Raw genomic sequence first — 143,657 nt, 5'->3', positions numbered from 1 at the left:
TTCAAGAATGACTGTCCGGAGCATATCTTCTTCACGCATAGAGGGATTTTGATGAAAGTTGGCACAATTGTTCATCATCATGAGAAGGAGTGTCATGTGCAAGAACCAGGTCCCTAGGTCTAAGGTCAAGGTCACACTTAGAGGTCAAAGGATACAAGAATGAAAACTTTGTCCGGAGCATTTCTTCTTCATGCATAGAGGGACTTTGATGAAACTTGGCACAGTTGTTCACCATCATGAGACGGAGTGTCGTGCGCAAGAACCAGGTCCCTAGGTCTAAGGTCAAGGTCACACTTAGAGGTCAAAGGTCAAATTCAAGAATGACTTTGTCCGGAGCATATCTTCTTCATGCATAGAGGGATTTTGATGAAAGTTGGCACAATTGTTCATCATCATGAGAAGGAGTGTCATGTGCAAGAACCATGTCCCTAGGTCTAAGGTCAAGGTCACACTTAGAGGTCAAAGGATACAAGAATGAAAACTTTGTCCGGAGCATTTCTTCTTCATGCATAGAGGGATTTTGATATAACTTGGCACAAATGTTCACCACCATGAGGCGGAGTGTCGTGCGCAAGAACCAGGTCCCTAGGTCAAAGGTCAAGGTCACACTTAGAGGCCAAAGGTCAGATAGAAGAATGACTTTGTCCGAAGCATTTCGTCTTCATGCATGGAGGGATTTTATGTAACTTGACACAATTATACACCATCATGAGACGAAGTGTCATGCGCAGTTGACCCTTCTTTAGAATTACTTCCCTTTGTTTTTACTATAAATAGCTTATATTGTAACTTTTTCATTACTAGTTGTAGGGAAAAATCGAGACCACTTTTCTGTAGTACAACATGCATGCTACATCCAATTTTGAGGTGTATTTTGACAAGTCTCTACCTGGTAAAGATTTTTGTGAGGACTTACAATTTTTTATTAGGCCCCTACTGGTTGAAAACCAGTTTTGGGGACTATAGGAATGCACTTTTCCGTCATTCCGTCCGTCCGTCCGTCTGTCCGTCCGTCCGTCCGTCCGTCCGTCCGTCCGCAATTTCGTGTCCGGTCCATAACTCTGCCATCTATGAAGGGATTTTAATATTACTTGGCACAAATGTTCCCCATGATGAGACGACGTGTCATGCGCAAAACCCGGACCCCTAGCTCAAAGGTCAAGGTCACAATTGGAGGTCAAAGGTCAACAGGGCTTTTTTCCTGTCCGGTCCACAACTCTCCCATCCATGAAGAGATTTTAATATTACTTGGCACAAATGTTCCCCATGAGGAGACGACGTGTCTTGCGCAAAACCTGGACCCCTAGCTTAAAGGTCAAGGTCACAATTGGAGGTCAAAGGTCAACAAGGCTTTTTTCCTGTCCGGTCCATAACTTTCCCATCTATGAAGGGATTTTAATATTACTTGGCACAAATGTACCTCATAATAAGACGATGTGTCATGCACAACTTTCAGACCCCTAGCTCAAAGGTCAAGGTCACACTTAGCAGTCAAATGTAAACATAGCATGAACAGGGTCTGTTTCGTGTCCGGTCTATAACTCTGACATTCATTAAGGAATTTTAATATCTCTTAGCACAAGTGTTCCCCATGATGAGACGACGTGTCATGGGCAAATCCCAGACCCCTAACTCAAAGGTCAAGGTCACAATTGGGGGTCAAAGGTCAACAGAGTTTTTTTCCTGTCCCGTCCATAACGCTGCCATCCATGAAGGGATTTTAATATTACTTGGCACAAATGTTCCCCATGATGAGACAACATGTCATGCGCAAAACCCAGACCCTTAGCTCAAAGGTCAAGGTCACAATTGAAGGTCAAAGGTCAATAAGGTTTTTGCCCTGTCCGATCCAGAACTCTGTCATCCATCAAGGGATTACAATATTACTTGGCATAAATGTTTCCCATGATGAGACGACGTGTCATGCGCAACACCCAATACCCTAGCTTAAATGTCAAGGTCACACTTTGAGATCAAAGGTCAAGAGGATTTTTTTCCTGTCCGGTCTATAACTTTGTCATGCAAAGCAGGATTTAGATATCAGTTGGCACAAATATTCCCCTGGATGAGACAACATGTCATGCGCAAGAACCAGGTCCCTAGGTCTAAGGTCAAGGTCATATTTAGAGGTCAAAGGTTAAATTCAAGAATGACTTTGTACGGGACATTTCTTCTTCATGCATGGAGGGATTTTGATGTAACTTGGACCAAATGTTCACCACCATGAGGCACCCTTGTTTTTAGAATTACGTCCCTTTGTTGTTACTGTAAATAGATTTTATTGTAACTTTTTTATTACTGGCGGTAGAGAAAAATCGAGACCACTTTTCTGTGGTACAGCATGCATGTTACATCCAATTTTTAGGTGTATTTTGACCTATCTCTACCTGGTAAAGAGTTTCTTGTGGACTTGTATTATATAGATTTTTTTTTTTTTTTTTTTTTTTTTTAAAGATTAATTTCCCTTTGTTGTTACTATAAATAACCTACATGATAACATTTTTATAATCAGCCAAAAAAATTCAATATGAAAACAACTGTAGGTTTTTATATATATAAATTTTAATCCAAGTGTTTTGTTATAACATATTGTATATATAGTACAATATTGTTTATACATCATTGACAGATATCAGTTCATTATGTTATACTGCAGTAGAGAAAATTAGGTGCCTTCCAGTAGGGGACTTTGTATTGCATGGCAATACTTCATTCACTTGTTTTTTTATTTTTTATTTATTTTTTTTTTTTTAACTAAACAACCACAAAATTAAAATTCCATTTGCAAATACAGGTGCTAGAGTAAAGAAATTTGCTGTTACGGGCGTATATTGTGACATTCTTGCACTCTTGTTGTACTTGACACTAAAAACTGTTACACAGTAGAGTTGGGAGGAGTGGTCTCGGCCTCTAAACTTATCAGGATGGTCCAGGGTCTGTGGTCCTGCATCTACATTTTAAATTTAACATATCCTCTGAAACTACTGATCCGAAATACACCAAACTTGGTCAGTAGCATTCTGGCAAGGTCCTCTCTCAAGTTTGTTCAAATGGATTAGCTTGGCCTCATTTCGGGGCCGCCAGAGCTGAAAATAGAATAACTTCTCATGAACCGTTTATGGATATTCATTAACTTTGTCTGTAGCATCATTGTAAGGTCCTCTCTCAAAGTTGTTCAAATGGAAGCAGTCTGTCACTTTAAGGAGTCAGTAGAGCTAAAAATAGAAAAACCTGTAAACAACTTCTCATGAACTGCTTGATGGATCTTCATCAAAGTTTGTCTATTATAAGAGCCTTCCCCAATTTTTTTGGAAGTGCTCAGGGTGAGCTATTGTGGTTGTCCGTTCATCCGTCGTCTGTCCGTCCACACTTTTCTTCAGATGATATCTCCTCTGAATCTACTGGTAAGAATTGCACCAAAATTGGTAAGTAGCATCCGTCAAGATAGCTTTGCCCCTTTTAGGGGCCACCAGAGCTAAAAATAGAAATACCTTTAAACAACTAATGAACAGCACGACGGATCTTCATCAGACTTGATCTTTAGCGTCATTATAAGGTCCTCTCCCGCTGGAGCTAAAAATATAAAAATAGAAATACTTTTAAATGACTTCTGCTTATGAACAGCTTGATGGATCTTCATCAAACTTGATACTTAGCACCATTATCCAGATCCACTTCCAGATTTGTTCAAATGGGGATGCATGGTCCCTGAACTTGATCTGTAGCACCGTTATAAGGTACTTTCCCAAATTTGTTTGAAGAGGAGAGTTTGGCCTCTACCTTCTAGGAGCCACTAGAGCTAAAGATAGAAATACCTTTAAATGACCTCTTCTCATGGTCGACCTGATGGATCTACACCAAACTTGGTCTGTAACATGATAAGGTCCTCTCCCAAACTTGTTCAAACGGGGGTACTCGGCTCCCTTTTAGTGGTCACTAGAGCTAAAAGTAGAAATATCTATAAACAACTTCTACTCATGAACTGCTGGAAGCATCTACATCAAACTTGTTCTTTAGCACCATTATAAAGTCCTCTCCATTTTTTTGCAAATAGGGGCACTTAGTCTTTTAGGGACTGCTAGAGGTAAAAATGGAACCATTATGAAGTGACCTTCCAAAATACTATCAGCCTTTTCCAATTGTCTGTGTACGTTTTTCCACCCAATTTTGAAGTCTTAAGAACCATATACTGTTTGAACTGTTTGTCATCTGTCACACTAACTTATGAAAATACCTCCTGGAACATTCGATACCTTGAGCATGTTATGGTCCTCTTCCAAAGTTGCGCACTCTCTAGCCTGTATAAGCTCTGAAATTCAGGTGAGTGATAAAGGGCCATCATGACCCTCTTGTTTTAAATGGGGGTACTCCGTTATATAGTTAAACATAGAAATACATTTAATAAATGACTTCTATTCATGAACCGCTTGATGGATCTTCATCAAACTTGGTCTGTAGCATCATTATAAGGTCCAGTCCCAACATTGTTCAGCTGGAGCTTAAACTCGAAAAGTTCTTTAAACGACTTCTTCTCATAAATCGCTTGACGCATCTTCATCAATCTTGGTCTTTAGCATAATTATGAAGTCCTCTCATAAGGTTTTTCAAATGAGGACACGTGGTCCCTTTAGAGGCTGCCACAGCAAGAAAAGAAAAAAGACTTAAATAACTTTCACCAATGTTGCTCAGAAGTAAGTTTTAAAGGTCCTCATCAAGTTGGCGGCTTCGTCTTGTTAAAAACAAAATTTGTAAGTGAACTGACGATATGCACAGCATTTTTCATAATCAGGTACATTATCATGATTATCATGTCTCCCTGACTGGGCGATATACATTGTTTTTGGCTTATTCGCTCATCTGTCTGTCCATTTTTCTGACAGGCACAAAATATTTTTAGCGCATGTCTTTAACAGTAGGTCGTGTTTTGACAAAGTTTACAGTAATGATCAGTTTGTATAGATAGTCGTGCATATCGTTGGTTCATTCCACAGAGATTATTCATTTGGAGTGGTCTCTTAATAGTCAAAATGCAACTTCAGTACTAAGCCTTGTTGCACATACACATGTATATTGCATGTTAGGTTGGGTAATTTTTCAACGAGGCCCTCTGATATTTATAATAAGAGATTCCATCTGAGAGTAACAAGTTCTTGTCAGCACATCTACTAAACCGCTGGTCAGTTTCTGTAAAATGCACAGCCATGATTTGTGTGGACACTAGTTGCGGATCATAGTTTGTTCGGAGAATTTATTTTGGAGATATTGCCCTTTAAATGTTTATTTGTACTGCCCAGTACGACGGATACTTAAACTATTCTGAAAAAGTTGTCCCCCTTTGAAAATGAATGCCAATTGTAAAGAAATAGAAAATAAACAACTGTAGAAAACTGTGTTCTACCTAGTTATGTGAAATTTCAACACTCGTACGCTATTGCAAATGCATCAAAACGGACATATGTAACAGTTCTTTCAAATGGAGAGTTTTTAAAAGCGTTTGACTGTCCGGAAGTCGGGCCCAGTTAGGCAGTCCTTTTCCGGAATCGAATGTTTAAATCAGTATACTGATACTTGTTTCATAGAGTAATATACATGTTTTACATGCTGTTCAATTTTCATGTGAAACAACTCTTTCTTTCTATGATTTGGTGTTGTTTGATTTTTTTTCTTCTCAAAATGTAAGGCTAAGCGTTAAGTTGTCATCAAGTTCTAATTCAACCAATGAACATGGTGAATACTGCTACAAATTTCTTATTTTTATATGCTGTGATGGAAGCTAATCCAATTACTGAATTTTAAACTTTCAAAAGATATTATAACAACAATTTCCATAAGTTTAAGTACCTTGTCACCATTGCTTCTCAAAGTGTAAAAAAATAGAAAATCTTCTTTAAGAACAGTATATGTGTAAACATAATTTGTGAGAACTAATTATAGCATCCCCTTGCAAATACCATGTACAGTATTAATATATCGATGACCGGACCCCTAGCCACTTCCATCTTTAAAATCATACTACCCTGTCTTATAAAAATTAAATGCAAGGGGAGGTACAAGGTGTAATGTTTTTTCCCTCAAAAATGACATTATTGCTTGGCTTTTACTATCGAACTTAAAGTGTCGTTTCACTACAAATAGCTATTTTTTACCAAACAGTAAGATAAGACAAATTGTATCACTTCTAATCTGGAGTTCATAAGCTGTCATGTGACTCTCTGACTAGAGTAATTTCACGTATTTAGATGCGCCAGTTATTTGTTGTTTCACAAATTGCAACAGTTCGTTATTTGAACTGAAAGTCAAAATACAGATATGCGACACTTTGATAAATCAGACAACGCAGATAGATGAGACATGTATCATGAGATACAAAATTTCAATACTATTTAACTGTTCCGAAATCTCAATTTTTCGAGATGGAGCAAGCAGGCGAATTGGTCTACATTAGAATAGTTTGTAAGACATTTTCAATATATTTGTATCTTACTCATGATAAATTAAATTATAAATGGGAACATTTCGCCATCTTGATTTACTATGATAGATACTGTTGTAGCGATTTCATTAAAACATTTGGGTTCTTTTTACATTGGTTATACCAGAAGCAACTTCCTTAATCTGGAACAATGAGGAAGCCACTGAAACTGGTTGCAAAGTACATGTGATCTATACCATGACAAGCTGCAAGATACACTCTATCCCCAACATTGACATGTTGCACTACAGCAGCTACACCTGTTGCATACCCAGCTATCGTGCTGGCTTGTCCGACTGTGGCTTGTTTACCCCTACTGTTTACAAATATTGTGCAATACGCTTCTGCAATTCCGGGTTCTCTTACCACAGTTGCTATGAAAAAGTACAGTCCAGCCTGATTACAGACAAATTCTCCGCTGGCCATGTTGAACACATTACCGCTGTCGAATACGACATATACAAATTTTAGATGATTACCAGAAGTAGCGGTCTTGTTGGCTCCATGCAACGAAAATCCCACTTGCATACCTGTAAATACAAACAAACCTTAAGTCAGACAATGTCACTGTGCGTGTCAATTATCGTGACACTTGTTTTCTTACAGAAATCGACGCTCCCACTACCTAATATATTGAACTAATGAAACCAGTCCATTTCCTTGCGATGGCGTTTGTTATAACAAATATATTTATGTATACATCTTGTAGCTAAATGTATGCGGGAAAAAGTGATAGGTAGTTTGTTTAGTTGTCTATAGAATTTATTTCACAACGGCCCGGGAAGTGAACCCACTGCTCACCAGAATTTCACAGCTCATAAAGGTATAACAAGAAACATGCCTCCCAAACTACTTTAAAAACTGGCCTGCGTATTCAGAGAAGAAGGTTTTCAGAGTTTTCTATACAGCCATAGAGCGGGTTCGGGTCTGGCTGGTCGTCGGCAGTAACGGCCACTGCGCAGAAACACTCCTTATTAATGCCGTTGTTAAGTCAGTTTGCGCAAATACGGAAGTTTTCAGCCCGCCATTTTTAAAAATTTGAAAATCAAGGATCTTCAATATGTTTTCAGTATTTTAGCGACAGATTAATTTTAGCAGCAGTAACTTATCTATATTTAACATTTGACATGTATGATTTATTAAAATGTCAAGGTCGAACAAATGTAGTTTCCAGGAATCAAGTTTACAATCTTATAAATCGATATCGTATAATCTATGTTCGTAAACGCTTGAGGTACGGAATTCTGTACTAGGGAGGTTGTAGATGTTTCAAATCTATTTTTAAAGAGGCCGAGGAAGCCCGACGGATTTTCAGCTCACCTGTCACAAAGTGACAAGGTGAGCTTTTGTGATCGCGCAGCGTCCGTCGTCCGTCCGTCCGTGCGTGCGTGCGTAAACTTTGGCTTGTGACCACTCTAGAGGTCACATTTTTCATGGGATCTTTATTCAAATTGGTCAGAATGTTCACCTTGATGATATCTAGGTCAAGTTCGAAACTGGGTCACGTGCCGTCAAAAACTAGGTCAGTAGGTCAAATAATAGAAAAACCTTGTTACCTCTCTAAAGGCCATATTTTTCATGGGATCTATATAAAAGATGGTCTGAATGTTCATCTTGATGATATCTAGGTCAAGTTCGAAACTGGGTCACGTGCGGTCAAAAACTAGGTCAGTAGGTCTAAAAATAGAAAAACCTTGTGACCTCTCTAGAGGCCATATTTTTCAGAAGATCTTTATGAAAATTGGTCAGAATGTTCATCTTGATGATATCTTAGTCAAGTTTGAAACTGGATCACGTGCCGTCAAAAACTAGGTCAGTAGGTCAAATAATAGAAAAACCTTGTTACCTCTTTAAAGGCCATATTTTTCATGGGATCTGTATGAAAGATGGTCTGAATGTTCATCTTGATGATATCTAGGTCAAGTTCGAAACTGGGTCACGTGCAGTCAAAAACTAGGTCAGTAGGTCTAAAAATAGAAAAACCTTGTGACCTCTCTAGAGGCCATACTTGTGAATGGATCTGCATAAAAATTGTACAGAGTGTTCACCTTGATGATATCTAGGTAAAGTTTGAAAGTGGGTCACGTGTCCTCAAAAAGTAGGTTAGTAGGTTAAATAATGAAAAAAACCTTGTGACCTCTCTAGAGGCCATATTTTTCATGAGAGCTTCATGAAATGTCGTCAGAATGTTTATCTTGATGATTTCTAGTTAAAATTCGAAACTGGGTCATGTGCGGTCCAAAACTAGGTCAGTAGGTCTAAAAATAGAAAAACGTTGTGACCTCTCTAGAGGCCATATTTTTCAAGGGATCTTTATGAAAATTGGTCTGAATGTTCATCTTGATGATATCTAGATCAAGTTTGAATCTGGGTCATGTGCAATTAAAACCTAGGTCAGAAGGTCAAATAATAGAAAAACCTTGTGACCTCTGTAGAGGCCATATTTTTCATGGGATCTGCATGAAAATTAGTCAGAATGTTCACCTTGATGATATCTAGCTTAAGTTTGAAACTGGGTCACGTGCGGTCCAAAACTAGGTCATTAGGTCAAATAATAGAAAAACCTTGTGGATCTGCATGAACGTTGGTCAGAATGTTCATCTTAATGATATCTAGGTCAAGTTCAAAACTGGGTCATGTGTGGTCAAAAACTAGGTCAGTAGGTCAAATAATAGAAAACCCTTGTGACCTCTGTAGAGGTCATATTTTTCATGGGATCTGCATGTAAAATGGTCAGAATGTTCATCTTGATGATATCTAAGTCAAGTTTAAAACTGGGTCACGTGCGGTCAAAAACTAGGTCGGTAGGTCAAATAATAGAAAAACCTTGTGACCACTCTAGAGGCCATATTTTTCATGGGATCTGTATGAAAGTTGGTCTGAATGTTCATCTTGATGATATCTAGGTCAAGTTTGAAACCGGGTCACATGCCTTCAAAAACTAGGTCATTATGTCAAATAATAGAAATACCTTGTGACCTCCCTAGAGGCTATATTTTTCAATGAATCTTCATGAAAATTGGTCAGAATAAACGACATCATACTCAGTTCATGTGGGGACAGGTGAGCGATTCAGGACCATCATGGTCCTCTTGTTACAATTCTTGTTAACTCGGACACTTGCAGAAAAAAAAAAATATTTAAATGGAAAAAGGACATAATGACTTTAAATATTATAATGATATCTACAATAAAATGTAATATACCGATATTAGTCTAGTATCTGGGGAAATTTGTGTGCAAAAAAGGTCCCCTCGTAATTTCACTAAAAATGTTTAGAGGAATGGCTGAAGTGTTAGAATCTACCAGGTGATTGGCTGAAATCATGGTACGTTTTCCAGAATCCAAGATGGCCGCCAAGATGGCCGCCAAAATTTAGAATTTCGCTTTAGACCCATTATTCGCTGCGATTGTTAGTATTTTTTATTTTACACATGCTTTTTTTCATTTTAATCAATACAAGAAAGATAAGATTCATTTTTATGGTAAAAAAAATAATATAAATATGCGTTTTCATAAAAAAATGGCTAATTTTAGCCTTAAAATGACACAAAATGTTGGCGTAGGGGTCTTATTTTAAAAAATTATTCAGATCCGTTGTACACAGGTGCTCTTATTTCTGTATTAAAATAATTGTACACATTTGGGAGAGACAATTACACCATTTATACAATACAAAATGAATTATTTTTATTTTTACTAGCCAAAAAAGGTGGGTGGGGTATCTAAGTATGCATTTTAGCCAAAATTTATAATTTCGCTTTGGACCCATTATTCTCTGCGGTTGTTAGTATTTATTATTTTATACATGTTTTTTTTTTCATTTGAATCAATACAAGTATGGTAAGATTTATTTTATATTGTAAAACAAAAATTATAAATATGCGTTTTCATAAGAGAAATGCTAATTTTAGCCTTAAAATGGCCCAAAATGTCGGGGTAGGGGTTCCATTTTAAACTTGTATTCAGATCCATTGTACTCAGCTGCTCTTTTTTGTATTGAAACAATTTTACTCATTTGGGAGAGACAATTACACCATTTATACAATACAAAATCAATTATTCTTATTTTACTAGCTAAAAGGGTGGGTGGGGTATCTAACTATGCATTTTAGCCAAAATTTAGAATTTCGCTTAAGACCCATTATTCGCTGCGGATGTTAGTATTTTTTATTTTGCAAATATTTTTTATACTTGAATCAACATAAGAAAGGTAAGTTTCAATTTTTTACAGTGAAAAATTAATAAAAATGAATTTTTTTAGAATAAATGCCACCGTGTTATTTTAGCATAAAATGCACCAAAAATGTTGGGATACCAGCCCTATTTTAAGTTTTTATTTAGAACCAAGGTACCCAGCTGCTCTTATTTTTGTATTATAATAATTGTACACATTTACGAAAAACGATTACACCATTTGTACGATGAAAAATGAATTACTTTCATTTTACCAGCCAAAAAGGTGGGTGAGGTATTTAACTATGCATTTTAGCATATTGTATTATATTATACAGAGTAACTATGTAAGTCTCTTTAGTGTGCCCAACCAGTTTAAACATATCATTTCTGAGATGCGGGTAAATCATGCGAGTTTGATTTGTTAAAATTAAGTATACTGATAGATTAGCAGTTGTTTTTTGAAGTACATTCCCTTAAAGTTTGTTTAATGCCATTGGTGTAATGCAGAAGCTATGACCTCTAAACTCTTTTGAGGCCTGCATATAAGTTATAAATATCTCAAATTTATTAAATCTTGTGTGTCCAACTTCTCCAACACTTTTTAAATTTTCACAGAACAACAAGTTTGGTGTGTAGTTTACCATAAAGGAAGGATTTTTTCTGTGACTGTTTCACCGCAGTTACGACCCTTTGATAGTGTTTGCTACATGGAATATAGAGAAAAATCTTGTGTGTCTAACTTCTCCAACACTATTAGCCTGATTTGCTTCCAACTTTCACAGATGATCAAACTTGATATACAGATGACCACAGAGGACGTTTTTTTCTTGTGACTGTCTTTACCGTAGTTATGACCCTTTGATAGTTTTTGTTATATTGAAGATGACACAGTTTGTGGGGGCATGTCCTATGGACACAATTAACAGTATATAAATGAAACGTTTGATGGAAGTGATAGACAAGAGGTGAAGTAATATAATTTCTTTGTAAACCACTATTTTATATATGACAATAAGATTATTGTATAAGTAACTTTATCTTGGATGCTATATGCTTGAAGAGACTTTGCCAGGTCGGATCACATGAGGGGCGCAAGCGCCAAATAAGATTTGGCCTTGCAAAGTTCATGATAGCCAAATACAGCATCTCAAATCAAGCTATTGTTATAATGACCCTTTTGTTATATACCTTGACCATTTTGTTTGTTCTTTCAAAACATTGAACAAAATCTCTGTTTTATCGATGTCAAAGTAGATATTCAATGGAAAATTAAAGCTGTGTTTTAACTAAATTCATATTAAAAATACGAACAATTGCTTACTAGTACATGTATATACTACCACTAAAAGAAAATAGAAGTTATTTTTAACAAATACTGTTTTACATGGCATTTAAGGTTACCAATCAGTTTTAACTGATGCTCAACACGGCTTCAGGAAACAAAGATCCTGTGAGACCTAACTGATAATCACAATACAAGACCTGGCCAGCACAAGCGACTCCATGGGACCGACTGATGTGATTCAGCTGGATTTTTCAAAGGCCTTTGACAAGGTCCCTTACTTAAGGCTTCTTCATAAGCTAGAGTTCTATGGTGTGAGAGGGAAACTATATAGTCGGATCAGCAGCTTTCTCGGAAACTGTACTCAACATGTGAACCGGGATGGCACTTCTTCGGATACAGCCCCAGTTCAGTCTGGTGTTCCCCAAGGAAGTATTATTGGCCCTCTGCTGTTCCTTCTTTTTATTAATGACCTGCCTAATTACATCTCCGCAGGAACAACAGCTAGATTATTCGCTGACGACTGTGTGCTCTACCACAGTTTTAGGTAAGCGGAAGATGCACAAGCATTGCAAAAGGATGCGCTACAGCAATGGGGGAAAGGATTGGCTGATGGAATTTCACCCTCAGAAGTACCAAATAATGCACGTCACCAACAAATGGAAACCAATTAGAAATCCATATACCATACATGGACACATTTTAGAAGAAGTAAACTCAGCAAAGTACATTTAGGCATCAACATTCATAAGAATCTCAACTGGAGCCATCATATTAACATTTTTACAAAGAAAGCAAACAATACCAGATCATTTATTCAGAGAATTATGCATCCGTTCCCAAAAAAACAAAAGAACTTTGGTATACTACCCAGGTGAGACCATTTATGGAATACGCTACAGTCATCTGGTATCCCCATACACAGGAAAATATACAGAAACTGGAGATGGTGCAGCGAAGGTCAGCGCATATGGTTTTCTCTGACCACAGACGAACCAGCAGCGTCACACCTATACTACATCATCTTCAATGGCCTTCATTCATTCGGTGGAGAGCACAGGCAAAGGTCACCATGATGTACTGGGTTATCAATTGATTAGTGGATGTGCCAACTACACACCTCATCCCATTGACCAAATTCAGAGGTCATGACATGAGATTTCTGGTGCTTTTTGCCCGGACCAGAAGTCGTTTTCCCCAGACACTATCAGGTTATAGAACAGCCTTCCCCAAACAGTGATAAGTTGCCCCTCGTTAGACAGCTTCAGGAGGGAAGTGCAGACTTTAGAGCTTCGCTAAACTCATACTGGATGGTTTTTAGATATACTGTAATATAGTATATTCTATCAAGATATGCACCTGTAAAAATTTCATACATCACTCAAGCGTCAGTACAAGTATATGAGAGATGATTTGTATCTGTATACTGTAAAAAAAGAAGGTATTAGGCCCATTATAGTGTACCTACTTTTGAAGAGTATTCAATTCCTACCATAAAACTACTTTGACTTAAATTTTACAAGTGCATAGGTTCGAGCCCTAGTGGGACCATTTTCCCCCTTATATTCCTTTTTTTCTAGTAAGTTAATACTTTTTTAAAGAATTATTATTGATTTATTGTACAATAGTGTTTTTTTCCATCTAATAAGAGATGTTTAACTGCTTAAAGTGAAAGTACCTCTGAAACAGAAGGGGCAGAGTTAGACATTTTTAGAAATACTGAGTTACATGCGGTAAAAGTTCTCTAGTTTGCTTTTACTCTTTAGATGACTTGATCCGACTTTAATTTTTCAATGTTTGAGTGACAATTCTGTCCCATTAAAATTTTAATCCTTTTTCTTAAGAGACTCTGAAAAAAAAAATGATACTGACAGTTTGAGTTTATGTTCTATAATTGTTTACCAATAGTTTGACGTTTCTTTTATAAAAATAATGGGATAATGGATTCTCTGCAAACGTTTTGGACAGTGGTCATCGTTTTGAAATTTATCTCTATTTGAGAAAGAAGAAATAGCTTAAACTATGCAAAATGTATAAAACACGGCACGGTAAAAGTTGTTTAAAACTTTCAACACAGTGCGAAATAAGGTCAACTTTAAGAATAATACCAAGTGAATGCCATTTCTAAACATTACCATAAGGGGTCTAATACCTTAATTATAAATGCAGTTAGTATGTATCTTGTCAAGTTGATAATTTTATGAGGATTTTTTACATCTGAAGTTAGTTTCTAAAAATAAACTGTTTAGTGAAAGCTGGGCTGGCATTAGATGCTGTTTTTTTTGTAAATGCAAAGAAAACCCACACCCCACTGAACATCTGTGGCAACCCGAAAGTGGTTCTTTCAGTTCCAATAGTATCGTAAAACAATCCAAATGTTTGTATTGTATGTTGTCAATTCAGAATGTTTTGCATGAGGAATATTTTGTAACTTTATGGTATAAACAATTCTTTGATAGGTCATTATTCTAAGCTGTATAAGAATGAAAATTGAGCCGTGCCATGGGAAAACCAACATAGTGGGTTTGCGACCAGCATGGATCCAGACCAGCCTGCGCATCCGCGCAGTCTGGTCAGGCTCCATGCTGTTCGCTAACAGTTTCTCCAATTCCAATAGGCTTTAAAAGCGAACAGCATGGAGCCTGACCAGACTGCGCGGATGCGCAGGCTGGTCTGGATCCATGCTGGTCGCATACCCACTATGTTGGTTTTCTCATGGCACGGCTCAAATATTGAAGATTTGTTTAATACAATTCAGTTGTTATTATTGACTGATTCAAACCACATATATTGAGACTGGTTTTCAATAAAAAGATTTTGTTCTTAATTTTTGTGCATTTCTATTGACTAAATAAACCTATGACGATATACATGTAACTATACTATGAAGTGGTTTATGGTGATCGCACTAAGCACATACATTCTAGTTAACAAAACTGTAAATATCGGCCATTTTGGTGGCCATATTGGAAAATGGCCTCCATTTTAAAACTTACATCACAAATGAAAACAGATCAGTTATACGTCTTTCAAAAAACGAACATTTACGTAGCATTTTATTTTATCATACACAATTGTGTATTAATTAAGAAAACACTAGCTATGTAAAAAAGAGGCGCGAAATGTATGTTGATATACCCCACCCACTTTTGTCGCTAGTAAATTAAAAACAATTTCATTATTAAATGTACAAGTTGTGTAATTACATTATCTAAATGTGTTAAATTATTATAATTACAAAATGAGAACACTTAGAAACGTCAAATCTGAAAAGAAAAATGAAATAGGAACCCTATCCCAAAGTTTTGGGGCGTTTTAAGGCTAAAAATTAGCCCTTTTTTCATTTAAAAACCACAGTATTTGGTATATTTTGCTTCTAGTAGTAAAACTTGTCTTGCTTGTGGTAATTACAATTACAACAAACATATATAAGACAAAAATACCAAGAACACTTGCGAATATTTGTTCTCAAGCGAACTTCTAAATTTTGACTAAAATACATACTAATATAATACCCCACCCACTTTTTTGGCTAGTAAAGTAAAAATAGTGCAACGTTCTTTGTATGAATGGTGTGATTGTCTTTCCTAAATGTGTACAATTATTATAATACAAAAATAAAAGCATCTGGGTACCACGGGTCTGTATAAAAATTTAAAATAGGACCCCTACCCCAACATTTTTGGCCATTTTTAGGCTAAAATTAGCATTTTTTCTTATAAAAACACATTTTCTATTAATATTTCGCTATCAAAAACGGAAATTAGCTTTCTTTTGTTGATTTAAATGAAAAAAAGGCATATCTAAGGTAAAAGATACCAACAACCGCAGCGAAAAATGGGTCTCAAGCGAAATTCTAAATTTTGGCGGCCATCTTGGCGGCCATCTTGGATTCTGAAAAACGTACCACGATTTCAGCCAATCACCTGGTAGATTCTAACACTTCAGCAATTACTCTAAACATTTTTGATGAAATTACGAGGGGACCTTTTTTGCACACAAATTTCCCCAAATACTGTACTATATATAAATAATTGTTTTAATCCGAAGAAACCATACCTAATATCTATGCATTAAAGATCCCACTTAATCTGCTCTAATTAGTGTTAATTGGCATTCGTCGAGTTTCTTGATTATCAACTTGTCAATTTGCAGGTAGAAAAAAAGTTAGAAATTGTCAGACTGGATTCTCAGGCTACTCAACAGCAGAGATTATTATTATCTTGGCAATCTCGTTCCGAACCCCAAATTGCTGCTTTTTTTTTTCTAACGAGTAATATAGATCTACATTTTTTGCCCAGATATGAACAGAACACCTGGGGTCTTTTTCCTCCTTCAGAAAAGTCGCCATATGACTTTAACCTAAGAATCAGGTGTACCAGGGTTTACCGTGCATGTGTTGCATGTTTGGAATTGAATGAGGAACACGTAGCATTATTTGTGTGTGACTATTGTTGATTAGATTTAGGAAAATGACCATGCTCTATGTAAATCTTCTGTTTCATTGTCTGCTTTCTTAATTTTTGAAATTGATTCATATTTCAACGGATTTACGGCATGTGACAGATTTTATGTTTTTCTACATGTTCGTTCTTCCGAATTTACGACGTAGGTATGTTTCAAATGAATTTTTAAAGCTTAATTTGATTCATTAAAGAATTATTATTTTTTTTTATCCAAAAAAAACCGCATTATTTAGAAAAAAAAAACTTTGACACGGCCTGTGAAACCCGACAGTGTGGCCGAACAGCATCGAAAACGGGCGACATGGGTCGACCATACTTGGCAGTAATTTACCTAGACTGGTTATCAATTCGTACAATGATTTATCACAATTAATACCCGAAAATGTGCGGGACAGTCTGATCTATATCTAGACTCACTAGAATACGAAATCGCCGTCGGAAACTAAAATGTGTCCTATATGGTATTGCATTGCTTAAACGGCCGAATAATCCCGAACCTGCTGCAAGTATAAACCTGCAGCCGACAGCCACACATATTTTCCCGTTGGCTTCTAACAGTTTAAGTAGAGAATCGGACCAGTTGTTTAGGAGGATACTGCGTTTGAAGATTTTTCTTATTTTAGCCAAGGGTTGTGATTCAGGATAATACGTAAATTCTTGATAGATGGTCACCCAAGGAATATATGATTTCTGTAAAATCATTTTTTACAACCAAAGTTGAAGAGAAATCGTTAGTTTTACTGATAAAAGGCCAGTTATCCGCCCATGCCTGTAATACTAGTAACTGCAGGAGGGGCGTCGCGGGTCTTCCCCATCATGAAAAGCTGAAAATTCGTCATATGACCAACATTTTGTTGGTGTGACTTAAAAATAAGGCAATACAGTAAGACAAATTGTAATAATTTCTTATTTAACTTCTGCTGACCTTTGCCGTTTTCATTACCTTTTGACTGACCAGCGGCGACGAGCAAAATCGTGTCATTAAGACCGGTAATGATCTCTTCTATGCCATGAATTTGCGATGAAAATTCTTGTTTCTCCACAAACCCGTCTCGAATATGGCTGCTTATGGCTAAATACTGTTCTAGTAGGGTGTGGTAATTTTCCGAGAGACGCGACTGGCTGTAGCTTAAGTTAAGAAGCCATGGATTCACTGAAGATTCTTGAAAAGTTACCATGTCTGAAACCTTCACATTAAGCAGTTCGTTGACTTGTGTATTATTCATTACTTCTTCAGTGACGTTATCGATGCACTTACGAAGAAAATCAAGCTCTCTTTCAAAATTGTCATATATATAAGTAATATTTTGAATGTCTGTCTTAACATTGAAGTGTTCTGTTTTCAAAGTAGATAGCTCTACATCTAATATTTGTTGCTCCACAACAGTACCAGTCATATTTTTATCAAGCTTTTCTTGTCTCACTATTATGTTATCGACACTATCGCTTATTACTTTGAGGTCCATAGTTTGTTCCAGATACAATTTTGTTGCGTTTTCGAAATGCTGTGTCAGATTTTCAAAATCAGACTTTAGTTTTCTTATCTCCCCCTTCGCATTCGCCAAATCAAGGCTTAGTTTCGTATTGTGATCTACCAGCTGCTGTCTGTTGTTTCTGTCTTTAATCATTTCCTTATTTGCGTCAGCACGGAATTGTTCCAAACTATTTAACCTATCAACAAGAGTGGCTACATAAGTCTCCAGTTGATGTCTGGAATTCTTTTCGTCCACAATAAGACTGACAAGTTCGCGGTAACTTTTGTCTGCAATGTAGGACGTCGTGTTAAATCCTGAACATCTTGAGTCAAGAAGCCGGAGCAACTTCTAAACAGTAGAAAAAGTATCCGTGCGCAACCCGAAACATGTCTCCTCCGTTCCTTAAAAAGTAAATTTTGACCAGTTCCGATGCAGTCAAACGGTGCTACAAATGCTTAGCCGCAAGATATACATAATGCACGTATGACCTAGATAGTCATAAAACATAGTAATGAAAATATTTTACAGTGTTTTTATCATTTTGCCGACAGTTTTTACCAATATGTAGGTCAAAACAAATAGAATGATGCAACAATGATATGTTTCAATGTCGCTCATGGTAAATAAGGAATTTACGTGTTTTGCGAGAGGGGTGAAACGTTTTAGTGCTTTTTATGTTAACATAATGCATCCATCGTCAAGCTCAGCAATCTCCTAAAAAGGAAGAGCTGTAAGAATTAATTCATCAATAAATAATGCGCTGGTGTCGCTTTTTTCTGTGTTGGTCAAAGATAAAGATTCTTGTTTAACCTGGGTAGTTGGCGAAAGTCCTCACCTGGATGGATCAACTTATTTCCAGCCGAGCCCACGGCAGGCGTCATATTAACTCCCCAGCATACAGTCTAGATCGATACTGCTGGAAACAGTACCAATTTAAATAATTCACCCATCACTGAACCCTTGTCGAGATATCAGCCGCGAACGGAAATCGAACCCGGACCGCTGGCGTTGTAGCCCAACCTACTAACCACTGCGTCACTGACTCCTTTATAGCCTACAATTGTTATTAATATGATATAACGAGTATCACGATAATAAAACACGTCTAGGAGTGCTAACACTTGACAGTTATCACCGATTCCATGAATCGAATCTGAATGTCCTTTATTGCATATGGCAACTACATGTAGTTCATTACCAGACTTTAACTAATATTGAAGAAAAAAGGTCAAACATCACAAAAGAGGACTGTGGTCCGACTGTTAATATTTGTTCCATATTTCATAGAAACAAATCCTTGATATGCATAAAGATCGCCATAAGATAATGCTTAAATAAGCAGTTTATTCACTCTGTAATAATTATTCGTGTTTAATTTTTTATAATAAATATTCTTTAAAAGCTACAAATAAAAAAGAAAGGACTAATTACTAATTCGTTGATATAGATGCATCGGTAATCAAATAGGCGTTTACAGTCATCTTTGGTTCACATAAAAAAAAACAAAATATAGAAAGAGATATATGATTAAAGTGTCATCGTATGGGGATGTTTTCGGTTCTCGTGAACCTTAAAAGACCAGATGGCACGCGCAGCTTACACGCCTCGAGTGGTCAATGCTTGGCAAAAATTACATCATCCCAGATCAAGCAATATGTTCTGTTATAAGAACTAAATCAATGTGTGTGGCTCACGGTTCATTATAGATTCTTTCACTGGTTGTAAGAGCAGATGTGAATTTCGATCTTAAATCTAAAGCAAATTTTGGCAAAGTCAACTCGAGCTGAATACAGCACCACGGATCAAGTTATTGGTTTAATAAGCCTTTCCTGTTTTTTTTTATTTATTATAGGAAATAGATCATAATAAGATATTGTTAAAGACATCTTATTGACATAAATTTAATTGTTATCCATGAAAGATTAATGTGTTTTCTAGTTGATAAAAGATCAAAACTTAATTTCAGATAATTCAAGATGCTTTTTGTGTGGTAAATTAAATGTCTGCAATAGCCCGAGGGATTGTTGCGAGGCCGAGCGCGATAGTGTAAAACCAACAATATATACCAGTGAATGGGTAGTTATTTTATGTAAGGATAGAGTGGGAAAGACTTTTGCAATGATTGTTTATGAAACACAGCTTCCTTCCCAAAATCTGCGTAAAACGTCTTTTCTAAAATAAAACAAAGAATTCGAAAATTAAAATCGGAAGTTACTTTATATTGATTTCATAATAAATTACTCATTAAACGGCAATGGCGTGCACCCAGTATAAATAGTGTTTGGCACTCATAAACCATAATATAATTGTAGTTGTGCCAATACTGGAACACCCAGTACATCATCCATAGACGATAACTTTAATCAAATAGGCCCAACAAAATCACAGAAATGTTTAAATAAGACGGGTTTTCAAATAGATATTGCATACCTTCAGATTACCTTATTTTGATCAAATCTCTTGATAAATGGTCAACATAATTAAATGCTTTTGGCAATAGAGGTAATTCTAATCAAAATGGCTACCAAAATAAAAAAAAAAACAATTTGCTACATTAAAATATAAACGTGAAAGCAAATAGTCACCTGATGCTTGCAATTATTCGGCACATAGAATATCTATTTTTCCAGGAAAGTCTTAAACAATTAAAGCTATGGTATCTGCAGACTGATGACATCGAAAGACAAAGAAAAATGAGCATTTATATGCAATCAGCACGGTGTTCAGTTAAGAATTAAAAGCTTTTTTTGTGCGTTTTACGAATATAAACCACATTGGGACTTCAAAATCCATGAATAGTGATAGTTTTGTTTGAATACGGACCAGTTTTAACTAGGCACAATTCATTCGTAATAAATACGCATGTTAAAAAAAAGATAAAAAACATTCAAATATATCAATATGTTTCGATCAACGCAGAATGCATCAAAATACATACACTGCCAGATTTGTTGTCCGGCTGAAAATTGTGTTTTATTATACACTGTACAAATTTGTACGTCACAATCATTACGTCATAGCGTCAAACGTCACAGCGGTGAGATGGAAAAGAAACCCACACAACAGGCACACATTTAGTTGATGTAGTAAAAGATGTATATGATAATCATTCTTGCATAAAACCTGTGTTTTTACCGCTTTTGGTATGCATAAACAGGAAACAAAACAAGTGGAGAAACAAGGAGATTCTCATGAGCACGCGCTGTTGCTAAACGTTCCGGGTCCAACGTAAACGAAAAGATGGACACTGAATCAGTAATATATCGCAGTCGAAATGTCCGAGACTTAGCTATCCTCCTAATGCTTAGCGCAAAGCGAGGAATCTACTAAAAACAGTTTTCACGTCTTTGGTATGACGCGGCTAAGAAGCAAACCCACGACCTCCCTCATTCGAAGCGGGCGCTCTATCACTAAGCTATCGAGTCGGTTTAGCTAGAAATGTCTTCTTTGAGATCACTGGTAAATAACGAATTTTTTTCTAAGATTCAAAAGATTGAATAGAACTTTCACAAAATATAAGTTTGTTAAATCATGTAATTTTCAGTAATTTAGAGAACTTGGAAATAATTTTTTTGTACTATATCCATAAAAATGTTATGCATCATTATTATATAAATAACATATGACTGTGAGGGTGTTACGGGTGTTATTGATATTGTCAACCCGAAAAAATGTATTAACACCTGAGACGATAGGTGAGTGTGTTAATACATTTTTCGGGTTGACAATATCAATAACACCCTCACTGACATGTGTTATTTATTTTATTATACCGAAAAGTCTATATGCAGCCCACTGAAACTTGTTGAAATATACCATCCGCAAAGGACACCTCTGCGCAGGTCTTTATTATTACCCGGGGATTATTCAAAAACGCGGATCGGCGTGAGAGACATTAATTTGCATTACGTGTTTTACATGAGGTATTAAAATGCAGATTCTCTCAAGCTTTTGTTTTATTTCTTACGACTCGAATTCTAACTGTCCTAGCGAATGACTGACAAAAACAAGTAATGTACGAATACGAGTGATTCCTGCAAAAGTGTTTGCCGTGTTTGTCGCTGCGTAAAACACGTTCTTCTGTTAGTTTAGTGTAATTTGTTGTATGGTTTCATAAAAAGACGTACTTTTTAGGAAAAACGTTCCTGCAAAGAATTATGGTGTTATGAAAGTTTGTTCAATTTGTATGTCTTACTCGATGGTGACAATTGCTTGCTACGTACCACGTCGTAACCAAATGGAAGCACATAATATACTGATTTCTCCATAGGCTTTTTGAAATAAATTAATTTTTGCAGATAACAATGACAATAATATTTAAAAGCGCCTACAGAAAACTGCTTGAAAGTTAATGGAAATAAATGAGCCATTACATCGATAACAATCCATTCTCAAACAGAAAAGTATGCGAAAACGTTTCCATCAAAGTAACAATGTGAATGTCTTGTGTTGTGGGAATACAAAGCACTTCGGTGGTATGATAATGTTGACAATTCTGTAATTGTATCGATATAATCTATTGTAATTTGTTTAATAGTTTTTAGCTCGACTATTCGAAGATATGGAGAGCTATACTACACACCCCGGCGTCGGCGTTGGTTAAAGTTTTTATGAAATGGTAATACCTTGTATATCATCAAAGATATTTACTTAAAACTTGGAACACTTTTGTGTTATAACAGTCTCTATCTGTAGGCAAGAGTAAATAACTCTGTCAAGTATTTTGGCTGAATTATGGCCCTTTTTGGACTTGGAAATTGGTTCAGATTTCGTACAAAACATGTTTTGTCAAAACAATTTGACTTGTGGCTTTGAAACTTTGAACACTTGTTTATTTTAACAGTCTGTATCTATAGGCAAGAGTACATAACTCTGTTAAGTATTTTGGCTAAATTATGGCCCTTTTAGCACTTGGAAATTGGTTCAGTTTTCGTGTAAGTCTATGTTTTGTCAAAACTATTTGACCTGTGGCATTGAAACTTTTATCACTTGTTTATTATAACAGTCTCTACCTCTAGGCAAGAGTACATAACTCCGTTAATTATTTTGGCTGAATTATGGCCCTTCTTGGACTTGGAAATTGGTTCACTTTTCTTACCAGTCCATATTTTGTGTAAACTGTTTGACATATGGCTTTGAAACTTTGAATACTTTTTATCATCATAGTCTCCATATGTAGGCAAGACTAAATGACTAGGACAAGGAATTTGGCTGAGTTATGGCGCTTTTCTTTTTTGCATAGAAATTAGTTAATATTAATAATAAGTTACATATTGCCATATAGTGCAAGACTTATCCAGTTCCACAAATACAGGTACATTGTTTGTCTTATCTATTTTTCTTTTTTTTTTCTCTGAAAATCTCTGGTAATATTTTGACCCCATATATTCGAGCGCGCTGTCAACATACAGCTCTTGTTAATGCAGTGATGCTCAGGGGATTCAGTCGCTTTATATAAACCTTACATAGTAACTCACAAACATTTATTCACCATAAGCCGAGCTATTTGACACAAGGATCGTATACTCTTGTTTTCGTACAAAATGGCCGACAATTCGATACCGGAAGTCAAGACTTTGGAACGCACATTTAATACAGTGGAAGTCATAACTGCCTCTATTAAGGCCGTATTAAGCCTTGTAACTATTGTATTGATGCTGACTTGCAACGGTAAACTAAAGACAAAACTGAAATTTTTTACTGAGTCTTCTAGTGTGTGACTTTATGTTGGCAGTTTTACATATAATTCGACCATTTTTCTATTTTGACAGTATTTGGTTTACGGACTCGCTTGATTACGATGTAACCGATAAACAGATGGAGGAATATTTTGCGCAATCTTTTGCCATTCAAGATCTTTTCGAAATACTCTGTTCGGATTTATACTTTACTGCACAGATTTCAGCCTTGGTTACGATGCTTACACTAGCTTTTGATATACTTTTATTAGTTAAATATCCGCTGCAATATGAGGAATTGATGTCTCAAAGAAGAGGGAACAGATTGTTGATAGGCATCTGGTCAGGAAGCATTACGTTCGTATTGATTTTTCGATTAATAGTGGAACTAGACTGGTTTCGTGTAATTGATATCACGTGGTCTTCTTATCCAATGAAAGGGTATGTTCATTACGTGTACGGAGCATTTCAGGCTTTATCAAATGTTTGTTTTCTAGTGTTTATTATCGTATATCTGGCGATTTATGTGGAAATTCGAAAATTCATAGCCCGTGTACCCTCGGGAGAAGCATTTGGTAGTGTCAAAGCAGCCGTTACTATGGTAATTATATTGATAGCCTATGTCGTCTGCATGATGCCAGCATCTTGGATAGTTTTGGCGGGAGTTATAACCGGAAATGCAAGTCTGTTCCGTAAATTGGTCGTTATCTCCAGAAGCTTGTATGTGGCAAATTCGGTCTGCGATCCTTTGATTTATGCAATTCGTATACCAGAGATCCGGAAGCGATACAAACTAGTATGTTGTAAGAAGGATAGAAATGAGACAAACACAGCCATGACAACAATTGCAGCAAACACTACCTAGAAGATCAAATGTACTCTTCTTACTTTATCAATATGGAGGGCTTACCCAATTTCGGAGTTATTCCAAAGATCTATGAAATTAAAAATATCCGAAATTCTAACAGAACATTAATCTCCTTTAATCTCAGCCAAATCACGGTTATCAATGAAGACGCATCCTGTATCCTTTACTTGATAAGAGTCTGTATGCGTTTGATATATTGATTATACTGATCTACGTGATTTCATGTGAAAACAACAGTTTCGATTCTGTTGTATATAGTACTTCTTTAGTCATTCTAAAGATTCATGTACAAAAACTTTTCTTCAGTTATTCTAATGAAAATCATGTACAAAATGTCTACAAAATGTAAACTGATTTATTTCAATCATACGGTATTAAAGTTTATATTTGTATATTGGTTTGCTAGAATACAACTTTGCCTCTCTGTTTCCTGTATGTGCCAATACCAGTACAAACCTTTGCACCAATGTGATATTTCTGAAATACCGCATACAGATCTGTCAAGGATAAAACAGAACATCTCTTGAAGAAAAAATCGATCGGTTTAGGAAATAATCGAAAAATATTGGAAATCTGTTCAGGAAAAAGTCGATCGGTTTAGGAAATAATCGACAGATATTGGAAATATGTTTAGGAAACAGCCGATCGGTTTATTAAATAGTCGACAAAATAGGGGAAATCTGTTTTAAACAGCCGATATATACAGTAAATATTTTTTTGTCGACGGAAATAGTCGACAAATATTGGAAATCTGTTCAGGAAACGGTTTAGGGAATAGTCGACAAATATTGGAAATCTGTTTAGGAAATTGTCGATCGGTTTACTAATAGTCGACAAATATAGGAAATTTGTTTTAAACAGTCGAAAGATGCACTAAATCTGTTTAAGAAATATTCGATCGGTTTCGGAAATAGTAGAAAAATACAGGAATTTGTTTGAAACTGTCGATAGAAACACTAAATCTATTTAAGAAATAGTCGACAGATAATAGGACAGTTCTGAAAAATATTCAATGGATACTAAGAATACATAGCAGTAACATGTAGCTACAAGTATTCACATCTTACTTCGCTTAATAAAATAAGCGTTCTTTATATGTATAAACTACGTTCATTTCTTAATTAAATTTCATTGTATCTATAGAAACTCGTTGAGAATATATGCAGTTAAAACATTAAAGGTCCATTACTAAGGGAAAGTGAGTTGGCAATTTTTTTCATAGCCAGTGCATAGACTTCTGCAAGACACTAAATAATGAAGACTGGCAGGTCAAAATTTACAGAAGGTCTTTGGAACTCAAAGAAATGTATGTGTATTATGTTGAAATTTCAATGAATCGACAGAATGACTCCCCAGGTCTTTTTAACTTTCTTCATACTTCATAGAAAAATAATTGTACATATACTGCGATTTATTTCGAATTTCTACATACCAACTTTCATTTTCCAATAAAATGAAATAGTTTCTGTGCTTTTTAAAAGAAATTAAATGTTCACTTTCCTTAGTATTGGACCTTTAAAAATATTTTAGATTTCAATATTGAATGCGGCGATATATTTAATATATATAATTAATTACACCACACATTTAGTATTGTAAACGCAGGTCTCAGTTTTTATGTATCCATATGTTCTTATTAAATCGTTGTCACAAAATACCAGAAAATGTAAATACAATAAGAAAAGGGGTTAGGCAAAACAATCCGAATTGTTGGATGCCGTGTAAAATACTGGTTTGGTGTTAATCAATGTCTCGATTTTGTACTTTTTGCAACTGTTATGACGGCCTGATTTTGTTTATGGTGTATGACTTTACTTAAATAGATACTAACCAAAAAACTTTGTTTTTCATGTTTTTTTTATTTAGAAACATTTTAAACGGTACATTTAGAAAAGTACCCACATTTTAAGTATATAGACATATTTTAAAGTTGAAAACCGTTGCCTGCTCCAAAAGGCAATGATATTTTATTTAATGCACTTTTCTCTGTCAATTAACTTTAATATATGCATATAGAGAATCTTTAAAATTCTCTGCCATACTTTAATCACGGGTAAAAACCACATACCTTGGATTTAGCTCTGAAGTATGATCATGGCTGATTGAGGACATTTTGTTATGTCGCATTGCCATACACGCAGCTTCTGTAGCACATGTCGTTGTGTCGTCCTGACGCATGGACCAAAGCGCTATAACGAAATCTGACTGTTTTCTGGTTTGTTTTGGCGCGCGCGTGCGCGAATTTCAAGTTTTAATGAAGGACTCTAAATGCCACAAACGCTGAAAAACCCAACCCAACCAAACCCCAAACCCCAGACCCATGCTTTGACAGATGTGAACGAAACCCTAGACGATCTAGTGGTATAATCAAGAAAGTGAACTGCAGTTTTGTACGATTTCTCTGGTATTATCAACATACCGTTCAGTATCAATTCATTTTCATAAAACATGGATGACGGCGTTTAGCAAACGCTTGATGTCCCACGCCTTGATACTATGTCTGGCGAAGACAAACATCTGCCGAAATGCTTGACGAAGTTCTGCTTTCACGACACGGAGAGGAATGCCATAAAATACTTACTATTTACAATCGAATATATAATAACAAAACCGCATAGGACGGACTCCTGCAACACAGACCAAATTACAGGATGCGGGCAATATAACCGGAATTATAAACAGTTATGACCCGCCAGGGAAGAGTGACGTAATTTTGACGTTAATTTAGCCGGTGTCATCGCGATGAAAACTTTGTTATCGTCAATTTAGTTTATGGTTAGCTTTTCAAGGAACCGAGTAATCGTTATTGTGTTTATGTATATCATTAACAACTCATTAAATGGCAATGACGTTCCTTATGTGGTTATTAGCATGAATACTCCCTCGTGCAAATATAGGTTTAGTCACGCAAATATCCACTTCAGGCCCATCACTGCCTTTTAAAAAACGCATTTGATAAGTCAAAAAATGGAAGATTTGGTCAAAGAAATAAAGGCAACGGAAGAACATGTGGTTACGATTTTGGACGATATGGAAAAGAAAATGGAAGGTTTTGCGGATGCTTACGGAAACCTCGAAGAGAATGTTACAAAGTCGTTTGTAGACGCAAAGGCAGACCTCGATTTAGTCAAGGAATCGTTGAAGGATGAAGTCATCCGTTTCAAAGACAGTCTGAGAGTTGAAATTGATCTTAAGAAAGCAGAAGTGGATGATTTCAAAGACAACTCTACCGACGAGCTTTTTGGCTTTAAGGATAGTCTTCAAACAGAAATTGACGATAAGAAAGCAGAAATTGACCAGTATAACCAAGAGGCTGCAGACAACTTGAATGGATTCATGGCAAATATAACCGCAAGAGTACAAAAGGAGATAGCAGAACTTGATCTTTTGGAAGGTAATGAACAATATTTTATACTCTGCTGAAACAATTATTTTATTTCATAATGTTTATCATGTTTAACATGTTTTAAACCAGAAGTACTTATATTGACTTCTGAAAACAATTCTGTCTGATTTTAACATCAAACCATCAAACAATTTCCTACATATACGATTGACAAAAGTAAAAACAATGTTAAATTAAACAAAAGCAAGCAATGTCAGGTATGACCTTATTTTTGAATTTGAATAGATAAGCTACATCGAAAATTCAGTCCTAGGTATTTGTCAATAAAGAGTTGTGATTTTTGTGATGCCCTATAATAATTATGCACGTACTTTGCAAATAAATGAAAATGCCAAGTTTCTTTTTTTTCAACCACCTTTCTCCAATGTTTTTTTCTTTCAGTAGAAAATACCATTTCATCTATTGCGGACGACAAAAAGTTTTAACTTTCAGTGGATTGTTATATACATGTAACATTCAGTTAGCATTAACAATATTTCAATGTAGATTTGTTTTAATTTCAAGATAATCTTTTCACAATAGCTCATCTGCCAGAATTTGAAACAGAGAAAAATACATTTTCAGCCTTAAAATTGACATTATAACAGACAGCTAAAAACTTCCAACAGTATAAGCTCCATCTACGGAGAGCTATATAATTAAGTATTACTTATATGTAGATATTGCAAAATACAGTATGCAAAGGAACCCCCTGTTATGGATTTTTTTCATACTCTGGACTGCTAGATTGTTCGGCCATTTTTATGGTATTGCTCTGAAAATCAAGCAATTCGACCAATATTGGACCCGATATAAGATAAATTGTACATATCATATGAAACAAACTGAACAAAAACCAAGTTCAATTATGATATTGTAACCAAATGAGAGTTAATATGAAAACAAATCAGGGCCTGTCCGTAAAATAGGGCGAATACGAGATCCAAGCATTTTGAATAGTATAATTAATTGAGTATATCAGTACGACGTTGAATAAAGAAATATCATCACTCAAGTGATTTCATATTGGCCTTATTGGTTGTATTGCCATTCGGCCTTCGGCCTCGTTCAGACACGACAGCCCTCGGACAAATAACCTGGTCTTGTTTCATAAAATAATATCCATTACTTTTTTTAATATTAATGTATTAACGTCATATAATAAATGACCCTTACCTATTATCAAGTACTATATTATTATAGGTTATTAGCTTTGTATGCAAAGATAATAACCTTTTTATTACATATGCATCTACACGTATAAATATAATGTAAATATCATAAATTTGTTCAATAGCCTGAATAGGATTGACAATACTGAACTAAATAGAACAAATAGTGCAACAACAGGCACTGAATAACGTCACGCATCCGATATGAAATTCAGGCGTCAGTGTATGGAAAAATATTGACGTTTCCTGTACCAATGTAACTTAACAGGGAAAAGAAATGAGTATGTAATAACATTACATATTGGGGGCGTCTAAAGAAAAAAAACGTCAGTTTTATTTCTTCATGTGTGATCCTACAATCAGCGGTCTGCACTGCCTTCTCAATGTGTTTATGATAGTCAAATATGTGCTGGAAAGATCATTTCGAGTCAAACTGTGCAGTAAACATAATTGTATTAGTGTCTTTTGAAGTATACAGCTGTGAAAATTGAAAGAACGTACAGTTTTGTATTTGCGTTAGGCATGTTATGCTTTTTGTACTGCCCGAGACCAAGTATTTTATGTTTAACGAAAGATACGTTTTAAAATAATGTACATACAAATTAAATGATTTACAGGTAGACATAATAAGATCTTAATAATACATTGAAATATGGACATTCGTAAAATGCATTCGTTCTATTTTCAGTCAAGCTTGGAAACCCCACGGTTGCATTTAACGTGCATAATCCCATGGATACGAGCATCGGCACCGGTGAAAATTTCCAGTATGCTGATGTACTTTTGAACAAAGGGGGCGGCTATAACACAATCACGAGTAAGTTTGTAGCTCCGATGACAGGCCTTTACTACTTTTCCGCCCACGTCTGTGCTCTTGCTGGTAAATTTGTTCACTATGGTATTGTCGTCGGGGACAACGTGCGTGCTGCAAGTAGCCAGCGGGAGGATACGGATTCGAGCTGCGGCTCTGTGTCTACAATTGCCTTAGTCAGCGACGGGGAGGAAGTTTATGTAAAGTGCCTTTCCGGGAATTCGTATGAAGCACAGGTCAACGAAGGCTCTTATCGATGGAACTCGTTTGTCGGTGCTTTAATACAGTAGACTTACACAATTCATGCAATAGTCCCTGATTTAAGTAAAAATACGCTACGAATAAGTATTATATTATCTAGTATATAGCTGCTTTAAGATGGATGACCGCATGATAGAAAAAAAAACTGCCGGTTAAACATTGGAGTCATCTGCATACTCATCTGTTAATAGTTGAGAACATATAGAACGCTATTTGCCCTGATACTTCAAATTTCCTTGTTGCTGTAACATGTAGTAAAAACTACACACTTTCTTGATAACTTATTAAAATACACTGTGAATATTCTAGAACTAGTGTTGCAAGACGGTAAATATATTACATAAAGTTGTATGGACAAAATAAAGCAACAACGATTATTGGTGCAAAGACAGTCATAATTTATCAGCTAGGTCTACAATTGCACTTACATCAATATATACAATGACGCCGACACTTTCTAAAACAGACACTTTGTTAATAACATCATTTAAACGTCTTTGTAATATAAATACAATTTTTCAGAGAACAGATTACGACGAGAAATAGAACCTGCTGTCGAAATTCACATGTTTTGAAATTTCTCAAATAACGTTTTTTTCTAAATACCTGCCAATCCGAGTTTTATTTAAATTTGCTTGCGTTTTATTTTTCCGGAGGTAACAATGATATTGTGAAGAGGCCATGGACGAGAATATGAGTAAATGACAATCTGAAGGACTAAAATTAAAAGATTGAATCTGCATCTTAAATAGAGTAATAAGACTGGATTGTGGACAATCATCTTAATTTATCTGACAAGGCGTTACCTTAATGATCACACGCTCTTATGTTACATTCGAATGTGATTGAAATCGAAGTGAAATTGTGTTTTACATCTTGAATGTAGGATTTGTGTTTTATATGTTTTGTATGGGTTTTTTTTGTGTGTTGGTGGGGAGGGGGTAAATTCTGTATGAGTGTTGCTATGAATAAAGCTTCAGCATTTATACAATTGTTCACACTTGTCCAATGCAAAGCGTTGTAAATATATACCGTCGTTGTCCCTTTAATTTGTGTAATTTCAGACAATTCAGTGTTTGATAAATATACTTTTTAAGTGTTTTGTCACTTTTATATTTTTAATAATGTAAAAAGCATCAATATATGAAGGGATATTAATATTTTCCAAAACTAAAATTATGTTCTTTAAGGTAGTGGGCCCGTAATAACAAAGTTAATCGGCAGTTAACATAGCCATTGGTTGCAATCTCAGTTGCTCATACGAATATATCATTATTGTAAGCTGTCGTTTTCTTCAAACATCTTTTGGCTCAACACTCTTGTGCGAGTTAAAATTTTCTTTCGACAAGTCAAAAAACAAATAGTCCCACATAGGATGTACTTTCAAACCAGATTTGCAAAAAAATCACATATAATTGCTCTGTATATAATGTCTAAAATAGCCTATAATGCACATCCTGTAGGATTTTAGAATACATCGGAGCCACGCTCCCGTACCTACCCTCACCTGGTGTCCTCTGAACTCGAGCCTCCTGCTGTGGTTCTCCACCTTATTCAGAAGCTGTACAATAGTAATAATAAATGTTCCGGTTTCATTTTGATAACCCAGAAAAACAATCAGCTGTTTATTTGGCAAATTTACAAGACGAGATAATACTAGAATATTCTGAATACATGTTGTCAATGCCTGCAGCATTAACGCCATCTGGACGAAAAGTACCTTTGAAAAAAACATTAATTCTGATACTGAATTGACCGACAATTTTGCAACTGCTAAATTCCGAATTATCATACAAACATTGACTAGATGTAAAAATCCACCCTAAAGCGCTAAATAAACAGCACCATTTAACGACCATTTTCGAACAATCATGGGGAAGCATGCCCCCCAGAACATCCAAGCGACTTGAACCTACGCTGCTCCTCTCAGTAGGCCTACAATTTCAAAATCATCAGCTATGCCCCTGATGATATGAACATACAAATTGTAGTATCCCTACCGCTTTTCATTCTGTGCGTGTATAAATCAACTGCTCAGTGTACTTCAGGTTACAGAATTGGGCTCAGATTCTTTTCAGTCTGTTAATACAGGTTCTTTTTGTGCATGAATGTATAAAGGTGATTTTTACATACGATGCATGATAGTCTTGCGTTCAACCAGAAGCAATAGAAATAATGGTTCAGCTATCGGAAGAAGAAAGTCAAAGTGTAAATTAAATTCTAATGTAACGATCACATATAGGCTACATAAAGATTGTATTTGTAAGACCATTAATATATATTACAAAATCCAGTCTCCAATGATATGATAAATTTAATTATAGCTTATATACATTTGTATTACATTTCTTATGCTATAACAGACACTTTGTCAGATATGATGGCAAGCGTAATATATGGGAGTTTAAAGGTTATAGTGATTTGCTCATTTTTGGAATATGAGCAAAAAATCTTGTCAAAAGCAAACAATAATTTAAAATCAGAAATATGTTGCAGATAAAAACAACACCTCAAAAGTGTATTATCTGTACAGTAGGGCAATGCGTTCATCAACGCAGAGCTGGGATCAAAGTGTCCTGTTTTTAGATGACATTGAGGTTGTATCTGGATACTTACAGAACCAATTGTTTCATGTCCGATGCGTGGTACATACACTTTGACAAATGTTGTGGGAAGTGCCTTTGTTTTCGCTTTCCATTGTTAATACTATGTCAAGTGTTTTCTTTAAAGGTGGTATATCAGATTTTGTCAAGTAACGAAAAGTTCGACACTTTATTATCTGATCATTTACGCTTAATACAAGTTTTAGATTAATATTGGAAGTGTTTAAGAAATTTGAATTGCCCAAGAAAGATAAGAGCAATTTTAGCATAAGTATACATTTGATAAAAGTACTTTGCCTAAGAAATGCTATTTGTTTGTTGTGGATTTAGCGGCACATCGACACAATTATAGATCATATGGCAACTTTCCAGCTTTTGGTGCTGGAGGAAGACCCCAGGGGTTCCTCCGAGCATGATTTCACCTTGGTAGAATCACCGACCTTCCTTAAGCCAGCTTGATGGCTACCTCACATGAAGACTTCAACGCACCGAGTGAGGTTCGGACCCACATCAGTGAGGGACAAGTGATTTGAAGTCAGTGGCCTCAACCATCTCTAAGTAATTATATAGATTTAAGGCCCATTGCATTAGATCTTCAAACGATTTGCATTAACAATTACATATTCAGGTAAAATACATTAGAAATGCAAGTTTTAAAATTATTGTTACATTTGCCTGTCCTGGTTGCGCTACCAAGGTTGATTGGAAATAAATAAATTCAGAAGCTAGACCCAGTTTTAAAATTTGCTTTTTGATTTAGATAGTTAAAAAATCCATATATCTATCAAACGCAAATATATATAACAACAAAAAAATCATATTGAAAAAGAATAATTACTGGGTTTTCAAGTAGTTTCATTTGAAAGTGGGTACTTACAAAATTTTGTACAAATAAATAAAATGTCATTTGTTTTAGGGATCTTACACTGTGTAATGGGTCTTCATGTTCCTAAAGCAAATCTCTAACAAAATATACGAAAAGTGAAAGATGTCATAAAATGTTGCTTAAATGTTGACTGGCCACCTTTAAGGAAAAACAACAAAGTCCACCACGACATAACAAAAGTCGCAGCCAAAAATAATTCCCACTTGAAAATATAATCATATATATCTGATTTTTGGATCGAAACGGATCTGTACACTTATCCAATACAGGACATGTTGAGTAGCATTTCAGTCGAGTCATCGAGTCATGAATAAATAAATCTATAAGAATATCATTTGAAAGCAATGAACGCAACCAAGCAAAATAATATCGGTACGGTTTGATTGAGTCTCTTCCTGAGAAGTTAACAAAGAGTGCAAGAACCCTTTCGCTAAACTAGTTCCAGCTTAAGCTTTTTTTATAAATAATCATTGAATGTGTGATGGTTAAATGAATTTGTAAGAAAATCTTTAGAGAAGCTTAGAACGCACCAAGTCACAATAAAACCGTAGTACACGACATTGAAGAAACGGCATTTAAGATATATTTTTGTTAAGACGTTTAGTCAAAATGCCCTAATCTATTCATTGTTGCTGTCAATCAAATTATCTTCCAAACTGGAGCTCAAATGGGAAATAAATATTTAAATAATAAGAAATAAATTACTAATCACCATTTTTAAACACTTCCGATGCAATAAAACAGTCATTGGACAAAAACCCGTGCATTGTAGCAATAAACATGGTGATCGAGTCCAATCGTGGTTATTCCAAAGAATACACTAAGTTATCTAAGTCTGATTACTTCGATTTATAAAATGAGCCATGCCATGAGAAAACCAACATAGTGGGTTTGCGACCAGCATGGACCCAGACCAGCCTGCGCATCCGCGCAGTCTGGTCAGGATCCATGCTGTTCGCTTTTAAAGCCTATTGGAATTGGAGAAACTGTCAGCGAACAGCATGGATCCTGACCAGACTGCGCGGATGCGCAGGCTGGTCTGGATCCATGCTGGTCGCAAACTCACTATGTTGGTTTTCTCATGGCACGGCTCATTAATAATCTTTGCAGGATTGCTTCCAACGGTCTTTTTTTGCAATAACGCGCTCTTCTCTGTCCTTTAACTATTAGATAATGTCTGAGCACTTGTAATATAAAGATTGTACCTGCAATACCCAAGAAAGGGAGTTTTGTGTTGTGACTTACATAATAATAGAGGTATTAAGTATTTATTAAGTTGTATAAGTAAACAATTAAATAATGCACTATTTGTTTTCTATTCATATAATGTTAGTGAAGAACAAGCAGCCCTTAGGAGACCTCGTATCACAGATCTGAAATATCTGGTTGATATATGTACTTGGCTGTGTAAAAAGAAAAAAAGCTGTTTCGGGCCTTTATCCATCTGCTATAAGATAACATTCGACACAGTTAAAGTATCTGCCCTCTCGATGCATTAACTAAGTTTATTTTTTGTTGTAACATACTGATAATATGCATTGTTTGCTACACACTTGTTTTATGTTGTATTGCTTAGTATTGTATTCATGTAAGGACTTACTAAATAGAAACTCACCATGGAGAACGCCTGAGTTGATCTTGGGGCTTTTTGATTTTCAATATTACTACTCCCTTACATTGTCACCAACTGTTTTATCAACATTTTGATAGATTTATTTTTTTCATCATTAATAATGTTGATGTTAGAATTTAATATTTGAAATTGTTTTGATTAATTTCAAAGATATAAGTCTATTGTGGGTGATAATATGAAATATAAACTCGAAAGTAAGAAAACAATATATGAATTTCTTTTCAACAGTCACGATATTTCCATGGTAATGTGGTATTTGGAACAGCAGTCACAGTAGCGCTAAGTGAGAAAATCAGTGCACGGAGTTTGTATTTACTGCTGTTGTGGTTCCCTTGACATCCTGTGACAAGGAGGATGTTAAGACGTTGATATCTCACTGAAGTGTAATCGGGGTGAAGGGAGAGGAAATGATTAAGGTAATGGGCCCGTAATGAATATTGGTTATTTCCTTGCGGTTACGTATATTCCGTGTAGGAATTCTCCGTCTGGTTGACTATACACGCTATATCAGCAGCCGGAAAATGCCGAAGTAGTGTCGGGATATTATGTAATGTCACGTAAATTGCCGATTGTCAATACGGGTTCATTACCTAAATGAATGATTTAAGATAATATACGGTTTTTTATTTGAACCTATAGCGGCCTAGATAAGACGTTTGAATAATTACTCGATCTGGTATGACTTTCAAAATGCTCTCAATGGCAAATTTCCTCTGGGACTGAGTCTTCTGTTGTCAAAGTTCATAAATTTCGAAGAGGTTTGGAAAGATGTTATACAGGTTATGACACGACTATTTTGAGACATAGCGCATGTTTGATATGAAGCCATTTTTACAAACGAACATAATTCTTTCCTTTTTGATTGTCGAAAGGTGGAAGACTCAGTGATAGGCGCCTCAAAGTGCGCTTGGATTAAAACGTTTTGATATTTGATGTCGTGCCTACCTTGTTGGGTCCTTAAATATGGTAAGATTTTGACCATGTCATTTAATTGTTCAAAACTTAAGCATTTGACCATTTAAAATTATTGCCCAACCAAGACAGAGATATTTTACCATAAGTATAAATTTGATAAACATTAGCTGTACTTTATAATAGTGTGCCTTTTGTTACAAATCCGTATGCAAGGGATTATTCACCCTGCGAGGATTTTTTTATTTTGCTGTCCTGAAACTCATGGTGAGGATAGAGTAAAGGTTTGCGCACAATTAGCCGGTTCAAACTACCCAGTATGATTAAATCTATTTTAAGGGTCAGTAGACCAAATGTCAGGGTCACGATGACTTCGGTATCTCAAATAGTTTCCGCTCAGTAACTGGGTCTATAGTGGTCAAACTTCATATGACGATTGTATGTGGACGGTAGATGACTCCTATAGTTAAGGTGTTAATCGGACAAAGGTCGCGAGGTACAGTGACCTTGTCACTGAAAACGGTTGCCAAAAATTCATCGGAGAAGTCTTTGGCCCACAATAGTCAAACTTCCTAAGATTAAAGCTTGTGGCCAGGAAATGATGTTAACGATTTTTTAGACCAAAGATATAGGTCACAGTGACTCATAATTTCTCTTGATTTACTTTTACAAACCTTAAAAATATAAACGATAAAATGTAAAAATCTCAAAAAAAAAAAAAAAACACCAAAAAAAAAAAAAAACAAAAAAACTAACTCATGCTGACATCGCATATAAACAACTACAATGTATCAACAAATTTAAAACAATGCCATGAAGTAACGCAGTTCATTTCACAGTTTAAGACTAAAATACAGAAACTCCTATCGTTAAATGTTTTGCACTTGTTGTATGGAACAACATAACGACATTCAGAATATTCTGACGATATTAAACCTTTTCTACTAGGAACATACTCTGTAAGCAGTTCTTGAAAATACATTAGTGCTTTACCAATGTGACAGCTATACATGAAAGAAAGTGTCTTGTCTTAAACTCATTCCTTGCTTTCACCGGCAACCAATGTAATTCATAAACTGCTTGATTTCCTCCTGTTAAGGAGAAGTTTTGTACACATGTTTTGATTACGTTGCGAATTACGCATCTCACTGTTAGCTACACAATACAATAAGACACTGTCAAAATCCAGATGTGAAATAACTAGAGACAACATTAATTTCGTTGCTGCTTTGGTTAAATATTTTCGGATATTTTTGATTCGTAGGTAACTCAACATTGCTGTACGACATTTGCGATTTACGTGATCTTAAAAGTACAAAGTTTCGTCAAGAAATGCATCAAGATATCTAATTGTGCTTTCACGTTTGAATTTGTGAAACAACAAATTCAGTTTTTAAAGTGTTCATTTTCAGTTTGTTTCTATTCATCCAGTCATTGATTATAACTGAGCACCGTTCGAGGTGAAAAGTCAGAAAAGTCCATGAATTATTCTCTATATTTTTACTGAGTGTGTTTAACTTTTGACGTGTGATTTCGAAATTGTATTCCTTTTCTTACTGCTTTATACAACTCAAACTGATCTGTTTTACCATAATGCCTCCATGTACGCTCAGACTTTCTAACTTGTTTTTTTAGATGTTGCAAAGTTTCATTGAACCATGGTTGGGGTGCTCTCTGAATTATAGTTTTCTCTTTTAGGGGAGCGTGCTTATTCAGGACATCCTCTATTTCCGATTCAAACTCATTCACAAACTTGTTGATATTCTGTGAATCAACGTTTATTGCACTTAGGTCACTGGAAAATTCTGATTTGTTCAAAGTTTCTAAATGATATGCTCCTACTAGTAATAGTCTCTTTTTAACATCTAAGAGCACCTTAACAACACAGTGATCAGATAAATATGGTCTCGGCTCTCATTTCTCTACATGAACACCATTAATTGACTCAGATATGACTAGATCCAATCTATGTCCTCCTGTATGGGTTCTGGCATCAATATGTTGTTCCAGACACTTTGCTACTTGTCCTTGAAGTTAGTAATCGCACTGTTGTCAATGTTAATATACAAATTATAAAAACAGTCTTTAAAGCAGTAAATGATGTCATTTTCTAATTGTAGACTGACAAAGCATGAAAAGTATAACCCTTTGGAAGCATAGAACGCACCCAAGCAAATCCATACTGCGGCATAGCAGACCCCGTTTTATTAAATATGTTCGCGAAAAGTAATGAAAACTACTTTGTCTCTCATATACCCGTAGCTGTATTATAAAAAAATGTCGAACAGACTTCATGATTTCAAACTTCCAGATATGACAGTAACACTGATTTCATATAAGGAATATATTTGAGAATCGAACTGCTTTTTATAATGGGTATGGGGTACATGGCTGCGGTCAGTGTGTCAAGATCATAGGCCTTCGTGTGTACTGAAACAGAACCAAATATATTATTACTAAAACTTCAATTCATATCATTGTTACAATAGTTACATGTTTCACTTGCTCCTTGCGTAACGTAGCATTTTAATCCCCATAAAATAGAATAATTACTCATAAATGGAGTCCATATACTACAGGAAATTTGACCTTCTTGGAATATGTCTCATATACTACAGGAAATTTGACCTTCTTGGAATATGTCTCAATAGCAGCATCGTTTCCACATTTCAGCGAATTTTGATTGGAAGAACAATCATATAATTCTTTAATACTTGATGTATTTTTTTAGTACAATCTACAATTTTACTGGAGTTTAATATGTATTCATAATCACAACGTGAAAATATTCTACTGTAACTGTAACATTTCTAAGTCCAAGAAAGGGCAATAACTCCATAAAAGTAATCGGTATTAGAAACCACGACAATGTAATATGAATTCAACTAAATGTTATATATTAAAGTTTATTTCTAATACTAGACAAATAGTCCGATATAATGGCAAACGTAAATTATGTGAATTTAAAGGTTTGAGTGATTTGCTCGTAAAATAGAGACTTACCCTAAGCCCTCTTAACAAAAGAGAAACAATCTGTTTATAGAGTGAGATTGCTGAGTGAACACCGTTTGACAATTATAACCCTGTCCATGTTATACCAGTGCATTAGAAAAGTAAGCTATCTATGTTACCTGCTATACATGATAACACAGTCATGCATCTAACAGTCCTTAAATTGTTTTCTTTGATTTTCTCATATTTCAAGATATTTTCCCATACTTTGATGCATATATACGGATAGCAGAGATCATTCTCTTTCCAGCAATAGCTTTCACACCAAATTTTACCTTGTGAAATTATGTGGGTTTTAACATTTAAAAAATCGTTTCTTTGTTGACAAATTCACCACAAAAATGTCACACTTTCCCCCTGGGCAGTAAATGATTTGATCTTTACATATTTTTCTTTTCAAAGTGCTGATCTTTACAGTAATTGCTATTAATTATGCAATTTTTTTTGTTTTGCCTAGAGGTAAAAAAAGTGCAATAAAGCTTTAGCGGAGTTGTCTCCATTTTTTCCAGATATATTACACAGGATCACTTTTTCAGCTCAAATAACTCTTTTTCAGAAAATGATATCTAAATATTTTTTCAGACTGCGTACTTTGATGCAGTTAGCTGCACTGATATCTAAAATAGATAGTGCCTACTTGAAGTTTGTATTTTAGTTACAATGCCTACGTAAAGTATGTTTGAATAATTTGATCAGAAATATGTCGCTGATAAAAAAACCTGCTGAGATCTATTTAAAGGATGTAGAACAGTAGGGCAAAGCACAAAGTTCGGAATCAAGTGTCTTGTCATATAATGATAACGAGGCTGGATACATACCAGAACCTATTGTTTGACGACCGATATGGATCTGTGAAGTGTTTTGTTTTTGCTTTTCATTGTTACTATTATTTCGTCGCACGTGTTACAATAAACGTGACAATAAAGTCAACAAAAGAATGAAACATATCTTGTGTTATCAGAAACAATGACATCAATAAAAACAATAACGCGGTCAAAAATCACTCCTGCTTAAAAACACAATTATAATATTTAAAAAAAATTGTATATATATATATTATATGTAATTGAACGGATGTGTACATCTACGGAACTCTAGTAACAGTCAATCGTATTAATATTGATTTTTGATTTGGTAAAGTAATGGTAATGATGCGAAAATATTCTGTAACTTCATTTTAGTATATGATTTTTTTACAAACTCAGGCAGATTACAAATGTACCTGCTGTAGAAGTGGTATATTATCAAACACAGAAATATTTTGTACACAGACAACATCTTTACCAACAATTAACATGTCCATTACATATTATACCATACTGTCCAGTACTACAGGATATCAAAAATAATCTCCAAAAATTCTCCCCCTTTAAATATGAATAATATTTGTAAAGAAATAAAAATAAACAATTGTCGAAAACTACGTTCCACATAGTTTTTTTTGAAATTTCAGCACTTGGTCATTATTGCAAATGCAGCAAAACGAAGATTTATAACAGTTCTTTGAAAACTGTGAGTTTTTAAAGTCGTTGAACTGTGTCCAAAAGTATGGCCCCTTTATGCAGTTCTTTTTCCGTAATATAATGTATATATCAGAAAATTGACAACTGATTTGTGGAGTAATATACCTGTTTATATGCAGTTCAATTTACATGTAAGATAACCCCTTTTTTCTATGATTTGGTGTGGTTTGATTTTTTCTTCTCAAAATATGGGGGATAACCGTTAACCATTAAATCTATAAGATCATTTGGAAGCATTGAATGCAACCAAGCAGAACAGAATCAGGCACGGTTTGATAGTAGTCAATGAGTCTGTTCAGGAAAAGTTAATGAAAAGTGAAACACCCTTAGATACACCCTTAGATACTGGGTCATGTGAGTGGTTGGATAACACCTCAGTAAAAATGATCTATAAGATAATTATACTGTTTGCGATATAACATACGTGACCATTATGTACATGTTCGTAAGAAAACAAGAAACAATATTTGTATTATCAAGAAAAAACATAGTTAACGGAAGATGATTACACATGGAATGAAACAAAGTTCAAGATTTATGAATACAAGGTAATGAAGAATCCTTTTGATATTTACAATAAATTTATATGCAAACGTAAACATACAATCGGATATGATTCTAATACATAATATATCTAAAAGATATTTAGCTGAAATGCACACACACTGTTGCTGTCAATCAAATCATCGTTATATTTGGCTGGAGCTCAACTGGGAAATAAATATTTAAAAAAATAGAAATAACTTATAACGGATTACCAATCTTTTTTATTTAAACACTTTCGATGCGATATAATAGTTATAGGACGAAGAATATTACATTATTGCAATAACCATGGCAGTAGAATCCAGTCGCGGGTGTTCCTACGAATACATTAATCACAGTAAAGTATGTTCGACTTGTTAAATAATACATTTACAGGATTGCACCCAATGGCCATAATCTTTGCGACATCGCATTCTTCTCTGAGCACTCGTAATGTAAAATCTGTATTTAGACATTTATTTAGACGGTTTTATTTGTACCGATTTTCAAATGATGACCAAGAAAATTTTGTAGGTAATAAGTAATAATTAAGTTGTATGGGAAAGAAATTAGATAATAGACTACATGATATTTTATGATTCATTTAATAAGAAGTTAGTGAAGAAAACGCAGGTCTTAGGAAACTTCATGCTACCACAGACCTGAAATATCTCATAAATGTGTAATTGTACAAGAAGTAAAAACTGTTTTAGGCCTTTATCGACTATAAGGAAACATATGACACAGTTAAATGATCTGCCCTCTCGATTAAACTACTAAGACAAAGACTGTAATTTAAAGATTTAATTGTTAAAATATTCTCATAATATGGATTGTTTGTCGTGTCATGTACATGCACACTTGATTGTTTTGTATTACTGTATATTGCATTCATGTGAGGGCTTCACTGACCGAAAAACGCATTCTTGCATCCTCTTTCTTGGGGATTTTTTGTTTGTGAATATTCAGATTTCATACTGCAATCTCCTACAGTGTGGTCTCCCCTTACATTTAAATCACCAACTGTTTTTATCAAGGTTTTGGTAGATCGTTTTTGTTTCATCATTTGATTTTTTTAAACTGTTTTGATTATATTTTAAATATTTAAGACGAATATGGGTGAAAAATAAAGTGGAGAGTTAATAATATTTGAATTTTTCAACGGACATGCGATTTCCATGATAACGTATTTGTAACGTTCGCTAAGTGAAGTAATCACTGCTGAGAGTTTGTACATACTGTGGTTCCCTGGAGTTCCGGTGACGTCGATGACTTTGAGACTACGTTAATATCTCTGCTACGTTGTATTTTGCTCCGTATGCATACTACTGAAGAGTAACCGCGTAATTCATTGAATGATTAAAGGAATATTTTTAGAAATTTTTTTATTTCAACCTATCTGAATGGTTCCTACTTCTGACCTAGATAAGACGATTAAAAGTTCCACCCTTTCAATTTGCTCGCGTCGGCAAATTTCCTCTAGGTCTAAGTCTACAGAAGTCAAAATTCATAAATTTCGAATAGGTTTGGAACGATGTTACACAGGTTATGACCTGACTATTTTGAGACATAGTGCATGTTTGATATGAAGCCAATTTTACAGCTGAACGCAATTCTTTCCTCTTATGTTTTTTTAAGCTATTTTAAGGATCAATAGGCCAAAGGTCAAGGCCACAGTGACCAAGATGTTTCAAATGGTTTCCGCTAAGTCGCTGGAGAACGTTTGGGCATATAGTAGTCAAACTTCATAAAACGATTCTATGGGGACAGTAAACGACGCCTCTAATTTAGAGATCAATAGGAAAAAGATCACGAGGCACAGTGACATTGACACTGAAAACGATGCCACAAAATCACTGGAGAAGTATTTGGCCTACAATATTCAAACTTGATAAGATTAAAACCTGTGGTCGGAAAATGATGTTAAATATTTTTAGGGTCAAAGGACAAGGTCACCGTGACCCATCAGTTCTTCTTCCGAAGGCCCACATATCCAAAATGTCAACAATTATATCACATCCGCCGAGTTATCAGAATCCTGCATGATCCGAATGAAGCTTGACCGGAAGTGTACATTTGAAATGTATGAAAGAATGAGTTGGCTACCTAAAAACGTCACATATAGCACATATAGCCGACAAAAAAGGTTTAATTAAAACTATCACTAGTATTATTCATATAAAACATATAAGCCGTCACATAGCCATATCACAATAAATGTAAAAAAAACTATTTTATATTCAGATATTATTATAATAATACCTGTCTGTTAAAAAAAATAATAAAATAATGTCAACACAGACTGTGTCAAACAACTCTCTCAAATTAAATGTTTCTTGCTTTTCCGGTTCAAATCAAGATAATATAATTACTTTCATTTGTTATCTCAATGAATGTCAGAGAAGTCAGCTTTCAAAGCATTGCAAGTTATTCAAACTGTTTGTTCATGAGAGGTAAAGAAATGTGAAATATCTCTCACATATCCCTAGCATCAGCGGAATTTTATTATACCTGCACAAAACAGGTAATGAAACCGAAACTTCTATACAGTACAATCGCGATCCTACGAAAAGCCAAGGGACCGGCCGTTTTTTCGTAATATCGCATTTTCGTTCGAGCGTAGCATAGGAAATTTCGCTATACAGCACCTTAATATCTGCACGTCGTAACCCGTGATATTTAAACATGTGATTTCCGTATCGGATTCGGAGTACATGTATACCAATTTTATATGTACATCTAGGTTTACTACAAATCTTATTCGAATCTGAACTCAGATGGTATCTGGAATGTTAAACGTTTTTTTTCTTCACTTTTTGTTCACTGTACATTAAACATATATAGGGTACATTGTTTAGAGATGGTACCTACCCAAATAAATCAAAGGGGGACAACTCTGAATTGATCAATAAACTGAAGCCAATTTTAAACACTGATCAAAAGTGAAAGAAAAATCAGATAGGTCCTTTTTCAAACAACTTATCAGGCAGACAAAACATGACCTACATTTGTTTAAATCCCTTTGTATTCAATATACAATATGCACCTTTTCTCATGACTTACATTGACAGTTATTTTGTAAATTGTAGTGAGGCCCTGATAGAAAGTTTAGTAATGCATGAAGATTATATAGAATAATGCATACATTCCTTTGAAGAAAATTAACGACATTAAGAAACGTTATTAAATTTTGATCTTTTAGCCAAAGTTGTTTATTTATTGTTCTCAAAATGTGATACATTGGTTTACATTTATATATCAAAATGTAAAATGTATATATCCAACAATGAGAAATAACAAAAAAAGTTTAATTGGTAACACAAAAAATCATTGTCGTCAAATATAATTACAATGTTTTAAGGTAGTGGTTGTAATTACTACATGTTAAGGTAGCTGACAGGTTACAGGTCAACTACCCTAAACAAACTAAAAGGTGTTTTATTTATTGTTGAAAACAAAGTAATCGGATAATTTCAGATATCAACATTAATTTAAAACTTATACTGTTTACACAACTTGAAAAAAGGTTTTTGTTGGGGCCTCTCATTTACAGATATATCAACAATTATCACCTGAATTGAGTGCATTCATGAGTGGAAAATATTGATGGTAAAATGGTGTAGGGGTTTGTTTACAATATAAAATCTTTAATAACTTCTTTAAGGTACATTTTTGGTATGGTTTTGGTAAGCTTATAATAAAGAGCATGTCATTCTCTTTCACTCAGAATTTTTTCAAGCGTTTTAGACTCTTGGCTAGTCTTGGAATTTGACTTTATTAAAAGACAAAAGGAAGTTCAGTATAGGCTCTTTCAAAATGTTAGAAGTAGAGTAAACTTACCTTATACTCTACTGAATTTATTTAGCTGTGAGAGCTTTTGATATAGACTATAATTGGGGAAGTCCTAAAATCTTTGAAAAACTGTCAATACAAGAGTTGTCCATTTTGCTTCAGATATTTTGAGAAGGTCATTTTTAGATATCAAATATTTCTATTTTTGACATGGAGAAGAGGAAAACCATAAATATATTTAGAAAATTGGTGCACTTAGCTATCATTTCACTCTGAAAAAAACCTATAAAGATGAATTTGAATTTTTTGGTACCATCTCTACATTGTTGCACTGGAACAAAAATAATCGCAATTGCATATTCCGATACCCTCAGGACTTAAATATATATTTTTTATTTTCTTTATGCCGTAATAGTTTGAGACGTATAGATATTGAAGCAAGTGTGACTGGTATGCCATAACTTGTATCATAGTGTACAGCGTATGTGTTTCGAATTTAATCACTAAGTTTTCACACTTTAATTACTGTTTACGCCCAACTAAATGATAGTGAAACTTTCCACACTAAAGCGTTTTCACGCCGTTATGGAAGGTGTGAAAATTTAGACGATACAATTATTCGTAAAATCGCAACTTAAACAAGTTGAAAACATGCTTTAAGGACATAACAATACATTCGTAGGAGCGCAGTTTTCGTAAAATTGCATTTTCGTAAAACCACGACTTTGTAACACAGAAATAAGAAGGAAAGCAGCCGGGACCACAAAACCTTTTCGTAGTATACCGGTATTTCGTTAAATAGCGATTCGTAGCATCGCGAATGCACTGTATTTTTTACGACAGGAAACCAAACACTTTATTAGGTGAGTGTCGTCCTATTAAATGAATGATAAAAACTAAGCCTGGTAATGCTCTGGTTTTAAGTCTTAAAGTCTATTAGAAGATCTTTTTGTATGATGAATTATAAAAATTCCAAGTTATTAAAGTAACTGGCTTCTGGTAAAACACAGTTTTATATAAAAACAAGTAAAAAATCATGCTAAATGTTAAGAAAATTCTTTCGGAAGCATAGAACACAACCAAACAATATAACAACAGCTTTTGTTCATGAGAGATAATGAAATGTGAATTATCCCTAAAATATCCGTGGCATCGGCGGAATTTTATTATACTTGCACATTGAATAGACTCCATGTTCCCAAAGGACCAGAATATGTTACAACACTGAGTCCAAGTACGGGGATACTTTTTACGGCCGCTTCAAGGCACTTACGAGCTAAAGTTGAGCCTCTGGATGTTATAGATCATATGGCGACTTAGCAATCTTTCGTAGTAGAGGAAGATCCCTGGTGCCCCTCCGGGAATAATTTCATCACGAGCGGGCACTTGGGTAGAACCATTGACCTTTCGTAATCCAGCTGGATAATAAAAAGACTCGGTTTGATCGTATAGTGTGTAACGGATTAGCTTTTTATTTATAATTGGTAACCCAGCAACTATATTGAAGGAATAAAGATATCCATAGTGTTTTTATCCCCCGTATAATCCAGTCACCAATTCCCGACATTCAAACACTGTAGTTACGTACATGTAGACTTAACAAGTAGATTAAGATCAGATTTATTCAGTGTCGGCGAAACATAATCCAGTTAACATACGCTTTGACGAACTTTTCTAAGCAAGTACATACTAGTAACAAGTAATTAATAACAAATAGTAAAGAAATGATTAATTACATCTTGAAAAGAATTACAATGATACCAAATATAGTTTAAGTCTGAAACTATATATATGTTGAAAACGAAATCCTACAGGTCTAAATTAACAACATATCTGAAACAAAGGGCCGTACAACAGCTCAACTAGAGCGATTGTTTTGGGCACAGGGAAGTAAGCATATGTTTATGACACAAAATTGCATGTCCAATGAGACACATATACAGCTATCGGCACTTTTTGCAAATATACAAGACAGCGCTCAGAAGGAGAAGTGCTCCTCCACCAGCAACCATATATATCCACCATGTACTACCAGAGCTAAAAATATTAATATAAATATCAAAGCAAATGATACTAAGTAATTGAAACCAATTTTTGGTAACAATGAAGTAACCTCGTTTTTTGTCTTAAACGTATATTATTCTCCATATAAACTTGTGCACAAACATTTATTTTACGCTAATTTAGCTTTCAATGTTGGGCTAATCAAGATATTAATTATCTTTATGTTCAGCTTTTAAAATGTAATTGTTGATGTATGGTTATAGTTATCCACGATAATTATTGTAAATGACATTTATTCATCTTACAAAAAGTCTTCTTTGTATTCAGTAAATTGAATAATTGCATGATTTCATAAATTAATGCCATAAAATACGTTCATGTATTTCTAAAAATCTTCTGAAGTTACTGAAATACTTACGCACTTGATCCCCCTCCACTTCTGACTCTGAACCCCCCACGTCGACATTCAATTTGGTAATTAAAATATTTACTTTGTAAACATACATAACAGAAAAACGTTTGAACTATTATTGATGTTTGAAAACAATAATAAGTCCGCCCTTTTTTTAATTGCTCACCTTACCCCACCACAGGGCTTGAACCCCAACAAAGATCTATTCCTTTCGTGCCATAAAGAAATACTGCCGACTTGAGGTAAGACGATATAAACAGGTCAGTAAAGAATCACGCGTAGAATCTTTTGTACCATCATTACAAAATGGAAAGCTGCCGTATGACACCGTGGTTCAATTTACCAAAATACTGTTTATAAATAAGTATTTTCAAGCACATGTCTTATAAAGCATTTTCGAAAAGCAAGGGTACAAATTCGAATCAAAATGCATTTGTTTAACATAAAGAAAAAAAAACTAAATAATTCTTCAAATTATCTACCTTTTAAATATCCTTCATTTTGTAGCGTCTTCGGTAAATTTCACACTTACCTTGAAGTAATTCAGCGAATATCGCAATAAAAACCAAGAAGTTTCTAAAACTAAGTCGTAATCCCATTTCTAACAATTTAAGCTGCACACTGTTTTCTCGATTTGTTTTTATCAAAGGTCAATGTTGATTTCTTATTCTCTTATTTAATTTTTTTTACATAAAACTGACTCAGTCAATATCCGGTCCCTGCGTGATTGTCAGTATTATTAATAATATTTGTATTTTTCATGATATTTACATTGTTTTATTATATTTGCATTTTGAAAATGGGATATCCACATAGCTGGCCCTTGCTATGCGTAACGCGTTAAGTCCTTTAAGTAGTACATAATGCCATCTTTTAATTGTAGACTGACAAAGCATAAAAATGAATAGTCCTTTGGAAGCATAGAACGCAATTAAGAAAATTAAATACTGCAACATAGCAGACCCCGTTGATTTATTAAAAAAGTTCGTGAAAAGTTATGAAACGAATATTGCCCCTCATACCCGTAGCTCTACTATGAAAAACGTCGAACGGACTCCATGATCTTAAGGTTCCAGATATACTAGCAACACTGATTTCATATAAGGAATTCAATTGTGAATTGAATCACTGTCTATAATTTTCGTAAGGATATTGGGTACATGGCCGTGGTCATTGTGTCGAGGTTAAAGGCCTTTACGCGTACTGAAACAGAATCAAAATATATTATTATTACAAAAACTGCAATTTATATCCTTCAATCAGCAGTTACATGTTTCTTTTCTCTTTTATTCACATGCTCATTGCCGGGGTACGGAAGTATTTTGACCTCCATAGAATAATGACCTTTGGTCCTCATTCATAGAAAAAGGAGGTACGTTTTCAAAACGCAAAATCATGTCCCTGGGTGTATGACCAAACATATTGTTTTTGAGGTTTTATGTTTTAAGGTGAAAATCATATGAAGGTCAAAGTCATATATATATATATAAATATAGGTCAGTTTGTAGGTCTTGCCACAAGGTTTGTTGAGTGTGAGTATGAACTAAATTGGGCCATTTATGTGGGATGTATTACTAAAACTGTTGTTTATTATAAATTATAAGGTTTAAAGATTGCAACAGAAGATATTATGAGAGTCTGGGTTATTTATATATAGGTCAGTTTGAACATATTGCTGTGCATGAGTATGAACTAAATTGGGTCATTAATGTGGGCTGCGAGCGAAACGGTTAGATATGATTTTCACGGACGGACAAACGGACGGACATTTCATTCACTATATGCCCGGAGTTATAAAATGACATAAAGTTATCACTCTCCGGTCATAATTTTATGACTCCCGGCATTGATTTAAATGGCTCCTTAATATGCAGTATTTTGACTATCTTGACATAGCAAAACTCACCAGTCTTTATGTTATAGAAAAAGACTCCTCAGTCAATATCGCATATACAATGTAGTGTAATGGGTCCTCGGTCATTGCATTATAACTCTCCCACATGAAGTAAAATTATTTATAACAGAGTTATCAATGTCCCAACCCAGGGACATTTATCACAAACCATATTGCATGGGAATACTTCTAAGTAAGGGTGGGGGGAGGGGGCAACATACTAACAATCTATATAAATCATGACTCTATATAATATAATTCATGACGAAAAATGTATGGAAATCTATAATAAGTGAATGCTTTTCAAATGTTAATATCTGTATATAAAATATTTAATGAGATTTTATTAGAATAACAAAAATATCTAAAATATTAAATCATGTTCAAAGGAAGTAATTAATAAACAAATGTAATGCATGACATTTATATGTTACTAATGAAACTTGTTTTTAAATAACACATGAGAGAAAGTAGTTGCACTGCATATAAACCGAAAGTATTGCAATCATATCAATGCTGTATTTACTTATATTTACTTGTGCCTTGGTTTTCATTCTGAAAGTCTACAATTTAAGAGATCTTTTAATATTAACCAATAACTATCATCTTTCGTAATTTGAACTACTGGTAAAACAAGGATAAAACACATGTATTGTACTTAATCATATAAAAGGAAAGTAATTTCATATATCAACAAAACAAAAAAGTTAACTTGGGTGCCCGTGACCTTGACCTCTGCATATGACAGATTGTCTTGTAATGGCGTATATTAATGCCAAGTTACCTACATATAAAATTACAGACTAGATAAAAGAATGTCCAAAATGTTTATCTCCAAAGGTAACTGAGTCTTGCATTCAACAAATGAATTTCTTATGGTTACTGTTTGTGTCAATTTACATGACTATCCATCCATGCAAAGTAAAGTTTTTGACCAGACCAAAAACAAGACCTATTATCTTTGACCTCTTAGTGTAACCTTGACCTTTGAGACAGAAGTCTGGGTCTTGCACGTGACATATTGTCTTATAATTGGAAATATTTGTGTCAAGTTATATTGAAGTTACTAGATGAATGGAAGAGTTATGTACTGTATATGAAACAGATGCTCTAAACCTGTGACCTCCAAATGGCATTGAAGCTAGGGGTTTGGCCTTTAACACGAGAAATTGTATTAATTTGTGGAACAATTGTGCCAAGCAATTTCAAAATCCACACATGCATGGCAGAGGTATGGAACGAACAAGAAATAGACTTAATTAAATTTTTATCTCTAAGTGTGACCTTGACCTTGGAAACATGACACTTTATCTTAGTATGGGTAAAATTTGTGCCAAGTAAGTTAAAAATCCCTTGATGAATGGCAGAGTTATTGTCCGGACATGAAAGAGTTCCTGTTATCCTTGGTCTTCTAAGAGTGACCTTTACCTTAGAGCTATGGGTCTGGGTCATGCGCATGACACGTTGTCTTATCATGGGGAGCATTTGTGCCTAGTACGAAACTATCAGAATTTCTTATGGTGTGTTAGCGTGAGTGCAAGGACGAAACAGCTGTTTTCGAAGAATAAAAGGAAAAATTAGCTTAATTACCTTAGAATATCTGCAATCCCATTGCATTGTTACATATTTGTCATATTTCTGTCGTCTAGTAACTGTATCATCTTTTACAAGCAGGTACATTCTACGAAATGCATACATATGTGCGTGTTTATGTATAATCACAGTTAAAATGGTCAGCTTGAAAAAGGCTTGTGTTCTGCGTCAGGATAAGTATGTAAAGTTTATCTTTCTTCTTTTTCTGCTCGACTTGTTACTTCAAAAATCAGTGAGGAATATCCTTTTATGTACAAAAGAGTTTATAAAGATAAAAAAAAAACTGCAAAGAAAATGAACTCCAAATTGTTCTTTCTACATTGGCAAATTCAATACTAAACATTGAAGTCTTTTTAAAAAGCAAAGAGACACCGACACAGTTTAGGACCAATGTCAATTTCTCAGTTTAGGTGAAGGACTCCGAAAAATGCTTGATAGAATGATTAATAAATCTTGAGAAAAATAATAAGACACAAAAATCTCGATAACATGAGCATGTCCACTTCATGCTGATGATGTATATACCAAGCTTCATTTTAATTGGATGGAAAATGTAGGAGTGGTTGAGTACACAATATCATACAGTAGCAAAGAAAGGGCCATAACTCCAGAAAAATAATCGGAATTAGAAACTACGACAGTATAATATAGATTTATCTAAAAGTTGTATATTAAAGTTTATTTCTTATACTATAACATAGACAATATAATGGCAAACATAAAATATGTGGATTTAAAAGTTTGAGTGATTGCTCGTAAGGTATGTTTGAATAGTTTGAAATTAGAAATGTGTAGCTAAAAAGACAGAACGTGCTGAGATCTATTGAAAATGTAGAACAGTGGGGCAAAGTATAGAGTTCGGATTCAAGTGTACTGTCATCAAATGATAACGAGGCTGGATACTTGTCGGAACCTATTGTTTGACGTCCGATGTAGACTTGTAGACACATGAATATGTGAAGTGTTTTGTTTTTGTTTTCCATTGTTACTATTATTTCGCCTCACGTTTTATTGTTTAGGACAGACAATTTAGTAAACAAAAGGATGAAGCATATATTGTTTTATCAGAAACAATGACATTAATGAAAACAATAATGCGACCAAAAATCACTACCACTTGAAAACACAATTATAACATTATATTATTTTTGTGTATAATTCAATGGATCTGTACATCTACGAAATTGCAATAAAAGACAATCGAATAAATATTGATTTTTGATTTGGTAAAACAATCGCAATGATGCCAAAATATTCTGTAAGTTCAGTTTCTAATGTTTCAGTTTACAATTCATTGATTAACTATGGCATAGAAAAAACGTACCTGTTGTAAAATTTGTATATCATCAAAACACAGAAATATTTTGTAAACAAAAAAACATTTTTACCAACAATCAACATGTTCATTAGATGTTCTACAATGCTGTCCCGTGCGGCTGATACTTAAAATATTCTCGAAGAGTTATCCCACTTCGAATATGAATGACATTTGTGAAGGAGAAAAAATGATTGCTAAAACATTCGTTACTCATTGTTATGTGAAATTTCAGTACTGGGTCATTATTGCAAATGCATCAAAACGAAGACTTGAAACTGTCCAAAAGTATAGTCCCTTTATGTAGTCATTTTCATACAATGTATATATCAGTAAATCGACAATTGTTTTGTAAAGTAATATACCTGTTTTATATGCACTTCAATTTTCTTGTAAAATAAGCCTTTTTCTATGATTTGGTGTGGTTTTAATTTTTCTTTTTAAAATACGGGGCATATCGTTAACCATTAAATCTATAAGATCACGAGGAAGCATAGAACGCAACCAAGCAGAACAGATTCAGACACGGTTTGAGTTTGTTCATAGTTGTTAATGAGTCTGTTCAGGAGTGTAACACTCCTCAGATATTGCGTCACTGGAGTATGTGCAAATCATCTACTTGAATAGCTGCTAAACTGATTTAAGCATAAAATTAAAGCCTTTTTGGAATTTCAAAAACATTGAAACCATTGAAAACACATGGACTAAACGGAAATTGTTTTACAAAGAAAGAATGTATTACTTTTCTTTTGATGAATACCAAGGCCCAGTTGTTCGAAACTTTAACAGGTGATTAAACTAACAGCCGGTCAACTTTTAGAGTTACATTTCGACATTTTAGAAGACTTACATTTAGTAAAGCATATTATAATTTAACAATTATGAATACTTTAACATCTTTACAGTAAAAATAAAACATCATACAAGTGGTTCCCATTATGCTTAATATCTTGAATCAAAATTTAACAGGCTGTTAGTTTAACAGCCGGTTAAAGCTTCGATTCGAACAACTGGGCCCAGACAGATGCAGTGAAATCTGACGCAGATGTGTTTTCTTTCTTCATTTAGATGTACTTTCTACGCATTAATTAAGGTAGTAGACCCGTAATGAAAAATCGGCAGTTTTCGTGCGATTACGTATCCTCCGTATTTAATTTCGGCTTCCTTCGGCCATAACAGAAAATTGATTTCGTAACAACCGGAAAATGCCGAAATTGCATTCGGAAAAACGTAAACGAACGGAAACAGCCGATTGTCATTACGGGTGCACTACCTAAAGCCACATGCATCTCAAACTAGTCGAAAGATTTCCTGCGGCCAGAAGTTATAGACCAGAAATTGTTATGGATGTATTTGTGACCACTCAGCCTAAAAAGTAACTTATGGGTGAATAACGTGCGTGTCTTTTTTATTACACCATTACGCTTGAATGTAGGAAATATTTCTCCATTCTGCATGTTTCACAAGTAGATCTATGAAATATACTAGTCAAAAGTTCCAACGCCCATATGTACATAAGTATCGATATTTTATTTAATATTAAACCAAATACAATGAAATTTGATATGAGTAACACATAACTATCCTGTAACAGAATGAAAAACAAAAACTTAACAAAAAAAAACACAGTAGATAACAATAAAATATATTAATTGATTGAATGGTGCATTTTTAAAATACGCAGGATCAGTCAATAGCGGGTGTGGCCACCAGCAGCATTCACCACAGCTAAACATCTTCTTCGCATTGATGCGATCAAACGATTTTTATTTATTTATTTATAATTTTCTATTGCAATGAAACAAACTTGGTAAAAGGTATTCCAACAGGACAACGCACGTCCGCACGTGGCTCGTATAAATAAGACATACCTGCAGCAGAACGGCGTCAACATTCTTGATTGGCCTGCGGTATCTTTCGACATGTCGCCAATTGAGCACCTGTGGGACGCGCTTGACAAGGTGATCCGCCAGCGTCATAGACAGCCTGGAAACCTACAAGAACTAACCAATGCGATTATCCAGGAGTGGTGTAACATTCCGATTAACTTTGTGCGTCGTTTGATCGCATCAATGCGAAGAAGATGTTTAGCTGTGGTGAATGCTGCTGGTGGCCGCACCCGCTATTGACTGATCCTGCGAAATTTAAAAATGCTCCATTCATTCAATTAATGCATTTTATTGTTATCTACTGTGTTTTTTTTTTTTTTTTTGTTAAGTTTCTGTTTTTCATTCTGTTACAGGATAGTTATGTGTTACTCATGTCAAATTTCATTGTATTTGGTTTAATATTAAATGAAATATCGATACTTATGTACATATGGGCGTTGGAACTTTTGACTAGTATATGTATTTCTTAATTCTGAAAAGTTATTGTTTTAAGCAATAATATATATATTTTCCTTTCATGTATAACATAACTTTTAGCTCAACTGGTCACATTCCTTGACTATTGAAATACTTTACCAGAGCTTTCACAAATGCGATTCATGCCTTCACCTGGACTTTGTTGACAACACAGGACCATAATCCAGGAAACTGAAGAGCAATTAACACAAAACCCCTTATGCACAATTAGGTATCAATATTGATTATTGCTGAAAGTTTAAATAAATTATATGAAATAATGAATGAGGAATTCAGGTCTCTATATATCATATAGAGTGCCAGCTATATTACGGCGTTCCATAAATGCGATAAGCTAATCGCATATCGGTAAGAAGTCACGTGAAATCACCCAGTCCCCATGTGCTACACTACTTGTTGCATTCCAATATAGGCCGCAGTTAATAATTATTATACCTGAAGTGTGTTGACCTAAATAGCCGTATCATTCAACATCCAGAAATGAAAAAATTTTGTCTAAGATGTCCGTTTGCTATATGAAATTCTGCTGTACTACATTTATGTCTTTATGTATATTATATATTTTGTACAACTATCAGTTGGCATTTCTATTTCTGAAAATTTTGTCTTTAATGGAAATTGAGTTGAAATATTACTAAAAAGAACATATTCAGCTAAAACACGTATGGGTTTGCCGTGCTAACTCAATCAGAGTATTATATGGCATTTTAGATCAAATGTGTCACAGCTCATACAATGGGGTATTGATATATCATAAATGGTGGCAGTCATTGGAAATGTTTATAGTTGGTAAACCTGAAATATCGTGCAAGTAAAGCATTTTGTATTTTAAACATGTGCAATTCATGTATAACTTCAACCGTAACATTATAATTTCAAAAGCCCTATGCATGTGCCTTTTGTCTATAAACTAGGGCAACCTACCCTTTCCTTATATGCACTTCGTTGGAGTTACATGTACTCTGAGAAACACAGATCGAAATTGCTTAATTGTTTGTTTGTCCTATTATCTATTTTCCTTTTATTATAGTGACTATGCTTAGTAGGTCAGGACAATCGTAATAATAATTCTCACTGTACTTCGACTCTGTCTTGTTATATTGTCTAGTCCGTGATTATCCAATATTTCTTAATAACAAAAATTCCGCTTAAGCTGGCGGCAGGGGCTTGCGGGGTGTTTTACATTTTTATTTACTCCCATGAGGGGTTGCGTGGAAAATGTTTGGCAAATACACTGACGAGATATGAAAACGCAACAAACATATGCTTGAATATATTTTGTACTACAAAAAGCATCACCTTGAAATGTTCAACACATACGCATCTCGATACTCTATACCCATTGTTTTCAAATTTAATCAGCACAACAGACAATGGGTATAGGGTATAGAGTATCGAGATGTGTATGTGTTGAACATTTCAAGGCGATGCGAACACTATTTGACTGACGTTTGTGTTCACACAACCGCGAATCTTTGAGAAAATTGCGAGTCTAGTGCAGGTCCTTTCCTGAAGAGATGGCAAGGTAAACTGCCTGCATGTATATGACTGAAATAGTGTTGAAACACGGCGTTAAACCTAAACTAAGCCGAAATGCACGTCGGTAAGAATAACCGTATTTTGTGTTTATTTTTTGTCGGTTATTTCTACCTTCTTTTTTAGACAGCGCTACATTGTGACTATAAGATATGTTGCAGTTACTCCCCTTAGCTTGCTCGGCTGCATGTTTTGTGAATAGGCATCAATACTGATATAAAATAAATGTTCAAATGTTTATAACAAAAATGTTAAAATAGACTACCCATTAAAATTCAAAAGTAGGATGTTTATGACATACAGTGTATTACGACAACGGCGTCAGACATACAGATTAAAGTGTAAATTATACCTATAGATTTGCCATTGTCCATTTTAGCACCTGGTATATTTTTTACAATTCTGGATTGTTTGCCTTGTTAGTCACGCGTAATTAGCACATTTATTTAGGATAATATAACCGTGACCTTGACTGATTTTCGTCCACTAATGTGAACATGACTGAAATACCTTAACACATGTAGCTCTCGTGTAAATATAATCGAGTAATCTTGAGTAAATATAAATCTACTATCGTCTAGTATTTTGTAAATGTTAATAATGATATTATATATATTTTCTGTTTATCGTATCCATGAATATCATAGAAATTAAATAATTTGTGTTTATTCATGTGCATGAAAGCGCGTGAAAGTGACGACGTTACTCTGACGTCATCAGTGATTCTCCTGTTTATTTCTGGTTTTCAATAATGTTTATTCTTTATGTCTGTTCGCTATAACAGAGGTGTTTTCCACTGAATTTCGTACTTTGGGACAGGAAAAAGTGTTCATTATAACCAAGTGCTCGTTATAACCGAGTTAAGAAATGATCATGAGCATATAATTTGTTCAGGGCCTCGTCCGTTTTCAGACCTATGATGATCATATTGGTGTTTTATGAATAAACAATGTCCTAATCACATACTACTTTCACTTTTTATTTACAATTACTATCATTTATTTATTTCAAAAACTTGACCAGATTTCCAGAAATTATTTCTATTATTTGTTTAACGCGACGTAAGAACTTGAACATGTTTAAAGATGTGGAGAAAGGAGTTGATAATAACGCGGAAGATAAAATGATCACATGACTGGAACATCACGTGTTGATTAGCAGCCATACTTAAAATTAAACTTATTTGCATTTTCAGGGAAGGAAACATGGCTTACACGGTATACAATCCGGTAAGATATTCATCTAATAATTTTCCATTTGTAAAGATTTATTAACGGATGTTCGACACACTATTTTCTTTTACTAATTATACTTATGTTTTATATGATTAAATATATAATAGTAGGATTCCTTATTAAAACTGCTTCAATTATATCAAGTGTTATGTACACATGTTGTGCAAATCCCGAGTAAAACCTTCTATTTAACTACTGGTACCTATCACATGTACATTATAATGCATTAATCTTTTTAACTATATTGTTCTATTATTAGGCGTAAAAATGGTTTGTTTCCGGTATCCCAACCTATCCTAAATTTTTGGCCTTGGAGAACATTTTTTCAACTTTTTAACAAAAGTTGCAAAACTGCCCTTTTATGCTTTAAATATTGTCAGTGATGTTAGAAATCAATTTACTGATGCTCTATGGCATAACCCTCTTATTTCCATTCATTTTTGACACAAAAATAATTTCCAAAAAAGTCTCACTTAATCAAAAAATAATCCCCTCCCCCAAAAAAAATCCGACCTCCCTACCCTAATTATTTTGAGCATGTTACCGGAAACAAAGAATGTTTAAACCATAAAACATGGTTGCTGGGGGGGGGGGGGGGGGGGGTGAGGGGGGCGTGGTCACTTTTCCTTGTATGTATGTAGTAGAAACTTAGAAAATCTTTTTGTTTAAAACTGTTAGCTTGCTTTTAAAATAACTTCACAAAAATTGTCATTGTGTGACCTTCTGCAAATATTATTCAGATATTTCTGATTCGTCAAAAAACATGACCGCCAGAAGGCTAAAACGTCTTCTCCAAAAGAACCGAAAGAATTTGATGATATTTGCTCAAATGATTTCTGAATTGCCCTCTTTCAAAGTTAATCAGATGGTTCCAGTTCATTCAACATATTGTTTTTTCTCTTTTTTTTTCGCCTTGTTTTTCAGCAATCAGACTTTTTCTCTAAAGCCTTCAACTGCGGCATGTGATATAAGGGTGTGACTCTCTACCATAATTGCCCAAATAATTACTCTAAGGCCAAATATTGCCATGTGACATGTTCTTACAATAGGCTTATATATAAGAAACTTTGAAAATCTTCGCTGAATCAATAATGGCTAGAGCCTTGATATTTGGCTTTTGATATCTGTTATACTGTCTATCATTATTCAGATTATTGCACTGGGTCCAAAGTTTGTGTGACATGTATATAATAGAGGCTAACATAGCAGAAACGTAAATTTGTACTTGTACCATTACGTTATACAAACACACTTAAAGCCTTGTACACAGGTGAGCGATTTAGGGTCTATGACAATCGTGTTTAGAACTATACATACCTTATGCAGTTTGTGTATCTCAATGAGATAGTTTTATAACCAGTCAGTTCAGTAAATTCACTTATGACCCTTAATACTCAAGTTGCACTCTTATTTACTGTGATGATCTGACATGCAATGCACAGATTCCATGACTCCACTAATCATGTTTACTAAAGTGTGCCCGTTTTTAGAATTAGCAGTTTTCGATTAAGTATCTGTATGTAAGCTGGTATCTCGGCACTGACAAATGGAGAGGGATTGAAACTTCTCATTCTTGTTCACTGTGATGGTCTGACATGTATTGCACAAGGGTCATATGTCAACCTGGCAGTTTTACAAAAATATGCCCCTTCCCTACACTTAGCAATTTTTTGTTTAGTTTTATAAATAAGCTGGTAACTCAGTACAAAATAATGAGAATGGATGCAACATTGTTCAGGTTCAATGACACTGTTTGTCAGTTTTACAAAATTGTTGTCCTTTTTTGACATATATTAATTCAATTGACTTGGGTGTTGAATAATCAAGCGTTGTTGTCCGCAGAAGCTCTTTTTTTTTAAAAAAACCCTGAAAATGAGAACTTCAATCAGAAAAAACAACTTGGCGTGTTCCTAATCTCAAAGTGGCTTTTAGTAAATCTTATGATTACTGTAATAATCACCATTCCGTTCAAGTAGATCCTGTCATTATTCTGGGTACTTCCTTTTCAGAAATGGTGGATATATCTGATATTGCTCTCGAAGGTGTGTTTGGAGGTACAGGGTGCTGCAATAAAAGATACGGCCGAAAGCTGTTACGTCAGGAAGTCGGAAGGGAGAAGTACACATGATATGAATAAGGCAACAGTCTGTCAAATACCACATCTGACATCGTCTACCTGTGAAGCTCCTGCAGATGCTACTTGCCCATCATCAGACCACAGATTTTATTTATGGGCAAAAATGCATTGCAAGAACAATTGTAGCATTGGAGAGAATTTAGTGTGTTTGAACAGCATGCAGTTCGAATGTTTGCCGCAAGATATAAGTTGTCCTATAGGTTAGTGTTTTTGTTCAATGTAGTAATTAATGTATACTTGTTGAAATATTCGATATATTTGTACAAGGTGAAACAACCGTAAAAAGCCAGAAATTCAGTTATAAATTTTAAACCAAGATTTAACAAGGTTGATTATTGAATTAAAGTAGGTAAGTAGTAACAAGTTGACAGTTGTTTACTAAAAGTTGTAGCTAGGTAAATTTGGCCAATGCAATAAATTGAATTATTTGACCAACGGTCTGTCGATGTGAAATACCTCATGCCTTGAAGATGAAAAGCAGTAAACTAGAACAGACGTACAGTTTTTGCAAGGTAATGTATTATAAACAGTGAAAATGGTCACACTGCAGGCTGGATACATTTTGATAATGACCCCTTATTACCCATAAAGTTTTTTTATGGGGAAAAATGCATTGCAAGAATAATTTTAGCATGGGAGAGAATTTAAAGTGTTTGAACAGCAGGCAGTTCGAGGGTTTGCCTCATGACATAAGTTGTCCTGCAGGTTAGTTTTTTGTTCAATGTTGTAATTAATGTATACTTGTTGAAGAATTTGATATGTTTGTAGAAGGTAAAATAACCGTTAAAAAGCCAGAAATGCAAATAGTCTTATAAAGTTTTAAACCAAGACTTAACAAGGTGGATTATTGAATTAAAGTAAGTAAGTTGTAAACAGTTGACAGATGTGTACTAAAAGTTGTAGCTAGGTAAATTTGGCTAATGCAATAAATTGAATTATTTGACCAATGGTTTGTCGATGTGAAATACCTCATGTCTTGAAGATGAAAAGCAGTAAACTAAAACAGACGTACAGTTTTAGCAAGGTTAATATATTATAAACTGTGAAAATGGTCACACTGCAGGCTGGATCCATCTCTTAATGACCCCTTATTATTTATCAAGTTGGTCTGTTTAAACCCTTTGCATGAAACGGGTGGGTTCCAGTCTCATTGACATCCTTTTAGGAAAGAAAGGAAAGAAACGATGGAATTATATTTGTAGCTGCTGAGGTCAAGGTCAAGGTTACAAAAGAAAACAGTTTATGGCTAATATTGTAATGAAATTCGGTGTGTAGCAATTTTGTGCATTGACCTAGCTGAGAATTGTGTCTTAGAGCCAAGTCAAAGGTGAAACTTTATTATGGCTTTATAAATTTATAAAGACAAAGGCTTGGGTTGTATGCTTAGCTACTGGGATCGAGGTCAATGTCGCTATGCATATAAGTAGAAAAATGTATTCTCACATGGCCGCCAGGGGATAGGTCTGTTTCTGCTCTGTGTGAAGAAAAGACTTTAAAAACTGCTAGCCCAATTTGACAATGATTTTAAATAAATGTTCCTTCCATGTGTGATATTTTATAAGAGTGCTCAAATTATTCTGATATTTCAAAGAACATGGCCACCAGAGCTAAAAATTAAAATGTTCAGACAACATCTCTTAAACTGCTGTGTTGGTGTCACCTGCTAAAGTCAATATGGAGATCATATATATTCTTATCACGCGATTGTGAGTTTGATCCCCAGAACGAGGCATATGTTTTCTGTAGCAATTTGATAAAATACATTGTATTTGAAATTATTTGTCATCTTATTCGCATTGACAAATTTCCACCAGAGAACAGGTTTGTACTGGTACAGCATCCAGGAACAATTGTTAGGTTAAATGCTATACATTATTAGCCCACCTCTCACGTAGTGACAAGGTGAGACTTTGTGATCGTCGGTCGTCCGTCCGTCCTCAATTTCCTGTGACAACATTTTGCAATCAATTCTAAAAAAACTTGCGCACAATTTGAATTGGTATAATATCTCAGTTCCCTTCAAAAACTTGCCAGATCTCATCAAGCGTTCCAGAGCTATGGTCCCTTAAATGGCCCAAATTTAGGCTTGTGAACACGATGGAAACCACTTTTTGCATTTGATTTTAATCAATTCTATAGGCATAATATCTCGGTTCTTTCGAAAACTGGCCTGATCCCATCATGCGTTCCAGAGTTATGCAGCCACATAGAGACTTCATTTTCGGTTTGATTTGATACAAACTTGCATAATATCTTTACGACAATAGATCTTGGATACCATGATAAATCCATCCGATACAATAGAGTTTCCGGTGTAACGGCTCCTGATTGTCCCCAGAAAGAGCCATTTTTTTTACCTTGTGAACACGATAGAAGTGCAATCTTATATTAAGATTTAACCAAACTTACACACATTTTTAGTTACAATAAGACCTTTGTTCTTTTCGAACATCTGCTTGATTCCATCATGGGTTCTACAGTTCTACTTAATGGGACAAGCATTTTATTTTGGCCCTTTATCCAAATATAGAGGTTTCATTTATCCTTTGATTTGAAATAAACGTGCACAGAATTTTATCTTGATGATTCCTAGGCTGTCAAATAAAACATCCGACATCGTCTACATGTGAAGCTCGTGCAGATGCTACTTGCCAATCATCAGACCACAGATTTTATTTATGGGAAAAGATGCATTGCAAGAATAATATTAGCACGGAAGAGAATTTAAAGTGTTTGAACAGCATACAGTTCGCGGGTTTGCCTCATGATATAAGTTGTCCTGCAGGTTAGTTTTTTTGTTCAATGTTGTAATTAATGTATACTTGTTGAAGAATTTGATATGTTTGTAGAAGGTAAAATAACCGTTAAAAAGCCAGGAATGCAAATAGTCTTATAAAGTTTTAAACCAAGACTTAACAAGGTTGATTATTGAATTAAAGTAAGTCAGTAGTAAACAGTTGACAGTTGTGTACTAAAAGTTGTAGCTAGGTAAATTTGGCTAATGCAATAAATTGAATTATTTGACCAATGGTTTGTCGATGTGAAATACCTCATGTCTTGAAGATGAAAAGCAGTAAACTAGAACAGACGTACAGTTTTAGCAAGGATAATGTATTATAAACAGTGAAAATGGTCACACTGCAGGCTGTATCCATCTCTTAATGTATGTCCCGTTTTTACTTATCAAGTTGGTCTGTTTAAACTCTTTAAATGAAGCAGGTGGTTTTCAATTTATTTGACATCCTTTTAGGAAAGAAAGGAAAGAAACGTTAGAATTATATTTGTAGTTGCTGAGGTCAAGGTCAAGATTACAAAAGAAAACAGCTTATGGCAAATATTATAATTAAACTTTGTGTGTAGCAATTTAGTGCAATGACTTAGCTGAGAATCGTGACTTGGAGCCACGTCAAAGGTGAAACGTTATTATGACTTTATAACTTTATAAGGACAAAGGCTTGGGTTGTATATTTAGCCACTGGGATCGAGGTCAATGTCGCTATGCATATAAGTAGAAAAATGCAATCACACATGACCACCAACGGATAGGTTACTTTCTGTTCTGCTTGAAGTAAAAACTTTAAAAATTGCTAGCCCAATTTGAAAATGATTTTACACAAATGTTCCTTACTTGTGTGACATTTTATAAAGCGTGCTCAAATTTTTCTGATTCTTCAAAGAACATGGCCACCAGAGCTAAAGAGTAAAATGTTCAGACAGCATCTCTTAAACTGCTGTGTCGGTGTCACCTGCTTAAGTCAATATGGAGATCACAGATCTTCTTTTCACGGAATTGTGAATTTGATCCCCAGAAAGAGGCATATGTTTTCTGTAGCAATTTGATAAAATACATTGTGTTTGAAATTATTTGTCATCTGATTCACATGGAAAAGTTTCCCCAAGAGAACAGGTTTGTACTGGTGCAGCATCCAGAAACAATTGTTAGGTTAAATGCTAGACATAATTACCTCACCTGTCACGTAGTGACAAGGTGAGATTTTGTGATCGTCGGTCGTCCGTCCGTCCTCAATTTCTTGTGTCAACATTTTGCAATCAATTTTAAACAAACTTGCTCACAATATGAAACGGTATAATATCTCGGTTCCCGTCGAAAACTGGCCAGATCTCATCATGCGTTCCAGAGCTTTGGCCTTTAAATGGCCCAAACTTTGGCTTTTGAACACGATAGAAACCACATTTTGCATTTGATTTTAATCAATTGTTGTATTGGCATAATATCTCGGTTCCTGTCGAAAACTGGCCTGATCCCATCATGCGATCCAGAGTTATGACCCCTTTAAGAGCCAAAATTTCCTATTTTGGCTATTGCAGTCACATATAGACTTCATTTATGGTTAGATTTGATACTAACTTGCAAACTATCTTTGCGACATTAGATCTTGGATACCATGATAAATCCATCCGATCCAATTATAGTATCCGGTATTACGGCCCCTGATTGTCCCCTGAAAGAACCTTTTTTATTTTTTACCTTTTGAACACGATAGAAGTAAAATTTTACATTAAGATTTAACCAAACTTGCGCACATATTTAGTTACAATAAGACCTCTATTCCTTTCGAAAATCAGCTTAAATCCATCATGGATACTATGGTTCTACTTAAAGGGGTTAAGCGTTTTATTTTGGCCCTTTATGCCATATAGAGTTTTCATTTATCCTTTGATTTAAAATAAACTTGCACAGAATTTTATCTTGATGATTCCTACGCCAAGGTCAATTTGGTCATTTTGGATCAAAACTAGGTCAAACAGTCAAATTAAACGAAAAGCTTCTTAACACTCCGAGGCCACATTTATGACCCTTTCTTCATGAAACTTGGTCAGAATGTTTATCTTGATGATTCCTAGGCCAAGTTTGATACTGGGCCATGTAGGGTCATAAATTGGGCTACCCTCTCAAATCAAATGACAAGCTTGTTTTACATAAACATTTTTGTTGTTGTGATTATTGCAAAGAAATGAAATCTTGACCACAAGTCTAACCTTCGATACGGATTTCAATACTCATTTAGAACAGTCTTAACGGTGACCTACTGATCTACTTCTTCATTTTTAGTTACAGCATAGAAATTTGGACCATAAGTATAATGTTTGATACAGATTTCAATACTCATCTAGGATACTCTTAATCATGACCTACTGACCTACTTCCTTGTTTTTGAAGGTACAGCATAGAAATTTGGATCATGTTTATAACTCTCTTAAACCTGACTTGCTGACCTACTATCTTGTTTTTGAAGCTACAGCACACAGATTTGGACAACCTGTATAACGTTTAATACATGTTTCATTACTCATTTTGAATATTAATTATTGTGACATACTTTCTTGTTTCTGTTTCGTAAGTTACAGCAAAGACATTTAGACGACATATATAATGTTTGATACAGATTTCAGTGACGGTTCTTATTTTCAGTAGTCTTATTCTTGACCTACTGACCTACTTTTTCATTTTTAAAGTTACAGCAAAGACATTTGGACGACATGTATAATGTTTGATACAGATTTAAATTCTTATTTTGAATAGTCTTAATCTTGACTTACTGATCAACTGACCTATTTTACATATATATAATTTTTGATTTCAATACTCATCTTGAAAAGTCTTAATTGTGACCTACAGACCTACTAGAACTTTGGACCACCTGTATAATTTTTAACAGGTTTCAATAGTTTTCTTGAATAATCTTTACCTTGATCTATTCTCTTATAGTGTGTGTTTACTAAGAGTTCGCATAGAACTATGTTCACGGCAAATAAACTCAAGGGAGCGATATATGACAACTGTGACCCTCTTGTATAACTAAAATGCTGTTAAAACAGTACTAAACACAAAACAAATATACTGCTGATCCTGTTGTAAAACGATGTCTCAGAAATACTTCTTGAATGACCCTCTACTACGAATAATCATGTTATTCTGATTCTCCAGGATGTGTAGTCACTTCCCAAGATGTTTATAATGCAAACTTTAGCGTTTAGCCTTTAGCCTGCTGGTTGCTAAATGATTCTGCCTTTGCGACCAGTGCAAACCTAAATGTATACAACGAAAACTTTAGAAATCATCTTGTCAGAAACTGCAGGCCAGATTTTAACATAGTTTCACACAAATGATTTTTGGTTGATCTTTTACTTTTGATTTTTAATACTTTCACAGAAATACGTTTTAGGTGACAATTTTCCAGCAGTTTTAACTAATATTTTTCTTATTTTTAAACTACATAGCCACTAGGACTAAACAGAAGAAAATCTTCACATTCCGTTTCCTCCTAAACCACTAGTCAGATATTAAAATAGATACTAAAACGGTAACATGTGTGTCAGGACTTTGTGGAAAAGTTTTAAAAATCATTTCCTAAGGACTTTAAGGAAAAAGACATCTGCTCTAATTGGGCTTTTATGCCCCTCCGAAATTGTGGTGTATATTATTTTGCAGATGTCGGTTTGTCGATCGGTCGGTCTTTTGGTATGTAGACTAATCCGTTTTCGGATAGTTACTCCAAAACGCTGGGGCATAGGATCATGGAAATTAATAAGGAGGTTGATCATGACCAGCATAGACCCTATTGATTTTGAGATTAATAGGTCAATGTCAAGGTTATCTTCACCCAGAACAGTAAAACTTTTGTGAACAGTGACCAAATTTGTCTGCCTTGTGCAATGCATTGAGGGGTAATTGCGTGTTCTACGAGCTCTTGTTCATTGCAAATCTTTAAAATTGGGGAACACAGAATCGACAAGTCATCTACATTGGAAAATTTAAATGTTTGTCAATGAATTATTGAAAATTTGTTTAGTTATTGTTTAAACTGCATTTGGAATCTAGCTTTTGTACAAACGAAAAAAGCTTTGCAGCCTCTGTTTGCAGGCCAGTTTTCAAAGCTGTATTTAAAGAAACAACATATAAAAAATATTGACGTAGGCCCCCTTCCCCAACAAAAAAATAATATTAAGTTTTGCCCTGTCTTGCATGATCAGCAAGTAACCTATGACCATACAATGATCGTAAGTGGGGGCACCAGTGGACACGGATCTAGTTATTTCTACAAATGAATTACCAACAATATTTTTAATGAATTGATTCTTACTGAGTATAACTACATAGACACTTAAGGACAAAAAGCCTTCACATAATTTAATATTAAACATAATTGAAAGGAACCATTGGGAGTTAAATCCACATTTCTAATGTTCGTAAAGTTTGGTCCTAGATTTGCCTTCAACTATTGGTTCTGCATGCAATCCATAAAGTTTTAAGTGAGAGCATGCCTTCAACTCTCTTGCACCATATCATAGTCCAACTTCACCCCTGATACTTTATAAAATGTTGGGTTTATGTAAAAGCTTTTTTGTCATGTATGTTGGTATACTTTAACACCTCCAAACCGGTATTTCTGAACACTGGAACCCCACCATACTGAGCAAGTTTTGCAATCCCAAAATTTGTCTTCTTATTACTTTAGAAAAAATACCAATATAAAATGAAACTTCTCTATTCCTGAAACTGAGTTATTTTCCTAGACAGAAACCCTGTTTATTTAACAACAAATTACATTTGAAAAACAGACAATTTGGAGGCAATCAGAATTTCGGCACTTGCCTTTTATCATAATTATCAGAATTTACTCTTTTTCTTAGCATATGTCCGCCCGCTTAGCTCAGTAGGAATAGTGTTGGTCTACGGATCGCGAGTTCGATCCCCGGGCGGGGCATATGTTTTCCGTGACGATTTGATAGAAGACTTTGTATCTGAAATCATTCGCCCTCCAGCTCTGGTAATTCATATGGGAAAGTTGGCAGTTACTTGCGGAGAACAGGTTTGTACTGGTACAGAAACCAGGAAGACTGGTTAGGTTAACTGCCCGCCATTACATGACTGAAATACTGTTTAAAAACGGTGTTAAACCCTAAACAAACAAACAAAAATAAAATTGTAATGGTGTTTTTCATACAGTAACTAAACAAGATAAGGAAATAATCAGGTTGCTTAGTAATTGTATGATACTTTATGAAATGCAGCACATGTTCCACCAACAAAACAGCTCTCTCAACTGAACTTTTACTTTGGTCCAGAGGCTGTTTGGTTTAGAGGGGTTCAGCTGTTAGTATCTAGCTTACATGCGAATACTGTAAATCACTTTATACTCGCGTGATCTTTATTTCGCGAATTCCCGCACCCTGAATTATTTCGCGGATTTATGAATTCGCGAGAGGAGGGTCAGAAATTTAAAATCGCGAAGGTCCTTATCTTATATTAGTGAAATTTCAAATCCAGAAGTTGTGATTACATTAATGTCCATTATTCCGTATCGTAACGAATTTATGCACGCCAAAGACTCGTTAAATGCATGGTCCGTAACGGCTATTTCGTATTAGTAATCGACAAATTGCTTTTGTTTGACTGAAATTGAAAGAGAGATTTTTAATTCTTTATTCAATTTACGGGCGATTATTCTTATTACATTTAATAGCTGATAAAATGTTCAAAGTTTGTTACAGTCATTTCATAAATATTTGTACGGTACAAAGTATATAATACAATGGCGTGACACATTGTTGCTAATCCAAATTGTTATCTAAACAATCCCTATTGCTATCTAAACAATCCCTATTGTTATCTAAACAATCCCTATTGTTATCTAACAGTATGTGTAAAAAATCACTGTTTGTTTGACACATACAAAGTGCATCAAGGAGATGCTCTGCGTAACCTGTTAAAAACAGAGTTATTATTATTATTATTATTATTATTATACCAGATTTATGTAGCGCCATTTTCATGATAACCACGTTCACGCTTTACATATAGCAAACGCAGCCACACAGGGCGCGAAATTCATCCTCTACTAGTACAGACACAGAGCGATCTGACCAGAGGGACAGAGTGAGATAAAGCCCCCCAGAACAGATAGAGAGAAATCCTTTTAGATACAAGCCGTCCGGCTAACTTAGCCTAGCTCTTTGCGAATAGACAGTCTGGTTCTTTAACGTGCCCGGTGTATAGCACCGATCACGCGAAGCCGTTTTTACTGGAAAGAACCAGTACAGGCCTCTTGGAGAGCATCTCAGGAATTTCCAGTGCCTTGACCAGGATATTATGTTATATATATTTCCGTGCCAGCTGCATGTAAATCCAACCTCTAGACCTTAGCGTTAATTCTGTCTTTAAGCAGTATATTCTACATGAAATGTAATTTCGATGATTTTTATTATATTTTTTCATAACATACTGAAATAAATTGAAGTTCTTTTAATAAACATCGTGTACAGGCGGCTAGTATTCATTGCTGAAATTGACCATATTTCGGACATTTTCTTTCGGATATGTCTGTATGTTATGGAAGGAAAACTACGCGGATTTATTAATTCGCGATGCACCTATTTCGCGAAAAATAGCGAAAATAAAAACACCGCGAATAATACCAGATTTACAGTAATATACTTGCAATGCTCATGAATTTTGTTGTATAGGTGTCCATACCTGTTTTCTCTCAACCTGTGTTGGGCCTTTTATTGCATACTTCTGTCATTTTTTATTTCAGATGGGACTTGTCCTAATGGCAAGGATGAATTTGTAAGAAAAGCTCCGGACTTCATTTGCAAACAGAAGTAAGTGTATTCACATAAGTGATTGCATGTGTCCTTGTCATCAGTTTAATTGTTAATGGTCTTGAGGTCACATTTTTTGCCGAATCTTAATGAAACATGGTCTGGATGTTACTGTCAAGAAAATCTCATACTAGTTTGCTTTTTGACTCATCTAGGTCAAAACGCAATACAGCATAGGAAAGCATTACTAATCCAACGCAACGAGTTGTGAGAAGGGGGTTAAAGGAATGGTTTCCGTCCTTTCGTCCGTAAATATGTCCGCTCCATATAACTTAAACCCCTTTAAGAATTTTCATGACACTTGGGTCAAATGATCACGTCATCAAGACAATGTGCAGAGCTTATGAGTCAGCCATGTCGGCTCAATGTCAAAGTCACAATCAAGTTCAAATATTTGAGCCTTCCATTTTGTGTCTGCTCTGTATCTCCTAAACCCCTTTAATGGATTTTCATGGAACTTTAAAATTAAAAAAACGGAATCTGTTTGTTGAAACTAGCTTTAAAAATGGTCGTTTGCACTCTAGATTTTACCAATTTTGTTGGTTTCATTGACAGATTATAAGCAAAATACGAAACAATTTTGGACTACTAATTTAGTAGAATTTATTTATTTACTTTTTTTACAGGAATGGCAATAGGAATGAAAGCATTGTTAATGTTACTCCAGCACTGCCAGCTGCATTTACAACACCTGCACGATATGATTTTCCATCTGATGTCCCAGACATTAAGACTGTAGCTTCTAATGGTACGTCTTTCTGAGAAAGTTGCTTTCTTTGGCGCACTCCAGTACCTTGTATGCGATGGAATGTAAAATTGCATGGGAAATTGCGCAGCTGGTGATCTATTTGTGATTTCACCCAGCCAGCCAAGAGTTATGTAACTTTACTCAGTAAAAATGTACAAATAAAGTACTTAAAAATTAATGTTGCATATATCATAAAAAATATTTGACCAAGAATCATGAAACCATATTACAGTAACAGGAGTTGGGCCCATCTGACTCTTATCTACAAACATCTAGTTGTTGATAAGTTATAATTGCATACACATTTTATAAAAGTTTTTTTTTCCTTTTCTTCAGTTGTTAACATAAAATGTCTTTGTTATATGGCTGGGTATTGCATAACATGTCAACATTTTCTTTAAATGCAATAATATGGAGTAGACATATGCTTCTTCTGGAAAGCAGTATCTAGAATTTTTTTTTTTTTTTTTTTTTTTTTTTAAATTCTTGTCAGAATCTCTTGTCCTGATTTTAAAGATAATTTTATACAAATGTTCCTTGTTTGATTTTCTAACAACTTGAAGATAGTTAGTGAATCAGATTTGTTCAAAATCTTGACAGTATTAGGGCTTGGTTAAACTACTGGTCTGATTTCAAAATGATATCATAGAAATGTTTTAAGGTGACATTCTACTAAATTTCTTACAGCAGTCTTAATTTGTTTTTGCAAAGATAAAAGGAAAAAAAACATGTCTGCTGGAGATTGATCTTACTATGCCTGCATGGCACAATAATGTTTTATACATGGAAAACATTAAAAATCTTCTTTTAAGTGTGGAACTCTGGTACGTGATAAAGGGTTGATCCTCTTGTAATATTTTCAGATAAAACGGAAATTATTACGAATAAAGTTAATGAGGACACAACATTTGAGAAGTTTTTGCCATATTCCATAGGCAAATTTACAGCTTACTACATATTTGTCCACTTACCATGTTTGTAAAAACATAGAGAAAACACATTGATTGGAGTTTTAAAAATATTCTCCAAAATTATCTTTTGTATAATGCTTGTTCAGAACCTCAGTGTTGGAATGCCGTCCATCTGGCTCAAAAAATGTTGGTTCAACCCATGTGGCCATCCATCCTTTACACAATGCCCCGAGGGGTCTTGTTCTACCGCCAAAAGCTGGAAATTTTACCATATGACACAAATTTTATCGGTGTGAATCTAATTCTAAAAAAAAAATCTTGACCAAGAACGTTGAATCTTCACGGGATGAGCGGTCGTAATCTTTGGGCTATTCTTTCGAAGGTCAAGGTCACTGGGCAAAAACATGGAAAACTGTTTCCAATCCACAACTTGTGAACCTTGTGACCCAGAACATTTAAATGTCATGGGATTGGACATGCCAAGTGGATGATCCCTTTCCATCACTAAGCAAACCATCAGTGTCTCTTTTACTTTCGCTCGTGTCCCTTATTGAATTCTTGTAATTCTTACTATGCTTTGGGGGAGACATGTGTTTTTCTACAAAAGCATTTTCTAGTTCTAGCTTTATTACACTTGAAAAAAAAAGTAAAAGGAATGATAATTGACAGTGTCTGCCCAAAAACAGAATAGATTTCCTTGGAACAAACTCGGTCTTAATGCAGAGCGTGTATCACTATAACATCTAGGTTAGCAGTTTGGATTAGAATTTCCAGAGTAAAAGCCAATGGTAAAGTCAAAGCTAGAGTTCTTAAACTTTGATCTTAGGTAGATATCACAAATAGTGTAGGAAATGATTCAGTATATCATGCTTATTTTGGGGGTCAACTGGTTACGTCTGTAAACATTAACTTTTATATATCAAAATGTTAGTCATGGTCTGCAAAATACGAAACAAAATTTCATTTTAATCAAAATGGTCGGATAATCCAGAAATTAAAGATGGCGTCCAAGATGACCGCTAAATTATGAGGAAAGCAGACAAAACATGTATTGTAACTGGTAGTTTATTTGTATAAAAACTGAAAACATACTTGTTTTGAATGTATGCATATCCGACATCAATTGAAAAACATATCCATATATACTCAGTTCCAAAAGAAATTGTGCACTTTTTAAGTTTAAATATTTCAAAAAAGTCCCCGACGTTTTTGTTTCATTTTTTCATACACTAACTCTCAGGTATAACTCAAAATCTAAAATGCACACCAATTTGTTTACGAACTGATTTAAATTTTGGTACCAAACATTATAAGTTTTCATGAAAATAACCGAGAAAAAAATAACAGAAAACTAAGTGCACACTTGCTTTTGGAACTGAGTGTATAATTATCAAAAATATTCAAGTCAATGTCAATTTCAAGGTCAAAGGTCACCTTTGTGTCAAACATTATTAAAAAGCGTATCTGCAATTTAATCCTCTTTATATGTTTTTTTTTGGCCCTTTAAATACTTCTGATTGAAAAGAAAAAACAAATAATGTTAATCATCAATTTAGATGACCACTGCTGTCAGGAGGATGCAGATACGGCAAATTCGTAGTGGCATCCACCAACCTGCAAGGTCACGAAATTCAGCACGTATGTTATTTAAATACGTTTACTTTATGTCACTGCCGCAAAAACAGTTACTACAGTGCATCTACAAAACTGAAAAAAACGAGGTTATATACTTGAAATGTTTCGAAATACTAGTAATAATATCATAAAAGATACCTTTAAGATTTTCATGAATAAGCTAGAAGGTTACACACCGCTAAATTGTATTACAAGTACATGATGATAAATAGTGCATTACACGTGACTATTTTAATTAGCAAATTGACATGAAATAACTGAGACTTCCATTATTCCATTATTCCTTTCATGTGTTATATACTCAGAAATATTGTATAAATATATGTATCATTTGTCACATACATACAAATATATATAACCACATACATTAATTTATACATATTTAAAACAGTGATTTCCAGATTCATTTTAAATTATAAGTGTATTTTAAGACGTTAGACTGAAGATTAGCGACAATATTTGGTAAGAACATAAAATAGCGGAAAAAATATTTGTAACCGATTAGATATTTGTCTAAAACTGACCTGGAAATATTCGATGATTATATTTTCATATAGACAATTTACACGTTAATACAATATTTCTGTCGTGGTGTGTGGTTTCATAACATGTGATAAACTAAGTAGCAGAATAATGTTAAAGTCGCTATCTGTGTGTATTTTTGCTTGCACGATTACTTCATTCCGCTATTGTAGTCAAACATTAAACACACGGATATAATATGCAACTATAATTCAAATTGTGTGTTTATCATATAGAGTTATGTACCATTATATGATGGCGCTTACGCGCCTTAATTAGATTACCAGCATTTTCTAAATAAGACTACTTGCATCCGCCATATTGTGCATAATTTTCAAGTAATATTAAATCATTGATTCTCCACCTAACATACAAATTATTGAAAATTCTGTTCAATATGTGTATTTGCTAATACAACTTATCAAAGTGTGTTGTACCATTAATATGTGTCAAACTATCGTAAAGTAAGTAAAATCAAATTAAAGTATGTGTACGATATATTTGAGCAAATTAAATTATAATAAGCTTCATATGGACGATTTTGCCTTTGGCTTCACTCGGATGCATACATTTGTGTTGAAATAACGTCACTTTACCCTTATGTATGACAATCAATAAACTTAATTTTCTTACCTATTAGTTTCAAACATGAAGTGCAAATGCGTTTTACCTGGATAGGCTTTTGCATAAAATGTGACTGTTAAATTTTTGTCCCTTTAAAATCAGATAGATACGTTATAAAAATTAGGGGAAGCCAGAGAACCACATACATGCACCTAATATGCTTTAATGTTATGTACTAAAATCCGTAAGTTGTAACATTTCACCATGTAGTAATCAATCTTTTTACCATGCAGTTGCAAAAACAACGATATTGTCTCATGGGCAACATTTTATGAATAATTCGTCAAAGTAGATAGTTATACTTTTTCCAGCCGAGTATCATTTACTATTTCAAGTTCATTCATATACATTAAACATTCACACGTTTTTTACATGACTGGATTTTTTTAATAAATGTGACAGTTAAAATGGAACTTCAGATTTATGTATGTTTTTTGCACAATAGATACGCTATATGGATATATACTTTTCCAGTTTTTATTGATCGAGCCATTGGTTGACATTTTCATGGGCCTAAAGTTGTGTGATTATTGTTCCGTTACAGTATGAGTGGGATGATATATGTTTTTTTTGTTGTTGTTGTTTTGAAAGTCAATTTTATACTTAAAACTGTGATATTAAACTGATATGAAGTTGCATAACATGGTAAGTGTGTTTTTTTACAGCTTCTTATTTACACGACAACTCAAAGTGACACAATAAACGTCATGCAATTTTTACTGTAATATTTTGCACCTAGTGCGACAATGAAACATTCAAATGTTACAAGAGCTCGTAGAACACGAAATGTCCCCTTAATGCATTCATTAATTGCACAAGGAACAGAAATTATTTGGTCACTGTACACAAAAGTTCTTTTGTTCTGGATCAATGTGACCTTGACCTTTGACTTGTTGATCTCAAAATCAATAGGGGTCATCTGCTGATCATGATTAACCTTCCTATCAACTTTCACGATCCTAGGCCTACGCATTCTCGAGTTATTGTCTGGGAATGGTTTAACTGTGACCTTGACCTCTGATCTCTAAATGAATAGGGGTCGTCTGCTGGTCATGACCAACCTCCCTATCAATTTTCATGATCCTAGGCCCAAGTCTTCTTGACCTTCATCTGGAAATCGTTTAAATGTTCTGGGTCACTGTGACCTTGACCTTTGAACTACTGACCTCAAAATTTATAAGAGTCATCTGCTGGTCATGATAAACCTCTCTATCATCTTTCGTGATCCTAGGCCCAAGCGTTCTTGAGTTATCATCCGGAAATCATTTAACTCTTCCGGATCACTGTGACCTTGACCTTTCACCTGCTGACCTCGAAATCAATAAGGGTCATTTGCTGCTCATAACTTACGTCCCTATCAAATTTCATGACCCTAAGCCCAAGTGTTCTCGAGTTATCATCCGGAAACGGATTGGTCTATATACCGACAGACCGAAAGACCAACCAACCGACATCTGCAAAATAATATACCCCTCCTTCTTTGAATGTGGGCATAATAAAGAGCATATAGTGACATTGTACAGAAAAGAAGATTGTTAGTTCTATCTTTATATCTGTAAGAGATATCAATGAAAGATTTTTATTAAACCATTGTCTAAAATTGGCGCCCATCTTGGTCGCCATTTTGGATTTCTGGAGACTTCAGCCATTTGACCAAAATTAATTTCGGATTAATATAAGACAGTCCCCGATGGATAAGTCACCGTTTATTGACGTAGACCGGTAGGGTCTAACTAACAGGGCTTCGTTTCATAAACTAAATAAATGATAGGTCAGATTAAATAACCAGTCCAATGTTTCTTAACAACAGTAATTGTACAGATGGTGTATGACTATATATTCTCGGTGAAGTCTGACTACCAGCTAGTTCAGACCATTATCTGTAGGTTAGACCCTTTAACAGTCAAAAGTGTGTATTGACAGTGTCCACTCTATAACTTGAGTAATTTTAATTGGAATATAAACGTTTTCCTTAGTTGAGTGTATAAGAACATTTTAACTTTAGGCGAAGTTACCTTTCTTGTCATGTATAGTTAGACAGAACTAATTTGATGATTTATAATTATATTCCTTTAATTTAGTGAAAGTTCCTATTAGACCTTTCTAACGTAAACGTAATTACGAAACGGAATACTGAATCCGTAAAATTTTAGGCTAATTTGTGGTCTATGGGAAACAATTTCATCCAATAGTAATGCAATAGTAACCTCCCTTAGACGATTATTTGCAAATAACATTTACGGATTCAGTAATCCGTTTCCGATTTACGTTTACTTTAGAAATGTCTAATATTGAAATTGATTTACACTCTTGATGAATTATGATATCTAGATGTCTTAGTAAGGTAGTGGTACCATAGTCATACTTTTATATGTTATTTACATTTTCAGTGATCCTAGTTGTTCTTACTGGTGCTGTTTTAGGACTACTTGTACTTTTTGGTGTGACCTATTTGAATCGTCGTTCCAAGAAGAAACAAAATGCACCACGTAAGTACATAAACACTTAAATCTTTTGATGATAAAGTGAAGTTCATGGAAACAATCTGCTTTGGTGATGGTGGTTATGAATGTTGGTGAATAATGTCTCAACATCATTAGCCTAGATAATTATACCCCAACAAACCAAGTTTGAGGGGCAATGTATATAGGAGTGAGCTTGTCGGTCGGTCGGTCTGTCTATCGGCCGTTCTGTTGATTTTCATGGTTTCCGGACAATAACTCATGAAAGGTTTGACAGATTTAAAAATATCTGGTACACAGCTGTAATATCATACAATACAGATCAAAGTCGACTTTGAGGTCAGTAGACGATCAAAGGTCAAGGTCACAATGACCCGAAAAAGCGAAACGGTTTCGAGATGACAACTTGAGAACGCTTGGGCCAAGGATCATAAATTTGGTACACATGTGTAACATCATAAAATACAGGTCAAGTTCAAAAGGTCAAAGGTCAAGGTCACAGTAACCTGGAACAGTTAAACCATTTCTTGACCATAACTTGATAACACTTTGGCCTAGGATTATGAAAGTTGATAGGAAGATTTGTCATGGCCAACAAATGACACCTATTTATTTTGAGGTCAGTAGGTCACAGGTCAAGGTCACAGTTAAACTATTTCCGGCTGATAACTTGAGAACGCTTGGCCTATGATCACGAAACTTAAAAGGGAAGTTGATCATGTCTTGCAATGACCCCTTATGTTTTTGAGGTTCGATTTTGACATTGGATTGCTTCTTTGACAAAGTCGAATTGTGGGGGTATAATTCGTCACTCCTGTGACAGCTTTAGTTTGGAATTAGACCTTGATCTAGCAAACAGAAAATGCATGTGTAACACAAATTTACATGCAGCAAGTAGGGCCACCGTGGCGTAGTGGTTAAGGTCACTTCCTGAAAAACATTTGCCCCTTACCGATGTGGGTTCGAGGCTCTCTAGAGGAGTGGATTTTTTTATGTGAGGAAGACATTCAGCTTGCTTACAGAAATTTTGTAGTTCTACTCAGGTGCCCCCATGTGATGAAATAATGCCCAAAGGGACACCTTGGGTCTTCCTCCACCATTAAAGCTAGAAGGTCTCCATCTGACTTATTACTGTGTCAGTGTGATGTTAACAAAACTAAACAAATATATTACATGCAGTAAAAGGTCTAGTCTCTCTTCGAGGCCAATTAAAATATATACCGTTTTATTGTAACAGTTTATAAATTGCATCCAGAACATAACAAGCATTGAACAGAACTGAAGGTATAGTGCTTTAGAATTCTTTGTTGTTGTAAATACTAAGGATCTGTACTAAAATATTCTTGAAATTTCATTTTGCCAAACATAAATAGGTTTTGAAAGTTTTGTCCTAAGGTTCTTTTTTTTCAGAAAATGGCAATGTGTGTTGAACACATCTGTCCGCCTCACTTCAGTAATCCTGTTATCTCACTGAAATTTCATGGTAGTTTACCTAATGTATAGTAGTGTAGTAATGTACAGTTTAAAAGGGTAAATAATACCAGTTGCAGTTGAAATTTTTCACTAGAAAGAATTGTAAGTTAGAACATGTTTCATCATCAATGTGAAATTTTGATTAAAAACGCATTAAGTGACCCATATATACTTTTTAATTACAGATATTTTATAGCCTGGTCATTGTTGTGACTGTACCGGTTTTCTTTCCGAAGAATGCAATTAGATCAATATAATTTTAGTAACACTTTAAAAGTAAAAAACTGTCATGCAGACCTCAAAATTATAGACTGTATTCTCCCATCAAAATTTAGTACAACACCTTCTGGACAGCAGCATTTGTTGAGCTTTCTCAGTTTTTCATTATTGTTAAAGTCTTGAACGAAAATGACAATTCATATGTATTGATGAGTGAATTGAATACAGATACAACTTAGAGACACTAAATTACTTTGCAATAATTACATTTCTTGAGTAATGCTTTAAGATTCAATTAAAGAAACTTCTTTTGTTTAACAAGCATGTCTATTTGAATCTTATCAACTGTATAAATCAATAGTATACAAATGCAAAGATGATGGAAAAGTCGACTATTATTTAGAAGCACGCTCGCCCGCTTATTTCACTAGGTAGAGCACAGCTCTACAGATCACTGGATCCTGAGTTTGATCCCTGGGTGAGACTTATATGTTCTGCATGACCATTTGATAAAATACTTTGTGTCTGAAATTGTTCATCCTCTATCGCTGAATCATGTGGAGAAGTTGACAATAACTTGCGGAGAATATGTTTTGTACTGGTACAGAATCCAGGAACACTGGTTAAGTCAGTTGACAGCCATAATATAACTGAAATACTGTTGAACCAATGAAACAAACAAAGTAATTCAGGTAAGAATTTTAATATTACTTGGCACAAATGCTCCCCATGATGAGACAACATTTTGCTAAAACCATCCTTCTTGCTGTTTTAATATTATCGGAATAGATTGTAAACACATTTAGATCTTTTGTAATCCGCATTACCTAGGCCCAAAGCTCAAAACCTTCATTGGAATGATAAAAAGGTAAAGTAATTTCATTCATGTAATGTAGTGTCAAAAGTAACATTTTGTTACTTCGGCGCTTAGCTATTGTTGCTGTATATAAAGAAGCAGATACATAGCTTCATAAGACATGATGATTTTATTAATCAAAGGTCAAGGTCAAATTGTATGGTCCACAAACTCTCCTTTACATTATTTGTAGAACGTATACCAAATAACTAAGTCAAAGTGTTACGTAGCAAGATCTATGCACTAAGCTCTCAGGTTTTGAAATAAGAAGGGCATAATGACAGTGTGCATAAATAATACATTCGGCAGTTGGTATTGGTAACTCTGTTACAGTTTTTTTTTCATATTTCACCTGATCCAGAATGCAGGTACCAGGGTGCACCAAATGCAAACTCTGACAGTAGGTTAGACAGGTCCCAAGGTGAGAGTAGATAAATAGTATTTTAATTCTTTAGCATAGCTATAATTTTATCAAATCATATCCCTAGTGGAAATAAAATTCCTACATACACTTTTTAGAATTTGATTTAATTCTATTTAAACTACTCAACAAAACATATTACCAGCAGCATTTCCAGTTATTTCCTATAAACATGTTTAATCGTTGTCTTTTATTCCTTCACATGTTTAGAATGATGGTGATGGATACTATCGTACTGTGTGTATGCCAGTGGTACATACTGTGCAAAGTCTTTTACGTTTCATTAAAAGTTTTATATTCGACTGATACGGAATCAAAATTGCAGTATCTTTTAACGCCGAAACACATGCAATTAGGAAAACTCAAACGTGTTATTCGCTTGATTTTACAGCAAGCTTTAATTCAGTATTTATGTTCGACAATGCATTTTCCGGCGAGAATATATCCCACGAGTTTCTAAAAATATCTCTATCAAAATATCTTCTCCGACTATTTCTCTTGCTAACTACCATGGAACGATCACATGCCAGGGGGATATTCCTTTCTTGCCTACCCTATCACGCAGTAAAAGACAAGGTTATCCGAGTAGGAAACCACCTATTTTTACCCCAGGAAAAGCTGTGCATAACCACTTACATAGACAACTTAAATGTCCGTCAACCAAGTTTAAACAATCATTCAACTATTAACGAATATATTCAAAACCACTTCTGACCAATGGAATGAATAGTATCTCGTATTTTTAGCTCACCTGTCACGAAGTGACAAGGTGAGCTATTGTGACCGCTTGATGTCCGTCGTGCGTCGTGCTTAGTCCGTCGTCTGTCGTGTGTAGTGCGTCGTGCGTCAACAATTTCTAAAAAAATCTTCTTAAAAAAAAAACCACTGGGCAGAATTACACCAAACTTCAAAAGAATGATCCTTGGGTAGCCCCCTTGCAAATGTGTTCAAAGAATTGAATTCCATGCAGAACTCTGGTTGCTATGGCAACCAAAAGGAAAATTTTTAAAAATCTTCTTGTCCAAAACCACAGGGTCTAGGGCTTTAGAATCTGGTGTGTTGCATTACCTAGTAGTCCTCTACCAAAATTGTTCAAATTATCCCCCTAGGATCAAATATGGCCCCGCCCTGGGGGTCACATGGTTTATATAGACTTATTTAGGGAAAACTTTGAAAATCTTCTTGTACAAAACCACATTGCCTAGGGCTTTGATATTTGGTGTGTAGCATCATCTAGTAGTCCTCTACCAAGAATGTTCAAATTATCCCACTAGGGGCAAATATGGCCCCGCCCCGGAGGTCACATGATTTATATAGACTTATATAGGGAAAACTTTGAAAATCTTCTTGTACAAAACCACATGGCCTAGGGCTTTGATATTTGGTATGTAGCATCATCTAGTGGTCCTCTGCCAAGATTGTTCAAATTATCTCCATAGGAACAAATGTGGCCCCGCCCCGGGGGTCCCAAATTTTACATAGATTTATATAAGAAGATAAAAGTTTTAAAATCTTCTTGTCTGAAACCACAACACTTAGACCTTTGATATTTGGTTTGTAGCATTGTCTTATGGTCCTCAACCAAAATTGTTCAAATTGTACCCCTTGGGTGAAAACAGGCCCTGCCCTGGGGGTCCCAAGTTTTATAAAGACTTATATAGAGAAAAGCTTTAAAAATCTTCTTGTCTGAAACCATACGACCTAGGCTTTTGATATTTGATATGATGCATTGTCTAGTAGTCCTCTGCCAAAATTGTTCAAATTATGCCCCTGGGGTTAAAAGAGGCCCCGCCCTGGGGTCACTTAGTTATCATGTGAGTTATATAGGAAAAATACTTAAAAAATCATCTGATCCTATTTCCAATTATAATTACCTGATGACCCCAAGTAATATGATGTCACTTGACTGTGACCTTGACCTACTGACCTGCTTTCTTGTTTTTTAAGATACAGCCTTGAAATTTTGATGACATACACAGTTCTGCACACAAATCGTAAAACTGAATTTCATTGACCATGAATGTGACCTACTGACTTTCTTAATATTTTATCATCAGTTTGACATTTGAAACATGTAGCTCATATTACTCAGGTGAGCGATCCAGGGTCATCATGGCCCTCTTGTTATTATGTCTCCCACCACACAGTGGTGTGGGAGATATATTGATTTACTCCAGTCTGTGTGTATGTGTGTGTGTGTATGTGTGTCTGTCACAAAGCTTGCCCGCACTCTTAGTCGAACATTTCTCAACGGATTTTCACCAAACTTAAACAAAATGTGTTTGACCATAAAACCTCGGCCAAGTTCGATAACTAGCCAAATCGGTCCAGGCGTCTTGGAGTTATGGCCCTTGAATTACCAAAAATCGGCCTTTTTACTCTTGTCCGCACTCTAATTCAAACATTTCTCATCCGATCTTCACCAAACTTGAACAAAATGTGTTTAACTATAAGACCTCGGCCAAGTTCGATAACTAGCCAAATCGGTCCAGGCATTTTGGAGTTACGGCCCTTGAATTATCGAAAAATCGGCCTTTTTACTCTTGTCCGCACTCTAAGTCGAGCATTTCATATCCGATTTTCACCAAACTTAAACAAAATGTGTTTGACCATAAGACCTCGGCCAAGTTCGATAACTAGCCAAATCGGTCCAGGCGTCTTGGAGTTATGGCCCTTGAATTACCAAAAATCGGCCTTTTTACTCTTGTCCGCACTCTAATTCAAACATTTCTCATCCGATCTTCACCAAACTTGAACAAAATGTGTTTAACTATAAGACCTCGGCCAAGTTCGATAACTAGCCAAATCGGTCCAGGCATTTTGGAGTTACGGCCCTTGAATTATCGAAAAATCGGCCTTTTTACTCTTGTCCGCACTCTTAAGTCGAACATTTCTCATCCGATCTTCACCAAACCTGAACAAAATGTGTTTGACCATGAGACCTCGGCCAGATTTGATAACTAGCCCAATCAGTGTAGGCATTTTGGAGTTACGGCCCTTGAATTACCGAAAAATCCGCCTTTATACAATTGTCCGCTCTCTAAATCGAACATTTCTCATCCGATCTTCACCAAACTTGAACAAAATGTGTTTGACCATAAGACCTTAGCCAAGTTCGATAACTAGCCAAATCCGCCCAGGCACTTTTGATTTATGGCCCTTGAATTACTGATTGGATCCACTCATCCAGACCATCTAATTGGATCAACTCGTCTAAACCATCTAGAGAAACTAGACATTTTTCATAGGGGCAGTTGTGGAAGACATGCGCTTTTCTCAAAAGCATCTCTAGTTACCTATGACATTCCGTGCAGACGTTTAAATGACAAACATGGCAGGAAATGCATAACAACAGTCATTGAACCTTTACATAATGGGTTGTATGTCTAAAAATTAAAACTATCGTCGGCCATAGGATGACATAAATCAAGCAAATCTTCAATCTAAAGTCTCCATCCCTTATGTTTACTTTTATTGTTATTTCTATACCATCACCTTATAAAAATGTATACTGACAATAACTGTAAAATAATTGCATGACATACAGAACTTGCTACGAAATTAACCTGGCAACAAGAAATACCAAACTGATATTACTGTTACAGGAACAGGAACGATGTTCATCCAATCATTTACTGATACATTTGTACGTGTGGGTGTACCAATAGTACTTGCTTGTAGACTCAATAAATGTGGAAAACAAGCAAAGTGGATGAAAAATGATACTGAACTGACAGAAACAGACACTATTAAGTTTATCAGAAATGAACACCAGACTTGGTTAATAATATCAAACGCAGCTTTGAATGATACTGGAAATTATTCTTGCATCTGTGGGGATGCTTCTATAACAGCGTACGTCAAAGTAACAGGTAAATAAAGCTGATAGTAGAAAAAGTGTTTTTACGTACATCATCTTCTGTGTAACGGCAGTCAAACATCATTTACATATCATATCGAGTATAATTTTGAATGCACGTTAAATCGGGCCATTTATACTAATGATGTATGTAACGCATAGTTCAAGTCCAGGCTGACAAAATAAACAATTGAAAAGAGCTATTATTTTATTCAACATTTTAAAGAAACATAACTTAGAGAGAGAAACGTTGTGAAGCATTGTCTGTTTTCTCGGTAAGGCGACAACTCACCTGCTATAAGTATGTTCTTTCTCCGACATATTACAATACAAAAAAATACTTTGAGCTTAAAGTCGATAGATATGAAATAAATGGTACATTATAGATAAATAATGAAATAAAAATATAGGATGCTACATCTCGTAATATATTTAGGAGGCATCTGAATTACGTATTTTGCATATTTTATTTTTTTAACAGAAGATTTGGAGGTAATTTGTCATTTACATGCAATGGAAATGGAAATCGAAGAAACTATGGACATAACTCTTACCTGCACTGTTAACATACGAACAAAGAAACCAGTGTGGTTGCATAACAAAAAGGTAATTAATCAGGACACTAGGGTCTTTGCATCATCAAAGATGGATTTGGAGCATCAGTTAACAATACGAAATGTAAACATGAAGGACGAAGGGGAGTACGTCATTGATTTTGATGGTGTTACGTCAAGGACAAACATTACAGTTAAAGGTAAATCAAAGCACTGTAAAGTTACCTAATTAAAACGCTATGGAATCTGGACTTTTCATCATGTTATCCTACTAGTTTGACCACTGTCCATTAAATTGACCGAACTTGAACTTTAAACTGTCACTGCATATGTACATTAAAAGTAAAAAACGTTATGTAAAATAAGCCTGCAACAAATCAGAATGTGTCACTGTGTAACCATAAAAGAGAACAAAAATATGTATTGAGCAGATAACAGAATTATTAAGATAATAACAAATAAAATGTAACTTTCTTGTGTTGACATATATTTTAAAGATTTTAGCCTATACTGTGTAGTACATGTTCAACTCTCAAATTTGAGCAGTCGGACAGAAAAATCATGTACCAGCGAAAATACTTGCAGGACACTTAATAAGGTTTACTGTGTATTCAATTGTATTCATCTTTGTTTTGCAACCAGTTACTGATAACATATGCAGTATCTTACGTATTTGTTGTGCTAATGCCAACATTTGAACATATTTTCAACACAACTGAAATATACAAAAAAGTTACACACGTTTACTGAGATCAATTCTTAACAAATTTTAAATGTCATTTGATTTAATGTTCAATAACTATGAAAACTCAGTAAAACTCATGTTTTACTTTTGCACATGAGTGGTTGTATCAGCAATGCAGTGCTTTATTTAAAAAGACAGATCAATATTCGTAGAGATGTAATGTAGTGTTTAAATCCAGAGTTATTTTTTCATTTCTTTAAATGACTATATTGTTAAGGATGTAAGAATAATCCCTTTCAACTGAAAAAAACATCCTTCCAAAAGGAATAGCTTGGCTAGTTGATGAGCCCAGAGAAGGAAGTGGTTTCAAGCTAGTTAGTGTCCGGAGCTTGAAAATGTTGCAGTTGTACACGATATCCGGAAAAGACAACTTTTGTAACTGTATAAAACATGTTTGTTTGTTAACACTACTTCTTTAAAGACTAATGGGATTGGCCACAACTTAAGCACAGAAAAATGCGGCACAATGTCCTCCGCATTTATACCGATTTTCAATTTTGCATTCTTGTGGTTTTAAAAACCCCGAAACAAACAGCAGCTGATTTTAGAATAATTATGAACTTCATACTCACATTTGAAATATTCGAAATCACTCCGCTCTAGGGTTAGGGTATATTGTTTAGGGTAAGGGATGGAACTGGCCCCACCCTTTGGCAAACTAAGTACTTTTGCATTTATTTGTGTAGGAAAACCTTTGAAAATCCTCTGGTCTTGAACCACAATGCACAGAGCTTAGATATTAGACCTCTACCAACATTGTTCAAGTTATGACCGGTCTGTACACAATGCAATGCTGATTCTTCAGGTGTGTCGGTTTAAATGTCACTCAAAAAGCACTGGCTATCAGTCCTTTCAGGGCCACTATTTCTTTCATGTGTATTTTGGCCACCACAAAGCCAATACTGTCGTTGAAAAATAACACATGAATTTGATAAACAATATTGACACGTTTGTCTAATGTCAATATCCTTATCAGTCACCAGTATTTTCATCACTGTCATGATCATTATTGTCCCTACCACCTGTCTCCTATTCAATTATTACTGGACACTTTATTAGAATAATTAAACTCATTTTCGACATCATCCTTGAACCATTTTGATTTAACTTATGAATTTTCAAAATTTCACACATAAAACTATGTATAAAACTACTCAGTTAAAACTTTAAAAGCAATATCTCGTTTTTCAGCCATTTCCACTGGAGACCAAGCAGGATTCTATATTTTGAAAACCCACTGTGTTATTGTTAGACCTTATATTTTAAAGGAAACCCTAAATATAATGTCTGGTTGGTTAAAAACTATCCATCCCTTTGGACTGCGACCGTAGCGTTGACCAATCGACGGAGTGTTGACATTTTTTATTGATTTTTGTTTTCCGGCTTCTCCTATCACACGAAAATACATTCGGGGATGCAAAATAAACGAAAGCAATATATGGCTGAAAGCTCCAAGCCCCCCAAAAATCTATTTAGAAATAGCATGAAAATTCAGACAATATTTATATTTCATTACATGTACATATTGCTGAAACAGTACTTTTGTCCATTTTAGTTGTTCTTTCTGGTCTTGTGCCAGTAGATCAAAGCACTTTCAATTAGTTCTACGTTTTGTAAAGGCATTTTTGCGACCTTTTCTAATTCCGAGTTATCATTTCTCAAAAATGTTCAAGATATTCAAATTTACCTCCAAAGAAAACTCTCTGTAATTGATAGAAGCTCCCATACCAATAATATGCATGTTAAAAGTCAATTCATATAAGTGCTGCATTATGATTGTTGCAGAATAACTATCGTAGAAATCTTAGAATCACCCGTGTTTCTGCCATTTTGTAAATAATCGTTCATTATTATTATTTTATTTTGTTTTTAGCTTCAAAGTGCCCTATTCATGTTATAACATCATTTAAATAGGTATGGTCGAGATAAAGCATAAAAGACAATTGACACAGAAGAATTTTAGAAACTGGATAAGAGGTGTGCTTGGACTCAAATACACGAAAGTAGGTTTAGAGTCGTTCGTAGAGAAAATGGTTATTCATCAGCATCAGAAAATTTTAAGATCCGTTGCTGGAAGTATATGTTCGCAGTGTACTACGGACAATCTTCTTCTTCCACATAAACAGAAAAACTGTCCAAGAAAAAAAAACAAGAACAATTGCATTTGTACAAAGTCGAAGGCGAACAGACGTACTTGTCCTGGGCAGGGCTTTTGTGCGAACGTTTATGATATGTTAGTTTGTTACCATCGTTTCGAAGACCCATTTTTGAAAAACACGTTAGTCGAAAAGTGGGGCAAAGATGCATGGAGTGTTGCTACTTGCTTTATTAACACAGCTGGCTACGAAGGCAGAACATCAGCGACAGACATCGACTGCAGTGGAATATTAAGTATGCTAATTAACAACACCGAATACCTTACCGACGTTGACGTGAATGTGTTTGGTCAGGTAATGTTCTGTATTTTAGCAAGCGCTGATTTTTATACATTATATGTTGTAAATAATGTTTGAACGTAGAGACTATTTAAAGATATATGAGATCCAAATTTCATGTTTTAAAATATGATTTTTTTTTCATATCGTTTATGTTAACATAAAACTAAGAAGTTTATATGTAGTAACAGTACTATGAAAAAGCACACACTGTATACATGTATATATGAACACCTTGTAATGTGTACTACTGCTAAAAACTGGATTAGCAATTGATACTGCATGATATTTAAGTATGAATGAAGTCCTATAAGAAAATTCAATTTCTGTATCAAGTCAAGTTAAATAAAAATCAATGAGAATTTTATACATTTGAAGTAAATATCTAACGATAAGATATTTAAGTGAAAGATGGCCATTTGATATGTATCAGATATATTTTAACTGCAAGTTGGAATAATGAATGAGCTTTAAACTTCGTACTATTTTAATGAAACTGTGAATTCATTGTTACAGATGAGAAAGGTTCGCAATGAAATTCTTCACAATCCAAACTACGAGTTGTCTGCAGGTGAGCTCAGCAATTATATAGATTCTTTCAAGGACGTCCTGGAGATCAAGAATAGCCGTGGTTCAATGGTACTTGTAAACGAGGCGGGAGTAAAAGACTCCATTCAGCTTTTGGACAAGGTAACTGTTTCTCCTATCATAAGCTTAGAAGCATTGCAAAATGAACGTGTAAATTTGTGAACATGGTAATGTGTATTTCTTTTTTATCTATCATTCAGAAATGATACATTTCCTTGATCACAAAATTTTCTTTTACATAAAAATATTAAATGCTCATAGCTGTAGCTTCTGGTTAAAATATTGTCTTTTGGAGAAATATATGGACGCTGGCCTTCATTTAAAAGCTTTCTAATTTCAAACCTATGATTTGAAAAACTAAGGTACTATCTCTAATACCTGTAATATGCAGCTCATGTCAGCACAATATGCTTCAGATGAGCCTATGTGGTCACTCTGTATCCGTCGTCAACAATCTTGTCATGACCAAGGAAGTCAATACTTTAAGCAAAACGTATTTAACTTGGTCAAATTGCTTAGAACTGTAAAAATTTCAGACGAGAGATCCGGTCACAAGATTAAATAAAAAAAAAGAAAGACAACAAACGGAAGCACTTCCCACCTGAACTGCGTGAAACTCTGTCAGGATAGTTATCTTCATGAAGTCTATGTCAAGTTTGGGGATCTTCGTAGCAATTGGTCATAGCATGTAGCTTATTGTCAGATTATTAAGAATCATCGTTTCATTTCGCATTGATTACTGGAAGCAAACATGACCATCCAGTTCCAGCTTGGCCATCTGGGATGCTGTGAATATCTGTTAATCAGGAATATGTACTATATATTGGCAATGAACGACAAAAGTACATTGATATACTAACTGGAAATTGTCAAAGTAGCCACTATGTACCCAGACAGAACGCTTGTGATTAAGAACCAATCTTTTTACTAATATGAGAGATATTTCCATTTTATTTTATGCATTTCAAGAAACTACAGACACGAATAGTTAGGTTTTGATCAGAAATAGTTTTTCTCATTATTGTTTATTCAATTGTTTATTCACTTTTTTTCAGTTACCCTGTTTTGAAACAATCATTCAAAATTTACCGACATGGTTGTCATTATGTCATTAATAATCAAGTACATGCAATCCTGTAATTAATACAGCTAAAAGAATAAAATGTGTAATTTCCTTCTTTGAGGCGCATAATGACACTATTTTGAGAGCAAGAATATGTGATAGTTACATTGGTCCTTTACAATAGTTCATTCCATTGTAACTATATAGTATAACTGTAATTTACCTGAGTCTGAGTGCGGAATGTTGCTCTTAGTTTAAGAAATTTCATTTAGATACCTTATGATTACTAAACCAAAAAGGTACCAAAGTTTATTTACAATACGCTTGTAACATTTCCATAGGTCTTTCTTATATAAATTGGCAATCCTAGACAAATAATAGCGCATTTGGTATATTTGAAATTCGAGAGATGAGTGAAAGTATTTGTTGTAATCCCGGGCCAGGTTTCATACCAACACATTACATGGTGTCCACTTTTAGTGTAAAATGTAATTGAAATCATTCTATGTATTATTATACTGCCAGGATTTTATACTGCAAATTTATTCTAAAATAAAATTCATAAGAACTCACTTAATTATAAAGATACAAAATGTGCCGTCATAATGTTATAAAAAGGCTTACCAAATAACATTGCATTATTAACATGGACACGGAATCAAATGTCTACCAGTCGGCGTGATTCGAATTCAAAGGTTGAACCGCCCCGTCTCATCCTCAGAAGTGTACGTCGACTTATGATCGTACGAAATTTGATCTAACTTTTAAATCATATATACGGAACATTTGCAGACAACACACATAACATTTACGATTTGACATTGGCCAGCCTGTACATATAGTAATCTCATGATTAATTAATATTATTAATCATTGAATACATCATGCTTTGTTTTATGAAATGCATCCATAATAAATTGAACTATAACCAACATTGTGCTTGCATTTTGTTTCAGTAGTTATATACTATTAACAAATTAAAATTTACAGACCTTGACTTCACGACCTCACAGAATCAATTGTGGGAATGGCACTGCAAAGAAAAATTACTACAGCAGCAAAAGGCATCGTTCCCACAATCCATTTTTTTTATCTTGAAAGAAAAGAAAGTACTGATTACATAAGCCAAACCATAAAACACATGTTATGGTAATTATTATGCAAGATAGATATACCAAGCTGACCACTAACTGAGTATCCAATTTGCTGATGACTTGAACTCCCTTGGAAATGAACATCCATTTTAAGGGACTTTCGTAACCGGATGGTTAAGGTCGCATGACCCTTACCGCTGTAGGTTCGAAACCGCACATTGGGCGTATAGTTCATGTGAGAAAGCCATCCAGGTAGGTAAATGAAAGATAAAAAGGTAAGAGCATATTTCCTGGAAGCACGGATCACTCCAAACACAACCATAGAGCCATGTGCGGTAAAGTTAGCCCACAACAAAAAGAAGCTGGAACGGAAAAAAAAACATCATAGACGGTTTATTGTAAACATCCAACAAGTACGTTTTAATTATATGCAAAATACAAAAAGAGGTGTGTGGGGTGGGGATATAAGGGGTAGAAAAAAGGGTGGGGTGGGGTGTAGGGGGAAATTGAGCAAGGCTTAATATTCAAAGGAAAGCCACGTTTCTCAAACGTAGCAATCAGAGTTTGCCGATTATTGTTGGCGATTCTCCCTTTTTCCTGAAATAATACACGAAAGGGCTCTTGGAGTCTTTGTCCTCATAATAATAAACTGCTGGAATGTCACTATATGACCTAAAATTGTGTCAGTGCAACGATCAACACAGCTTACCTTCAAACAAAAAAAATTAAAAAATGAGTCACTATGTTTAAACAGTCTTTGTTAAAACGCCATAGGCAACGGTTTCTGCTGAAAATGAAAGTTAAGTTTGCGAGCTATCAGATTATATCATAACTTTCTTATCTTCTCATTTAAGATTATACTATTTTGGCTAAATGAAGCCTTAAGCCATATTTGAAGCTGGGCAAGGTAGCATAAAAAACTAAGTAACATGTTCAAATTATGTAGAGATCTGCTTACTGAAGTTGCAACATTACCATAGATGGCTTCAAGCTCTGAGATGATATCTGATTTAGCAGCCGACTTACGCAAATACATAAGAACAGTGTGTGCCTACCCTTTAAGACTATTACGAATGGCCCCATACAAAATATGTTGCGGGTTATTGTTACCACATGTGAGACGATTCATGTCATACTTTCAAACATCGAAGTCACTCGAGATGCCTTCACCAGAAAATTAATGTAACTTGGGGATGCGTGTATATGTACGAGGGCTGTTCAAAAATAACATAAACGTGTTCAATAAACCGTACGCAAGCCAACGCAACATCACCAAACATTCTAAAGTAGCCAACATAGATGAACGAACGACATACTTTACACCTTACGACATGATGAAGTTACTATGCATTTAAGAATTAAAACATTACGCAAAATATTTGAAGACGAGTTTCAGATTTAATCATCGACAAAATGAAATTTGTTTCTATGGGCTGAATACAAAAAGACAAGTTTTAAATAGAAAAGTACTAATGTATACATCAGTTGACATTTTCTTGGCACTGTTTTTCGCATGTATTAATCATGTTTCTTATAAGTGACGAAAAATTGTGAAGAACATGACAATGCAAATAAATGCAGGACCATGACGCTCCTCTAATCACCTGACAACTGTGGAGTCAAGGATATGAAATTTTAATTGGTAAAATACTAAAAATGTCAAAATGCAATATTTCTCAGATGAAATTGACATTTATTCTGTTGACACAAAAACCCACTAACATTCATCTACAAAGTATATAAAATATTAAGATACTTGATATAGAAATGGTTTCTTATAAAAGTATCTTATGTGTCATTTTTTTTTTTTCAAAATAGGTGACATAACCTTTGACGTGGAAACAACAAAATGGGATTACGACTGCTCTAAGCCGCCGTAAAATCATATTTCAACGTAGCAACGCGATAACATTGTATGCATGTAGATTTTGACCTCTTCATTTGTAACAAGACGTTTTAAATTTTTCGTTTGCGGATACTAAAAGATAATTCTTGCCTTTGACTCATGATAAACTTGAATTTGAAGTTTCATTTAATGGTTAAATCTTATCAAATTCATGTCCTGCAAACGATAAGCTTGCATAAAGGGGAATATCTTAAAGCTTTTGTAATGATGTCAAGCGTATGGCTAATAATTGTGTTAATATAATTTTTTGGCCTTTAATGACATCTGACCTTGATCTAAAGAATAAAACCTGAACTTGACCATGAGGAATAACTATTGGATGTTTCTATACTGCCAAGTGAAATGATACTTACGCAAATTAAAATCAAATTTTGTATATCAGCGCGGAAGGCAGGAATCTTATAAATGTGTTAGGAAATTGACAGGTATAGAGACGGACAGACAGGTGGACTGAAATACTGAACAAAAGCTCATCGAACATGAAATGCCCCCATTTATGCATTCAGTAACTGCACAAGGAGCAGAAATTATTTGGTCACTGTGAACTAGACGTTTGTATGTCTCAGGTCGTACCGCTGTCGCACAACAGACTTTCTTCGAAACCGAATGAGGGTGTGGATCGCCCTTATGAAACAACTTATAATCTGTTTTTCTTTTCTGTCGAAATACAGTTGGCATTGTGTCTGCATAAGAACTAACGCAAATATACCTGCCACGAGATACGAATATGCAAAGTATTATTAGTGACTTGCGAAGCCATGTCAGGTTATTTGCGAATATGCAAAATGTGCGAATGTGCAAACTGTCGATTGTCGACTTTAAACGCTTATCTATTTGACTGAATGTTAAAACGCAAAGTTCTATTTTTATTTGACTGTTACAGTAATGTTAAAATGTCATCCTTGTAGTCTTGTATGAATTGTAGCACTTATTCAGTTGTTAATTCTTCAAATTATTTTACTAATTACATCTCCATTTTATGATAATACAGCATTAACACTTCAATAAACTAAAAAGAAAGAACATATTTTGAAATTCTTCCTTCCAATCACCATTTCATCAGTTTTTTAATTTACTTCCGGTGTAAACAAGATGGTACAGGTTTTTCACCTGTACTATAAAATGTAGTTATACAGCCAATTCCTGGGCGCGATTCGTTTTTATTCGTCCAGAGGTAATAGAAACAAATAATGTGATGTAGTGATATAGACTTGTATGATCTCTGAAACTTTCTGTGAACTTTTTTTACCTGAACTTGATCATTGAGGTCATTCCCGCCTTGTCAAATAGGCAAGGGAAACAATAGCGAAAACGATATAAGTCTTCCCCGGGCCAGGGTCAGAAACTTCTCCTAAAGAGAAACAAGCCCGGATATACAAGCGACTTTGCTGATAGTGAGCGCGAAGGGACTGGTTGCTTTGACGCTGTTGAGTCAGATTCGGACAAGAGTTTCGGACAAATCCCTGCACCCCACCAACTATGCAGTATATTCAAAAATATCTTGCCTTTCTTTCTTCTAAGTAAACCCCCATATTAATAAAAGACCCTAAACAGGCACTGAAAGAGGAATGCATATCAGAACTGCGCAGTGAAGTTAATGTTAAAATTATTTTCCATTGGGTTTCAATGGACCTCGATCGTGCAATATTTTTCCAAATCATGACGTGGAACGCTTTTATGTCGGACGTGGAATGACAATTGTCAGTGTTATTGTTTGCATTTAAATGTACTGAAATTTGACCCTGAATGTGAACACCTTTATAGGTATCGCACATAATAAGGCGCTTTGAAATGTAAACAAACAAAACAATAGCATAAATTGAAGTCAAAACACTACGTTTACGCTGCAAAACAGTAATTCCTCGTTGGCCTAGCGGTATCGATATTTGTGTTATAATTTTTCGTCGAGAGTTCGATTCTCAGACCCGTAAAAATTATTTTCAAAACTGTATTTTTTTTTCAATATGATTCAACGAAAACAACATGAGCTTATTAATCTAGTATTAATTTGTCCACTAACTTATATATGTTATAATCTCTATATGTTACTATTAACACGTGATAATGTTTAGATACACTTCGTCTTTTATAATTATGATCTATATGTTTTTGAAGCGTTCATGAATGAATTAGAAACCAAAAGTACTTGCACAAAGTAAGTAAATAAAATGCAAAATGGAAAAAAAAAATGATGGACGGATGCAATTTGTTCGATCCATCAAAATTGTCACTACTAAATGATTAGATGTCCATCCACTCAACCTACTGCGCCATCAAGTCAACTTTTAAAACTATCTGCTATTGCTTTTGTTTAAAAATAGAATGTTACTAAATGTTTATTTACATGTTACTAAAAATAAAAACGCCATAATACTGTACGGTACTTGTACCATAGATCATTGATAGACGACTATGTTTATATAAAGTATTTCGCGCTACAGTCTTGTGAATTCTCTTACCTGTATGTTAAGTCCATAGCCTACACAATAGTATGACTTATTTTTCTTTCTTTCCTGTATTCTTTTATCCCTTTCGCGAAATGTTCAGTCGATATTCAAACACGCTGCAATCACTAAATAATTTATTTTAAAAGCATTATTTTCTGAAAATCCTACTCAGATGTACCCATAAAGAAATTCAATATTATCCTATAACATGGCATACACTATAACGACATTAAAATTGCTGGCCGCCTTACCTTCTGTATAATTTAAGAATCATTATTTCAATTCCAAATTAAAAAGAGAAAGAAATTGAAAATGATAAAGAAATGAAGCACTGATCCATAAAACATGTATGTGTTCAAACAAATCTATTTTTGAAAAGAATATGTTTCGTTTACTTTAATTATTTTGCATGATGCATCATTTGAAGTTTATCATGTGGATAGTTTGTATAGAAAGCTATTGTACTGCCTAAATATTTTGTATTATGTATCATTTGAAGTTTATCATAATCATATAGATAGTTTGTAAAGAAAGCTTTTGTACTGCCTAATTTTTTTATTTCAAACATAAATCTATTTCTGAAAAGTATTTATTTCGTCTGCTATTTTTTTTTTTTTTTTTTTTTTTTGCATCATTTGAACTATATCGTGCACGGAGGGATTTTGATGTAACTTGCCTCTGTTGTTTACCAACTTGAGACGGAGAAACATATCCGTAGTTTAGAATTGCATCCCTTTGTTGATACTATAAATAGCTTAATAATATATTGTAACTTTTTTATTTCTGGTCATAGGAAACGATCGACGCTTGTTTTTTTAATAGTACAACATGCATGTTAAATCCAGTTTTGAGGTGTATTCCGACCTATTTCTACCTCGTAAAGATTTTTGCAAGGACTAATTTTTGTGCCCCACATGAATGATGGGGCATATAGATTTGGTCTTTTCCGTGCGTGCGTCCGTCCGAAGTTCGTGACGCGCCTAGCTCAAAAAGTATTAAATACAAATTGATGAAACCTTGAATGAGTCTTTATCATGATATGAACTTGCGCACCTCCTATTTTTCGTCTGGTTCTGCCCCCTATTTTTGAGTCATGGCCCCTGAAATAGTCAAAATTGCACATTTTCACCTTCTGACACGCCTAGCTTAAAACAATATTTGTTATAGATTCATAAAACCTTGCATGAGTCTAAGTCATGATATAAAATTGCGCATCTCTTATTTTTCATTTTGGTCTGCCCCTTATTGTCAAAGTAATGGCCCCTGAAATAGTCAAAAATGCACATATTCACCTTGTGACGCGCCTAGCCCAAAAAGTATTTCATGTAAATTGATTAAACTTGGTATATGTCTTAGTCATGATATGAACTAGCGCACCTTCTATTGTTTGTCTGGCTCCTCTCCCTATTTTCAGAGTTACAGCCCCTGAAATAGTAAAAAATTCACAATTTCACCTAGTGACGCACCTAGCTCAAAAAATGTTTCATATAAATTGATTAAACCTTGTATGAGTCTTTATCATGATATGAACTTGCGCATCTCCTGCTTTTTTGTCGGCTCCGCCCCCTATTTTCAGTTATGACCCCTGAAATAGTAAAAAAATGCTCATTTTCACCTTGTGACGCACCTAGCTCAAAAAGTTTTCAATATAAATGATTGAAAACTTGCATAAGTCTTTATCATGACATACCTCTTACTTTTAGCTGGCTCCACCCCCTATTTTATAAGTTATGGCTCCTGGAATAGTAACAAAATGCACATGTTTACATAATTATGTGCCTAGCTCAAAAAGTAGTTAATGTAAATTCATGAAACCTTGATTGAGTCTTTATCATAATGTGACCTTGCACACTTGGCATTCTTCTTGAGAATCTTTGTGCTTATTACAGAGTTTTGGCCCTTGAAACAGCCAAAATAGTGGATTTTTTGTTTGTGATCCTCATAGCTCAAACTTATATGGCCTAGAATAATGAATCATTTTCATGAACTGTTTGTTTAGGCTAAACCTCATTAACACTGCAAATATTTGGATTATTGCTCCTTATTTGTGACAAATGTACCAGAGAGTGACACACCCTGTGTCCTACAGACACATTCTAGTTCAATATAATTACTATGAGATTCCATATATCACTAAATTAAGAGACACATTCTAGTTTTATGATTCTTTTTAAGATTAGCTTCCCTTTGTTGTTACTATAAATAACTTATGTTTTAACTTTTTTATAACTGACCGTTGGAAAAACAAAGACCACTTTTCTGTGGTACAACATAGATTTTACTTTCAAGTTTTAGGTGCATTTTAAGGTAAATGTACTTAGTGAGGAGTTTCTGTGGTCTAAGAAAAAAAATACAATCATTACTACACAACCAACCGCATTAAAATTCCATTTCCAAACACAGATGCGTAAGATGCAATGTATTCAAAACAAGTGTGCAAAACTTGTCCTTAACAGGAGGAAATTTGACAGTTCTAAACAAGCATTGTATCACATACATTGGTTGTTAGTGAAAGCAAGAATAGAGTTCAAGATACCTTCTTTGAACCCCACTACCCATAATTATGAATGTTCCACTAACCCCCACCACCTATAATTATTAAATGTTCAATAAAAGAAACATGGTGATATCTTTTGTTATAACCGACGGCGGAAGTATTTACCGTTTTCCCTTTCAATATGTCAAAAAAAGAGTCGCCAAACTGATTCATTCCGCTTCGAAAATACCCCGATAGAATAGAAAAATGTCTACACCCCACCCACCTGATCTATTATATGCTTACCCGTAAAACATGTTCGTTTACCGCTTTTTGCCCAGAACTTCAAGGATTGAGTCGCCAGAACAAGTTGAACAATCGTCATTACATGCCTGTTAGTGTTTAAACGTTGACATCCTTTCTTTTTGAAAGTTCAGCACATAAATATAATACATGTGTTAAGAACTCAAATGAAAAATTATTATAAAAGCCTGTGACGGACGAACAGACACGATATAAATTTAAGGTCTTAAGCAAGTTTCAACACAGTAACGTTACTGGTGACGAGAAAATTTAGCGCCAATACGTAATTTTCTAGAAGCACGCAGTCATTACCGAATGAGCATCATGGAAGGCACGTGCATTTTTCCAGCAAAATACAAAGAAGAAACGTCTGCTTCCGTATATCAAGAAGGACCGATATTTACGCATATTTAAGCTGGATTTTCAGTCGTTAAGGCTGGTTCTTTTATTATTCACGTTTCCGTCTTAACATCTGTAGGTGTGTTCAACCAAACATTAGGAAAATCTTCCGAACACTGTACGAAAATATATAAATCGATTTAGCAGTTTATACTGAAGCAAGGTTTCGAAAAAATCATGTTCAGACATTAAAACATACATGTGTCATGCCCTGACACCGACAAGACTTGTCATTTCTTTGAGTATGATTTATGGGAATTCAGTCATCCGTTTTTAGAATGATGATTCATGCTTTAGAAAACTTGTTTTAAAGGCACTGACCTCCAGATCGTATGACAACCAAAAAGACAAAAATTAGATCATGAGAAGACTATTGCTATATTTCTTAAGGTTTTGAAATTTACTTACTGTTATAGTAACATCTAAGAATTCGCTGTTTTTCTTTTTTTTTTCCATTCAAAATATCGGGATAGTGGAAGTAAACTGCATTAATCATAAAGCTTTATATTTATTTAACGACCATTACGCGCATATTCCTCCGTTATGAATTGGTCTAAACCGCAGGGAATTTTTTATTACTTTTTTTCTTGCGACCCGGGTTTGACTCCCGACTCTAGCATGTTTTTTCTCTCTCTTGGTTTAGCATTTAAAGACGGATTAGATAGAAAAACTCGTGTTTTATGTTCAAAACATGACCAAACTTCGAGCGAAAATCTGGAGGGCAGTGCCTTAAAATGGCTAAACGCGAAAGTAACAGCTTGTGATATTTTTGTCCTCATACAGTTTAACGTTCAATGGTAATAATCAAGACAGGTAATGTTTAAATTAGAAAAAGGTATGAAATATTTTGCCTGTCACATTTTTTTTTTACCTCAACGTAAAATAAGTTTTTAAAATGTTTTCTTTTTACGATGCTGGCTTAGTTATTAATTCCTTAAACTGCAAAAAGTTCACCTTGCAAATCAAATTAACACAAATCATGCAAGTATTTTAAAGAAATTGATGTTCGCGATTTTTTTACAGTTTAACTTTGCATTGATGACTGAAAAATAGATAAGCCGCGTGTGCAACAGTTTTAATAGGTCAATTCCAAGTTAGGCCACGTATTTCTAAAGAAAACATTTGCGTAGTATTGCAGTAAATATTATTGTGTGCGACATTAGTGACTTCCCGTAATAAAAATTACTGTGAATGAATGGAATATTATGATGTTGATTTTTTAGGGACTTACACATTTTTTTGTAGTGCTTCACAAATATAGTGAAATACCTGAGGCAGGTATGTCCTTAATATAGATGATGACGATGTGTTATTTACATGGGCATCGGATAATGAAATCGGTACAATATTTTTATTAACATACGATTTTGGTGTGGAATTTATGGTGGCCACATATCCACTTATTTATGTAGACAATTTTCTCTAAAAATGTCACATATCCAGTTATTATCTGGCAAGTGGCAAAATTGCGTGTTATCCAGATAATTATGTTAACAGGACAAAACTGCCTGTTAGTGCTTACTTCTGCTATCCACATATTCACATAGATAAGTTGTTATTGTGAAGGTTTTCTTGATATCCAGTTAATATTCGTACCTAAATTGCGGTTAACGGTATACGGAATGAATGAGTGTATGTAATTTCATTCTTGCCTACCAAGTGGGGGAAGTATACATTTGTCCGAGCACGCGCCGGAGATTGGTATTCCTTTCTTTCCCTAGGGAAAACCCTTGTCTAAAATAGCGTGCAGTAGGTGACGTCACACAGTACTGGCACTATTGTGACGTCATAAACTTTATAAATAATATCAGGAAATACCGAAACTATTTGTCTCCATGATCTATTTTGAACGTGATAGGCAAGAACAAGAGGGCTATGATGGCCCTATATATCGCTCACAAGAGTTGATTTGGCCTACTGACCTAGCTTTTGACCCCACATGACCAAGAGTTGAACTTGACCTAAAGATAGTCAGGACAAACATTCTGATTACATTTTATAAAGATTTGGTTACAACTGTGGCCTCTAGATTGTTCACAAGCTTTGCATTTGATTTGACCGAGTGACCTAGTTTTTGACCCCATATGACCCAGATTTGAACTTGACCTACAAATAATCAAAACAAACATTCTGACTAATTCTCGCGAGTTTCAAACTTAAATTGTGGTCTCTAGAATGTTGAAAACATTTTCCTTTGATCTGGCATAGTGTCCTAGTTTTTGATCTCACATGACCAAGATTCAAACTTGACCTAGACATGATTAAGTCAATCATTCTGACCCAGTTTCATAAAGACTGATTTACAACTGTGGCCTCTAAAGTGTTCGCAAGCTTTTCCTTTGATGTGACCAGGAGACCTAGTTTTTGACCCCACATGACTCAGATTCATACCTGACCTAGAAATCATCAAGCCAAACTATCTGACTAAGTTTCATTAATTCTGTTACAGAACTGTCACCTCTAGAGTGTTCGAAATCTTTTCTTTTGATTTGACCAGGTGACCTAGTTTTTGATCTAACATGACCCAGTTTCGAACTTAACCTAGAAATCGTCACGACTAACATTCTGACCAAGCTTCATAAAGATTAGGTTACAAATGTGGTCTCTAGATTGTTCACAAGTTTTTCCTTTGATCTTATCTACTGACCTAGTTTTTGATCCCACATGACTTATTTTCGAACTTGACATTGAGATTATCAAGACTAACATTCTGATCAAGTTCCATAAAGATTGGGTCAAAAATGTGGTCTCTAGAGTGTTCACAACCTTTTCTTTTGATCTGACCTACTGACTTAGTTATTGACCTCACATGACCCAGTTTCAAACTTGACTTAGAGATCATCAAGGCTAACAATCTGACCAAGTTTTATGAAGTTTTCCAAATGTGGTCTCTAGAGTGTTCACAAGCTTTTCCCTCGATCTGACCTACAGACCTAGCTTTTTATCCAACATAACCCAGTTTCGAACTTGACATAAAGATCATCATGACTAACAGTCTGACCAAGTTTCATAAAGATTGGATAAAAAATGTGGTCTCTAGAGTGTTGATAAGCTTTTCCTTTGATCTGACGTACTGACCTAGTTTTTGATCCCACATGACCCAGTTTCGAATTTGACCTAGAGATCATCAAGACTAACTTTCTGATCAAGTTTCATAAAGATTGGATCACAAATGTGGCCTCTAGAGTGTTCACAAGGCAAATGTTGACGCACGACGCACGACGGACGCCGACGGACGCTGGACAATGACCGGTACCAATAGATAGCTCACCTTGAGCACTTTGTACTCTGGTGAGCTAAAATGATCTAACATGTCTGCCTGTGTGAGACAGCTGTTTTCCCAACCCTCGGGACAGCATGGATAAAACATCTCGCTAACGCTCGGTTTTCTATTCCCCTAGGAGTGTTTAAAACTTATAGATATTGAATTATGACATTCAAAAAGGTTTCTAATTAAACGTATTTTTACTTCCCTTTATTATTTTTGTTCATTCCGTTCATCACGGGATATTGCCAAGCAAACCTGACTAAGTGACAAAAAGCAAGATAACTTGTTAACGTGAGTGAATATGTTGATGGCAGTAATGGACAACAACAGGCAGCTTTTTCCTGTTAAAGCCCTGCTCCGTGGCTATTCAAATTCTATTGTGTGTATGCAACCCATGATTACAATAGGTAACAGTTAACGGCTACCTGCCACACTTTAGCATGCAAAACCACAGGTATCTTATATAGAATTTAATATAAAGTAGACTATTGTGAAAGGCGTCACTGTTCATAGTCAGGGTTTTAGTGCTTTTTCAGTGACAATTTAAGGTTAAAAGGTAGGACTGGAGCAGGTCTTAAAGATACTTATGTGGATAACACGCTGTTTTGTCACTTGTCAGATAATAACTGAATAAGTGACATTTTTACAAAAATTTTCGAGATAAATAAGTGGTTATATGGTTGGCAGAAATATGCCATCAAAGGAATTGAACGAGGATTCTGTGGGCCTGTTTTAGGTATTTGTTCAGCATGGAAAAATTCGACAAGGGAAAAGAGATCTTCATGCAAAGAATTTTTACTCATTTCATGTTTTCGTTTCGGCCGACTTCGATTTCATTTAGCTACATTCTATTATTTCCCCGGTTCAGTTTTATGTGCGTATGCCGCTATGCGTAACAGCTATAACTGGTACATGACAGTACGTAGCATAACAAACATTTATTTACACGCGTCACGTGCCAGTCAGAATACACGAATGCGAATGAAAGGCGGGAAAAATGAAGTATCAATCGATCTTCACGGACCGTATTGACTTCTAAGTGCGAGATATAGTACATAATCGATGACACGATTCTATTACGTCAGGCAATGTTGATTGACATACTTTCGGAGATTAAGGACGCTGATTGTAAATTCAACGGGAACGAGACAGATTTTTTTTTACAATCAACCCACCACCCATAAAGACGATTTTTGCATGGACAACCACCCATAATTATGATTTTCTGCTGGACCCCACCACCCATAGTTATGATTTTCCGATGGACCCCACCACCCGTCCATAAAAAATTTCGGTTGCCGTCCGACCCCGCCTCCATACAGTTAATTCTGGAATCGCCCTTATACGTTTCTGTTTGTCTGCATGTGAATATGTCATAAATCTGTTGATAATGAAAGTTCTATATGATTTTATGTTGATTTGGTCATTAACTTTTTTATAAGACATGGACAAGACATTACTAATAAATACTTTTGTTGAACATCTATTTAATTATTGTGACACTGTCAAGCATTACAAATACCGTTTGTTGAAAGTAAAACTCTAGCTTTATGGGTCCATATGGGTATGTGACTACTATTTTATAACAGTTGCAGAAGGATCAGATCGATATACAATTGTCCAAAGACAGTGAGCAAAATCTGGAAGAATTACGAAACCATGCTATGAGCGAAGTAGCAGATATATTCCTTAAAGCAGAAAAACAGGTAGATACATAACACAGTAAGGTTTTTCAGTTAACAAACGAAGCAATTGGCACTTGCCGTTGTATTAATAAGCTGTTTATAAACCGATGCATTTGGTTTGGTTTCTGCAAGGTAATTGTAACACATATACGTTAAATATAAAATGCTTTCTCAGAATAACTTTGTTAAAAAATAAAATACTTTTATAAAATAAAATACAAAAGCTTTTTTAATACAATATCTAAGTGAGAAATGAGAAACTGAGACCAAAGTTACATTCATTTTGCAAATTTATCGGCAGAGATCAACTTTTTTAGGGTTAAACTTTTATTTATTTCGGCAAGCGATACTATTTCCCTGAATTTGATTGTTTGAATCAATATTCCAACAACAACAAAAACAGCGGCGTTATAACAAACACACTTACACACGTATATGCATACGTGGACGCGCACGTGCACACACACACACGCATGCACGCACGCACACACACACACACACACACACACACACACACAGGTATAGTTGCAATCGCAAATAGAAAATCTTTTCAGCTTATGATTCAACAATAAATTTTATGCTAAAATACGTTTACTACTACAGTCACTGTGTTTGTAACATCTTTCCATGTTTTTTTTTTCTTTATTTATTTTGTTTTTTGTTTCATTTTCAGAAAGAAAGACAACTTCAAGAAATGGATAAAAAGTTAGAGGGTGCGAATAGATTTATAATAATCAACGTTCAGATGCCTTTCTTTAAGTTAAACTGAAGCATACGGATAGACCTTATAATCATAATTCAACTCAGATTCGTTTGCTAGGGACTGTTAAAATAATTAAAAAAAAAAAAAAAACCTTTAAACGATCAATTCCTGGATTTTTACCTGAAGCATCCTTGTACGGGCCTCTCTAAAATGTGTTCGAATGGTCCCGCTTTATCCCGTTGGCAACACTATGGCTTTCAAGTGAAATAAATAAACTTTTATACAATTTCTTCTCATGAAACATTAATATCTTCACAAGTCTTGATCTTAGTATTCTTGTATAGACCTCACTCATGGTTATTCAAATGGTTTCGCTTGGTTTTTGTCATTTTAGGGCCGACAGAGCTAAGATTGAGAAAAAAAAAAACACTTTATTTATGATCGATTTTTTTTTCTGATGAACCACTCAATGGGTCTCCACCAACCACGTGCACGAATCTGAAATCCTTCATTATACGTCTGTCACGTTTGTGCAAATAGATCCCTTCTAGAGGCAGTCAAAGTTAAAGATAGACCTTTAAAGGGTTTCTAACCAGATTTGTTTTGAAACATCCTCTACATTTTATGCAAATGGTTCCGGTGGATTTCATCTTTATTGCCATGGTCATATCCGTCATCCAGTTGGGGCGAGGGAGGTTTCACGATCTCCCTTGGTCCAGCCCTGGATCAGGGCCTGGGTTTGACTTCAGATATTATGCTAGGTATTGTGCCAAAATTTCAATGCCGTTTCTGGACTTCAATAGCTGATAATTTTATATAATGGCTTCAAATACTCATAAATAAGTTATATTCCTATCAAACTGTCGCAAAAAAAAAATAATTTCATTTCTTATTCATTTCCTTGAAATTCGAACAGTTTGTGGCTAAGAGTCATATGTTTTAGAAAAAAATTAAATGTGTATTTTTAGTGAGCATATGCATTTAAGGTTTAGCAGAATATCAAAAAACAACAGATCTTTTTAGTAAATTAACAGCATCTTGACCAACAACTTCTCTGTCCAATACATGTTTTACTGTTTTGTCCCACAGAGTTGGATACTTAAAATATCCTAAAGGAGTTGTCCCCCTTTAAATAAGAATGTCATTTGTAAAGAAATAAATGTAAACATTTGTCAAAACCGATGTTTTACCTACTTCTGCAAAAATTAAACACTCATACGAGGTTGCAAATGCGGATTCAAAACTTTTAGTCACATAACTTTACTTCAGTTCTTTCCACCCGAGTGCCGATGATAACTGAAGCATCGATCATAGCCTATTGTTTGTGTACTATACATCTATTGCTACAAGTATACAGTATTTACACATGTACAATACTGACCGAGTATTACATGCATTGGTGTAACTGGCAGAAACATTGGCGTAATTGTCCTTTTCCAGTTGTGGATGAGGCGTGTAGGAGACTACCTAGGCTATTGTGGATTCAGCGGTGTCTGGGCTTAAGCATTTTATGACACATTTGGGACGTTCTAGATGCATCGTTTGCTTTTGTCAAAGTCCCTTAATATTGCCTTTTTGGTGTGTTTAGTTTTCTAAATATTTTATGTAAAATTCATTTGCTGACACCCTGATGTAGTTTTTTTTTCAATTTTTAACAATCACACCCCCCCCCCCCCACCCCTCTTTGTAGCATACTTATATAATAATTACTTACAAAAGGTATCCACTGGGAGGGGGAAAGATTTTTAAAACGTTAGCATGACTATTGTTCATATTTTAATGGAAATTAGAGTGAGAAATGTCTACAAAGTCTTCTTTTCTGTTCAGAAACTTGTAAAATTTAGTCGAATATATCAAGAAATGGTCATTATCTATCTTTACTATGCAATTTCAGAAGTCCACCTCTCCGTCAGTTATAACTTAATTGGAAAGGCAATCTAAATAGGAAAATGTCCGAGGTCCTTTGTAGTCTTAATTAATTGATTTATGCGAATGTTACGTGCCTGTGTGCTTGATTGAATGTGTGTGTACATGCGTATGTGTGTATGTTTGTATGTGTAATTTGATATGGTATTTCGGTCCAAAGCAACTGTAGTTTAACATGATATAACGTAATAAATAATATCTTAACGATAAGAATAATTATGATAATTAATAATTATGATTAATTCTTTGTCTATGCTTATAATTGTTTCAGAAATTGAGAAGAAGCTTAAGCTGATGCACGAATCACGAAAAGAGTCTGAGAAAACACAGCACGTTGTGATGAAAAAAGGTATATATTCACCTTTCGTGTGAACTATAGGGCAAAATCAGATGTTTATAATACAGTGAAACACCGCTCGCTCGAGCATCGAAGACTCGAGAACCCGGGCTCGCTCTAGCAATTCATGTGGTCCCAACCGATTTCCTTCTATTTTCTATGTGAAATTACCATGGCTGGGTCGAGCATCGGTAACTCAATCGCTCGAGCATGACACCTGGTCCCAGTGAATTTATTCTTTGTTTTTATCTGACAAACTCGAGCAGAGGTGTCAAAATTTTCCACACCTTCGTCGGTCAGAATGTATCGGTTGATTAAAAATGTTCACACACCGTGAGAATTGCGTGGTCTATTCCCCGGCTGTCTTAAATGTTTGTTTGGCGGTATATTTGATCTTATAATGAGATTAATTTTTGACAAAAGGTTGAAATAAGTTTTATCGATCAAATATTGATCAATTACTGATTACTTAAAATATTTTCTGCGGGGTCGAGAAGACAGTTGTGAGATCTTAGTATTTTAATCAGCAGTTGTTTGCATGCAAATGAAGGAAATGATAAAGCCTCCTCATAAAATTGAGACGATAGTTATGATACGCACTTGTTGATAAAAAATTGATAAGTCTTAGTTGTTTCTTCATAGTTGTTTCTTCATATGTGCCATTAGCAAATTTCATATTGAAACGTCTATCATAGATAACGTTTGTAATATGTTTTAGTTTTAAATGTCACAAGTATGTTATTATTACGCATCACCGTTTACTCTGCAAATAGTCCCGACGACAACTTTTAAAATTAATTTCATTTTTATTCGCATGTGGGTCAATTTTTGGGTGGCTCGAAACCATGGATAACTCGCATTTTGCTCATTCGCGACATCGAGCGAGCGGTGTTTCACTGTATATATACAAATGTATAAGTATATATATAAAGCAGCATCGAAACTAATCTTAATTGGTTAATTGCTGTGGAATGTGCTTGTTCGTTTGTACTGCTAGGCACTTTGCAGTAATTTGTCTTGTATATTGTGGTGGTGATTTAGTTCGTATAAATTCTCTCTACTGTATAATAATTTATAATGCGAACTTGTATCCTGTATGGGCAAGTCAACTTTTCTGAATTTAATTATACCCCTTGATACAAACTGTTTGTATATATTCAATATATCCTCGAGATCCAGTTAACTTTCCGAGAGAGGAAATATAACTTCTCTGGTCCAAATCATTCAAAAAGACTAAAATTTCACTACTGATTTGTGAGAAATGAAAACAGAGATCTGAGTATATATATGCAAATGTTCGCCAGTACGAATATGTAGTACAACTCGGGCTCGTATATAGAGCAGCTTCGGAACGAATCTTATAGGTTTAATAGTACGTCTTCGTTCGTACTGCTAGGCACTTTGCAAAGTTAGTCTGGTATAGTTTGATGGTTATTTAGTTCGTATTAATTCTCTCTACCTAGTAATTTATAATGCGAACTTGTATCCTAATGAATCTCACGTATGGGAAAGTCTACTGTTCTGAATTTACGTATATCCCTTAATGCAAACTATCTCTATATATTCAATTTATTATCGAGATCCAGTTAACTTTCAAAGAGAGAAAAGATAGCTTTTCGTGTCCCGATCAGTAAAAAGACTAAAATTGTGAGACATGAAAACAGAGATTTGAATATATATATATATATAGTATATTTGTATCCTCGGCGATATATGTCCTTTCTGTGTTAATTCCCTGAAAAACCGAACTCATTCACTCACCCATATCTATATTTCTTATAATGACAAGTGAATTCCATCGCCATCGTGGTAAAATTGCAAAATTGCATGAATAACACATTTTGTTTGATTATATTCACAAAATAAAGTTTTAAAAAGATATTTTCATTTACTTTATATTTTGTGTTATTTTGAATTAAAAACAGAAGAAAGTTAAATTTCGCGAAAACAACTTTGGTTTAATAATATCCAGGGTAAACCTTTTCAGGAGATTAAAAGTGCGATCTGGCGTAAATCATAAACAAACAAGCAATTTCGACGAATTGGTATCTCCTCCGAAAAGGTTTATGGTGAGGAATGGCAAAAAATATATCCGGCAAAAAGTTAAGGATGTAAATAAGAAGCAAATTATTTCATTGGTCAAAATCAATTTAACAGAAAACAAATGTTTAATTAAAGAGTACATAATAAATGTATGATATTTTGATCCTGACTAAAGAATTTATTTTGAATGGGATATGCTTACTGTAATAGGCTTAGGTTTTAAAATTAAATGCAGTTAATTGAAATGTGAGCTTGAAGTTTAACTGGAATGAAATATTGTCTTTGAGTGATTTGGCACCAGGTGTTGCTGTTTAACATGTACATTAAAAGAACAGATGTCCTTAAGAGAACACAATCAAGTAAGATATCTTGAACATGGCTGAGGGCAAGGTTTGTGCAGTCACAACTTAACATGTTGAAGGTTTAAAAAAAAAAGGAATGGAAATATAATATATAATATATAGATATATTTATTTTTTTAGGGGGTGGGGCTTCGGGGGAACGGGTAAGGAAACAAAGTTTCACATGTTGATTATAAATATTGATGGAAAATTAAAAAAGAAAAAAAAAACATGTGAAGTGGGGGTTGGGGGGGGGGCGGGTCAGAGGATGCATGATCAGTGGTGGGCATGGTGGAGGAGCGAGGTGGGGGAATGGTACAACTTTCATGTTGATAAATATTCATGGAAGTTTTGAAAAAATCTAAAATAAGGAATGAATTTTTTTTTGTTTTTGAGGGGGGGGGGGGGGGGGGGGTTGGGAAGGGGGGGGGGTGTGGCCAAGGCAAGTGGGTGACCAGATGTGGGTGCGCAACTTCACATGTTTATGATAAATGTTCATAGAAAAGAATGAATGAAATTTAATGAAATTCTGCCAAATGGTAAGTTTGTTATGAACAAATATGTGGATTTTTAGACAATTAAAGGGCCATAACTCTGAAGTTACAAAAGAAATCTGTACGAAATTGTGTGTGCACAACCACATTATAGTGCTCTAAATTTTGTTTAAGTTTCATAGTTCAAGGTCAAATATATCAAAAGTTATGATGCAGAAATTGCCATATCTATAGATCTATAGTACCCTATATATATAGTTAACACTAGAAACTTCTAAGGGCCATAACTCTGGTGTTACTTGGGCAATCTGACTGAAACTTGATGGGCTCCATAACCTCATAGTGGTGAACAAGTATATCAAGTTTGTTTGAAAAAAAATCTAGAATAAGGAATGATTTTTTTGGGGGTCGGGGTGGGGGATGGGGGTCGGGAGGGGGAGCGGGGATCAAGGTAATGGGGTGACCAGGTGTGGGTACACAATTTCACATGTTTAAAATAAATGTTCATGGAAAAGAATGAAAGAAATTTAATGAAATTCTACCAAATGGTAAGTTTGTTATGTACAAATATGTGGATTTTTATACAATTAAAGGGCAATAACTCTTAATTTACATATAAATCCGAACGAAATTGTGTATACACAACCGCACTATGGTGATCTAAATTCTGTTTAAGTTTCATAGTTCTAAGTCAAATATATCAAAAGTTATGATGCAGAAATTGCCATATTTATAGTACCCTATATAGTTAATAGTAGAAACTTCTAAGGGCCATAACTCTGGTGTTACTAGGGCAATCTAACTGAAACTTGACGGGCCGCAAGAACTCATAGTGGTGAACATGTACATTGTATATGAAGTTTTATATAAATATTCCAACCATTTCCTGGATATGGCTCTGGACGGACGGACAACGCAAAAACTATATCCCTCCGACTTTCGTCGGGGGATAAAAAGAATCTTTGAAAATTGGAAAATGACACTTAGTGATAACTGAAACATTTCTCGTGGTAAAGATAAGAATTAATGAACACAGCTATGACGTTCTCATTAGATTTAATGACGTCTTAAATTATTTTTTTTATCGGAAGGCGGTTTACAATTTAACAAGAGCGGGTAATTAGTTTGTTACCTATTAATTGTAAAGGTCGATAATCTAAGGATTTCAAAATGATTTTCTAATATGTTTAGAAACAAATCTCATATCTTTAGCTTCCTGAGCATATTGTATTAAATATACACTGTTGAGATCAACGGTCGTCAGTCGTCAACAGTTTGACAGTTAACACCGAGAGGTCACAATTTTGGCCCATTATAAGTCATAATGTTACCTCATTTAAATCTCAGTCGGTTTTGCTACTGGGTCATCTGGGTTAAGAAACTATGTCACGATGTCAGTCAGTAGGAAAAACAAACTTGATGTCACATTTCCTATTCAAACTTTATAAACCTTTGTCAGAATTAATGCCCCTAAACAAACTAGTTCAAGTTGGAAACTGTGTTACTTGAGATCTGAAACTTGGTCATGTTTACATTACAGAGGCAACATTTTCGACTATATTATAATAAGTGGTTGTCAGAATGTTTATTTGCATCAAATATATAGTTGGGTGACTGTAGCAAAGAAAACCCTTATTTTAAATGGGGGTTGTTACAAAAGTACAACACTAAATGTAATATACCAAAATGTTGGCAATTATCTGAAGTTTATAATTCATGCAAAAATATTTTCTCAAGCTGGTACGAGCTGAGGCCCAAGATGGCCGGTGATTTAGCCATATATGATCAAAATTAATCTAAAAGGATTTTCCTTTTCAAAATGTTTTAAACTTTTATAGTTAAACGTCATAAATGATTTATTTAATATCCTGTCAAAAAATGTGTTGAGAGGTTCAAGGTAAAACTTGCAAAAAAAAAAAAAAAAAAACGTGCATAATATATCGGTTCCTTTTGAAAACTGGGCACATCCAGTCATGGGGTCCAGCATTATAATCCCGTAAGGGGCCGGTAAAATGTATTATTTTGGCTTTTGCAGCCATGTAGAGATTTCAGTTGTGGTTTGTTTTGATACAAGCTTGCAAAATTAGTCTACCAATTATAGATCTTTGATTCTTTGATAATACTTTGATAACTCCATTAGATATACAATCATAGGCTCCAGAATTTCTGCCCCTGAATGACCCATGGAAGAGCCAAAATTGTTACCTTGTGAACACGATCGATGTGTCCTTTTGTATTTGATTTGACCCACATATAAGTAAGTCACAATAAGACATTGGTCTCTTTGTGAAGCCAGCTAGATTCCATCATGGGTTCTGGAGTTAGTGCCGTAGTTGTTTTTGTTTTTCTATTTTAACACTTTCAAACATAAAGAGGTTTCATTTATGCTTTGATTTAATACAAGCTTGCATAGAATGTTTATCTTGATGATCTCTAGGCCATAATAGACACTAGGTCACTCGGAGCAAAAACACTAGGTTACATGTACCACGTCAGATCAAAGGAAAAGCTTGTTAACATCCTAGAGGCCACATTTGCGACGTTTTCTTTATGAATTTTTGTTGTTGATTCCTGTGTCAAGTTCAAAAGATAATACTTGAAGAACAGTCACGTCCTCAGAGCGCAGTGTTCAAAAGTAACGTGACCATGCTGTCTACCATAAATACAAGGACAATGATCCAACAAGTATAGCCACGTGCTCAGAATGCAGTGTTCAAAAGTAACGTGATCCAACAATCTACCACAAATACAAGGACAATGATCCAACAGGAACAGCCACGTCCTCAAAACGCAGTGTTCTAAATTAACGAGTGAAAAACTAGAAAGTGGCTCGGTTCGTTCTTTTTATCAGGTAACATGTGGACAAGTTCACAGCATATGCACAAACTGTTCCCCGTCGAATGACAGCTAAGCAAAGAGCTACCAATGCAATAACAGTGCATTGCCTACCAGCAAACCTGTCCGTAGAATAAGAATAATCCTGGTGAAATAGTCCGCTCGTATATCTTTCTGGTCGTACCATTATCAGTTACCCATGAAGGCTTTATAAGTTTGGTTGTTTCAACAAATTGTCTTGCTTTCTCTTGATTGTGTGGGGCCTAACTTAACCCGGAAAACTTCAGTGTAGAAAGACGCGAAACGAAACGAAAATAACACGAGTTAACGCAGTTCTGCACTGCGTATTGACTCATGATTTCATATTAGTAATATTACTAATGTCATGTTTATCTAGCAAAGTAAATCCCTTGTGTCCTAAATTAGAAAGTTTTCTGTACTTGTGTGACTCAGTCGAGTTCAAGTGCAGTATGCACTAACCGTGGCTCCCGATCAGTACCTTCAGTTATTTGAGCTCATGACGTCTCTTTTCTTTTCATAGACATATTTGTGTTTCTATACTTATGGCCGCCAATTATGGGGCGACATTTATGCTTTGTAAGCCCGATTTCTTTGGTTACTTTACAAAACGTAATGTTTGGTCTCTGGTTTTTTGTCTTATGAATACGATGAAGCTGAACTCCAGGTTGGTCCTAATTTTCGAAACATTTGGAGTTCTAGGTGTGTTCATGTTGTTTTCTCACTAAATTCCTAACGTAATACCGGCTCGCCTAGGCACGATAATTACTATTAAGGGTTCAACAAAAGCGGGTAGAGCAGTGAGGCATCGAGTTGCAATTTCAAATTCTGATTTATTTCAGTTGAATATGCAATGTTAAACAATATGAAATAAATTTTCAAACTGACCGATTATAAGTTTCGTTTTATTTAATTACTATCATTAATATTTATATTTTCGTCAGGGATTATAAGACAGGGCAAATTGTGTGTCTTAAAAACACTGGAATTTGATTGTAGGCTGTCAAGTTATGTCTCATTGATATGTGCGATAAAGTTTCAAGAAGTCTCTTGATGAAATGCGTATAAATGAGTTACATGTTCTTATAGGTTTTATTAACTATCACAACAACAGTCGTAAAAGCATTATGTGACGTCTGTAGAAGGTTTTTCCGTACCATGACTCAGTTTTTTACATGTTCTAGTACTTTGGTATCATTGGAGTACATTCAATTTTACGATAATAGATTTCCGTTTACGTCAGTGTGTGCAAGGGGGAGGCGTGAGGGGTGTTACACATGCCACTACATCTCATGAATAGTCTCGGTCAAACAGAGTCTGCTATTATATCATTTCGCTTGGTTGCGTTCTATCCTCCCGAAGAATCTTCGTCAATAACGTTATGACAGGTTTGGTGAATGCTTTAAATACGATTTTTAATCATTTTGAGACATGCCACACTGGTCAGTTTTTTGCTAGGTTTTCAATTTTGATTGTGTCTGAAGAAACAGATAAAATATCCTATGATTGTCAATATGAGTCCATTTGGGCTGTGTCGCTTTGATGCCTGTCTTCTGGTCTGTTGTGCCATAAAGTTGTGTCTCATGTTATTATACCTACTGCAGGGACATTGTGGTTATTAAGATTTTCGTTTCATATTACTTGTAACACGAGCATTTTGTGTTCTGAATTCTGCTCCTTTTGTTTCCATTACGTTTCTTAGGGATTAGGCTAGCGGTGAGTACGTTACTTTCAATTACACTGTTCTTACAGTTTGGAACATGGTGGTATTAAGACTGCGGGTAGCAATAGTTGTTGTTTTTTTCACAGATCATACCAATGTGGTGTCGTACTGTTTTCATCAGTTTTTTTTATCCGCGTTATCTTTATGTTTTAATTTGTCTAATAATATGCACTTTGTATACATGTTTATCATATACATATCCATTAATTCTTCTTCTTTCTGTCAGGAAAGTAAATTATTTCGCGACAGTTTGGGGTGTAATGAATATTTTATTCCATACAATATATATGAACTAAAGCATATATTGAAACTTATATTTAACATTTCAATTATAGTCTATATTACAATTATTAGAAATCCTGACCGGTCTAAAGGGTAGCAAAGACTGTTTGTACTATTTGCATATATTCAGCATCATTGAAATGCTTCTTTATACACACATACCGGGTATTAAGAAGTAAAAACATAATTATACATTTATTATAATTTTATTGAAATACAAAGCATCGCAGATATGTAGATACATGTAAATGAAAAAGCAGCACATCTGACATCAGTAGAAATTCTAAGACTTAAATGTAAGAACGACGAATAATCAAGTCACCAGAACTCCAGAACTTGGTTAACATATGATATTTATGTTTATACATTGAGGAATCCAACAAATATGTAATGTATCAAACTGTCATAGAATTACCAGAGATATGATAATGTATTTTAACGTACTGTATATATTTGTTTACAACATATAGTATGCTGTTTCACAATGCAAAGTCAATTTTATAGGATATGTACACTGATGAGATTTTACTTTAATGTCTGTAGTTACAGAATACACATTTAAGAAAAGTTTCATTATATTCTATTCTTGTTTAGTTGAAATTAAAATTTATCCATATAAAACCTAAGTCTAAAAAGCACACTTAAAGTATCGATGAATACGAATGCAGCAATGAAAACGAATCTGTATATTTATATTGATATGCTTAAGCCAGCGTCAGTAAACTAGTTCAACGTCAGATTTTTCTTATCTCGTCACTTTGACGATCAGGCGGAGAAACCGATACAATGAGCATCAAACTCCTTCACTTCTACCAGCTTCTTCAAAAACGCTGCAGCATCAAGTATCATTGAAATTATCTTCGCAACCAGAGCAGCCCCGCCAGTTGCTATTATGGTTATGATGAAGCACGCAACCTGGACAATGGTTATGATAATATCCCACCAAGACATGTCCTGGATGATGATTTTGACAAGACCAAGTATCGGAGATGTTACGAATGAGATGAGATTAATCAAGCATCTCACTATAGCTCTGCCAATAGCTGGGTAGTCTTTCGCTGCTTCAGCTTTAATCATATCATCTACATCACCTAGTAATTCGCTATGTGCAGACATGATTGTAGTAATCACATCAATAGCTTCAGCTAAAACTTTCTGCGATGGAGGCACCTTCAGGCCTATGAAATTAAGCACCAGAACAACAGCCTCAAGAATAATCCTTGCGACTAGTATCGAACGGTACTTCTTGTAGTTGCTGGCGTCTATCTGAACGACTGATGGTACAAACTTCAACGGGGTTCCTTCAAGGGAAGCAAACAGCAAACTTATTGTTCCATCCGTTTGTTTCTGAAATAGAACATTCTAATCAATGAAGAAAGGTCATGAAATTTATAGGTACGTACCTCTTAATTTACTTGCACGTCGATACGTTAGAGATTTTCAGGAATTTTTTGTTGGATGGGGGGTGGGGGGCGATTACCATGCCTTTACCTATTTTTGGTAATGACATCTTATGTTGTTGTATTTAACCAACCTCTTAATATAAATTACTAAAATATTTTCATATCCGTAAACTTAATTTGAGTCAAAACTAATTTTAGTCTATTACAAGTAATATTGTATAATTACTAATTACTCATCTAAGCTCTTGAATGACTGGACAATCTAATATTTGTAAGCTACAGTCTATGTGATGCTATTGACCGTTTGTATACCTGAATAGCTACATTAAAGCTCTGAAGGCGGAAAGATGTTTTAATCAATTCTCGTCTTTCTGGTGACAGATGCCCAAGTGCTTCGTCAAGGGAGTTGGCATGGCTCATCATGTACATAGCTTCGTCGTAAATATCTTTCATTTTAGTCAACGCAATTTTCATCTCCTCTGGATCATTTTCAAGTGCAACATAGTCGACATTATCATCTTTTTTCAGCTTCTCAAACACCTCTTTTTCTACTTCCTCAAAATCACCATTTTTAAGTGAAGCCATTCTGAGGTTTTCTGGCACTATTAAAAAAAATACATATTAATTAGAAAATCATAGCTAGTATATGAAATATTAATAACAGTGAAATAGTAGATACGTTTATTTTTGATGATAAAAATTACCATTATTATACCTAATTTTGAAATGTCTTTTAGATTTGTTATAGGAATAAACACTGATCATATAGTTTAGGGTAACAAGATATATAAGTCACTTAATATGGAAATAAAATGTCTATAGTAAATTGTCTCCCTTTTCGGTTACGATGTGTTTCGAAATCACACTGTAAACAGATATCTTCATTGTATTTGGTGAAACAAAACTCAGTTTTAGAATGAGGAGAAATACCAGATCACAGCAATTTGCTTTTGATATGATTTTGCAGTGAGCAAAACTGACAGGAAAAATCTCATATATGCATATGTCAACCTCTACTTGTCTCTTCATATTATTTGAGTTTAAAACGAGATAAGAATTTTTACTACGAAATGGGTCTCGCTACATATGACAAGTCTGTGAACATTGTCAATTTTATATACAGTAGAATATACAGGAAATGATTTAAAGGTGTGCTGAACCATGAAAAATAGCGACAAAAAGAGGAGATTAATTTCATAAACTTTAAGATTAATTCTGACTGTTTGAAGAAACACACATTAACAAAGTGGGCTGTTACACTAGACTAATTATGTTTTATTTAGTATATTCTATTTGTTATGAATTCCCCGAAGAAACATTAACTGAGTGGGTCGTAACTGGTTAGACTGGGTATCTTATATTAAGTGTATTCTATCTGTTTGTTATGTATTCCTCGAAGAAGCACACGTTAAGTAAGCGGGTTGTTACGCTAGACTGATTACATATTATTACGTATATTTTATCTGTTTGTTATATATTCCCTGAAGAAGCATTAACTGAGCGGGTTGTTACGCTAGACTGATTACATATTATTAAGTATATTCTATCTGTTTGTTATGTATTCCTTGAAGAAACACACGTTAAGTAAGCGGGTTGTTACGCTAGACTGATTACATATTATAAAGTATAAATTCTGTCTGTTTGTTATCTATTCCCTGAAGAAACGTTAACTAAGTAGGTTGTTACACGAAGAGTTTTACTGTATAAATAGAATAAAAACTGCAGTTATGTCTTAAACGTTCGGTACTTATGCAATATATTTGTCATTTATATCAATAATTTCTATTCAATACGTTTCCACAAATTCTTTCTGTGAATAAACTGCTAACATTCCTCAGCATATCTTTATTAGTAGTATATGAAGAAAGACATGATATATTTTAGTTAACAAACGTGTGACCTGACAAATTATCACAATTGTCTTATTATCATATCTTTTTTTTTCCCCGCTCTGTTTAATATGGAATTTCTGTCATAAGTACAGGTTAGTGGATTTTTATGGCCCGCGAAGAAGCGGGTTATATGAAATGTCTTACCTTCTTATTGACACAACGGACATCACAGAGTGATTCAAAACAATGTATATATTGTCATCAAAGTATAGGATTCTTAGGAATAAATTTAAAAGTATAAAATAAGACAGGAATGTTTAAGTAAATACATATAGAATTCAATACATCCTACAATTGAGAATGCCAAACAAAATGTAAACAGACAGGGCATTAATTAACACTGATGAGAACCAAACAAGACAAAATATAACTAGAGATGATATTATCTAAAAAGCTTGGCCCTTTAAACATCATCAATTTACATGTTTTTATTTATTTTTATTATTTTTTTTATTTAATTAACACGTTTGCCGCTTAATATTGTTTCTATCTAATGAACACACTGTACCCAATAAATTTGATTTACTCTGAAGAGCGGTTGTTTTTACTTGTGCATGACTCATGGGTTTAAGCTTTCAGTATACAATTACCAATATACCCTGCTGCGACGTGCTGCCTATGATCATTAATTATCAAAAAGAGAGCACTTTTGAATGGCCCGTGAAATTAAGCCTGTCAATTAAAAGTATAGGTAAACCCGCGAAGAAGCAGTTTATATAAAGTGTGTTACCTTCCAATTGACAACACGATCCATTGCAACTTCGGTTATGAAAATTACACTGATGCTGATAAAACAAGTCGAAATACAAGCCCCAACATTCCTTCTAGTACAATTTAGGCTAGATGTATTTTCTTGCCATTTAATTACAGAGTGTTTCAAAACAAAGTTTACGTTATCATCAAAGTATAGGATTCTTAGGAATAAATTTAAAGTACAAAATAAGATAGAAATATCTAAGTAAATGCATATAAATTCCAATACATCCTTCATTTCAGAAAACCAAAGCGAAAACAGGCAGGATTTTAATTTTATCCAAATTAAAGCCAAATCGCCCCTTTCAACAGCACCAGTTTACTTTTTTAAATTTAATTTACATATTTTTAATCTGTTTGCATCTTAATATTACTGTTTCTATCTTATGAGCCCGCTGTACCTAAATGAATTTGATAAACTATGAAGAAACGCACCGTTGTATGACCCATGGAATAAAACCATAACCAATATACCCTGCTGTTTATAACAAAATTTATAAAACTGAACAAACATGGACATTTGTCAATAATCAGGAGACGGAAGTAATGATCAGCTCCCGTAGAAAACCCATTTTCCGTTTTTCCACCAAAGCCATAATGCATCTGCATTATACATATGAATCATATGAATGTACATTCCTTGAAAGCTCCAGTGTTCGTTTCATTGAAAGTGGCCTATACCGAAAAAAAAGCAAAAACATAGCAGTTCGAAAATGTGTAAATCGATGTAAACGCAATCCATGCAGAAGGTGTGCGTGGTTTATTATTGCCATATTTTAAAAAGAATAATTTGCATTCAGTTGTACATTTAAGTTTTATTAACAAATGTTTATATTTTCTATTTTGTAATCTTTCTATTTTGTAAAATAAAATCGAAGGTTCTGTTACTTACATTCCGCAGTGTAATATCCCCTGTAGAATAGAAGCGACGATCTTTCTTGCCTTTCACAAAATATATATACAATTTTAATACACCTACGTAACAAATACAGCCAATCATAATTCTTTCAATGCAAAACTGATTCCACCAAACTCCGCCCCGTCGAATGTCGCCCCGCCAAAAGTCGAGAGTGTTCATAATCTTGTCTTGTTCTGCAGTTTTGGTTCATCTTGTTGTTATAAATAGTTAACGACAAAACTTTAAAAATATGAAAGCAAGAAATGTTGGTAAAACGCATAATTAAGTGCACTACTGTGAATATTATGGAACGAAAAACGAACTATTTCAAAGAACATGAAGTGTATACGACACACCGACTTAACACGACACGGGATGATACATGATAATTAGTTTATCACCGTCATATAACTTGATATTTTATTATAATTTTCGAATGTTTGTTTCTTTTTTCACCAAGGTCATAAAGTGTCGTTATGAAAAATGTAAGATATTTTATGGGTATATTTTTATTAAACATTCTAAAAATATATTTTAAAAAAGTGCTGCAAGTCAGTGGAACGTGGTGTACGATCAGTTCAAGCAACAATGAAAACACGAAAAATCCTGCTCAGTTTTGCAAGTATAAATAGTTTTTGGAAAGGATTGGGAAGAGTTTGAGGGTTTGACATTGTCTCCCTTATTGGATTATGTCCAAAATAAAAAAAAATGTAAGTTGGTCCCATCATTTGGAATCCTCTGACTTTAGCGCTGTTTTGTCTGTGAGATATCTCAGTTCTAAGGTGTGAGGTATCTTGCATATTTGTTAAATTAAATGTCTGGAAATTCAAAATTAAGAACGTGTGTGTTTTTAGAATATGTAACTGAAGGCATTATTAAATCAATAGTCATGATGATCAATATCTTAGCTTTAATTACATCATATTGTTGCAAATAACATAGCGATAACGACAGAGTAATTCAAATGAAAGGACCTACTTATTTTAAGAGAGTATGAAAGGGAGTTAACTGACCAAAGTCTCCAATTAGGTGCCATAAAGGGTTTTCCTGTAAAAGGATTAATCGATGTATTTGACTTCGCAGGAAAACCCAAGATTTCGCCTAATTCATTGATAGTTGTGATAACGCACTAATCTCTGTCCTATAACATTTTTTTTGTTTCATATTTTTAAAATATTTATTCCCATATGAGCCCTAGAAATGTGCTACTAAATCGCAAGATAATTGATAGGCAAGAACAATAAAGACGACCTGGCTTTATAGACTACTACATTCATTTCCGAAGGTCCATAATGCTTTAAATTTTTATCTTAAAAACAGATGAAACAGCTCTCCAAATAGTTATAAATGTTATGCGTACTTACATGGTTAGAAAACTATTATTTTTAATATTGCTGATGAACTGTTATAGTTAGAACATTAAAGGGAGGTAATAAAAAGCAACTGTTTCAATAAAACATTCTAGTATATTCAGCAATATTCAAACCTTTGACAAAATTTAAAGAAAGGAATTATCAGAAATAGTATTTTCAAAATTTCAAGAAATTAATGTATTTTATGTGCATAACGGTTTAAACAAATGCAATATGAGTTACCAAATAATAACTTTGAAATATATTTGCACAATAAAAATGCGCTTATTTCTCGAAAACAAAAGTAGGTTTAGCGGGATCCGGAACACTCTTAGTGTAGGACAAAATCCCCTGCGGACAAAACCCCCTTCGCTCATGTTTGCATAGGCGGATATAACCCCCTTCATCTTTTTTACAAGGAGGACATAACCCCTTTCGCGATTTTTACAAGGAGGACAAAATCCACTTTGCCTTTTTTCACAAGGAGGACGAAATCCCCTTCATCCTAGTATAAAAAGGGCAAATAATACAGTTTTATCATTTTATTAATTCAATTAACTTCAGATAACAACAAAGACATACACAGCAAAATAAATCAATGTGTGACAATATGTTCAATAAATTATATCTGTAATTATGTACATCCATTGTCTGTGAATAGAAAGAGGTGGCTTGGAGATAATTATAGTTAAAGACCAAAACTATAATATGGATAATTGATGCACTTATTCTATTATATACAATATTTTTTAAAACATACCCTTTGAATAATAATGGTTATTTATTTCAGTTTTATATGTTACCAAATCACTGGATTTCTCAAAGACATTACATGAATAGCACATAAGAAAGCACATTACAAATATAATAAGCGAAGAGGGCTTTGTCCTCCTTGTAAAAACGCTAAGGGGTTTTGTCCTCCTTGTAAAATTCAGCGAAGGGGGTTTTATCCTCCTTGTAAAAAAGATGAAAGGGGTTTTGTCCGCCTATGCAAAAATGAGTGAAAGGGGTTTTGTCCGCAGGGGATTTTGTCCGGATCCCGCTAAGAGTAGGTTTAGCATGTTTTAGGTGATATATGCATCATGAAAAACAGCTATTGGAAAATTGTACAGCTATAATATAACAAAAATAGTTTAAAAATATAACAACATAGGCTTCGTTTATTTATGCGTGTTGTTGAGGATATGAAAATAATTTTTATGTCTAACAACTATGAAAAGGACAATACAAATTCTTCAAGAAAAAAGGAATGGTTCTTTTTTCTGTACAACACCCTTCCTATGTTTTCTTAACTAAAAATGTTGGCCTAGAACACAGTAATGCCTCGCGAGCACCACTACCTTGACACATGTTCGTCCTTCGTTGTAACTGGAAAGATTTTTAGAAAAAACTCGATATCAATGAGGGATCAGTAACAGATGGACTTGATAAATCCGACAATCAAAATAAGTTAAGGATTTCAGGGATTATAGATACTTGATATATACAATAAATTCTAAATTATACAATAAATCTTAAAACGTGACTAAAACAATAGAAAGTACACTCTCAATAAAAAAATAAGCTGCATACATCCGGTTTAAAAGCCATGGGGTTTAGAAAAAACCGACAATGAATGCATAACATCATGTTCTTAACAGGTGCATTTGTGAACATTATTTGACATTTAGAAAAACGTGTTGATATAACAATTGAGAATTTCAGCAAAATCATAAAAAAAGTCTATCCTGTATCATTTATTTATTTTACGACCTTAATCAAATTTAAAAATATGGCCAAGATATAGACAGCCAGAATTTACAAACGAGTAAATGTTATAAGACAGAGAATCATGGCAAAAACAAAACACTCCTTTTCCCTGTCATAATTTAGAATTCAGTAATAGTTTGGTGTAAGTATTGAGCATGTACACCTCTGTATCCTTGTAAATGATAGTTGTTATTGTTATTATTATCGTTATCATTATAGTGAACCTTAATCATGGCACACGCTGTGGTAGAAAAAAACTTAAAGTATATTTTTTCTATCATCATGTACCAGTGCTTATGAAGTCATCACTGTCTGTTTCGGTTATATGTGTTTGCAAAAATCAAAATCAACATTATCAAAAAATACATTTAAACAGTTACACCTTTATGAAACAGAATTTATCAAAATTGATGAGGAAAATTTATCTCAATCAGATATATATTGTATTGGTTTTTGTTCATTATATATAAAAAAGTATTGCTGTGAAGTGTTCAAAGACACATAACGATGGCAGCTCTACTACAAGCATCTCCGCCACAAGATGGAAACTGAAGTACTATACGTACAATGGAAATTAACACGAAGAAGAAAAACAGCAGTGCGCCACCTTTGAAAGGTCAGTGGCAAAACAAGCAACGGGTAGTTAAACAAGAGGGCCATGATGGCCCTATTTCGCTCACCTGAGTACCACTGCTCTTAATGATAAGATCAAGTTTTGACATAGATCACATAGGCATACACTTTTAATATCATCAGGATAAATATTTTCTTGTAACAGTCCCTGACCTATGGGTAACATACTAGTCATAGCCAATCTCCATACCAAGTTTGAGGGTTCTTGGCTCAAATGCTGTATTTTTGTACTAGCATGACTATTCCTTACCCTGAAAGACTTAAATAACATTTAAAACCAATCTCATTAGATGCTGCTGAGGTATATTCATTTACATAAAATAAAGAGAGGTAATTTGTCATAAATTCAGTCAAAAGTTATTAACCCTGAATGTTCGAGTTCATCTGATGGCATAAATGACATTTCAAATCAGTATCGTCATTGGTTACGGAGATATACCCATTTTAATTTGAAATAAAGGGAGGTAATTTGATATAAATCAGTCCATAGTTATCTACTCTGATTGTCTGAGTCCAACTAATGACAATAACAAAATTTCAAATGGGTCCTATAAGAACTTACTGATACAAATTCATTTTAATTAAAATCAGGGGAGGTAATCAGATATAAAATAACTCCAGAACCTATGATTGGATCTGACAGATTCATCATGAAATCCAAAATTTATTTTTGTTGAAAATATTTGGCAAAATTGTATCCAATCAAACCATAAATAAAGTCTCTATATTACTGCAAAAGCCAAAATTAGCAAATTTTGGCCCTTTAGGGGGCCATAACTCTGAAATCCCTGATGGGATCCCGCCAGTTTTCGAAAGGAACCGAGATATAATGTCAATACAACTTGTATGCAAGTTTGATTAAAGTTGATTGCAAAATGTGGTCTCTATCTTGTTCACAAGAAAACAATAACAAAATGTTGATCCTTTAAGGAGCCATAACTCTGAACCCCATGATGGAATCCCGCTAGTTTTCGAGAGGAAATGAGATATTATGCCAGTACAAGTTATGTGCAAGTTTCATTAAAGTTGATCGCAAAATGTTGTCTCTATCGTGTTCACAAGCCAAAAATAGCAAATTTTGACCCTTTAAGGGGCCATAACTCTGGAACCCATGATGGGATCTGGCCAGTTTTCGAAAGGAACCGAGATATAATGTCAATACAACTTGTGTGCAAGTTTGATTAAAGTTGATTGCAAAATGTGGTCTCTATCTTGTTCACAAGAAAAAATAGCAAATTTTGGCCCTTTAAGGAGTCATAACTCTGAAACCCATGATGGAATCTTTTCGTCTCCACACGGTAAGAACATGGGAAATCACATCAACCAGCCACCTAATACTGACACGACGTGTAGAACGAAATTTTGAACCAAATCTGTTCAAGATCAAATTAGCGGAAATATTTCATAACCTATCATGAACATACTTATTACACCATGTCTGCTTTTATTTCTCTGGTTGCTTTCCATGCTTTCTATGCTGGCAAATGTTTATTTACTACCAGGAGTCGGAGCGACTATTGAGACAACTGCGACACTTGCCTCGGTCATATTTTCTGCCACATTTGCCTCGGTCAATCTTTCTGCCTAAAATGCCTCGTTTGATTTTTTTTTTTTTTTTTTGCCTCGGCCATAACATTTGGTCTCTCTCTCTCTTTTCTTTTGCTTCAAATGAATCATGAAATTTACTGTCGTTGCAGTAGAATCTAATCTCGATTAAGTAAACATTTCTTCAACTTTATTTTCGAATACGTTTGTTATATAAATTATTGCGTAGATTGTGTGAAGTATGTGATATATTTCAGTATTATAGTACTGCGGTTTATGCGTGCTTTTTCATACAGCTTTTTTTTCAGATATTTTTTATTCGTTTTTAAAGTATTCCTCACTTTCGTCTATGCACTTTTGTAATATTTATGTTGGGAGCTTTGGTATTACCTCTGCAAACCATGAAGTAGCTCTACTGCTGAGATACTGATTTACAGCGGGAATCAAAGCTATCATTTATTTGTTTACGTGAAACTCTCTAGGATGCAATCTAATAATTGTGGATTCAAGACGTCTTCTACTCACAACTATCTTTTTTTATAATGATAGCTACAGTGCAGATGTACAATTTCTGTTTACCAGACCAACTTCTGGTTTATGTCATCGTAAATTATCGACAAGTGTTTTAGCACTGTTACAGTACATTGATACCAGGTTAACTAGCCCTGACGAGGAGAGCTGGTTTCTTGCTGGACCTTGTTTTGGGGTAGATAGAAAATGTTTTGACGGTTTTCAGTTGTCGTGGTGTTGTAGAAGTTGAATCCGTTTGATGACACTCTGTCATCATTGGGCAAATTTTTTTATGGAGAATTAAAAATGGCGGCCAAAATGGCGTCTTAAGCAAATGGTAAGTTTATGCCACATTCACATAACATATATTTTTTTCAGTATTTCCAATCTAGTCACTGTACAGTTTTGTGATCATTACCTAGTTAGCAATTGATATTCCTTTGCTATAATGGAATTTCGTGTTATTGATGATGTGACCCGCGTTTATAGCAAAGAACATTTAGTCACACCATTGCAGTCATTAACCTAGTCAAAACAAACATTTTGTATATTTCATAATATTTTTTCCTATAATATGTAATAATCATATGGTACTTGAAAAATAATAGGTAAGGGTAGATTTCTCGGATGCACAGAGCACCAAAAACACAGCCCCAGAGCCACGCATTTGCCAACAACAACAAAAAAGCTGTAATGGAAAAATATTTCAGACGCGTTGCTTCAAATATCCAACAAGAACATATTAATTCATGCTAAATATTGATGTTATAAGTGTTACTGCTTAACTGAATTTATGTCAATTACATATATGTGCAATTGAAACTATGCTGATTACAATTCACAACTTCTAGTTCAGATACATGCCTTAGACTTCTCATTAGTCAATTAATTAATCTGTAACTGTATGACCGCTGTATTTGTTAACTTGTAAATAGTATATTCAAATAACCAACTTTGGCAAATAATACTATGAATACTAAGTCTTTGCTTTTGTATATTAAAATACACAATGGTAACGTACTTTTGAACCGTCTGTCAGTCTGTCGGTCTGTCCGCAATTTTCGTGTCCGGTCCATATCTTTTTCATCGATGGATGGATTTTCAAATAACTTGGCATGAATGTGTACCACAGTAAGACGACGTGTCGCGCGCAAGACCCAGGTCCGTAGCTCAAAGGTCAAGGTCACACTTAGACGTTAAAGGATAGTGCATTGATGGGCGTGACCGGTCCATATCTTTGTCATCGATGGATATATTTTCAAATAACTTGGCATGAATGTGTACCACAGTAAGACGACGTGTCGCGCGCAAGACCCAGGTCTGTAGCTCAAAGGTCAAGGTCACACTTAGACGTTAAAGGATAGTGCATTGATGGGCGTGTCCGGTCCATATCTTTGTCATTCATGCATGGGTTTTAAAATAACTATGCATGAATGTGTACCACAGTAAGACGATGTGTCGCGCGCAAGACCCAGGTCCGTAGCTCAAAGGTCAAGGTCACACTTAGACGTTAAAGGATAGTGCATTGATGGGCGTGTCCGGTCCATATCTTTGTCATCGATGGATGGATTTTCAAATAACTTGGCATGAATGTGTACCACAGTAAGACGACGTGTCACACGCAAGACCCAGGTCCGTAGCTCAAAGGTCAAGGTCACACTTAGACGTTAAAGGTCATTTTTCATGATAGTGCATTGATGGGCATGTCCGGTCCATATCTTTGTCATTCATGCATGGGTTTTAAAATAACTATGCATGAATGTGAACCACAGTAAGACGATGTGTCGCGCGCAAGACCCAGGTCCGTAGCTCAAAGGTCAAGGTCACACTTAGACGTTAAAGGATAGTGCATTGATGGGCGTGTCCGGTCCATATCTTTGTCATCGATGGATATATTTTCAAATAACTTGGCATGAATGTGTACCACAGTAAGACGACGTGTCGCGCGCAAGACCCAGGTCTGTAGCTCAAAGGTCAAGGTCACACTTAGACGTTAAAGGATAGTGCATTGATGGGCATGTCCGGTCCATATCTTTGTCATTCATGCATGGATTTTAAAATAACTATGCATGAATGTGTACCACAGTAAGACGATGTGTCGCGCGCAAGACCCAGGTCCGTAGCTCAAAGGTCAAGGTCACACTTAGACGTTAAAGGATAGTGCATTGATGGGCGTGTCCGGTCCATATCTTTGTCATCGATGGATGGATTTTCAAATAACTTGGCATGAATGTGTACCACAGTAAGACGACGTGTCACACGCAAGACCCAGGTCCGTAGCTCAAAGGTCAAGGTCACACTTAGACGTTAAAGGTCATTTTTCATGATAGTGCATTGATGGGCATGTCCGGTCCATATCTTTGTCATTCATGCATGGATTTTAAAATAACTATGCATGAATGTGTGACACAGTAAGACGACGTGTCGCCCGCAAGACCCAGCTCCGTAGGTCAAAGGTCCTAAACTCTAACATCGGCCATAACTACTCATTCAAAGTGCCATCGGGGGCATGTGTCATCCTATGGAGACAGCTCTTGTTTTCTTTTAAAGTTGTTGTTAAGTATAATATAATTGACGCAAACATTGAAAATGCACATAATATCTGACTGAAGACTTACTGTAACGTATTGTAATGTAGACTTCATTTTTATGAAAACATGTTTTGTATTTGTTGTCCATCTCATTCTGGAGAATATCTACGATTAAATGGAACTATCTGATGGCAACGGTGTTTGATTAAATATATGTTATGTGAATGTGGCATAAACTTATCATATTCTTAAGACGCCATTTTTGTCGCCAACTTTTATCCTCCATAAAAATTTTGCCCATTGATGACAGGGTGTGATCAAATGGATTCAACCTCTTCACCATCAGGGCAACTGAAAATAGTAAAAACATTTTCTATCTACCCCAAAGCAAGGTCTCACTTGGTCACGTCATATTCCATGGTACCACATTCAATACATAAATCAACATTTTCAAGTATGATTATAACCAACATGTCTAAGAGCATTATATATCAACATTCTTTATAGTTCGTAAATATGGACATCGTTCACCAACTACTTCAAATAAAATCAGCCAAACTATGGTCCTGATTTTTTTCTTATAAAATTTACAAACCGGCAAAAACACAGTTTACTAATACGAGTGATGGTCGGAAAATATCCGGCCTTTTAATGTTCCTGTCTTTTCACGTGCAGCTACCTACGCATATTATATGTGAGTGAAAACTAAATTTATCGCCTTTAAATCGGTTAGTTTATTTTCAGTGAGACGTGTGCATACACGAAGTTCTGAGCATTTAAACAAGGTAGATGCTCGGGCTACCATGTACTCTAAGCTGGAGGAACAGAGGCAGTGCCCTCTAAAATGGTGGCGAATGTTGAGTTTTTTTTGTCAAGATCGCAGAGTGACATTGCCGGATGTATCTAATATGTAAAGGATCGGTAAAGCGTCGGCACATCAGATTTTACACGTAAAATTAGGTATGAGCAAGGTATGTTCTAGGTAGGTGCCGAATCAGCTGCCAGAAGATTGTTGAGTTTTTATGGTCAAGATCGCAGAGTGACATTGCCGGATGTATCTAATATGTAAAGGATCGGTAAAGCGTCGGCACATCAGATTTTACACGTAAAATTAGGTATGAGCAAGGTATGTTCTAGGTAGGTGCCGAATCAGCTGCCAGAAGATTGTGATGAAAATAAGGTTTCGAACTTATTTTCACTGGGGATGAAATGGGTGTTCTTTTTGTTATCTTTACATGAATCAGCTCCAAAAGATAGGCCTGGGCCCAGTTGTTAGAAACTTTAACCGGTTATTAAACTTGCGGTCAATTAAATGTTGATTCAAAATATTAGTCTCGGTGGGAGACACTAATATTATGTTTTGATTTAACCGCTTAAAGGCCAGGGACTTGAATTAGTGAATTACCGACTGGCAGGCTATTAAGCATATTACAGTCCCTGGCTCGCGGATTTTTCAAAGTCCGTGCTTCCCCGCGATTAGACCCTAGCGTGGGATGTGTGTTTTTTTCCTACATCACCGCCATATATTTTGCAGCTTCCACCGCGACCAAAAGCAATAAATCGATTACGGTGTATTGCGAAGACAACGCAGCGCATCGTGGTGAAGTGTCGGTGGGTTGCGGTGAATTGCGGTCGATCGCCGCGATTTATAGGTAATATCTATATATAATGACGATATAAATACTACATACAATGTAGCATGCATATAATCTTACTGGAATTTCAGCATTTATTATCTAGAGGACAAATGAAGTAAATGGCATTTCATCATCTTTAATAATGATAATTTCAAACATGTTTTGCATGAATCCTTTCAGTTACAGGTATTTTTGTAATGTAAAATTTATATACTTATCAGAATTTGATGACAACTATCTTAATATAAAAAGGGCATTCTTTGTCTTTCTATTTTTAATTTGTTTCGTTTGTTTTATATTGTGGCCGTTTTATGTAAAAAGTAAATATCAACATATATACTCTATTGAAAACTCAATATTTTTTTCAATATCATAATTATAGTGAAAGAATGGTTAAAATATTTTATCATAAACTTGCAATCACAGTTATTGGAATATAACACAACATGGTAAAATCCGATTCTTGAGATTCACATGTACAAGAAATGTCAATACTGATTTTGGTTATTATGCATGAATACATAATGCTGAACCTGAAACAAAAGCACAGTCAAAGCAGGAGAAACGAGCTGGGTCTCCAACTCCCAAAAACGTTTGAGCTGTCTCCCTCTGCTGGCAAGGTTATGCTTAATGCTTATTTGGGATTCACGTAGAAAGGTCAAAAGATCAAACTGTGACTGTTAGATGCTATTCAGAAATTATTTAAAAAAAAAAAAACTTCATAGAAAAATTGAAAAAGTTGTGTCCCAGGCTATCCCAGAAAATAGGTCCTTCTTTTGCACGACAATTCCTCCCTCATACCCTACAGTAGAACTTATCAACCCCTTCAAGTGACAATACCTTGCCCTCTGCGACTTTTATTTGTTTCAAGAACTTAACAAAGGCTCACTGGAAAGTGAAGATAAACCGTTTCTATCAAAGTATCTCTCTTATAAGAGTCAGAAATCTATTAGTTTATAAATATGTGTGAGGCCGCATATAACTGCAAAACTAGCAAACTAAACGCTCTACGTACGAACCTTCATAGTGTAAACGTCAGTCAATCCGTTAAGGCGTACGTCTTTAAGTTTAATCATGGTCCATCCGTCTTTCAGACACAATGAAACGTAGGGTATAGACCGCATAGTGTAATGGGCGATTCTTTGAGTAAGTATATACTACTAAATAAATGTAAACCGTGCGTTCTCTGCCTGATAAAAAGGGATAAGAGTGGCTTATACTTAGCAATTGGCTGTTGTCTCCTCTAACTGTGCTTGTCTGCGCTGTAGCAATTCACTGCGAAAAAAGGGCCAATATACGGGAATATATTTCGAAAATACGGGAGTATACGGGATGTATATTACAAATATACGGACCTAGTATACGATCACGTATTCGGAACTTCTAGTATACGGGAATTCCGTATATTTGTCATGCATATACGGGATCCCGTATACGCCTAATATACATATATGTATATTTCCCGTATATATGAAATATACGAGTTTTCAAAACTTTTCCATAGAAATGGTGTTTATTCGTGTCCTGCTTTAACATGAATTTTATTTTCATGTATTCGAAAGATCTAAAACTTTTTTCCACTTATACTTACCGTATTTTAGAATATACGGAACAAGTATACGAGCCTGTTTATTCGGGTTGTACATGTTTACGGATCCTGTGTTTTTGTCATATACGGACTGCGTTTGCATCTAATATACGAAGGATATACGGACCTGTATTTTCTAATATACGGGTTTCAGCTTTTTTTCTGTATACGCAATATATACTTTGTATACGGAACCTGTACTTTTGTCATATACGGAGAATATACGGAACTATTTTTTTCATATACGGGCTACGGACTTGTCCCGTATATGCAAGGTATACGTAATATATGGATCCCGTACTTGTGTCATATACGGACTTTATTTGCATCTGATGTACGGGGATATACTGTACTTTTTATTATACGGGCGAGTTTTTACGCAGGATATACGTAGTATATAGATCCCGTTGTTTTGTCACATACAGACTGAATTTGTTTTTCGCATACAGGGAATATACGGACCAGTATTTTTATAATATACGTTTACCAGACTTTTCAAGTATATGCACTATGTGTAGTATACAGATCCAGTATTTTTCTTTTATTTGAACTGATTTTGTATATGGTGCACACACTGAAAGATGACATAGAATGAAGGTTTAACTTACCTAAAGCAGAATACGGGATGTTAGAAAAAGAGCAAGACAAAGACAGGGTATGAGGACAAAAAAATAAACTTGTCATAAATGAAGACGGTCAAGGTCAAATCAAATTAACATTGTATTCAACTTAAATCCTTTTTTAAACAGTTTTTCGTACGATTATAAATTATTTTCATTTTTTGTTCAAATGAAATAAGCAGAAAATGTTAAGTAAATAATAACATCATGCATTTTTTAAGTGAAAAACTAACAATTCGTACATTTAATTCAGTGCCGTTAACGCAGCAAATCAGTTTAGTATCACTTTTTTCATTACTATTACTACATGTTTTTGTTATTACCATAAATTTTGATTACCGCATTATCAGGTCTATATAGGCTTTTCGATTTGCCGTCTGTTAAGAACAGAAACACATCTCTTCTAATGTCCGAAGAAACATATTCAAATCAAGCGCTTTGAAAGACGCATGCTGGCAACTTGCATCCTGTGTTGGAATTCTATATGTAAGCAGGTTACAGATTATGCACCCTATGGAAACATTCAGTTTCCAGATCTCCATAAGTGTAAGCTTTCATCTGTTCAGGTACGAATTTCACTGAGAACGAATGGCTCATCCGTGCTGTCTGCGAGCATTTGTTCATAACTGCACACCAAACTTAGTCTAGTAGACATTTCTCACATAAGCATATTCTCTGTCGTGTAAATAAATCTTCGTCTTGGATTTGTGTCTTAAATTATATTCTATATAAAATGCATTGTGTTCATAGTGTTGCCACACGTAGCCAGACCAATCCATATCTCATTTTGAAGTATTGTCTTCAAACTGACACAAAGTAATGACATTAGTAGGGGGGAAATTTTTCAAGAGAGAATTGTTTACTCCAAAAGCACATGATGCAGTGATGTGGTCTAACAGACTTTTTTCGAGATATATACAGTCTAGGCAAACGAAAGATCTAGAGTAGGTGTGTACTTTTTCTTTCGAAGTGACAGAGAATCAAAATAAAAAAATTCTTACAGTTTAACACTTTAAGGTTTATATCAAATTCTAAACACTTTCAGGTTAATATTAAATTCTGCATAAAATAAAATTTAATTATATCCAACCTTTTTTAACAATAATAAGCATCCCAACTGCTTACATTTTAGTCTAGAGATAGCGTTATTTTGTCAGTAAAATTACTCATTTTTAAAGATAAAATATCGTAAATATTAACTCCATGAATGCTTTCTTGATCAAATGAATGAATGTACGTTAGAAGGTATTTTGGTTTAAATGTCCGACCTACCCGGATGGGGCCTTCGTGGCCAAGTGGTTAAGGTCGCTGACTTCAGATCACTTGCCCCTCGCCGCTGTGGGTTCGAGCCTCACTCGGGATGTTGAATTCTTCATGCTGACTTACGGAAGAATGGTGGTTCTACCTAGGCGCCTGTTCGTAATGAAATAATGCACACTATATGACCTATATGCGACGTTGAAACAAAAAAAAAAACAATCACCTACCAGGACGGTAGCAGACGATATTGTATTAAATTGAATGTTCGAATCTTTAGATGTAGACATATTATATTAATTATTTTTGCGTCTGTAAAAATAAATTAACTTTATTAGAATCGATTTCATAAGCAAAATATCAACACATCTTTGGTGTTATATTTTACAAAGGTCTTATTTCTTATTTTTATTATATAAAAAAGGAATTGATTAGTTCATCTTTTTCTCTAAATATTTGCACTGTATGCACAAATGTTGGAAATGTGAAGAGGAAAGAGAGAATTAATATATGTATTTGATTTTTACAGATGCGATGATCCACGATTGTGTTTATAACTACAAATAAATAGGGATGAATTAATTAATCTTTTCTTAATTTTTCAATTGGATATTTACATTGGTTATAGAAATAATTCGGAGACGTGCAAGAAAAAATGATGGAATAATTCATGTCTTTGATTTTATACCGGTTTTGGTCCACGAATGTTATTTTTCCGTTCCTGCAATATCAGTTTTATACACCTGTTTCTTTCAATGTTAGCATTCATTTTGCATACAAATATGCAAAACATTTAGCCTTTGAAATGAACCGAGAAAGTAAATTCTAAAACATAAATGCATTGGGATGGTTTAATCAATCATTTTTCATCAGTATTAACATGGAAAAGAAAATGATAGCTTAATCCATCCTAATTGCTTGTATTGAAAAATCAATCAATATATTATCATTCTACTGTATCTTATATTTCAATTCAACGTAAACTTCTCATTTTTTATACACCATGTCACATTTTTCAGATATATGTAATGTCTTACTGCATACTCTTGTGTCACTTTGTGATTTGAGTTTAATAAAGGTAATGTTGTTGTGTTGTAAAAACATTGAATCAGAATTGTTTGAAACATGCAAGAAGAAAGGATGGATTACTAAAGGTCTTTGATTTTATATTTGAGATGGGCAGCGAATGTGTTTTTTTTTAATTTTGGAAACGCGCATGAACAATGAATGAATTATTCCATGTCTTTGATTTTCCATTTGAAATAGGCAACGAGTATGTTTTACTAGTACAGCTGTTTATACGGATTAGCCTCACAATCGGCAAAAGCGACAATAATTTTGAAATGAGAGACGCAATCCTGCAAGATGATATACACCTGAGCACGCACGTAAGCAAAACAAACATTGAATATTATAACATTTATACGCACGAGCCTCGGAAAATTAACAACTTTCCAGTGTGCCTATGAGAGGATATCTCTGTAGCCCCGATGATGCACTATCATACGAGGGGCGTTCAATAAATACCCGGAAAAGTGCTCTCAATTCTTCATGTGTCTTTAAAAATAAATGAAAATGCTACAAAATGTAGACTAGGGAATACGGAGTTGGTTTGTCAAAATTAGTTGTCTTTGGATATATAATAAGTAAATGCGAGTCCCCATGGCAACGTCATCTGACGTCATCCGGCCCAATTTTGTCTCTTTTTCTTTTTTACTTGCGCTAAAACATTACTTGCCACTTACTTATTTTTCAAGCTACCTTTTCTTAAATTGGGTGAATATTGATATGAGAAGTAAGCGTTACGCCAATAACGTCAAATTATAAATGTGACATCATTAAAATATTTGGCAGGCATACTGAGTTGGTCGTCGCTTGAAAATCAGTGTTGAACGGAGATGTGAGATAACATGTTGTGTTCTGAATCGAAAATCAAGGAAAGAGACAAATGCTATGCTGAAAAAGGTTTAAGGGACAATGCCCTGAAAAAAACAAAATTTTATTAGTGGGACGTGACGTTTAAAAGTGGTCAGGAGAATATTGCTGACGACTTGTGTTACAGACATGAAAAATAACGCTCAGTCACATTTAATAAATTAAAGAGCTCCTTGATAGGGCATCAGTTCAGTGTCCAGTTTCTTCAATACAACAGGAACATCATATGAACAGTATTTATTTATTCTTAGGAAGGTGTAAAAATGCATTTAATGGTGATAAACATTAAATCAATGGTTATCACGAGTTGTATTGATTAATTGAGTGTGATATGACAGCATCATAATGACGTTGGGCCGCTTTTGAGGTGATGGCGGTGCCTAGGAGACGACAAATAAATATTGTGCATGTTCTGAAATCTGTAATTTAGGTACTTGCATTCAGTATGTTCATATCCTTCATATTTTCAAATTTTAGCAAAATGAGACCAGAAATAAAGAAATGAGAGCACTTTTCCGGGTATTTATTGAACACCCCTCGTACTTTTAGACTAAGAAGATCGATGTGCTACATACACTTCAGACAAATCTATAAAGTGTCCCTGATGCTACTAGCAGGAGACATAGCAACTAACCCTGGACCTGCACAATTCCCCTGTGGAATTTGTTGGCGACCCGTGGCAAAAAATCATCGTGCCCTTCTATGTGACATATGTGAGATATGGCATCATATTAAATGCGAAAACATATCTCCAAAAGAGTACCAAAATTTATCGAACTCAGAGGAACACTGATTCTGTAAAGAACAGGATCAAGCATCTATCAAGGATATGAACTTTTAAATCTGTTCAATTTCTTCAACCAGATCAGTAAATCAGGTTATACGCCCTGACAGGAATGACCTTAAAGTAAATAACTATACAATATACAACTGGCTCCCAGATACCGACACTCTCAAACGTTGCAAGGGAGTAAACATGTACAAACATTACCAACACGATAAACGACAGTTATTGCCCGTCGACCAATGAAGAGGAGGATTGGAGTGACCTCCCCTCCACGTCACAAAATGGCAATTAGGCGATCAAATGTTGTCTCAAATCCGTGCGCAATTACCGCCAAAAATTACCCGTGTACCGGCTAAAGTTTCGGAGGTATGACACCACTAAATGATGAGGGTGCCCGCTAGATGGAGTATCGTCAAAACTCTCCCCCAACTTTATAAGGACAGGCTAAGTCAAGTATGGGAGAAATGCTGTCAATGGGACTGAAAGTATCCATGATCTCTTCTATCAATTGGATGTGGACTGGAAGTCCCCTGTAGAGGTCACCATTGCATCACACTATGGTCGTGGTTTTCCGATCAGGCTGGAAACTCTGTTGAACCATTGATACTGATATGGGATGCGTTGAAATATAAATATCTGTATCAAGTTGTAACAGTTGGCTAAAACACTACTGTCAACTTGTTCAATTTTAGGCTTTATTACTCAGTACCTCTGATGTACTGAAAGCTATGTCTCAGTCTACTGAAGTGCTTACTGGAAACTGCCGTGGTACAAAATTCGTGCGTTTGCCACTGTAATCTCCAGGATTCGTTCTGGTATCGTTCCTCGGTGTTGAGCCACGTTCTTGGCAGCAGCATAGAGCTGGCTTGGAGACGATACATTGGGTCCAATCATCTTGAAGTAAGGGGCTTCAGATTCCAGAAGCAACATATTTTCTTCAATGGATCGCAAAGCAGAAACTGGCTCTTGATCAAAAGACTGGACCATGTTGGTGAAACCAGTGTATGTTCATGGAAACACTTCTAACCATTTTTTCAACACATACTGATTTCCCGCGAAGCAGTGGAGATGAATGGGATGATTGGTGAGGACTATCTTCGTCAAAAGATGCAGCAGAAGTAGAACAGCTTCTGTTCCGCAGACTCTTCTCATTCCACGACAGTGTATAATCAATACTATGCTGATCTTGAAGCTAAGGTAAAATCATTTCCAGTAATTTCACTCGGTAGGACCATTCCTTCATAGGCTAAGTGTGGTCGATGCCTACTTCTCCAAATGCTGAGACTCTAGGATGACGTTAGAGTCTCAAAATGTGTCAAATGTCCTCATTCAGTCTGCGTTGGTTACCGCTGGCATGTTTTAAATGGAATCCAATTGCCACAGACGTATACTCTGATTATGAAGATAGATTGTGCTCTAAAAGATACGATCCTCGGTCACAGTAGACGGCAGTAGTTTGAGGCAGGTAGTTTGACCCGTGTGGCATTGTCTACTGAAACTTTGTTGTCAATATCCCCCAAAGTACCATCAGACAGATGTACAAGTGGAAATGACCGTCAAAAGCCTCTGGTAGATGTATTTCTGGTTCGACCCGTTGTGCTCATTCTACGCCTTCCGGTGCTAGAAAGTTGTCTTGTCAATAGCGTCGTTCATCCTCTTGCAACGTTGCAGCTATTAACAACACCGCCTTCTAATTCTTTAGAACGGCGGGTTAATTTGCAGGTTCCAGTGTAAATTTATTAGGGACAGGGACCCGAAGAAAGGTACACATCTGAGACAAAGGTTAGTTTTAAAACATTTTTCTAAATTAATCTCTTAGATGCAAGGTGACCCCAACTTATTTCTCTCCATTTTTAAAGCATTTTTGTGTGCTATTATTTAAGCTGCAAATTATTTTAAAAATCTTAACGGCAGATATTTCTTTTTGCAAATTCAAATACGTTTTTCTCCACTGAAAATAAAGTGGGTGGGATAATTATGTCAACATGTAAAAATGAAAGAGATTTGTTAGTTCCAGTTTTGATAATATAATACTGATATCACCTTGTGTTCAATGTAACCTGTAAGACCTGAACTCCTGATTACATTCAGTGGGATATTTTATGTTTTATTAAGTGCCACTTTTTCAGTTTTACAAAATTTAAGAAATGATTAAACAGTGGCTGAGTGGGTGAAGAAAATGCCGTATGTTTTTTTTCTTCCCTAAAATTTCTTAGAAACAAATTTTCTTCATGCTCAAAGAGTATGAGAAAAAGTCTTAACGGTAGAACGATCATACATCCTTAAGGGGTGTGAAAATGTTATTCATTTCTTCACACTTCATTCACAGGTTCAATCTAACCGCGTCTGTTACGTATAACTTTGCTTACATTTCGAATCTTCCGAGTCCGACCTAAAGTAAGTTTGCAATCTGAACTTACTAAGCACTAAATTTACAACATACTCGCAAAAATCACCTAACTCCGTATGCATGTCTGTCCGTCTGTCTGCATCCAGACATTTTCTTGCCCGAACCATAACTTTGAACCTATTGTAGATTGTTTATAATGTTTCATACAATGGAAGATGACTTTAAGAAGAAATGTAGTATAAATTATAAGACATAAATTAACGTGCTCATTTTATTTCCATTTACTCTTTTGCTTTGGTCATAACTCTTAGTGTGCTGGAGGGAATTTATTCTAAATGCAAACAAAGACAAAGGACATAGGGAATATTTACTCGTGACACTTGTTCGGCAGTTAACACCAGGACTATCAGAGCTGCATGCAAGGATAAAGGACATTAAGAGGAAAAACCTAAACTTTGTCTCATTTTTGATTACCACAACCCAACCCACCCCACTTAAACTTTTCATCATACTATATGTTATAGAGATTTTGCGAGAAGTGTTCAATGAGTTTGGTTCTTTTTTCACTTAATGATAGAGGACTTTAAGTGGAAGCGCCTTGTCCAAGAACCAAATATCAACAATACTTGCTTTTCCTTTAATTATACAAGGGGCAGGTAATAATGCTGTTACAAACTTGGTTCAAACGAAAGAAGTAGATGCGAACTTGGTATGATATATAACCTGTGGTTACTTTTCAATCAAGTTAGTGGGTTTTATGGTGTTTTGTATATTAGGGATATGTGCATGCATAAGGTCTGTATATATTTTACAATCGGCTTTAGTATCAAGCCAAGATTTAAAGGGGCTCGAAAGAACATGTCCTCTAAAACGGCCCGCAAGTAATGTCTATTATGATGTGAATTTTATTCAAAATGAAACAACACATTATTCATGGGCGTATTTCAGCCGGAAAATGTGTGCATTTCGGCTTGCGTTCATGAATGTTGGAGATTGTGGGCCTAAATATACCATCGACATGCGCTATAATTTAAGGACAGAAACAACCCAATCAAAATACATTTTTGATGATAGATTCAAAGGAAATCCATATATTTTAAAAAGGCCAAAAAAAACTCTGTTTCAATCCTTCGATTTCTAAAGAATAATGTGTATTAAAATCGTTTCTCCTTTTTTCAAGCAAGACAGACGAAAAACATTTTTTTCGGGAAAATATATATAACAGATAAATGTAAAAGTTTGTTGTTTTTTTAGATACTTCTGAAAACGGTGAAACCCACAAAAACTCCCATAGTTGTCATGGTTGTGGTTTTGTTTTCGAAGATGTTCTTAACTGGTGAGATTAATGTACGCGTACACACAAAAAAACAGCATTATTTTCCATGGCTTAAAATACCTCATTTTCCTTGTAGGATTCAACATTTCTCGAACCCCATCTCCTCTACATAACTGCTACATGTCCAACGACGTGCCATGTTTCTTGATCCTGACTTGAAAATGTTTAATTCAGCTGTCGGGTTTTTTTTTTCAGACATCTTTTGGTTCAACACTCTTGTGCGAGTTAAAATGTTCTTTTGACAAGTACAGAAACAAATAGTCCTACATAGGATGTACTTTCAAACCAGATTTAAAAATAAATCATATGTAGTTGATTTGTATATAATGTCTAAAATAGCCTAAGATGCACAATTCATTCATCCTGTAGGATTTAAAAATATATCAGACCCGCCCTCCAGTACCTGCCCTCACTCTGGTGTCCTCTGAACTCGAGCCTGCTGTGGTTCACCTCCTTATTCATAAGCTGTAGAATAATAATAGTTAATATTCCGATTTCCTTTTGATAACCTAGATAGTGTTAGTTGTTCGTTTGGCAAATGTACAAGACGAAATAAGTACTAATTTATTCTGAATACATATTGTCAATGTCTGCAACATCAGAGTCATTTTTGAAAAAAAAACATTCATTGTGATATTGAATTTGACCAACAAATTTGCGATCGCTAAATGCCGAATCATCATACAAACATAGACTAAATGTTTGAGTCCTTCATCTATTGGAAAATAAGTCATTGAAATTGTAGATGAATGATCAGTCTTGTTAATATAAAATACCCCCGGAAAGCGCTGTTAAACAGCACCATTTAACAACCACTTTCGAGAATAAGTCTGGGTGAGCATGCCCAAAGAACCTCCAAGCGATTTTCCCGCTGCTCCTCTCAGTGCGCCTACAATTTCAAAATCATCTGCTACAAGCCTAATGACATGTACATACGTACCCTTGTGAGCGTGTAAATCAACTGGCTCAGATTTTTTTTCAGTCTGTCATTACAGATTTTAACATACGATACATAAAGGTTTTCGTTCAATTAGACACAAAAGAAATAATGTATCACCTACTGGTGCCCACCCGCTTAGCTCAGTAGGCAGTACGTTGGTCGCGAGTTCGATCACCGGGCAGAGCGTATGTTCTCCGTGACGATTTGATGAAAGAAATTGTGTCTGAAATCATTCGTCATCCACCTCTGATAATCCATGTGGGGAAGTTGGCAGTTACTTGCAGAGAACAGGATTTTACTTGTACAGAATCCAGGAAGATTGGTTAGGTTAACTGCCCGCCGGTACATGACTGAAATACTGTTGAAAAACTTCGTGAAATCCAAAACAAAGAAACAAACAAAATCACCTACTGGTAGAAGGAAGTCAAAGAGAAAAGGTAATTCTAATGTAACGGCACAGAGATCTCAAACACAGGCTACATAAAGATGCATTTGTAGGACCATCAACATACATTTGTATATCTAAACAAACATAATCTCCGATGTAATGATAAATCAAATTATAAGTTAAATGCATTTGTATTACATTTCTTATGCTATAACGTCTGAACATAGACAATTAGTCCGATATAATGGCATGCGTAATATATGTGTTTCAAGATTATAGTGCTCATTTTTGGAATATGAGCACAAAATCTTGGACAAGAGCAAACAATCATTTAAAATCAGAAATATGTTGCTGATAAAAATACATCTATACAGTAGGGCAATGCATTCATCAACGTAGAGCTGGGATCAAAGTGTCCTGTTTTTAGATGACACTGAGGTTGTATCCGGATACTTACAGAACTTATTGTTTGAAGTCCGATGCGTGGTACATACGCTTTGACAAAAGTTAGGTGAAGTGCCTTTGTTTTCACTTTCCATTGTAAATACTGTGTCAAGCGTTTTTGTTAAAGGTGGTAAAGTGTTTCATAAATTTGGATTGCCCAACAATGATAATAGTTATTTTAGGATTAGTAAACTTGATAGAAGTACCTTGCCTAAGGAATAATATTTGTTTGTTTTTGGGTTTAGTGGCGTACCGACACAATCATATGTCATATGGCGACTTTCTAGCTTTTGATGGTGAAGGAAGACCCAAGGTGCTCCTCCGAGCATGATTTCGGCACGAGCGGGCACCTTGGTAGAATTACCGACCTTTCTTTAGCCAGCTTGATGGCTTCCTCACATGAAGAATTCTACGCACTGAGTGAGGCTCGAACACACATCTATGAGGGACAAATGATTTGAAGCCAGTGGCGTTAACCACACGGCCACGTAGGCGCCTAAGTAATTAAATAATTTAAGGCCCATTGCATTATATCAGTTAACAATTTGCATTAACAATTATATATTCAGCTAAAATACATTAGAAATGCAAGTTTTATAAAGTTTTTTTTACATTTGCCTATTCTGGCTGCACAACCAAGACTGATTGGAAATAAATAAATTCAGAAGCTAGACACAGTTTTAAATTTGGTCTTTTGGTTTAGATTGTCGAAGTATCCATATGTCTATCAAGCGCAAATATAAAACAATAAGAAATCATATTGAAATGAAAATAATTACTAGGTTTTCAAGTAGTTTCATTTGAAAGTCTGATTTTACAAAATGTTGTGCAAATCAATGTCATAACATGTCATATGTCATAGGGATCTTACACTGTGTAATGAGTCTTTATGTTCCTAAAGTAAATCTCTAACAAAATTTATTTTACATTTTTACATAAATGATTTTAGATATGCTTTACATTTTTACATAAATGATTTAAGGTATGCTTTACAATTGGCGTTTTCAATATAACTTCTTCTCGGCGATATATGACCATTTTGTGTCCATTCGCCGTAAAACCCAAATCACTCACTCACTAACAAAAGTTAAGAAAAGTGAAAAATATCATAAAATGTTGCTTAAATGTTGACTGGCCATCTTTAAGGACAAATAATAAAGTCCACTACGGCATAACATAAAAATAAACGCGACCAAAATAATTCCCACTTGAAAATACGATCATATATATGTAATTTTTGGATCGAACCGGATCTGTACAGCTACGCAAATCCAATATAAAACATGTTCAGTGCAAGTCCTTGCCATTAATGTAAACACTTCTGTACAGTTTGATGAGGGACTGCTGATTTTGTAGAATTTCGATCAAAATTTTTTTTTTCTTTTTTTTTTTTTTTTTACAAAACGACCTTGATTACGTTTGAATTATAGCGTAAGTACGACACTATCAAACATCATTCATTCCCTCGCATTCCGTGACATGCCAATGCAGGTAAATGAAATGATTAACCAAAAATGATTCCAACGCAATTGGCGGTGGATACTGTTGCAACGCAGTACAGTGTGACTGATTCCTTTAATGTCCGTTCTGGGCTTTAAACTTACCTAAACTCCACTTTTCCTGGATAGATTAGGCTACGAACATTACATCAAACTGACTAGTAACTCAAGACTCCTTATAAAAATCACCGACTCATAGTTGTGCTATATGGCCGGTCTGTTTTCAACACATACTAGCAGGGCTAATAAGTCAAAAATTTAAATACTATTTTGTGAGTGTACTAGTAACATAAGTCACTCAGAGTTGGATATTTCCCAATCATTTTAGTTTTAAACTGAATTTGGTATTCTAAAACACGCTACCCCATATTTTTTGCTTTGAATTGGTATCCATGCATTTTAGTGGGAGCTTATTGCCTTTTAATGCTTTCATTACGAATGAAACTGAAGGACAAAGAAATAAATGGAATAAAAGACATTTGGTCATTATGTGTATTTGCATGGATTTTGCATAGTTTCTGAGCATACTTGCTTGTCCATTTTATTAAAACTATAGCCAGAATGCTAAAATTCCCTGTCAACATTCTTATTTACTGCAGATAAATACGTAGAACAATTATATATAATGTCAGTCAGAATCTTTCACATCCTATTCCCAAACCGACGCCAACTTACTGCTATGAACGTAGTTTAAAAAGGTTATGTTTGCAATAAATTTTGTGAAAATTCTTTTTGACACAGGGCATGGAGAAGCTTATTCTTTTAGTTAATTATTCATATATATCAATGCATTTTGATATATTCGGACGGCAGCGTGGTCCGGCAGTACGAGTGGCAACTGTTAAATTCTGCGGGGACACGCATGCATCGGAATTTTTGTTTAACATATAAGTTTTGATATGAACATTTTACTTGGTATTTTACAATTTTAACTGGGTATTTACGCAAATTTGCGTCTTAACTGTTGTTCTGGATTACTGATAAAATTAATACTTGATGTCATGTAATACAACACTTACTGAAAGGTTTGCCAGTCAATAGTCAAAACTATTTTCAATCGTTTTCCTGTTTCTTTTCCTGACTTTTTGTGAATCTTTATTTGATTTATTACATATTTACTGAAAGTGATTCTTCACTGTAATTTTGCAATTGTATAAAATAGAGCAATATCCAATGAGAGTGTTAGAAATATTTCGAAAGGTAAATTGATGTACCATCTCAAGAATAAATCAAAACCCAAGGTTTCTGATGTTTGATTAGTGAGAGGTAATTGAAGTTCTAGTCTTTTAGAAGTAACATGGTTTCCTAATTGTCTTCTGTTAGGTTTTGGTAATCTGTTTCGTTGTTTAGTTTACAACATTAAAACAAGAAATCTTGACTTTTTTCGTGTCATTTTGAATCTGAAAAGAAAGGCAAGTTGTAGAAGTAAAGATAAGTCAACCCAATAATAAAAACCTAAACTAATATAATGCAGCAGCTAAATATACCACATTATGATATTCTATGGATATATGTCTACGTATTACTTTTTTTGTATATGATGTAAAAATCGAATCGGGTCAGACGTTAATCAAATACTCGATATAGTCCATTAAAATTTTGTTTACATTTTTGTGAGGGAAATGAATACATTGTAATAAAGTATTTTTTATGCGTTCATACTATAAACATACAAAGTGCAGGATATTTTATATGCGGTTATTACGATAAGAACATGGTGTTATTTCTTAGCAGTAGATTATGTAACATATGGTTCAAAATATATAAGTTACTTTCAACAGTCAAACAACGAAAGTAAAAATCAATGATACATTATTACTTAAATCCATTTTCTAGTTCTGTCGTATGTCAATGTTATGTAATGATCGTACCCCAGGGAAAAGTGCAGTTCAGGTTAGTAAAATGTCCAAAACGGTCACTAACGGCAACGGATACACCGTAATGCGTTGCAATTGTATCCATCGCCCTTGCGTTGGAATCATTTTTGGCCGATTATTTCATATGCCTGCAATCACAATTCGCCGATCACGAGGAAATGGTTGTTGTCTGATAATGTCATACTTACGCTAAAAAGTAGACGTAATCACGGGTCATTTTATACAAAAAAAAAGAAGTCACTCAACAAACTGTACAGAAGTGTTTTCAATTTGCTCTCGTCAGCAAATTTCCTCTGGGTCTAGTCTGCAGTAGTCAAATTTATTAATTTCGAAGAGGTTTGGAAAGATGCTACACAGGTTATGGTCTGACTATTTCGAGGCACAGCGTATGTTTGATATGAAGGCATTTTTACAGCTGAACGCAGTTTCAACCCTGTGCCTAGACAGGTGGAAGTCTCAACGATACACCTTAAAGTCCACTTGAATTGACATGTTTTGATATTTGTCTTTGTTTTTCTGTGTTGTTGAACCCTTACAGGTAGTTGAATTAATGGTGTTGCCACTGCTGCTCTAATTTTGCAAAGGCATTGAGTACATGCGTATTTGGTTCTTCATGTTTTTGGGGTTTTTTTTTTAATATTTTACATGAGCATCTTTGTGTTTTAATTGTGTGCCTTTTGTTACCAGTCCGCATGCAAAGGATTCACCAGTCGAGGATATTTTTTATTTCGTCTGTCCTGAAAGTTTTAATCATGACGAAGATAGATTGATGATTTGCACACTATCAACCGGTGGTGTTTTTAAAATGATTAAGCTATATTAAAATTCAGTAGGCTAAAGATCAATGTCACAGTGACCTAAATACTACAAAATGGTTTTCCCGCAGTAACGGTCCTGTAACTTTAAACAGTGTTGAGGATAGCGTGAAGGTTTCCGCACAATTAACCGGTATAAACTATCAAGTGGTGTTTTGAAAATGGGTTACGTTCTTTTCTTTTAAGGATCAGTATGCAGTGACGAACGTTCGTGCCTATAGTAGTCAAACTTCTTATGACGATTGTATACTGCCAGTAGATGACAACTATCACAAGGCAAAGTGACATTGACATTGGAAATGATTGCCACACAATCACTGGAGAAGTCTTTGGTCTACAATAGTCAAACTTGATGAGATTAAAACCTGTGATCACAAAATGATGTTTAAAGATTTTTAGAGTCAAAGATCATTTTTTTACAGTGACCCATTATTCTTCTTCCGAAGAAATACATATCTAAAATGTCAAC

At 34.9% G+C, this 143,657-nt stretch overlaps 4 protein-coding genes across 4 annotated transcripts; 3 read left to right on the top strand and 1 right to left on the bottom strand.

Annotated features, from left to right (window-relative positions):
* Positions 1–23,790: 23,790 nt before the first annotated feature.
* Positions 23,791–24,417, top strand: LOC128557734 (melanocortin receptor 5-like). The gene has a single exon (XM_053545883.1). The coding sequence runs from the start codon at positions 23,791–23,793 to the stop codon at positions 24,415–24,417; it is 627 nt and encodes a 208-aa protein (XP_053401858.1).
* A 2,972-nt stretch (positions 24,418–27,389) lies between these two features.
* LOC123539243 (cerebellin-4-like) lies at positions 27,390–30,677 on the top strand. Its single transcript, XM_045323800.2, has 2 exons — positions 27,390–27,814; positions 29,666–30,677. Exons 1-2 carry the CDS (start codon positions 27,451–27,453, stop codon positions 30,076–30,078), a joined length of 777 nt encoding a protein of 258 aa, XP_045179735.2. The 5' UTR covers positions 27,390–27,450; the 3' UTR covers positions 30,079–30,677.
* Positions 30,678–56,036: 25,359 nt separating this feature from the next.
* On the top strand, positions 56,037–104,968 carry LOC128557728 (uncharacterized). The gene is made up of 14 exons (XM_053545813.1): positions 56,037–56,044; positions 57,251–57,284; positions 59,300–59,627; positions 68,988–69,054; positions 69,681–69,802; positions 75,885–75,983; positions 78,866–78,925; positions 82,531–82,797; positions 83,266–83,538; positions 85,998–86,533; positions 87,035–87,208; positions 101,652–101,768; positions 102,421–102,460; positions 104,648–104,968. Exons 1-14 carry the CDS (start codon positions 56,037–56,039, stop codon positions 104,746–104,748), a joined length of 2,226 nt encoding a protein of 741 aa, XP_053401788.1. The 3' UTR covers positions 104,749–104,968.
* Positions 104,969–112,658: 7,690 nt separating this feature from the next.
* LOC128555205 (uncharacterized) lies at positions 112,659–114,448 on the bottom strand. Its single transcript, XM_053536852.1, has 2 exons — positions 114,165–114,448; positions 112,659–113,796 (listed from the first exon to the last, which is right to left on the bottom strand). Exons 1-2 carry the CDS (start codon positions 114,435–114,437, stop codon positions 113,215–113,217), a joined length of 855 nt encoding a protein of 284 aa, XP_053392827.1. The 5' UTR covers positions 114,438–114,448; the 3' UTR covers positions 112,659–113,214.
* Positions 114,449–143,657: the final 29,209 nt, after the last annotated feature.

Source organism: Mercenaria mercenaria, chromosome 1 (genome assembly GCF_021730395.1).
Source record: "Mercenaria mercenaria strain notata chromosome 1, MADL_Memer_1, whole genome shotgun sequence".
Taxonomy (NCBI): Eukaryota; Metazoa; Mollusca; class Bivalvia; order Venerida; family Veneridae; genus Mercenaria; species Mercenaria mercenaria.
This window is presented reverse-complemented; position numbering and strand designations above follow the sequence as displayed.

Coding starts and splice junctions, on each gene's coding strand:
- LOC128555205 (XM_053536852.1), bottom strand. CDS start 114,437: ATGGCTTCACTTAAAAATGGTGATTTTGAGGAAGTAGAAAAAGAGGTG. Junction 113,797..114,164: donor GCTTTAATGTAGCTATTCAG/GTATACAAACGG, acceptor GTTCTATTTCAG/AAACAAACGGATGGAACAAT.
- LOC123539243 (XM_045323800.2), top strand. CDS start 27,451: ATGGAAAAGAAAATGGAAGGTTTTGCGGATGCTTACGGAAACCTCGAA. Junction 27,815..29,665: donor AGAACTTGATCTTTTGGAAG/GTAATGAACAAT, acceptor TTCTATTTTCAG/TCAAGCTTGGAAACCCCACG.
- LOC128557728 (XM_053545813.1), top strand. Junction 86,534..87,034: donor ACGTGAATGTGTTTGGTCAG/GTAATGTTCTGT, acceptor TCATTGTTACAG/ATGAGAAAGGTTCGCAATGA. Junction 87,209..101,651: donor CCATTCAGCTTTTGGACAAG/GTAACTGTTTCT, acceptor ATTTTATAACAG/TTGCAGAAGGATCAGATCGA.
- LOC128557734 (XM_053545883.1), top strand. CDS start 23,791: ATGCTTACACTAGCTTTTGATATACTTTTATTAGTTAAATATCCGCTG.